The following is a 132,051-nucleotide window of genomic DNA, read 5'->3' as shown; positions in this document are numbered from 1 at the left end:
ACGATATTTGATATTCTTGTTTTTCAGTATTTGTGCATAAATTTGAGATAATTTAGTATTGCACTATACAATATGAATGGTTTAGCAGTTTTGTACGTAGGTAAGAAAAGGGAGTTTGAAAAAGTTTTTTTTGTGTACGTTGGTCAAAAACTGTTTTTTCTTCTCAAGACCCCGAAATGTTCCTAGAAATAATATCTTGCTGCGCCACTGCATCATATGAATATAATAACAAATGAAAAATATTTGAGTTCTTTATTCGCAGATTTCAACTTTTTTTAGTGATTGGATTATCCGGAGGATTCGATTATCCGGAGTGAAAAACAATCTATACTCGAGTCCGATCTGTAGTACCAATAGATAATATAGTTGCATTGTGTAATGAAAAACAAACTAATCTTAATATGTCTGTAGATTCAAATACAGGTTGGACTCGATAATCGAATCGCTATTAAAACAACATTTAAATCCGCGATAAAAGAAATAAAATAAAAACACGGTTTTTTATCGTGTTTTATTATGTTGACAAAAACGGTAAGCTAGAAATGTATCTTGGACTTATCGATATGGATCCAAAGCTATCTCAATGGATTCAACGCAGATTACACAGAGTGCATTTGAGTCTTATCAGAACAATTCTGGAGTAATCGCATGCTACCAGAATATTATATTGATCCATGGCATAATAGCTATGATGTGCAGCATAAAAATCATGAGTTTTGAGCCGTCGCATGATATGAAGGAGAAGATTTACAAAAGTGTCCCACTGAGGTCCTGTCGGAACCGATTCCGGGGTATCCAGCTGTGGCCAGAATCTCATATTGGTCTTTGGCACTATATCTATGATGTTCCGGATAAAAAATCAGGAATTTTGAGCCGTCGCACGATACGAATGAGTTGGATTGCGAAAGTGTCCTACTGAGGCCCTCCCGAAACCGATTCCGGGGTATCCGGATGTGGCCAGAACCTCATATTGGTCTTTGGCATTATATCTATGATGTTCCGGATAAAAAATCATGAATTTTAAGCCGTCGCACGATATGAGTGAGTAAGATTACAAAAGTGTCCCACTGAGGCCCTACCGGAACCGATTCCGGGGTATCCGGATGTGGACGGAACCTCATATTGGTCTTTGGCATTATATCTATGATGTTCTGGATAAAAAATCAGGAATTTTGAGCCGTCGCACGGTATGAGTGAGTAGGATTACGAAAGTGTCCCACTGAGGCCCTCCCGGAACCGATTCGGGCGTATCCGATTGTGACCAGAACCTCATATTGGTCTTTGGCATAATATCTATGATGTTCCGGATAAAAAATCATGAATTTTAAGCCGTCGCACGATATGAGTGAGTAAAATTACAAAAATGTCCTACTGAGGCCCTACCGGAACCGATTCCGGGGTATCCGGATGTGGCCAGAACCTCATATTGGTCTTTGGCATTACTCGATTATCCGGAGAATCGATTTTTTTTTCACTCCGGATAATCGAATCCTCCGGATAATCGAATCACTAAGAAAAAATTGAAATCTTCGACAAAAGAACTGAAATAAGGTACAGTGGGAAAAGTGTATCAGTGGGGTAAGTGGATCATTTGTCAATATAAAGCATAAGTGCTTGAATATGTTGAATGTTTTCGCACCATTGCTTCGTTTTAGGTTATATTCTTATGCCCGCACTGATACTATTGCAAAACTGGTACTACACGTACACTAGCACAAGCAAACTTGTTAGCTGCAAAAAGTAATTAATTTCAAAATTGTTTTCCATCAATCAAAAATCCATTGTATCTCTGTCTTAAATCGAATTCTATTATTTTTTTCGACACATGGTGAGTACTTCAGTTCTAATTGAATCAATCACAATGAAAAATATGTGATTTTTATAAATAAATACAAATATATTGGACATGGTACACTAACCCCTACTTTTTAATGGGGTGGGGTAAGTGGATCAAGAATTATTATCATTTATTGGCACTGCTTACGAGAATTTTATCAAGCTTTAATATCCGCAAATGTTGTTTTCCTTTATTTTCTTCCATTCCCAGATTCAATTTGTCAAATTGACTATAGAAAATTTGAATTAATCCACCTAAAAGTTTTTTTTTAACCTTTCTGGCATATAAAAAAAAATTAAAAGAATAATAATTTCAAAATGTACACGAAACTTTTCGTGTTTTATCTAAGTTGAGTTGTAAAAGAGCAAAATATACTAATTTTCCAATTGAACGCTTAGTACCGTACCTTATTTGACCATAGAAATTGTTCTAGACAGATGATACACATATGTTCATAAATAAAATAGAAGTATTTCAGTTTGTTATTCCAAAGTAAAAGTAACTAATATTTTTATACTAAGAGTGTTTTTCGAAAATATCGTTAGGAATAATCCAACAATACTTCTGTATAAGTTATGCGTATAAATGGATGAACTTTCTCCAAATTTTTCTAGAGTCAATAATTTTTTTTGTTAGATTTAGTATGAACTAATATATACATACTTTTTATTATATTTTGATTAAATATAGGAACTTTTTTTTTAATTTTAAAGTATTATAATGTAACATTACTAGCACTCATAACAAGAACGAGAGTAATATCATTTTTATTATACATAGTCACACCACATTTGTTTCGAGAACAGAGTTTTTAATTGGTGATCCACTTACCCCACCATGGTGGGACAAGTGGATCATTTGGCGCAAATTTTTAGGTCTCTCATACTCAATACATAACAATCAGAAAAATATAAATAAATGACGATTTGAAGTATAATAGTCCCTCATTTGTTATCCACAGAAAAAAGTTTGAATTACATAATTCACGTTAGCTGTACATTACAATGAAGTTAATGATTGATTTTTATGTATCCACTTACCCCACGGTACCTTATTGTCTTTTTACGTTATTTGATTCATATGATGCGGTGGCGTTGCCAGAATTTTTTTCTAGGTAGAGTAGGGTCTTTTTACAAGAAACAAAATTTGACCGGCATACACAAAAAAAAAACAATTTTTCAAACCCCCCTTTTCTTAAATACGTTCTTAACTGCAAAACCATTCATATTGTATATTTCAATACCAGATTATCTCAAATTTATGCATACAAATTGAAAAACAAGAACATCAAAAAACAAATTCCGGATAATCGAGTCAAAAAACAAATTCCGGATAATCGAGTCTAAAATTCCGGATAATCGAATCCCGGATAATCGAGTTCCCGGATAATCGAGTCTCCGGATAATCGAGTCCGACCTGTATATCTATGATGTTCCGGATAAAAAATCAGGAATTTTGAGCCGTCGCACGATATGAGTGAGTAAAATTACAAAAGTGTCCCATTGAGGCCCCACCGGAACCGATTCCGGGGTATCCGGATGTGGCCAGAACCTCATATTGGTCTTTGGCATTATATTTATGATGTTCCGGATAAAAAATCATGAATTTTGAGCCGTCGCACGATATGAGTGAGTAAGATTACAAAAGTGTCCCACTGAGGCCCCACTGGAACCGATTCCGGGGTATCCGGATGTGACCAGAACCTCATATTGGTCTTTGGCATTATATCTATGATGTTCCGGATAAAAAATCATGAATTATGAGCCGTCGCACGGTAGTATTCTTTGAGTTTCAGAAAATGTCCTCTCTGGGTACATTCAGGAACCGGTACCAGGTGACCGGGTATCCGAAATGGCCAGAATCATTGAGAACCAATGTCATTCGACCTTCTGGCAGCTTTTTACTTATGGAAAGTACACAATGAATAATTTTCTTACCGCTAATCTTGAAAAATCTAAGGGAACTATCACTTCCGGAACGAATATACCCCATTTGAAAGTGGCCAATCCCATTTCTTCCGGAACACAATAAATCTTGAGGAGTATGCGGTTTGTTTGAGACCAAAAGATCCAAAATTGATTAATAATTGGCCAAGTTATGATTTTTAAAAGTTCATTTTTAATGAAAAGTCAGACGTTGGGGGTTTGAGAGTTAAACAACAAATGTTTATGGTCTATCGCCAGCTTTCTAGGCGAATCCTGACAATATACCTTCCCCAACCTCCTACTCCGTAGCACTTATGAGGGCGTCGCGGAGTCAGTGGCCTCTCATTAAGTAAGTGCTACATCAACATTTCCTTCCCCTATCCCAAGTTACGGTAAAGATGGGCGTGGCCGGGAATAGTGATATTCATGCTTTTAGTATTCTTGTTTATGATTTGAACAAGGTATACTCCCCTGCCTTGTTCCTGAAAGTAGTCAGGATGAGATTATTAAAAAAGAAACATGAATGTTGCTAGTATCCAATCTACGAAGTATACCGTAACTACGCTAACGCTAACGCTAACGCTAACTGGGTTCGCCGTAGAGTTGGGCGAGCTCGTGGTTCATCCCTCTCCGTCACACACCGTTTTCCTGCACACCGCCAAAGATTGTCCTAAGCACCCGATGTTCGAAGACTCCAAGTGCTTGCAGATCCTCCTCGAGCATCGTCCACTATTCATGCCCGTAAAGGACTACCGGCCTTTTGAGCGTTTTGTACAATGTACATTTGGTGCTGACGTGAATCTTTTTTGACTGCAGCTTCTTCTGGAGGCCATAATATGCCCGACTTCCACTGATATTGCGCCTCCGTATTTCACGGCTAAAGTTATTGTCAGCCGTCAGCAAGGATCTAAGGTAGACGAACTCGTCGCCCACCTCGAACGTATCCCCGTCTATCGTAACACTGCTTCCTAGGCGAACCCTGTCGCGCTCGGCCCCACCAGCTAGCATGTACTTTATCTTGGACGCATTCACCACCAGTCCAACTTTCGCTGCCTCGCGTTTCAGGCGGGTGTACAGGTCTGCCAGCTTTTCAAATGTTCGGCTGACAATGTCCATATCATCCGCGAAGCATACAAATTGTCCGGATCTCGTAAAAATCGCACCCCGGCTCTCCGCATAACACCCTCTAGCGCAATATTGAACAACAGGCACGAAAGTCCATCACCTTGTCGTAGTCCTCGACGGGATCCAAACGAACTGGAATGTTCGCCTGAAACCACAATTTTGCACACCTTCCATCGTCGCTCTTATCAGTCTCGCGAGCTTCCCGGGAAAGCTGTTCTCGTCCATGATTTTCCATAGCTCTACGCGGTCGATACTATTGTATGCCGCCTTGAAATCGATGAAAAGGTGATGCGTTGAGACCCGGTATTCACGACATTTTTGGAGGATTTGTCGTACAGTAAAGATCTTGAAGGCCGCATTTAGAATGGTGATCGCTCGAAAGTTCTCACAATCTAACTTGTCACCTTTCTTGTAGATGGGGCATATTATCCCTTCCTTCCACTCCTCCGAGTGTCCAAGCACACCAATGCATTGCCCAAGTGGTGGGATCACATACAAATGACCAATAGGTCGGTCTCACAAACCTGATCAATTAATCTCACCAGTACCAGTTACGATGATCGGGTGTACTAAGGTACTCATTGGGTTCCTGAATACCACTCACTTGCCGAATAAGCCTACGATCGTGAAGTGGTGAATATAGATCGGAATGAGAGCGAAGCTCTTACCCAAATGCCCACAAGAACTCCAATCAGTTCTGACTAATCCGTTCTGCACACAAGAACAAGTGCATGGCTAAAAGCAAGTGCGTTCAAAAAGCTTGATCCTATTTGGGTTGTTTAATTTGTTAATCAGAACTTAGCATGGTGAGCATGGAGTAGGCGTAAAGTGAGATCGGTGAGGAGAAGAATTATTGGTGCCATTTATCTGTGCATAAACCCACCTTGATCCCATCCTAGGCCTATTAGTTAATACCAACGATTGTGTCTTCGCGAGAGGTGCAGTGTCGTCAATAGCCAATTCGCTGCATGTTCGCCCGCTGTAGAGCCAAGCTGCGGCTAAGGTTTGCCATCCGGATGGCCGATGACGTCGCCGAGTGGATACACTTATATACGAACATATTTACAACACTAGCAGATAAGTACAAAATTTAGATTTAAGTTGATTTGGGGGGAAAATAAATGGGATTTTGCATGTAAAACTTCAGTATTCTTTTTATCTCTGGTGATTCCGTGGACTAGATTCGAAAAGTGACTTGTATGCTGAGCCGCGAACCTGTTCAAGCTGTCTTTCTGTAGACCAGCATTTCTGCATGTGTTCTCTAACTAGTATTTTTTTTTTTTTCAAATTTTTGTCTCATGCCAGTGGGATGCAATCCCCGTGTGACAAGGTTGTGCTGGAAGTAGGTGCTACGAATGGCCATATTCTTAGAGGCGGCGAAATCAATTAGTCGTAGGCCGTTTTCGTTCGTCAGCCGGTGGGCGCTGAACTTTCTGTTTGTCGAACTCGCGTTCGAGCTGCGCGTAAAATGCGTCTTTATCATCACTAGTGCTTCCGGAGTGAGGGCTGTGTACGTTTATTGTGCTGAAGTTGAAGAACCGGCCTTTGAGCCTCAACTTGCACATTCTTTCGTTGATCGGCCACCACCCGATCACACGCCTTTGCATATCACCCATCACTATAAAAGCTGTTCCCAGCTCACGTGTGTTGCCGCAGCTCTGGTAGATGGTATGATTATCTCTAAACGTTCGCACCATCGAACCTGTCCAGCACACCTCCTGCAGCGTTACGATGTCGAAACCACGGATCTACAGTACATCGGAGAGTATGCGTGTGCTTGCGATGAAGTTGAGCGATTTGCAGTTCCACGTATCGAGTTTCCAATCGCTAGTCCTTTTTCGTCGCTGTGGTCTTTGCCGATTGTTCCGGTCCGTAGTCTCTCGTTGACGTTCCTGTGCTGGTGTATTTTTACAGCTGGCTTGCAGGGCCTGACACCAACCCCCTAGATTTCCGGAGGACCATTCCCCCTAAATGTTCGGAGGACCATAGTGCGCAGTTTAGCTTAGAGTCCTTCTCTGGCACTCGGACGATGATCAGCCGCCCCTGACATGGGGAACAGACGCTGTTGTGAGCCGCTCCTAACATGGAGTACAGACGCTCAAGGTTTTCAGAAGCAAGAGCAAAAGCAACCCTTCCCTGTCAGCATACGACCAAAGTTCCCACCGGGGGTTGGTTACCCGATTTTCCATAAGGTTACTCGTACCCCGGCCAGTACCGCGATGAGGTAGGGATAGGAGTTGCTGGGAGGAGGCTAAGGACCGCACAGAGGGGTCTATTTTATTCCTTCAGGTACGCGAGGCACCAATGGTACGCCATGCCCAGCGGTAAACGAATCGATTACTGACCAATCGGTAATTTGCGCTTTGGACTGTCAAAACTACCGAGTGTTCGGTAACCGTTCACCGAAGATCTGTAGTTTCGGTGCACTGGATTTTTCCTCCGAAATAACACATTTTTGTTAGAAAAAATACAACGTAGACCTACATATATTTCACAATGGTTCATCTTTATTTTGTCTTGGAATACTATAAAAAGAATTACAATCAGGCAGCATAAATCTACCATGGTGCAATGTCACGGGGAATCATAGAGGGCTGTGGGGGAGCTGCGGTGAAGTAGTGGTCGTTGCATTCCTGTTACAAATAACTATGTTAGTCATATATGAATCATTTTTTGAACTATCTTTCACTCACTTCTATCGTTTTTCAATGTCGAGTAAATCCTTAGAACACATTTTGTATCGAAATAACTGGAGCAAGCACTCCACCCACATATCAACTACGACGACAGAAAAAAAATTATTTGCCGCTGTCACCCAACCGAATTACTGATTTCGGTAATTCGACCCATAGTTTACCGAATCTTCAGTTATTTTTTACCGTTTCGGTAATACTGTAAATTCACAGAAAGTTTGGTGATTTTCTTGACAGCTCAACAAAAAATCGCCGGAGACCGGTAATTTCATTTCTGGTGTGCTGTCAACAACTAATAGATTACCGAAACTTCGGTATTTCTGTGAATTACAGATCTGTTTCGGTAGATTTATTTACCGAACTCTCACACTCTGTTTGAGTATGTAAGATGCAAAACTCAAGTATGAACAACTTCCCTGAAGACATCATTCATCTAAAATCAACGAAAACATAGAAAATATCTGTTTTCCTGCTAAATTGCCGATTCTGACCATTGTGCATTGCATGCCCCATGAAATTACAGATCATGTCAAAATAAGCCACTTTCCATACACATTTTGCGTTCAAAATTTATCTGGCTTATCATTTAAATACAGTCAACATTACAGTTTTCTAACAAAAAAATCAAAATGACAAGTCATGAAAAAACAGTTATTAACGCATAACTTTAAGTAAACTGTGGCACAATTTCCGTTCGATTTTAGCAACACGTCCAGAAACGGTCTTCTCAAAGTGCATTTTTCTAATACAATTGATTACATATGAATAAAGTCATCCAAGTCAAGTGGTTTTGATCAAATTTTAGAAATTGTTGACAATGCTTGCAAAAACATCTGCATCTGATCATGGCACGGTGTTAAAATGTATGTAGACTAAATCCAACGAACCGTGTATAAATCGAACGGGCACCGTAATACTTTTAGTATTATTTAACTTTTTTCAATTACTCTATAAGTATCATTTCAAACAATGTTATTATTTCTTATGTATAGGTGTTTCATGTTATCAAATGCAATCATGTGCTATCATCCTAGTTAGGTATGCTTAACCTTAGCTTATTTATTAGCTTTTGGATAATAAAATATGACATTTGATTTGCCGAATTGCCAGCCTATAAACGAAAAAAGAAACGCCGTCAAACTGGTTGAAGTCTGAAAATTGAAAATGTGATATTTAAATAGAGCACAAAATTTATATTTTGGGAATGCAATATTTCCCTAGTGGTATGCATTATCTCAAAGCTTATGGCGCAGCACTTTCATCAAGTAAGGAAAAAATATTTCGTTGAAGTTTTAGTGCTATTCAATGTCACGATTTAGCAATTTTGATGATATTTAACTTGAAAACAACTCTTGTCGCGTCTTTTTCCTGCCTTTTGGAATAGTATACATCAAAAAGCATAATTAGATCTTACAGAAATCGTTTAAATTTTTTGCAGAGATTTGCTAGTTTTCAAGTTATGGCTATTCGAATAATTCAGTATTTTACAAATATTTTGAGGCTATTTCTTATATTGAGTCCATTTAAAATATATTTATTCACCCTTAATATAAACTTTGATCATACTAAATCGAACACAAATAAAACTTATGTTTCGAATCAAATTTGTGAATGTGAATATTACCTTCCGAATCAATGATTCAGATTATTTATTTCTTTGATTCAGGCGATAAAACTAGTTTTGTCTAAACTTTTTTTTTCTCGACCATTGTACAATGTATGGAAAACATAATTTGGTGGATCTCGAATAAATTCCAAACGAGTGGGTCAATAGCAACGGGGTGTGGGTGACAAAAAAAAACCTCTTCTCAGAAAAACGGTTGTGAAGTTTTCCAGAAATTTTACACAACGAATCTTTGTCAATTTCTTTTAGAAAAAAAGCTGAGGTTTGGATGGAAATGAGAAAAAAAGTAGCGGCATGTACTAAACATAATGAAAATAATATGCCATAATGTTGAACATGATATATACAAAACGAATATCAGATGACCAATTGCGACACTTTATTAGCATGTTAAATCATTGGTAAATCTTGGTTCAGAATACCATTTCCTCAGGCCACAACTCTATCAGCCAAACCATGCCATCCAAAGAAACGTTTCTCATCACCAATTCAATCCAACCGCCACCACCAGCAGCAGATGTCGCATTTATAACCAGATATATACACCGTTGACCACTTCTATTTTCAGTTAGGGACGTGATAAGATAAACAAACCATTATTTGTCGCATGTCGCCAATAACATGGACAAACAAGAGGACACCCACAAATACGACTGGAAGATGTGTGTTTTTCCTAAGGCTATCATGATAACTGGGCCTCCTTTAACTGTTTGAAGAAAACACGAACTGGATTTGTTTCAAACTCTATCGATAGAATTAAAAAATCATTGTTATTGCAATTGGGAATCAACGATGTATTGATTTATTGAATTCTTTCAAATGCACCGAAGCTCATGAGTTTATATATTCTTTGGAGCATGATTTGATTATTTCTATTGATCGCTACTTCAGGAGGCAATTGAATTAATTGAACTGCGTTACTAAGACGAATGAACATGTTTTGATGTTGCTGTTCGTTTTACATTGTTTAAATATTTTAAACTCTATCATTTGAATGGAAAATTTAAATGTTTTGTTATATAGTCGTTTATATGAAAATATGAATCGCAATTTGTTCATTTTTATCAAGCGTATTTCACATGTCATCAGCAATTAGGCATCTTTAGCTTACCACGAGCTTTCTCATATATTTTTTATACCTTTGTTTTTGTTGAACTGAGGTCTCGCATAATTCATGATTACGCCCTTAAAGTCATTGATAACCAGATGTGTAACTTGTTGATTCTGAGCAAATGATGGATGAACATCCTCAGTTAACACCATCACCACTGGGAGATAGAGGAAGATCTTCTACTCATCATAGCGTTTAAAATAACAAATAAATAAACTTGATAAATAGTGACATTAGGGCGTTATCATAAATTATGCAAGAAATGTATTTTTGACGTATCTGAAAATACAAATTAGTATTTTTAGTTTTTATTTTCTGTCATTCCTTTTTTTGTAGTGACAGCCACTGGTTACGAGTCTTACTTCTTTAACACTATGCTCAGATAAATAATAATGCAGTGTTTCACTAAAAGCAGCTCTACATGAGATACTGAAGAAGACTTGGTCGCAACGCCTTCCCAGAATGACAAGATAGTGCAGATTGATTCCAGGAAAAATCTGTGCGGCATATTTGTATAAAGCTTTTTCAAATTTATGGGAATCAACAAAGTATAACATCTGAAGGAATACCTGAAGAGGTACTTCCGTTTGAAATGATGGACAATATTTTTAAAACTTATTCATGAGATTCTCAATAATTCCTTAGGAGAAGTTGAAGGAGAATCACAATATAAGGTGCATGAAAATATATCCAATGAAATTTTAGATAATTGTCTCTTGTAGCAATCGTTGCAGGAATTTGTATGTGTCTGAACAACTCCTTATAATAATTTTAGAAAAAATATTCAGGGGGTATTCCTAAAAAAAATGCAATTTTATGAGCAAGCCCTGAAAGTACTCCGGGAAAACATCCTAGGTGAATGTCTGAAACTACTTAGGGCAGTAATTTTTAGTGGAATACAAGAACAAAACCTGGAAAAAATCACTGAATAAATTTCTTGGAGAATGCCTTCCAAAAGTAGTGGTATTGTTCTTAGTAAATTTTTGGCTAGATTCTTGAAAAAATATTAAGAAAAGTAAACAGAATCTCAAAGGAGTCAAGAACGCTTTCTAACGAATACGTTGAGAAATTACTGAAGATGTTTTTCAATTCAAATTGATTAATCGCAATCAAATTGAAGATGAGAACAATTAACCCCTTTACAAGTACAAATCACACAAAAATATTCATGTCGCCATAACAGCCCACAAAGTATTCCGGAAAACATTCCTCGGATAGTATCTGAAAACCTCTCAACGAAAAGCATTGCAGTAATTTTAGGTGAAACTCATGAAAAATACCTGGGAAAATCGCTGAAGGAATTTCTTGGGGAATTCCTTCCAAAGGTAATTGGAGACGTTCTTATTCAAATTGTTGGCCGGATTCTTGAAAAACTCGCGATATAAGTTAACAGAATCTTAAGGAAGCAAGAACGATTACTAAACGCATATCTTAAAAAAAAATACTTAAAAAAATCTATTCTACAAGGAATACACAAAGACAGTGGTATTTTCATAATAATACCTGGAGATACCGTTGAGGACACGATTTGTTTAGAAAAGACAAGACAAAATGAAAACAAAAACATAACTGGTTATAACTAAGATATGTTTTGATTCAAACTTCTGTAAACTAAACGCATTTAAATAAAAAAATAAAATTAACATCTATATCACACAAGCTTTATTTCACATCTTCCACCTCCTTCTCGGTTCCTTTTTCCTCTCGCCCATCAATAACCAACCCGTTCATTTCGTTCTTCAGGAAAATCTCCTCAATATTCACCAACGACCGGGGAGTTCTTCTCGGACTCAACACCCTTCTATCGTCCTCATCAAACTCACTGTCCTCGGTTTCCGTATCACCAAATTGCAAACTCTCGATACTTTCGGCATCGGCATTGTCCTCCTGATAACCACTGTCCGTGTTGTACGATTCCAAATCGATAAAGTACTGCTCGTTGTCCAGGATGGTGGTGCGCCATTCTGTGTTGTCGAATGCCGGCTGATTGCCGCCGTACTCCACCGGAAGGACGTCCTTCGATACGTATTTGTGCAACGAATTTATATTGTTGCCGTGGAGGTGTATCTAAAAAGGAATGATTACTTTTAATTAAAAAAATCTAATTACATAATTGAAATGTTATTCGAGTAATGATCGATGATCGCTAACTTCCAAATTATTTTATTGAGGAATATACTGAATATACTAAAATCGACTTCCTATCTCAATTACTTTTTCAAAAAGACGTAAGAAGGGCAATGTGACCTCTCACAACAATGAAACGGGGGCAACCGAACACGTCATGGTCCGCTGTTTCCTCCACACCAGCACAATTGCTGCACGCAGGAGATTCTGAGTGCCCGAACCTATGCAAGTACTGAATATAGCAACCATGTCCTGACAGAAACTGCGTCAGGTGGAAGTTCACTTCCCCATGGTTTCTTTCATATTAATCTTACACATTTGGTATTAGCCAATGAGTCTATCTACCTTTAGTGGAGTTATCCCATTCCTGCTGCCAACCTCTGAGCGTTGTCTCTTTACACGCGTTGCGGACTCCTCTGGTACCACTTTGGTTGATTCATTGAACATCTTCCTTGATAATGAGCCCGATAGGCATCATCCCGTCCATGATGCACACGGAGTCTTTAGAAACCGTTCAGTATGCGCTTGGTACTCTTTGGCACATGATCCTATACGTGCTTTCCAACCGCTTTAAGTTTCTACGCTTTTGACCAGATTGGTTCTCCATACCTTAGTATGGATAGCGAAACGCTTGCCAGTAGCTTGCGTTAGCTGGCAATTACAGCAGAGCTGTTAGACATCATCCTCGAAAGCGCCGCTACAACCGTAGACGCCATTTTACAGGCATATTCAACGTGGCTAGCGAAGCTGAGCTTGTCATCGATCATTACCCCAATATGCCTAAGGGATCGCTTGGACTCTATGGTGCAATCACCTACTGAAATACGCGCCCGTTACTCGGACTTGCGGTTGTTGACCACCACCACCTAAGTCTTGTGACGGATCTGTCCTGGTTTCCTAGACTTCATCCATTCCTCAACTATGGAAATAGTGTTCGCTGCTGTCAACTCTACTTCCTCCATCGATTCGCTATAGACCACTAGGGTGATATCGAAACCAACAATCGTAACACCCATCGGAAGGGGCAGCCTCATTACGTCATTGTACATCGCATTTCATAACATCGGCCAGGATTGAACCTTGAGTTACTCCCGCGGAAAAAAAAAGAACCCTACCATCAAAATAGCTTTCTAGAAGCTTACACAACTGCACCAGTACCTTGAGGCGGTGAAGTGCGTGTGCTATTGCTTCCCAGCTTGCGCTGTTGAACGCATTCTTCACATCCAGAGTGACAACCGCGCAATAACGGATGCCGCTCGTTTTATGCTCGATTGCCACCTTGACTGTCTGAGCAACCGACTGGATAGCGTCCAGAGTCAATTTAACTTTCCTGAATCCAAACTGCTTGTTGGACAGGCCGTCCGCACCATCCGTGTACGGGACTAGCCTGTTGAGGATCAACCTCTCCAACAACTTGCCCGTCGTATCTAGTAGACAAATAGGTACGCCGACGGGTCACCTGGCGCTTTCTCCGCCACAGCACCAATTTCTGTCGCTTCCATACTTCCATGATCTCTGCGGCGTTGTATCGTAATTCTGAACATGTCCGGAACCACATTCACTACCGCTTTTAAGGCAACATTCGGGATACCATCGGGTTTCGGTGCCTTGTTTGACGCGAATGATTTCATGACTTCTGCCAGCTCTTCGTTCGTCACCCCCGCCACTTCTTCTCCTTCACCTGCAACATAAGGCGCTGGGGGCCATGGGCTTGTGGGATGATGGGGGAAGAGTACATCGATTATTGATCGCAGCAACTTTGGCGACTTCTTTGGGGGCCTTTGGTCTTAGTCATTACTCTCACTCTGGCATAGATAATCAAAGAATTCCTGTTTTCGACTCTCGATTTCCTTTTTGAGAGCTAACTTTGCCTCTCTGAATGCTGCACCGCGTTTTTCTCTTCGTGCTTCTGTGCGACGCGTTGCATTCTTCGTCTAGCCCGAAAGCAGATTACTCGAAGATATGCAATTGATTCGCCCCACCAGTACAGGGGCCTTTCTCGGCATGGAAGCACCACAAGCTCGTTATATTGTGCATTCAGATTAACTTTAGACCGAAGTTCATAAGAGAAATGAAATATCACCGAAAGTTCGCCGAAGTTCGGCGTCGGCATTCTACCGAAGTGCTACGCCGACAAAAGCAATCCTTATGCGTCGGCAAAGCACCAAATTAAAATGCCGACGCCGAACTTCGCCAAAGTTTTGACTGCCGAACTTCTAATTGTCTCTCGAATTGTCAATATCACAGCAACTAGATCTTCACCGTTTAGATCCAGAATGTTTCGTTCGCGCCTCAGAGCTTCTATGAATACTTCGCCATCGAAGCGCGCTGTTTTCCAACCTCGGGCTTGGGTCGAGGTACATCGCACTTGTACGCCCGCCTGGTATTATACGATAGCGAATCGATTGATGATCGCTATGAGTATAACCGTCATCAATGCGCCAGTTCATGGTACCTAACAGGTTAGGACTACAAAACGCCACGTCGATAATTGTTTATACAAAGGTGTGGAAGAACACTCCAAATACATTCTCTGAAGACAACGATGTTCTATTACACCTGAGAGAGAGGAGACAGCTCACTGACAACTGGCTTGTTTTCTTGGCTTCTTTGATTTCTTCTTCTCATGTTTGGGTTGTGCACAATGGTTCAGAGAACACAAACTGGGTCAAAACCATTTTCACACCCTATTTGTTATCAAAAAGATCATAAAATTAAAACATTTCAATAGCAATTTGAGTTTAATCGACAATATTCAAATATTCAACGATTTTATATGCGAAAACACAGGAAAAAAAACCTGAATTTTCAATCACATCCAGTTTTAGTTTGACCAAATTTTGACGGTTTATCACGCTCTGCCCTTCGAATGTGTGGTTTTCCAGTGACAGTTGATGACAGGTTCCCTTAACTTTTGGGAGCTCGCAATCTAAGCCAGCTGTCTCCTCTCTCTCAGCTTCAACCTAACGAAATAACAATGTATTCAAAACTTTTTCAAACATGTCCAATGAAGTAACATACAAAACGATCTCAATTTCGAAATACTCACCCTTCGCCGAATTTTATCCTTCAGGAACGGCTTCAGCACCGCAAGGATCGCATCAAAATAGAACGGTTCGTGCAACACGTGGAACGCTTTAAATCGCATCGGGAAAGCTTCCTGTACCACCTCTACAGTCTTCCGAGCCAAATGTGGTGATAAGTACCTGGTAGCGCAATTTAAAAGAGAACAATTGTGGTAAGTGACAAAGATTAGCACATATAATTAGTAAGATGTGATTCTGGTTCGGTTCAACTTCTCACCTAGCATGAGCAAACCCCAAACCGGCCATATCCAGCAACACCACCAGACCGCCAATTTGTGTTTCCGGATTCCGCACTGCATCCTCCAGGGCGAGCACATTGCTTCGGAATACGTAGTCTACTGGAATTTTGTATGGATCACATTTTTCTGGAAAATAAATAAACACTCCACACGTGAATGTCATGACGTGGCTGAATGAACAAACGTAGAACTTTTATAATGGGAAAAGTTTTGCGCTCTGCTATGCACTTCAGGATGCTTCAAAATACGATGGATGGGGACAACAGTGATGTGATTTTGTATACACATTGTCGTTGGTGTTGTGACATATGCTGACATAGTGCCATGGCTAGCAAATGAGGTGACCGACTTACCAACTCTAAATATATAAATTTGCCGCCCGCTATCGTCCTTCTTTGGAAGCATACATTGGATCTGCATCTCGAGCATAAACTTCATTTCCGACGGTGGAGATACTTTGAATATTTCCGGGTACTCGTCTTTCATTTTGTAGTATTTTTGCATCTGAAATTGGAAAACAGTAGAATTTATTTAGTGGTGAAATAGCCTAGAATTTCGGATTAATTCAGTTAAAACTTTCAAGGAAGGATTAGCAATTTCTCAAATTTCAGTTAATCAAGATTTCACAAAGAACAGTGAATCAAACAAATATTGTCTATAACAGTGCTTCCCAAACTTTTTAACTTTCGCCCCCTTGAGACCAATATTTATCTGGAATCGCCCCCCTAATTTGTGATTTCAATATTTTAATTAGCGCTGTACACCAAAAAATGTCTTCGACCCGCATATCCATAGAATCATAACACAATAACTATTATGTACATTTGAAAATATTTTCTGAAATATCGATAACCCAATTATTAGGAACGATTTACTGGACTGCAATTTATAATTGCAATTTTCACAATATTTTGTGTGCATTACAGGCTACTGAATCAGTTTTCGATGCAAGTTAGGCCCAGTTTAAACTATTTGAATGTAATATATGCAAAGGCGCCAACTTGTTGCGTGGTTGTGATTTAATACTGATTTATCCGTTATTTCAAAGAGTACTGCCATAATGTATAATGTATGATATTTCCGGGAAGGCTTTTTTTAATCTTATCTAAAACACTGAAAAAAAAAATATATGGATATCCAGAATGTTTTTCTTCTCATTTTTCATTATGCAATAAAGGGTATTGTTTGTAACACCATGATAAACTCAGATTTTTTATGCGTCCTGAAGGTTCAAATCAGACGCATCTCTGATATTTCTTCAAATTTATTTTTAAATAGAGTGTTATTCGTCTTCGGCAGCAAACAGTTTTGTCACTGGAACCAGATTAATGTCTGCTAAATTTTTCAAAATTTGTCTCTAAAATGATTTGTACCATAAGAAATGATAAAAATGAGTGCAACCGAAACTTTAAAATGGGTACTGTAGATTTTTTCCGTAAAAAGCTGGATGCCAATAAAATAAATATGAGCTTCCTAACCTCAGAGTTCTCACACAAGAAAATCCTTGTATAAAATATTACATTACAACTCACATGGCTTTAAAAAAACTGAATGCATAACACAAATATTTTGTGTTTGACAATTTTCAAGTGTTGTATATCATGATTTTAAAATTATCATGATTAGAGATATATCGACCTAAGGTAAAATATTCCTGGTAATAGTTAAGTTTGGAATTAATTAATCTTCACATGTGTGTCCTCCAAAGGTTATACGTAATTATTTTCAAATGATGCCGTGTTAACCTTTTCGCCCCCTTTCTGGATTTTTCGCCCCCCAAATTCTGTTTTACAAAATTTCACCCCCTTGAGCCTGAAAATCGCCCCCAGGGGGGCGAATTCGCCCACTTTGGGAATCACTGGTCTATAATATGGGGTAGTCTCTTTGGAAAAAAACGATTTGAGTTACCTCTAACAATTTGGCTTAATTTTATATACACTCTCGTGCAAAAGTATGAGTTCACCTCCTTTAAAAATATACAAAAGTGTTTTGTACATATCCCTGTGATTACACGTCCAATTAAAACTATCTATGGCGCATTCGAAAGGCAATGCCTAATTCTAGGGTTCACCTTCGACGCACAAAAATCATTTTTGTCCATCCCCAAGTAACCAAATAGCACTTTAATTCGCCCTGCGTGCTAATATAGAGCTATTATACCGCTTACATGCCCTATATTAGACGTATAATAGCCCTATAAGCCCAAAAAGGCAAATTAGCGGGCTAGTGGTTACTTGGGTCATTCTGCAATTTTTCAGCCGATTTTAATAGTTCATAGTCTTTTTAAACTATGCCCAGATAGCCGTAGCGGTAAACGCGCAGCTATTCAGCAAGACCAAGCTGAGGGTCGTGGGTTCGAATCCCACCGGTCGAGAATCCTTTCAGGTTGGAAATATTCTCGACCTCCCAGGGCATAGAGTATAATCGTACCTGCCACACGATATACACATGCAAAAATGGTCATTGGCATAGTAAGCTCTCAGTTAATAACTGTGGAAGTGCTCATAAGAACACTAAGCTGAGAAGCAGGCTCTGTCCCAGTGAGGACGTAACGCCAGAAAGAAGAAGAAGAAGTCTTTTTAAACTCAAATAATGACGCGTACATGATTGGTTTGAGATTTCGCAAATTTTTCGTGTTTTAAGTAAGTTCAGGTGAACCCAAACTTTTGCACTTGATTCCAATACACTCAGTTTTACACACACTTTTCCATAAAAAAAATGATACACTCAACTGAATAAAAATGATAACTCAAGGAGTGCCGGGTACCATGGTTTCGCCCATGCGCTCCACCGATAACGTATCAACATAAGCTTTTTGATGAATGAAAACTTTATTGAGGACTTCATAAAATGAACAAACCATATTTTAATTACAACACTCTAATGAATGTAACTACTATATTTGTAAACAATTCACTAAACCGCTGCCAACTTTCACCCCATTAACTTACCATCTTGAACGCCTTTTCCACATCGAATTTCTTCGCGCGCAAAAACCGCAACAGGAACGAATCATCGCGGCGCCCTCCCAGGCCGCGCTGGTGGTGTTCGGCGTAGATGTTCAACTGTTGACGCAGCTGCCGTATCTTGGTGTAAGTTAGCTCGCCTCCCATTTCGCCCAGTTCCTTTTCCGCCTTCTCACGAAAATTGCAATCTGTAAAAAGGAACAACAATAATAATTAGCAAATGGGGCAACTCGGGGCAGGTAAGGTCTGTACTCGAAAAAAAATGCGACGCTCTCTTCCATTGGCCCATTTCGCATGAAGACGTATCGCATAAGGACGTTTTGCATAAAGACGTTTGGCATAATGAACGTTTCGCATAAAGCAGTTGCATATAAGAACAGGTAGCATTTAAAGAAGATATAAAATTATCTGTATGCGAAACGTCCATTATACGAAACATCCATCCATAACATTATGCGAATTATCCTTATACGAAACGTCCCACTCCCCTTCTGTGTATAACTTGTTATTGTATGTGATGAAGTTTTGAGTAAAAGTTTAGTATAGAGTGTAATGTTCAACCTTTGGGCATGTTCGTGGAAAATTCAGGCCAGTCTTACAAGCAGATCGTGAAACAGCTGAAAATCTACCATTCGACCGTACCCCGTGTGGTAAAATCGTTCGAGGAGACCCAAACGATCCTGTGGCCGAACTGGCAGCGATAAACCAAAGACTGAGAGCAGCAATCTCAATAGCAGCTTCAATGCTGAAAATCAATTTATTTCGCTTAAATATATTTTAACTCTAACTTATTATACGCATACATTTTGGCATTTTCACTCGCGCTGTCTTCAAATAGAACTCCTACCAACAACAATAATCTATACTGATACGCTTTTGCATTGTCAGTACGCGTTGCATTCATCGGGTTTTCCCGATCTATTATTATCTATTCATTATTGGAACTTATGGAATAATATCCGGAGGAATAACGACGGACTAGGAGACGGTGTTAGGAATTATTGATAAGAATAGAATAAATAATGAGAATTTTTGTGGGACTCCTGGGAACGGAGGAGGATCTCCTAGAGGATTTTATGAAAGAACTCCCGGGAGAAATCCTGGTCAATCCCCGGGGGATCCGGGAAAATTCCTGGAGGAGCACCTGGCAGGATTCCAGGACGAACTCCTGTAGAATTCTCGGTGAAACGCCAGCGGGATTTTTGGAGCAATTTGCAAGGAAATTCCTGGAATCGTGTTTCGCGCGCAGTGCAGTGGGGGGGGAGAAAAGTGGCGTGATTCGCGGACTTATTTAGTAGTGTGTGATCCTTTGACCGTGCCGCTTGCTCCTGCGGGGGCGGGTGAAGCGGTCAAGCAGGATTAATCGTGTTTCGCGCGCAGTGCAGTGGGGGGGGGGGGGAGAAAAGTGGCGTGATTCGCGGACTTATTTAGTAGTGTGTGATCCTTTGACCGTGCCGCTTGCTCCTGCGGGGGCGGGTGAAGCGGTCAAGCAGGATTAATCGTGTTTCGCGCGCAGTGCAGTGAAAAAGTGCGTTGTATTTTGCGGTAAGCACAGTGCTGCGACGGAAGAAACAGCATTACATCCTGGTAAAATCATTCTTTATTATTATTTACCTACCTATTTCCATATGAAACTAAATACGTGCCAGGGTCGAACATTTAATTTTCGATTCGGGAAGTGTAAAAATATTTCAGATATCCATTTGATATCTGGGTGTTTTTATGCGGGGCTTACTGTATATGAAAATGACCTCAGAATGTGTGTGTATTTACTGCCATTCTTGAAATGGGTCGTTGGAATTTCAGTAGAGCTATCACCTTTCATCTCCTGGGCTAAAATTGTCTGCAAATATGAAGATATCGAAGGGTATCAATAAATACATGCATACAATTTTCTTCCATAAAAGCACTGCCGGTCAGTGGGAGGTGGATTGTATACACACACACACACACACACACACACACACACACACACACACACACACACACACACACACACACACACACACACACACACACACACACACACACACACACACACACACACACACACACACACACACACACACACACAATTTGCAAGGAAATTCCTGAAGAAGTACGATGGAATTCCGGGAGCAACTACGAAAAATTCTGGGAGACTGGGAGAATAACTCCAGATGAATTTTGGAAGGAACTTCTGAGGAGTTTCCGGTAAAGCTCCTAAGGAATTCCCGAACAAACTTCGAAGAAGTACCTGGATGAACTACAAAGAAATTCCCGGAGGAATTTCGAGGCATTCGCGGTGAAGCTCCAAAGGAATTCCAGGCGGAGTCCTGCACGAAATCCCAGGAGATATTGCTACTGGAATTCACCTGAGGGATTCCTGAATAATTTGCTCGGAGGAACTCTTGGGGGATATCTTTGGAGGAATCCTTGAAATCGCCGGAGGAAATCTCCGGAAGAATTCCTGGAGGAAATGCAGAAGTAATTTCTTAATAAAATTTCCGGAGGAATTCCTGGACGAACTCCTTGAAAGAATTGCAGTCTCCGGAGAAATCCTTGAAATCTCTGAAGAAATTTCTTGGCGAAATCCCCGGATTAATTGGTATTGGAAATCCCCTAAAGAATTCCTGGAGAAAATCTCCAGAGTAGTTCTTGGTGTACAAATCTCCGGAGAAATTTGAGGAAAAAAATTCTTAAAAATTCCCTGGAGAAAATGCAACTTAAAAAAAAATCCTGGGACTCTGGAGAAATTACACGAGGAAATCTAGAGAACAGTCATACGACGTGACGCGAGACAGGACACAACACCTTGAGTGCTTACATACGTTTGTAAGAACCATAAGTTTTTGTCCTGTCTCGTGTCACGTCGTGTGATTCTGATATAGTTCTTACATTGCACATAACTCAAAATGGTTTATGGACAAAAGGTCGAAATACAAAACGTCGAAAGGACAAAAGGTCGAAAATGATTTTCATGGTGGGAAATTGTTCCTTCTTTGAAAAAATATGTTCGACCTTTTGTCACTTCTTTTTTGTTCTTCGACCTTTTGTCCTTTCGACCTTTTGTCATAGATTCAAAAAATCAATGAATGACTCCGAAGAAATTCCATGAGAATCTTTGTAGAAGTACTCCAAAGCAATTTCTGGAGAAAAAAAAAACTGTGGAATAATTTTTAGAGAAGCTCCGAAGAAATTCCTAAAGAACTCTGGAGAATATCCTGTAGGATCTTCAAAGGGATTCCCGGAGGAGCTCCGAGAAATTTATGGAGGAAATCCGAGGAATTTCTTAAGGAACACTGAGAGAATTCCTTGAGAATCCATACAGAAAAAAAATCGTTGGAGTTCCCGGTGGAATTCCGAAGGAATTCCCGTAGTAACAACTATAGAAAGTTTATCATGGAGGAACTACAAAGCAATTCTGAATACACCTACGTAGTAATTTATGGTGCAAATCCCCAGAGAAATACCTAGATGAAATCTCCGGATAAATTCACTAAAAAAACGTCGAGAGAATTTCTGCAGAAAAAAGCCAGGAGGAATCTCTTAATTAAATCCCCAGAGAAATTCCTGGATGAAATCTCTAGAGAAATTCCAAGATGAAATCCCCAGAGGAATTGCAATTGGAATGGGATTGGGGATTGTGATTGCAATTGTGGGGATATCCCCGGATAAACCCTTGATATGTCCAGAGGAATCACTGGAGAATATCGTGAAGATAATTCTCGGAGGAATTCCTGAACGAAATCTCAGCATGAAAATCTGAAGGAAATGTCCGGGAGAATTCCTGGAGGAAATCCCCGAAAAAAATTCTATTAAAAATCCCTAGAGGAGTTCTTGTAGAAATCTCCGGATTTTTTTTTTTTTGGAAAAAATCTCCGGAGGATTTTCTGGAGAGAACTCCGGTGGAATTCATTAGAGATATCCACGGAGGAAGCAGAATAGCAAATCGTCGGAGGAAAAAAAAATTCTAAAAGAGATCCTGGAAAAATCCCCGAAGCCATTCCTGGTGGAAATCTCCTGATTAATTCATGGAAAAATGCCCGGATAGATTCCTGGAGGAGATCCCCAGAGCAAATCCCCGGAGGAATTTCCTAATGAAATCTCCAGACGAAATGATGGACGAAATCCCCAGAGGAATTCTTGGACGAAATCCGCGGAGAAATTGCTATTGGAATTCTCCTGAGAAGTTCCTGGAAAACATCCTTAGAGTAGTTCTTGGGGAATATCCTCGGAGGAATTCCTGGAAGAAATCTACCAATACATTCTGGAAGGAATTTCTGGAGAAAATCACCGAAGGAATTTCTTTATTAAACCCTCGGAGTAATTTCTGGAGGAAATCCCTGGATTAATTTCTGGCGGAGATCTCTGGAGGAATTGCTGAAGGAAATCTCGGAAGAAACTCTCAGAAAAAATCCTCTAAGGAAATTCTGGGGGAATTCCCGAAGGAATTTCCTAATGATATACCCGGAGGTAATCATGGACGAAATTTTCAGAGGAAGTCCTGAACGAAATTCCAGGAGGTATTGTTATTAGAATTCCCCTGAAGAGTTCTTGAGGATATTTTCGGAGAAATTCTTAAAATTCTCGAAGGAATTCCCGGAGGAAATGCCAGAGGAATCCTGGGATGAAATGAAATTCCCGGAGGAATTCCTGGACGAAATATTTCAAAGAATTGTTGGAGGAAATTCCTGAGGAATTCCTGGAGAAAATTCCCGGAAGAGTTCTTAAGGATATCTCCGGAGAAATCCTTAAAATCTCCGGAGGAATTGCTATTGGAACTCTCCTGAGGAATTCCAAGCGAAAATCCCCAGAGGACTGCTTGAGGATTTCCCTGGAGGAATCGTAGAGATCTCCAGAAGAATTCCTGGAGGAAATCTCCGGAGAAATTCCTGGTGTAAATTACCAACGAATTTTCTGGAGGAAAACTCCGGATGAATTCTCTAAAAACATCCCCGAAGGAATTCGTGGAGGAAATCCCCGAAAAAAATTTCTGGACCCAGGAAATTCTTGAAGAAAACCCCGGAAAGTTTTCTGGGGGTAAACCTCAGGAGGAATTCTTGGAAAAAATCAACTCATGAGCCCCTGGAGAAAACCCCGGAGAAATTCATGAAAAAAAAAAAATCCCCAGAGGAAATCTTGGGCGAAATCCTTGGAGAAAATGCTATTGAAAATCCACTGGGGGCTCTAGGAGTGTTTTCCTGAAAAGATCCGTGAAGGAGATCTGATGAGGAAGTCTCTGGAGGAAATTCTCAGAGAAATTGCTGGAGAAAATCCTAGGAGGAATTCCTGGAGGAAATCTCCGGAGAAACTCCATGTGAAAGTCCCCAGAGAAAATGAATCTTCTGAAATAAATAGAGCAAACGGACTGATTTTACGGCAACAGACCTGGCAACGAGTAAATTTCAAATCGTCAAAACCTTATAACAGCAAGACTCCTTAGGCGGGAATTGAATGTTATAGATTAGTGCTCCTTTATAAGAGAGATTCGCGGAAGCTGTCATTTTTGTCAAAGTGTGAGCCAATCGAGCAGCGAGAGCTGTCTAAACGCGAGTCAATCGAACATACGTTAGGTTTGTTTCGAACTTTTCTGGAGAAGTAATGTAATCCGCTTGAAATTATTTTGATGAAAGTTGTTTTGCATAGAGCAAAATATATGAAATATTTTCTATTTTTGAATTTTTGTCAATGCGATATTCAGATGTTGATATTTTCTGCTGTTTATTAGTTTGGAAATGTTTCTCAAAGATCTATAACGAAACAAAATACACTTTTTAGCAATGAGGAAGTCATGTTCGTGTTACAATATTATTATCGACGCCAAGCAAACTTAGCACTGCCAAAACTGACACCAAATCATTCCATTTTACTTCCGCTTATATCTTATATAAAGGATCACTATTATAGATCATTAATTAACTGCACAACGAATAAAAGACAACGATTGAAAAGTCGGATCTTGGAACGTGAGAACTTTGGATGAACTTGCACGTGTTGGGCTCCTGCACGGGTAAAAATGCGGCACTCGAAATAAGGAGAATGAGTCATGATTTCGGGAGGAAAGTGTGTTTTCATATTATGAACACACACTTTCCTCCCATACATCATGACCAAAAGTCATGAAATCATGAAGCATTTTACCGTAACGCCGGCTGTACGTTACGTTTTCAATTCAAAGCGAAGAAAAAATGTCAGCTGGAATCCTCAAATCATGAAGCATGTATGCTGGAACCATGAATAAAATTCATGGAAACATAAGCCCTATTCATGGATTTCGTCATCTGTCATTTATGATTCCTATTTTTGATACGGAAGGTGGCAATTTCGGTCATGAAATCATGAAGCAGGATCTGATATCATGAACAGAGTTCATGAAAACATAGCCACTATTCATGTATTTAGATGGCATTTATGATTCCGAATTTGGTGCTGAAAAGTGGAAAGTTGAGTCATGAAATCATGAAGCAGGATCCCTGGATCATGAACTCATTTCATGAAAACGGAACATTATACGTCAATTTAGATCCCAGTTTATGTTTGCTATTGGTAAACAAATGAAATGAAAATTAAAATCGTTGCAACTTTTGTGCTGGTAGTTTCGTAATAAACCGCGAACACATTCCACAATTGTCAACCGAACGAGTGCCAAATCTTTAGCAGGAACGCGAAAATTCAGTGGTTAAGTTTGTACGCAAAATATTGTTTTGAACATCAATAAATTTGACAAATGGTCCCTGGGCTCACAAAATGCTGAGTAATGTAACATTCTTTAACAACACTGTGGATGTGGAAAGTGAACTGGGACATCCGGCTGCCGAATGCTTTTTGTGAGCTGCTCTGCTATAGGACATAGGGAAGGCATTACATCCGAACAGTTAAAATCGCCGACGAGTTTGTGAAACGAAATCTTCGCTCAAAGTCAAACATTGCCCGGCTCTACAAAATCAGGATGAAGGCTTGTAAGTATATTGCTGTTTGCATTTGAGATGCAAATGTTGAGTCAACGTCCTCCAAAAGCGGTAACACAAAATAATCAAAGGACACCTAGCAACGATTACATAAATCACCGCCGCTCTAGAAAGAAAAAAATACCTTTGACATCGCATTTATTGTGAAAAATCTTACCGCATTTGGTGTTCCCGCATTTGATATTTGCATTTCAAACGCACACAGCAGTATTTTGGAACATCTGACACAATGTGGGAACTTACGGAAATCTCGCCAAGAATGTCATCGATACGATGGCAAGGTTCCGAAGAGCAATGTCTTCAATTTAAACTTTTTCAAAAACAAAACTTTTTCTATAATTTCACTAGAAAACATCACCGATTGCCTTGAGACGCGTTGACTAAGATGAAGAAAGTTACAGTTATATTTGTGTAACGCCCTGAGCATACAAATTCTTGCACAATACTCACGATTTCATGACTTTTAGTCATGATATCATGAAACATAAAATTTTATGAATTCATGACTTTTTGTTCATGAATTCTGGAACCGATTTTTTCCGTGTGACTTGTGAACTTCGGAATGTTGGCGTGTACGTGACAGCTATACAAAGGCTAAACGACTGGTTCCATGAAGAGTGCCAGAGAATGACAGAAGTTGTAGAATGTCGTCAGAATTCGTATGCTTGTGGTCGGTACCCGGCAAAACAGAGAGCAGTACTGGGCAGTAAGAGCAGAATAAAAGCGAATTAACCACGCAATGAAAAGGCAGCATGGAGAAAGTGTGGTTGCTGAAGCTTAAGATAGTATGAAAAGTATGAATTATATGCGGAGATTTTATGCAACGGTCAACAGCGCGCGGTACAATGCCGTACCAGTGCTCACCATGTGCAATGATTGAGAGAGGAATTTGCTGAGCGATAAAACGGAGGTGGGTGCCAGGTGGAATTAACACTTTCAGCTGTTGTTAAACGGTGAAAATGAAAATGTAGCGAAAGAACTGTAGCTGAAGAACTATAATACTGCTGCGAAGGATGAGATTCCTAGAAAAAAAAACAGCTATACCAAACGTTCAACCGAGTACTTGTGAAGATATAAAGATATACGACCAGTCTGCAAGAAAGAGAACAAACTAGAGAGAGCCAATTATAGCCGGATTACCCTGCTAAAATCGGCGTACAAAATACTGTCACTGTTTAACAGAATGAAACCACTCTAGGGGTCCTTCGTCAGTAAATACCAGGATAGCTTTCGTGGAGATGTTTCCTTTGTGAATGATCATAGATAATTCCCGGGAGCATAACTTGCAGACCCACCATCTGTTCATTGATTTCAAGACAGCGTACGATTCAGTGAAAATAAATAAGCTGTTTCTGGCGAACATAGTTAATCAGGCTGATACGTTCAACGCTGGAATTTTCGTAATCAATGGTTCGGATTGCAAATGAGGTATCTATCTAGGTATATACCTCGTTTGTGACGTTAGACGAATTGAAGCAAGGAGGAATCTATGACAAAAGGTCGAAGGACAGAACGTCGAATGACAAAAGGTCGAATGACAAAAGGTCGAATGGACAAAAGGTCGAATGGACAAAAGGTCGAAGGGACAAAAGGTCGAATGGACAAAAGGTCGAACGGACAAAAGGTCGAATGACAAAAAAGGTCGAATGGCCAAAAATTGAGGAAGAACAAAAGGTTATACTCCTTAGATTAAAAAGCAAGTTATCACTAAAACAAGCACAATCGCTACAGCCTCAATAGACGTGACGGAAACGCGCATATTTTCAGAATGACCGTGCTGAGGTTAGTTTCATTTTCAGCTGGTCAACGATCTTTTCGGGGAGAAATTTAGTTAGACTTTTCAGGACGTAGTGCATCCAGAGTTACTGTGTACGTGCTGTAGCCTTATGTGCAAAAGCCACATTCCGGTTCACCCGTGCACTGTACATTTTGAGACCTATGTTGATGTTCCTCGCTTTTTTAGAGTATTTTCTCAATGCGTCTCATGCGCTTCGTCACATGCGTTGTTAAAAAAAACAGCAAAATAATTGATGTGAAGACAAAATTTTAAAACGAGAATCTAAATTGTAACTTTTCGATCGCGCGTCTTCGACCGTATCATGTAGACCATCTAGACACCTGCATAATAAGGTAATAGTAGTTTACGGAACAAGTTGCAGAAAGATGATTTTTACAGCACAAGTCGTAAATTTATCCTACGAGGCTTGCCGAGAAATCGTTGTGTAATGATTCTTTACTCAACTCAAAACAGTTGCGTAATGAGAAAGCGTTGCGTAATGAATCATTACAGCACTGGTTTCAGTTAGGTAATGACCTGAGAGAGACTCGCGAAGAGGAAAAATATCAACGTCATATGCAGCCCAGATTCCCCTCTCAAGAAACGTCAAATGCAGCCCACCGTTTTTATGGCTGAAAAAATGAAAAGTATTGTGTTCAAAGTCAACTGTTATTCAAAACCTCAGTCGGCGGAGCAGTTTTTTCCAAATTAGCTGATAAATCTAAGCAGAAGATTAATTATTTCTAATGTCTGCTACGTTTGCTGGCATGAAATTTCACTCAAACGGCTATTTATGATTCGATGTGATGCAAACTCAATCATTTTTTGCTGAGAGATTGGTTTTGGTTTTGACTTTATTAACGAGATTTTTAGCCCTGGGCTAGTTCATCTCGGGACCAACGGCTTTACTTCCCTTCCGAAGGAAGTCGTCACTATAACTTTTTACGTCATAAGTGACTATGTCGGGGATGGGATTCGATCCCAGGTCCTTGGCGTGAGAGGCGAGTGTTCTAACCACTACACCAGGTCCGTCCCCATTTGCTGAGAGATTCATGTGAGAATTTGAACAGCATGCGCATAATTGGTATAAACACAAAGTGGAATAAGAAAAAACTCAGCAATCACAGAAAAAGAAGACCGTCTCCGCGAGTCTCGTCTCAGGTAATGACTATTCCCGCACTGCATACTTCAGTGCAGGAAAGTAGGCCGTTTCATGACAGATTGGCGTGATGAAAAACAGCCTACTACGATGAGAAATTGCAAAAAAAATAGTTGTACAGACTCTTCGTTACTAAGCAGTTGTTTTACAACTTGGATACCGATCACGAGCATAGTACCGAGCAGCACACGTGTTGAATGTCCCCTAGCGCACGCTTTCAGAATTTTCGTGAACCTCTGGCGTGCGCAGCACAATACGATTCTGATACGCTGAAATGCGGTTTGGTTGGAGACTCGTCAGTTCATTTATGTTCTCCTGATAATTTTGTAACTCTAAATGCATCAAGGTGCAAGCCACTCGTTAGATGGTACGCTCTGTCGAGACTGGTTCCTTATAACAATGTTCAAGGCGGCTAGGAGAAACAGTTTGCCAAGGATTTTTCTGACGCATGTGTTAAAGTGCTATATGCAATAACCTCTCCTCGAAGTAATACCGTCAGGTGGTTCCGAAGAGAAATGAGTCTGAGTCCAAAAGTAATGTTTGTGTTTTCTGTAAACCTCAATCCAGAGCATGGGTAGATTACAGGTCGTCGGTATTGCGACATCACACCCGCATTCCTTGAATTATCTTCTCACGGTTCGGGTTGCAGATCATTTCCTAATAACAAGCATGATGCAAAAACGCAAAAATGATCAAATTATCAGAAAATCTTTCAGTGAATACTTGAGTAGTTGAGAAGCAGACCCTTTCCTAGTGAGGACGTAATTCCAGAAAAGGATGATTATCAGTCCCTGATGCTCCGATAAAACTCTAATGCATAGCCCTGAAAACAGCAAAACTTCAAAAGAAGGCTAATCCGCTGAAAATGCAATTGAAGTGCCCATAAACACTCTAAAGCATGAAGAACAGCCGATATTTATAAGAAGGCAAAATTTCAATTGAAAAAAAAAACACAGGAAAGATGTAAATGTGAAATCTACGAAAAACATCCGATGTTGAAAAGAAGGAATAATCGTCGATACAAGTGTCTACAATAGTATAAAACCACTATAATATATAACTCCAAAAGAACAGCCATTGTATAACAGAAGGACAAATCTCTATTAAAAATGTATCAAATGAAAAGCTGACAATAATAACTCTATGCTTTGGAGTTTCAAAATAATAACACCTAACGTTCAGAAAACGAACCTTTTGTTCGGAAAATAATAGCCTTAAAACAAATTATTGCTTCAAACAGTAGTTCTAAAGAACAGCTATCATTCAAAAGAAGGAAAAACTTCAGATGAGAAGTACGATAATCTTTTCAACGGTACAATTTCGAATATTTTTTTTTTGTCCATTCGACCTTATGTCCATTCGACCTTTTGTCCTTCGACCTTTTGTCATTCGACCTTCTGTCCTTTCACGCCGTGTGCAGAGAAACGGCACGGTCGCACATGCTTCTTGGTTTTGCTGACAATATCAATTTTATTGGAATCGATATCAGGACATTGGAGGAGTTTTTCGTGCCTCTGAAAAGGTAGATAGCAAGAATAGGCCAGACCATTAACTCTACCAAAAATGAACTACATGGTTGCAGGAAGAGATAGTGGTATGCCTAGTGGTTTTGGTGCTGAGGTAGTGTTTGATGGGGATGTGTTTGAAGTTTTAGAAGAGTTATTTTACCTCAAAACACTTGTGACATGTGACAATGACATTGACATTGACAATGACATAGACGAATTGCGGCTGGGAATAGGGCTTTTTACTGATTACGTAATCAGCTTAGGTCCCACAACTTCAGAATGGAAAGAAAATTCGCCCTGTAAAAAACATTCTTTCGGTGTCTCTCCACGGGCACGAAACGTGAACGATGAAAGAAGCACACCGGAAAGCCTTCGGTGTTTTTGAGCCTTAAGTGCTACGGACAATAGGGTAAGTGTTCCCTTAGTTGTGGGTGTTCCTATAGTTGCGGTAGTGCCGTTTTCACTGATTTTATTACTTTAGCCACAGAACCGACACTGCCAATCGACGTTTTGGCTTGTTGACACGCGAAATAGTTGAAAACATCGTTCAAATTGCTTCAAAATTGATTGAATACCACCAAAACTGCTAAAACATTCCTCACTTGTACCAATAGTTGCGGTAAAGTGTTCCTATAATGGAGAATCCCATAAGAAAACAACGAATACCGCAACAATAGGAACATAAATTAAAAATATACCGCAACTAAAGGAACAGTGTACCTATAGTGGAGGTATTATTTTTCACTGACGTGCCGTGGATTACTGCGATGAAATCATTTTTCTCATTTAATCAATGGTCGTTACTTCCTGTTACAACATTAGCATATACATTAATTGTGCTTCTTGACTTTTGGCAGTTAAATGAAGTTCAATCGTGCTTAGTACCTCCACTATTGGTACATCTACCCTACTCGGTGGGAAACTAGAAAACGGGGTGTGGCGCAGACGCATGAAACACAAGTAGTATCAAGTGTGAATGTGGGCTGGTCACTTAGTGCGAATGTCGGAAGAAAGAATTGCGATAATATTACTCAGAGAACCATAAGGGACTGTCCATTAATTACGTAAGGGGTTATGGGGGGACGGGGGGTTTGAGATTTCTTACGCGCCATACAATTTATTTTGGATTTTCATACAAAAAATCTTATCATGGGAGGAGGGGGGGTTGAAAAATCCCGAAAATTGTCTTACGTAATTAATGGACCGCCCCTAAAGAGCTCGACGACTTCAGGATAGACCACAAATACGGCGTGCTAGGGCGATCTGACTAGACTCAGGAAACAATGTAGAAGGAGTTGGAACAGACGCCGTTCAGCTAGATAAGAGTCGTTCAAGTCGGCTCGCAAGGCTTACAAGAAGGCTCTTCGTTCTGCTGAACGATCCGGCTGGAAAAAAAACTTTGCACAAATGTTTCCAGTTTGAGTGAAGTCAGTCAGCTGAACAAAATCCTTGCAAAATCTAGGGATTTCCAAGTGAACTAAATTCGTTTACTTAATGGTGACTTTACTTCTTCCGATGAAGAAGTTTTAGAATATTTATTCAATACACACTTTCTCGGATGTGTGGACATAACATTTACGGATGAACCAAATGTCTTTTCATGTAGTTACGAGTCTCTGGCCTCGGCACGCAGTATCGTAACTACTGAATCCATTCAATGGGCACTTAATAGTTTTGCTCCTCTCAAATCTCTAGGAGCGGATGAGATTTATCCTGTTCTGCTCCAAAAGGGATTTGAGTATATGAAACATGTTTTGAAAAAGCTACTTGTAAGCAGTTTTGCTATCGGGTACATTCCCAGATCCTGGCGTGATATTTCTGTAAAGTTTATCCCGAAAGGAGGACGTGCGTCGTATGAAGAAGCGAAGAGTTTTAGACCAATCAGTCTGACCTCTTTTCTTCTGAAATGTCTGGAACGCATTATCGATCATCACATCCGTGATGTTTATTTGGCAAACATGCCTCTTCTTGTGAATCAACATGCTAACCAATCTGGAAAGTCCACTGTAACTCTTTTACACAAAGTTGTATACGATATCGAGAAAGCATTCGCTCAGAAGCAATCCTGCTTGGGTGTTTTCTTGGATATTGAGGGTGCCTATGATAACGTGTCTTTCGATGACATATTGAAAGCCGCACGAAATCATGGGCTACCTACAATGATTACCAATTGGATTCATCAAATGCTCAAAAACCGACATTGCGTCAAGCAGCGATTCGAAGATTTAGTGTTTGCGGATGCCCCCAAGGGGGAGTCTTGTCACCACTTTTGAGGAATCTCGTAGCAGATACGCTATTGAGGCAACTCAATAATTGCGGTTTTCCAACTTATGGATTTGCCGACGACTATCTAGCTCTGATAGTTGATATGTGCATAAGCACCCTATTCGACCTGATGCAATAATGTGCTCTTCAGGTAGTCGAGAGTTGGTGTCGCCAATATAGCCTTTCGGTTAACCCGAATAAAACATCTATTGTTCTTTTTACGGAAAGACGAAACCGCGATGGAATTCGACCTTTACGTCTTTTTGGCACTGATATCAATGTAACTGATCAGGTAAAGTATGTCGGAGTCGTTCTAGATTCCAAACTTTCATGAACACCTCATATTGATTTCAGAGTCAAAAAAGCTTGCATGGCACAGTGATTTTTTTTGCCGATTTTGTGATCGAAATAGAATAGCGTCTAAACCGTTGGTTTTAGCGAAAAAGTTTGTTCAGAGAAGTTTCTTGATTTGTAAAAGCGCTTCTTTTGATACTAGCGGCCAGGTGATTAAATCACCTAAAAGTGAGATAAAAAAATAATTTTTTTATCTGTTGAAGATAGACGGTCGGTGTCTTCAGCAAAGTTGTAGCACATGTTAATTCAAGACACTTTGTCGAAGACACCAAATTTCTATCTCTTATACATTACAAGATATGTCATTTTTTCTTAAAATGACCCTTAAAAATCAAAATTTTAGTATAACTTTTTTCTAACATTTTTGACATTTTTTGTGCCTTCTACAAAGTTGTTCAACTACCAAAACTACATGTTTTTGCTGAACATTGCAACTTGCTATCTCTTATGGTAAAATAGTTATTTCTAGATAATCGATTTTTATGGGGCTTTTTTGGACTAATAGCATTAGTTTGGACGCAGATTGACGCACTTGGCGATTTGTGATTTTGAAAGGGCTATTTCATGACTTTCAAATGACACCAAGAACTTTTGGCCAGAAGCGGTCTATTGATTGTTATGTTTTAACTAGTTAAACCATAAAAATGCATTTAATTGCGGTTTTACGACTTTTTTCTCGTTTTCATTGCGTTATTTGATATGACACATGCTGCATTTGATACGTTATGGTCATATTCATTGTTTTTAATTTATTCCCTCACCTACAGATTTCATTTAGCATGAATTTTTTTTTTGTTTTGGTCATAACGTTTGACCCAACTTTTTACTCTCCATAGAGCGTCACGTAATTTGTGAACGATGCCATTTGTTTGTCACGCAACTTTTATTTTTGTTGCTACTATGTAATGTCCTTGTTCCTTTCGAAATCTCGCGACACGCGACATAGCTAATAAAAATCGTTTTCGTATTATAAAAAATCTTCTATGATGTATGAACAAAATTTAAACAAAACTGATCGTGAATAATATGTGTGCCGACATTTCTATAGTGAAAGTAAATTTCACTCATACTAATGCAGACAAAGTATTTGATGATTTAAAATAAAACTGTACCAGTGAGCGCCGACTGCACATGAATCAGAACTTTAACTTCAGAGCATGTTTTTGAATTCTGTTATAACTGTTAAAAACTCCGTGAATTTAGTGAGATCTGTTCAAAATGTCTAGTTTAACAAATACAACTATAAATTTTATTTTAAATTAGTTGTACCATTCCTTATTACAATGATTAATCATTTTTATTTGTTTGTTTAATTTGTTTACCGGCAAAACAGACCGATGCTTGAAGTAGGAGGGAACATGGAAAAGAAAGCAGTAAGGATTGTTTATTGACCATGTTGCGTATCGTGAGATTTTGAAATGAGCAAATATGTTACGCTCAGCCAATTACAAATAAAAGTTGCGTGACATACAAATGGCATCGTTCACAAATTACGTAACGCTCTATGAAAAGTCAAAAGTTGGGTGAAACGTTATGACTCAAACAAAAATAAAAAAGAAAAACATGTCCATGCTAAATGAAGACTGTAGGAGAGGGAATAAATTAAAAACAATGAATATGACCATAACGTATCAAATGCAGCATGTGTCATATTAAATAACGCAATGAAAATGAGAAAAAAAAGTCGTAAAACCGCAATAAAAGGCATTTTTATGGTTTAACTAGTTAAAACATAACAATCAATAGACCGCTTCTGGCCAAAAGTTCTTGGTGTCATTTGAAAATCATAAAATAGTCCTTTCAAAATCACAAATCGCCAAGTGCGTCAATCTGCGTCCAAACTAATGCTATTAGTCCAAAATAGCCCCATAAAAATCGATTATCTAGAAATAACTATTTTACCATAAGAGATAGCAAGTTGCAATGTTCAGCAAAAACATGTAGTTTTGGTAGTTGAACAACTTTGTAGAAGGCACAAAAAATGTCAAAAATGTTAGAAAAAAGTTGTACTCAAATTTTGATTTTAAAGGGTTATTTTAAGAAAAAATGAGATATCTTGTAATGTATAAGAGATAGAAATTTGGTGTCTTCGACAAAGTGTCTTGAATTAACATGTGCTACAACTTTGCTGAAGATACCGACCGTCTATCTTCAACAGATAAAAAAATTATTTTTTTATCTCACTTTTAGGTGATTTAATCACCTGGCCGCTAGTATCAAAAGAAGCGCTTTTACAAATCAAGAAACTTCCCTGAACAAACTTTTTCGCTAAAACCAACGGTTTAGACGCTATTCTATTTCGATCACAAAATCGGCAAAAAAAATCACTGTGCATGGCCTTCGGTCAATGCCGGCGAACCTTTGGTAAAACTTGGGGCCTCAAACCCAAATATATCAAATGGATTTACACAACAGTTGTTCGACCAATATTGACTTATGGATGTCTTGTGTGGTGGCAAAAGGGCGAAGTGAGAACAATCCAATCAAAATTGGGCCATCTCCAAAGGATGTGCTTGATGGCGATGTCTGGTGCGTTCTCTACAACTCCCACAGCAGCGCTTGAGGCCATTTTCGACGTTGCGCCACTACACATATATCTCAAACAAGAAGCACTTTCTTGCTCTTACCGTTTATGGGTACTGGATCTACTGGAGAAAAATCCAGTGAATCGTAGATCTACACAGTGTGTGTAGTACACACACTTCGTTGTTTCCACTTTTGGTGAATTGGGACAAAATTGTCCTTGCTCCAAGTGATCTCACAATTGCTAGTCTTCGAGCCATTTTAACGAGTGCTTGTTCTACGGTACTGTAGCTCTCAGTACCGGTAGTACCGGTAAACTACCGGTACTGGAAGATTATTTTGCAATAAATAAAAAGCATATAGTATTGAACGAAAAAAAAATGCAAGTGTTCCAAATTCGTCAATAAACACAAGTTCGCTAAAGCTTATTCTTCATGTTTAAAAATAATAACACTAACAAAATATAATGAGTTAACTGTTCTAACTTTATAACTCATGAAATACTCAGAAATATGTGCTAAAATTCAAGTTTTGTAAGTTTTTAACCATCCACAGTTGACCATTTTATAGGAAATTTTGAAAAGTTGCCAATGTATTGTGTGATATTGTATGTGGTGCGGAAAATCATTCGAAATGAACAATTTGTTGACTATTTTTATGTTATCACCTTGCTTTTCATTTATAAAGTACGATTTTAAAATGCAAAGCATGTTTAACTGCCATACGTGTACGTATTTTTATAACAAAACTTTCAGCTATTTCTGGGTCGATCCAAATGTTGCTCGAATTGATGCCCATATATCGTGAAGTGTCAACAAATGTTTCTATTTGAACGGTCTCAAAATACACGAATTATTCCGAAGAATTTCTATTAACATTTGAACCATAATTGAAGCACATTTAAAGGCTTCAATACTTGTTTTCATGGGGCCCAGATAGCCGTAGCGGTAAACGCGCAGCTATTCAGCATGACCATGCTGAGGGTCGTGGGTTCGAATCCCACTGGTCGAGGATCTTTTCGTAAAGGAAATTTTCTCGATTCCCAGGGCATAGAGTATCTTCATACCTGCCACACGATATACACATGCAAAAATGGTCAATCGGCAAAGAAAGCTCTCAGTTAATAACTGTGGAAGTGCTCATAAGAACACTAATCTGAGAAGCAGACTTTGTCCCAGTTGGGACGTAACGCCAGAAAGAAGAACTTTTTTCTATTTGTGTCTAGCATGCTTGATGTTCACTATCCGCAGGTTCATTTGTACTCGATAATCCTCTCGGTGACCATAGAATCTGCTGGATTATTTCCGTTCAATAACTTCACCCTCATTTTTTTAATGTTCCAAAACAAGGTTTAACGGTTAAAATGCACAAAATGAACGAGCTTCTAACACTTTTATGTACGGAGATAAACCATACTTAGTGACGACGATAATTAGAATAAGCTTTTATGTACTACGTTCCGTGGCCAACCTTAGAAATTCGTCATTTATGAACTTTATCAAACTTAAGTACCATTTATTGTGAAGAAATTGATTGATTCAAATGATTATAAGATTTTTCATCAGTATCGAAAATACCGATAATTAATGCTTTCCAGTACCGGTATTTTGGTACCAAAAAATGATCGGTATTACCGATACTTTCGGTACCGGTTCTCCCAGTACCAAAACCTTAGGCGTGTCGCTACATTGTAGCCATTAAGGTATCGAGCTTCCCTTTTTCGGGTTCCAAGATGGAGATATTTTGTTTTCGCCGGATTTGGTATGCGAAGCCCACGATGAAAAGGTACGAAGCTAACGATGTTGTTTTTGTGTCAAATGAGGTAAATTCGCCAATTTCACCAAATCTTTACCCAATAGAAAAATTCTGCAGCGAAAGCTCCGGCAAACGGTCTTTACAAACGACAAGTTTTTGAAGAAAATGTGTGTAAAAAGATGGCGCACAAAATTTTATGGGTAACGATAAATCCAACTTTTCTAAAATATTGGTAATATGTGTTTGTATTCACTACGAGTTTCAAAAATATCTGACTTAAAACAAATTTCTTGATGATCATTTTTGTATGTTTTATTTTTTGTTGAGTACAGTCCTGTGCAGTTGCCCTGTGGCTATCATAGCAGCAGCGTAATAAAAGGGAAAATTGGCCGTTTGCCACTAGATGAGGCTGATAGTGAAGGGGAGTGAAAGCTATGGTCGGAGGGGTCAATGGCAGAGGATATAACAATAGCTGATGATAGTAGTGCTCTAATTTCCAACAAAGGTAAGGAAGAGTTCAGGAGATACTGACCTAGATTTTTATTCATTTCATATTCGAGCATAGCATTCTTGTCAAGGGTGGCGGTTTTCCCGAAGACTTTCCGCGGGCTGTTGATGGGAGTGCTTCCGGTGCTCGACATTTTTGTGCTGGGGGTTTTGTTATCTTTTGGTTCAATTCGCGTGAAATAGTATTAGGTCGATTCTATCAAACTTACTATCCAGTTTTACAACAATGGAAGATTGACTATTAACTATGGTGCATGAGAAGCTGGTAACGAATTGACTAATCATTTATTCGATGTGTTAGGCAAGTTTATTCCATGTTGACTATGCCCAAGTAACCCGAATCTGAAAAGAGAAAAATAGTTATTGTTATTCAAGGTGTTTGAAATTTAAATTGAAAAAAAAAATAACCTAGCCTCTGAAGATGAATATTAACGTTCAACGCTCCGTCATCGTAATCGTCGTCATCATCGAAGTATCGAAAGTAGTTTTTCTGTTCTAAACTGAAAATTGTTAGATGAAAATGTGTTCACTGCGTTTCGGTTAGAGAATAGAATACAGTGAACACATTTTCCTGTAAATTTTGTTGATTATGAACGAAAAAACTGCTATTGAAAATTCCGAAATCAATGACGGATCCTGCCCCCTTAAAGAATCTCAATTCTCAAATTCTTAAATTCTTCAGTCAACAAACCAGCAAGGTAATTCATCTAATAACGAAATATGCCGTTATATTCAAACAAAAATTTAATTCTCCCTTGTTTTCAGCTTCGTGTTGAATCCAAATTCCTTGGCGCCACTTTGTCTATCTGCAAATCGGCGCCACATGACGTTGGGGTTCTCCATTAACTGCTGCAAGACACACAAGTATACACATGTATGTGAAGCACAGTACGCGTCAACTATGCACCGAAACTATGACGTCAACGATTTGGCAGTTGTTAAAACCCCTATAGGGCCCCTATAGGAGACAGGCAAGTGATTTGGGCTGTCAGCACGCGATACTTGCACATACCTTCCCCCTAGGTAGTTGTCACAATGAGTTCCGTTCAATGTATGCAATTTGAATGAATGGTTTTTGGAAAATGAGCGTGACAGTCGGTGATTATGGGTGCACCGGCACAATTATTGTTGAAGTTAAGTTGTATCGATTTTTATTGGACTAATTTATGTGCTGATTGCAACTAGCTGCTAAGAAATCTGGGAAAATTAGTGATTAATAATATGCTGAAGGCAACAAATTGATTCCATCTTCACGCCAATAAATCAACACAGTGAAAAAAACTAAATCACGCACTTCTCTTAAAGGGTTGCCATTCTAAAAATAGCTTCAAAACACACCGAGCTGATCTTGAAATCGAACCATTCGAAAAGAGAACATAAATCAACTAAATTGGCCCAAATGTATACAATAAATAATGGTGGCGGCAGTTAACAACTGTGCCGCAGAAACGCCGAATCAAATAAACAAACTGTCACTCAATCTTTTCGGATAGGTCGATTACCGGTGGATCTCGTTGAAAGTAAAACCTGAGGATTTTTCAAATAGATATTTACTTTCGTTCACCATAACATCAATTTTGATTCTTCATAAGGACAATAAGACACACACAGATCAGATATTTTCAAACATAAAGAAAAGAGCAATAAAATTTACTCAAAATATGTTCATGTACAAAAGTGCAGCTTTGAATATTCCACACATTTTTTAATAATATATGTTATTCAATATGCCTGATCAGTAGGATGATCAAATGATCAGATGCAAGTGACTATTATGGAAGTATTGCAATAAAAATATGGTCAATTTAAATATTTAAACATTTTCCATCAATCTAGGAAAACAACAATAACTTACTGAGCAGTTTTTGTTTCTCTATCTCTCGTGTATTTCCCTCAAACGATGTATCCCTACTAGCAGTGAATCGTGCAAGAAATTCCTCGAGTATTTTTCTTTGCTAACGATTTTCGTGCAAACATTGACTCGAACGTGCCGCCCAATTTCACCAACAAAAGAAAAAAATAAGTATATTTGCCTTTCACCGATAAAAGCGTGTGTAGTGGTTGTCGCATCCGCATATACTTTTACATATTGCAAACAGATAGGCGCTGATTTGGTCGCCTCATATTGTCATCGCCGCGTCACATTGCAAAGAATTTGAACTGCTGAATTTTCGTCTTTGCTTTCACTCAGCGACTGAGAAGTGACTTTTATAATTAATTTCGTCAGATGACACCAATTCACTGATGCCGCACTGCCTTAAATGAGCCATTGTCCTCTGGTTTGGCGTTTGCATTTTTCCTCCGAGGAAAAACCTGTGCTAGAGGAGAGGAGGTGGAAAATCTATGTATCTTTATTAGAACAATTCCAGCTCAAAACGTTGCATTTTTGCAATTCGGTTGCATATCGGCCTACTTTTCATAAAGGAAATGACCAACATAAAGACTTACTTTTCCTACCGATACGAACAGTGCTGAAAATCGTTACTTTTCAGCACTAATAACAGTATCGAAAAGTAACACTTTTCAGTGCTGTTTTGGGAGCTAACGAATCGACGTCGGATTACCTCCGTGCGTCATTTAATAAATTGAGCTGAATTTCTCAATGACTTAGTAAACTACATTCTGCTTCTATATCTATTTGACAAACTGCATCGAGTCGGAAAATGACCTTGAATGGGTCAAACCCGTACGAAAAAATTACGTGCAGTGAACATTTTTTTTAGGATATTCCTTTGGATCTTCATTGGAATCATACGCAATTTTCTCCGGATTTTCCTTTGGAATCTCCATTGGAATTACCTGCGAAATTTCCTTTGGAATTCTCTTTAAAATTTCCTTCGGAATTCTTTTTCGAATTCAATCGGAATTTCCTTTAGAAATTCCAATGATATTTCCTTTGTAATTTAATAAGAATTTTTTTTATTTTTTTTTCTTTATTTTCTTTAGAATTTCTTTTGCAATTTCCTTCGGAGTTTCCTCCAGTGATGCATTATGAACTGAACGCGAGCCAAAAGTGAACGGAGCCCGAGCCAAATTTGCACAAGAACGCAGTAGACAATGAACTTCCGAGCAAGAGCCAGCCACTGCTCAAGAACGGCCCGTTCAGTTCACAATTTAGATTGGAGCTCTTACGTGAGAAATGAATGAATTGATCGTCTTAAATTTTCATGTACAGAAAAATCATACTGCTCTTGCTGTTTTAAATTTCTAAACATAACTTTGACATAGATTTTTGCCGTGTATCAGTCAAAGTCAATTGGTTTCGTTTTTTGGCTCGCACGGGTTCATATTTTTGAACTGCTCAATGTTCAAGCCTACTTGATCGCAGCGTTCAAAAAATTGAACTGGAACGCGAACTGAACGCGTTCAAATGCATCACTGGTTTCCTCTAAAAATTGCATGAGCATAGAACACCATACAATTCGGAGTTGCTACTCCGAGATTGACCAGAACAATCGAAGTTGGACAGAAATTTAATGAACAGGGCTTGGGATTAGCTTACCATTCTTCAATGTGCACAAATCGAGAGCTCAAATTTTGAAAGTCAATAACGGCACCGGCCACGTCCTTACGGTCATCGGGGAAGGGAAGGAATACCTATGCATCTCCACAGCTGTCATGGAAAGGATATTGGGTTAGTGTGATAAGGGGTCATGCACAAATTACGTTACGCTCCAAGGGGGGGGAGGGGGTCGAGCCAAGCGTGACAAGTCTTACAAAATTTTCGGAGGACTCATACAAAAAGTGTGACAAAGGGGGGGGAGGGGGTCGAAAAAGTTGAAATTTAGCGTGACATAATATGTGTACCATCCCTAAGGTAAAGATCTGGGTTAAAGATAGCAGTGGTTGGTGACGCGATCCATGATATAATCACGCCTAATCATATTTACGATATAATTCGATTATCGCGTAGTACGCCGAACAAGTGTTCGACATGGATTTCTTTTAGAATTTTTTTTTATGGTGCTCGCCACTATCCCCCACACCAAAAAGCTAACGTCTAGCTGACTGGTATTTCCTTCGGGTACCATAAAAAAATCCATTGAGGATTTTTTTAGAATTTCCATCGGAACTTCTTGGAATTACCTTTAAAAATTCCTTCGGAATTTCCTTTTGAATTTGCTTTGGTATTTTGTTTGGAATTTGCTTTGAAATTCCATTCGGAATTTCCTTTAGAATTTCCATTTAAATTTCCTTAGGATTTTTCTTCGGAATTTCCTTCAGAATTACCATTGAAATTTCCTTCGGAATTTCCATTGCAATTTCCTTTCGGAGTTTCCCTTGAAATTTACTCCGGAATTTCAATTGGAATTTCCTTCTGAAATTTGCTTCTGGAATTTCCTCTGGAATTAACATAGGAATTTCGTTCGGAAATTCCTTTGAAATTTTGTTCGGAAATAAGTTTGGAACTCCGTTTGGAATTTTCTCTGGAATTCCTTTCAGATTTTTTTTCTGAATTTTCTTTGAGGATTACTTTTAGAATTTCCATCGAAAATTTCTTTCCAAATTTCCTTTAGAATTTTGTTTCGAAACTTGCTTTGGTATTTACTTTAGAATTTCCTTCAGATTTTTTTTGAATTGAAATTTCTATTGAAATTTCTTCCAAAACTTCCCTTGAGATTTCCTTCCGAGTTTTCTTTGGTTTTTATCATCGAAATTTTCTTTGGTATTGAATTGAATGAATGAATTGTCTTTATTAACGAGACTTTCAGCCCTTGGCTGGTTTGTCTCTTTTTCTTTGGTATTTACTTCGGAATTTCCCTTCAGAATTTCCTTCGGAATTCCTTTTAGAATTTCTTTGGAATTCCATTTAACATTTCCATTGAAATTTCCTTTGGTATTTTGTTTGCAATTTTCTTCGTAACAGCATTTTTTTTTAAATTCCTTCGAAATTTTCTTCTAAATTTCCTTCTGGAATTTCCTTCTCAATTTCCTTCTAGAGTTTCCTTAAGAATTTAGTTCTACATTTCCTATTAAATAAACTTAGAACTTTATTTTGAAATTTCGTTCAGAAATTCATTTGAAATTTCGTTCGGAATTTCCTTCGGATTTTTCTTCGGAATTTCCTTTGAGAATTTCTGTTTGAATTTTCTTTGAAATTTCTTGGAATTACTTTCGACAATTCCATTGGAATTTCTCCAGATTTTTCTTCATGGGTTCTTCCGTAAATTGTTTCATGAAATACTCTTGGGATTCCTTTAAACTTTCTTTCAGGAAACCTTTCGCCTTTCGTTGAGCAATTTTTACAGAAATTATGCTGGAAATTACTCCAAAAATACCTCAGTAGTTCTTCCAAAAATCCATCACCCCGTAAATACTCCTCCAGGATTTCCACATGGATTTTTCCCAGGAAATTCTCCAAGGATTTCTCCTAGAATATCGCAAATAATATTTTCAACCGTTTTGTTTTATTTTTAACTTCCCCAGGAGAAATTTCCTGAAACTCAAATACACTTCTTAGAAAATTACCGAAAGAAGTTCCTTCGAGAAACTGCATTGGAAATTCAGATGAGAATCCAGAATGAAATTCCTAACGAAATTAAAAAAAAAAACAATGGAAATTCCTATTAAAATTTAGAAAAAAAAATCCAATGGAAATTCCAAAGGGAAATCCAAAGGAAATTCCGAAGGAAATCATGGGAGTTCCGATAGATGTTCCTAATCATCAAGGAAATTTAAATGGAATTTTCGAAGAAAATTCCGAAGAAAATTTCATTAGAAACTCCGCAAGATGTTCCAATGGAAAAAAATCAAATGAAATTCCGTGAAAGTCCGAAGAGAACTCTTAATTTCAAAGGAAATTTCAAAGAAAATTCTAAAGAATAGGGGATTTCGAAGAATAGGAAAAGAAATTCCAAAAGAAATTGCGAAGGATGTTCTAAAGGAAATTCCAATAGAAATGCCGAAGGAAAAATTCAAATGATATTCCGAAAAAAATTCCAAAAAAATGTTGAAGGAAATGCCGAAGAAAATTTCAGAGAAAATTCCACAGGAAGTTCCAAATTCCGAAGGAAATCCGAATAAAGTTAAAAAAAATCCAATGAAAATTTTGAATGAAAATCAAAAAAAAAAAATCCGAAGGTAATTTCAATGTAAATTTCTAAGGAATTCCGGTGGAAATGCCGGTGGAGGAAAATTCAAAGGAAATTCTCAAAGAAATTTCAAAGAAACTTCAAAGGAAATTCCAAATAAATTTGAAAGGAAATTCCAAAGACATTTCGAAGAAAATTCTAAAGCAAACTCCATGTTGAAATGTCGGCAAATTCCAAATTCGGATAGAATTCCACAGGAAATAACGATGAAAATGCTTAAGGAAAATCCGAAGGAAATCCGGAAATAAATTACGAAAAATCAGAAAATTAGGACATTACATAAACTATAGAAATCAATCAGTACGCTTTAATTCAAACTTAAGATCAGGACATGTCGTGGTTAGTCAGTACGGATGATTAATAGTGTTCAAATTTGCCAAATTTCACATGCTTTTAGATATTGTATACAAATGTTTAAACTTATCATGTGCCTCGACTGTTAAGTTCGGCTCTCCGCATGACACCTTCAAGCGCAATATTGAACAACAAGCACGAAATTCCGTCGTAGTCCTCACCGAGACTCGAACGAACGGGATACATGGAGAACTGATATTCGGGAAACTGGGGTTCGAGGTAACGACTTTCGTAGAACAGAAATTCAGGGGAAAGTAGCACAACTCGTTAAGTATATAATGTTTATTACGATATTAAAGAATTTGCCTACAGGGCGTTAGCAGTATGCACCTGATATCTTTATTTTCGGTATTATTGAAGAAATTTCAGAATAAATTATTTTATGAAGAAAAAATGTCATATTTTTCTTCAAGTATGTTATAAATATTACTTCGAGTTCAAACACAATCAAATGTTTTAAACATCGAATCTTAAAAAAAGTTTTTCTTTTGTGTATAGTTTTATAACATTCCTTCGCACCCTAGTCAAGTCTACAAATTTTCTTAGTTTGAAAGCACTGAGAAGAACATGCATAATATTTCATTTAAAAAATGTTTCGTTACTTATAGTTGAATAATTATTGCTGAAACCATACAACCATCCTCATAAGAATAACATTTTTTTTCGTAGTTCACTAGAATTATCCGAAACTAACTTAACTCAAATTTGTGGATCACTCGTACGCTAGCAAGCTAAACAGTTTTGCCATCATTTTTGCATTTTTTTTTTTTATTCGACAAATGTTATGTATTGCTTTACGTATATCTCCTCATAAATTCCTTAAAACACAAAGCAAATTTAGTGGAATCACTTGGATGAAAGATGTAGCTGCAATAAATATAATTTTGGTGGCCATTTTTAATTTGACCTCCATCTTGAATTTTGTCAGAAAGCGTGTTTTCATCATTAGCGTGCCGCTCGTTTTGGATTTCGATGCCACCTATAAAAGCTTAGAAAAGAATTGAGTTAGAGCAGCTGCTAAAAATGAGCAATGATATTTAGCGAATGCAAACATCGTATTTTACAATAATGTAACAAGTATTCAATCACTGGTCCATGGGATTATCATTATAATTGATAAAAAAATCTAGTGGCCATCTTGAATTTTGACGCCATCTTGCTTTCAAACTATAGAATGAGTTTTTTGTTTTAACCAAGACAGTAGTCATCATTCATTTTGTGGTGTGTGCTAACGTAAGAACTAAACGACACATACAAGACGCGACGCGAGACAAAACATAACACTTTTCGTTCTTAACGTTCTTGACGATTGTAAGAACGATAAGTGGTATGTCTTGTTTCGCGTTGCGTAGGGTATGTGAGTAGTCATCATCTTGAATTGAAGTTGGAATTGAATTAAAACAAGTCCTCTTCTATTCTGAGAAGCTTTGTTTTTCTTTTATCATTTTTTTTTTTTTTTAAAAGGAAATTAGTATCATTCCAAACATTACATTCATTATTTCTTATATCTAGGTGTTCTGTGTTATTAGACAACACTATCATCCTAATTTGGTAAAACAAATCTAAGATTTTATTAACATTTTGTTAACAACATATTACATTTCATTTGCCGTAGCAGTTCAGATTTTTTACAGGTGAGTTGATTTCACCTGCTTATAAGAGAAAAAAAAAAGTTTTTAATATACTTAACCTAACTTAACCTAATCATATAACGCATTAATCGTGGCAATAGAAGATTGTAACGATTTTTGCCTGAAATTATTGATTATTTTATTTGACATTTGTTCCAATGTTTCAACATTGGATATCCTATGTAACTCATTGGTACTATACCAGGGAGGAAGCCTCAGAATCATTTTCAAAATTTTATTTTGAATTCTCTGCAGAGCTTTCTTCCTGGTATTACAACAGCTAGTCCATATTGGTACAGCATACAACATGGCTGGCCTGAAAATTTGTTTGAATATCAAAAGCTTGTTCTTAAGACAAAGTTTTGATTTTCTATTAATAAGGGGATAGAGACATTTTACATATTTGTTACATTTGGCTTGAATGCCCTCAATGTGATTTTTGAAAGTTAAATTCTTATCTAGCATGAGTCCTAGATACTTAACTTCATCTGACCAATTTATTGGAACCCCTCTCATCGTGACAACATGTCTACTTGAAGGTTTCAAATAAAGAGCTTTTGGTTTATGTGGGAATATTATTAGTTGAGTTTTGGAAGCATTAGGAGAAATCTTCCATTTTTGCAAGTATGAAGAAAAAATATCCAAACTTTTTTGCAATCGACTACAGATGACACGCAGGCTTCGTCCTTTGGCGGAGAGGCCTGTGTCATCCGCAAACAAAGATTTTTGACATCCCTGAGGTAACTCAGGTAAGTCAGATGTGAAAATATTGTATAATATTGGTCCCAAGATGCTGCCTTGGGGAACACCAGCTCTTACAGGAAGTCTTTCAGATCTGGAGTTCTGATAATTAACCTGAAGTGTACGATTTGACAGATAACTTTGAATTATTCTAACAATGTATGTTGGAAAATTAAAATTTTTCAATTTTACAATCAAACCTTCATGCCAAACACTGTCGAATGCTTTTTCTATGTCTAGAAGAGCAAGACCAGTAGAGTAGCCTTCAGATTTGTTGGAACGGATCAAATTTGTTACACGTAAAAGTTGATGAGTGGTCGAATGTCCATGGCGGAATCCGAACTGTTCATTGGCAAAAATTGAATTTTCGTTGATGTGGGCCATCATTCTGTTCAAAATAACCTTTTCAAAAAGTTTACTGATGGAGGAAAGCAAACTGATTGGACGATAGCTAGAAGCTTCTGCAGGATTTTTGTCTGGTTTTAAAATTGGAACAACCTTAGCATTTTTCCATTTATCAGGAAAATATGCTAATTGAAAACATTTGTTAAATATATCAACTAAAAATGATAAGCTACTTTCTGGAAGTTTCTTGATGAGGATGTAGAAAATTCCATCATCGCCAGGAGCTTTCATATTTTTGAATTTTTTAATAATAGTTCTCACTTCTTCCAAATCAGTCTCCCAGGCATTTTCGAAAACGTTCTCTTGATTGAGAATATTTTCGAACTCCTGAGTAACTTGATTTTCAATTGGACTAGTAAGTCCTAAATTAAAATTGTGAGCACTTTCAAACTGCATAGCAAGTTTTTGAGCTTTTTCGCAATTAGTTAGTAATAATTTGTTTTCCTCTTTCAATGCCGGTATAGGCTTCTGAGGTTTTTTCAAGATTTTAGATAATTTCCAAAAGGGCTTAGAGCCGGGGTCCAATTGAGAAATTTTATTTTCAAAATTTTTGTTTCTTAAATCTGCAAAACGTTTCTTGATTTCTTTCTGCAAATCCTGCCATATAATTTTCATAGCAGGATCACGAGTGCGTTGAAATTGCCTTCTCCTCACGTTTTTAAGACGGATCAAGAGTTTAAGATCATCGTCTATAATCACGGATTCAAATTTTACTTCACATTTTGGAATTGCAATGTTCCTGGCTTCAACAATGAAATTTGTTAAAGTTTCAAGAGCATTGTCAATATCAATTTTAGTTTCTAAAGAAATGTTAACATCAAGATTAGAGTCAACATACGTTTCATATATATTCCAGTCGGCTCGTAAATAATTGAAAGTGGAGCTGATAGGATTGAGAATCGCTTCATGCGATATTTGAAATGTAACAGGGACATGATCAGAATCAAAATCAGCATGAGTAACTAATTGGCTACAAAGATGACTAGAGTCGGTTAAGACCAAGTCAATCGTAGATGGATTTCTAGAAGAGGAAAAACATGTAGGGCTATCAGGGTATTGAATTGAGAAATATATATGTTTGGCATTAAAGTCACCAATGACAAAAAATTTTGACTTATTGCGAGTCAATTTTCGCAAGTCAGTTTGAAGCCAATTAACTTGCTGTCCAGAGCATTGAAAAGGCAAATAGGCAGCTATGAAAGTATATTTACCAAACTGTGTTTCAACAGAAACACCTAAAGTTTCAAAAACTTTAGTTTCAAATGACGAAAACAGTTGATGTTTTATACGCCTATGAATGATGATTGCAACTCCCCCACATGCCCCATCAAGTCGATCATTACGATAAACAAAAAAGTTAGGATCTTTTTTAAATTTGGATCCAGGTTTTAAATAAGTTTCGGTAATAACTGCTATATGCACTTTATTAGCTGTAAGAAAATTAAACAGCTCGTCCTCTTTACCATTCAGAGAACGAGCATTCCAATTTAAAATATTTAAATTATTATTTGGATCCATTAGAAAAACGTAATCCAATAACAATTTTATTTGTAAATTTTACACCTACTTGGACTGCTTCAGTCATAGTGGTGGCTTTGAACATTGCATCAATCATTAGATTCAATTGTTCAGTTAGAAAATTAAAATCAGAGGCAGACATATCATCTGATGATTTCCCATTGGAATTTTCGGTAGACGAAGAAGCGGGGTAGGAGTTACCTGTGGCGGTAGGGTTTTTTCCATTTGATTTGAAACAAGTAGAATGGGTACTCATGGAACGAACAGGGGAAGAGTTCAAATTACCTGCTACGATATCGGCAAAGGATTTACCGTGGGTAGATACATTCGAAATTGAAAGATTCGAACGGCTACCCGACGGATTAAAATTTGTTTGTGAATGAGCATGATTATGATCTTCCTGGTGGGTATGATTCCTAATCAAGCGATCGTTAACTGAAAAATGAGCATTGTTCGATACTCTACCAGGCAAATTCCGGAAACGACCGTTATCGTAACGGATATTATCCTTCATCTGCTTGGCACGAGCCTCAACGACTCTTTTGCGTGAAATGCATTCCCAAAAGTTTGCTTTGTGAGGGCCCTTGCAATTGGCGCATTGAAATTTTCTGGTATCTTCTTTCACAGGACAGTCGTCCTTAGCGTGAGAAGAACCTCCGCAAATCATGCATTTAGCATCCATGCGACAATTTTTTGTACCATGACCCCACTTTTGGCACCGACGGCACTGAGTGGGGTTCTGGTAATTTCCTCCAGGTTTCTGGAAATGTTCCCACGTCACACGGACATCGAACATAAGTTTAGCTTTTTCTAAAGCTTTAATATTATTTAGTTCTTTTTTGTTAAAGTGAACTAAATAATATTCTTGAGAAAGCCCTTTCCGAACAATGCCAGATTGGGTTCTCTTTTTCATAATGATTACTTGGACTGGTGAAAATCCAAGTAAATCATTTATTCCATTTTTGATCTCTTCAGGTGACTTATAGTCACTTGAGAGACCTTTCAAGACGACTTTGAACAAACGTTCAGTTTTGTCGTCATAAGTACAAAATTTGTGCTTCTTCTCTTCAAGATATCTGAGAAGAAGTTCGCGATCTTTAAGAGTTTCCGGCAAAACGCGACAGTCTCCTTTCTTTGCGATTTGGAAGGAAACCTTGATTCCCCTAATGGAGTTCAAGATCTCCTGCCTAAATCCCCCAAATTCGGAACAACTGACCACGATAGGCGGCACTCTTTGCTTCCTCACTTGAATCAAAGAGCCTGGGCTAGAGGCTGCTTCGATTTGGTGTTCGGAAAATTTGTCTAGAGCATCGAACTGATTGCTCATTTCAATACAATTATTCATTTCACCCTTGGAAGAAACTTCGCATTCCGGGGAAGCGTCCTTTCTTCCATTCTTGCCACGTGTAGTGACAGTTTTAAAACCCACTTTTTTGGAAGGAAGTAGTGAATTCAGAGATTCACCCTTCCTTTTGTTAGTTGTTGATACCATGTTTAGTTAATAAACGAGAAAGACGTGACCTTCGAGAGGTTTTTTCCCTAGACGGTGTCCAAGAAGGATTACCACCGCTAGCTTTCGCCAACGGGTCCAACGAAAAATCGAAGGCACGGGTCCAAACAAGGATCGTAAAGGGATCAATAGTAGAAAAAATAGTACTGAAAAGTACTGTTTAAGTAGCACTGAAAAGTACCGTTTTTAATTTTAGCACTGAAAAGTACTGTTTGTGTAGCACTGAAAAGTACTGTTTTATTGCTTTAGGTAGTTTTTAAGAAAACTTCCAAGAGCAGAGAGAATTCTTGTACGCACAGCACGAAGGTACGATGCGCACTGATTCTTTTATCATTGGTCATCTGATTTTGAAGATATTCCGTTGTTCTTGGGAATCAATCAAAGAAATTTTAGAATATCTCCAGAACAAGAAGACCAATGATTATAATCGACACATATTTGGAATGCATCTTATGAGACGACACCATTGATGTCTGGGAGTAGAAGCGCCCTCTGGGCTATAGCAACGCACCCTTAAAAAAAAGACTTAAAAGCTCAAGTTTTACGACGACAGGGCTGGGCAAATGGTTTTCTGGCAAATGTCATACAACTCCATGGTTTTAGTATGTAATAATATTTTCTATATTATCTAACGTGTTTTCATGGGTGATGAATGTTCCCCAATATCAGCAAAATCAAAAAATCACTTAAACATTTTTTATACATGCTGTACACTATCAGGAAACAAAATACAGTATATAGACACGAGCAATGGGTGTCAGTACTTGTTTTAAAAATATAAAACTTGCAAAGATCAATGATCAATGTTACCCGGATTACGGTACTCAAAATTTCAAGCAATTCAGTAAAGCGTTCACGTGATTTGCGTTTTGAGCTGGAAATGCCCATTACTTACATCAGAGATGCTGCTCATCCAGCTTCTTGTTCATCTTCAAGAGGTCCTCAAAAGTGAGTCCAACTTACTGCGGGTCAGCAGATTCGGTGTCAATCCGCGGACTTGTAGATGTTTTTTTTTTCTTAGAGAGCTGAACGGTTGGTCCGGTAGTCATACGATTGCTATTTTTACATGCAACTTCTTTTCTTGTCTTCCTAAAATTTCCACTTCGAGCAACCTAATCTATCATCTATCAACCACAGCACCCATATTATCGACTTACGAAAAGCACTTGAAAATTTTCACGGTTCCTCCCAAAAATCCAACACTTTCACTTGCTTAACCTTCGCACTATTTAGTTAGCAGAAACGCTTTCGCCAGGCCACAAGAAAATATGCCCCATTTCAACACCAACACGAACAGGATTCACGCCTTAGCCCAGAGCCATTCACTAACTTTTCACAAACACGTGCTCATCGAATCATATGGTATAGATGGTAGGTACCGGTCACAGCGAGGACGCTTCCGCCTTTTCCCGAAGGGTCTTGTAGGCTGTTGCGAAAGCCCTTCCGTCACTGTGTTGGTGGCCGTGAAATTTTGCTTGACCACGCCACGCGCCTACCGAAGGAAGCTCACCTCACCTGCTAGACCGATAATCCGATAAGCGTCCGAACCGGGCGGCGTTCAAAACCGCACTACGGCAAGAGCTGTATGAAAAAAGCATTCGCTCTCGATTTGAGTATTACTCGCGCTCTCTCAAATTGCCAGCAAAGGGAAAAGGCTTTGTAAGGTTGGGAAAATCTCGTGAAAAGCGCGTGCATGCTGCATCCTTGTCCGTCGGTGTCATCGTGACGGTTCGTGATGGCGTTTGACATGATGCGAGGCAACCGAAGTGAAATTATAGCAATGTGGACGTTTTATAGCAGAGTACTACCAACTGGTTGCATACTTTTCGGGCGCATCATGAGTGGGTTAAACCTGGGACGAGACTCGCGAAGACGGTCTTCTTTTTCTGTGATTGCTTAGTTTTTTTCTTATTTCACTTTGTGTTTATACCAATTATGCGCATGCTGTTCAAACCCTCACATGTACCTATCAGCAAAAAATTATTGAGTTTGCATCACATCAAATCATAAATAGCCGTTTGAGTGAAATTTCATGCCAGCAAACGTAGCAGACATTAGAAATAATTATTCTTCTGCTTAGATTCATCAGTAACTTTGGAAAAAACTGCTCCACCGACTGAGGTTTTAAATAACAGTTTACTTTGAACACAATACTTTTCACTTTTTCAGCCATAAAAACGGTGGGCTGCATTTGACGTTTCGTGAGAGGGGAATCTGGGCTGCATATGACGTTGATATTTTTCCTCTTCGCGAGTCTCTCTCAGGGTTAAACCAAGAAAGTTTTACCCACAAGAACGATTTTGACGCCTAATCCTAGGAAGACAGCTGACCATACGTACCGTAATTTCGGGTGAAATTGATCATTTCTCACGGTTTTTCTTGTCTGTTTTCTATAATGTTGGCAATATCAAACAACTGAATTCAAAAAAAAAAACAAGTATGAACGTGAGCCTTACTGGCCTTATTATCTCTAAAATAAAAAATCTGAGGATCCCATTTCGGAGTACAATTTATCACTTGTCAAAGCGATTATTGTTAAGTAAATTAAATACCGAATTTAGTAATCTACTATTTAATTCCATTAGAGTTTGTATCCTTTGACAGATAGGCGTATTTCGACCTGAACTATGAGGCCGTCTTCAGTGTCGTGTACTAGACTCGTCAAAGTCAGAAATTAATCCCAAATCTCTTTTCTAGGTGCCAAATTCGAGAGCCCATTTATATTTAAGATGTACTGAGTACCCTCAGCTTATGAATTTGCTCATGAAATTTGTATAATATCAGATAAATTTCTAAAAACTATTTTTTTTTTCAAGCCTATACGGAATTTCAGGCACTAATGAATATCCAAAGTCTGCTTTCCTTTCTAGTAGTAAAATATTATGCATTCTTAATTTTACCGACAATTAAAACAAATCTATTTATTAGAGTTTAGCATATAAATTTCCTAATTTCGTATTCTTTAAAACATTTCGTATTTTTTCAGATTAAGGTTTGAACACCATGGGTTAAAGATCTCCCTAAAGGAGGATTTCCGGCTTAATTCAAAACAAACGATATGAAAGCCATTGTGGTTCGACTACTCTTTAAGTAAGGGACTCTCACTATAAAAATTAAATATATGAGTGAGATTTTGAAAAGTTATGACTATTTTTTGTTTTGCGATGTAAAAATTGTAATTGTTGGTCAAACTTCCATTGCATGAAGCAAAATAACAAGGAAATTGTATTTAATTTACTATGTAAGGGCCTGGCTAGGCCTATCGTAAGTATGCTTCGAGGTGCATTCGTTTGAGCATAAAGGCTTCGAAACCATTTTTGGCCCATGGTGGGGCAAAATTTCATTTCATTATCTCGCGGACAAATTAGCAAATTGCCTGCAACCCACATATTTCCTTTAGTTTTAGTAAAATATGCCTAATCGTACGAAAAAAAAAGTCATCTGAATCATGAAATATCATAAAAGTATCGATATTTTGTGTTTCAGCCAGCACAAGATTCGAACACTTGCTCAAGCGTTATGGCTCATATTTTTTTTTTTTTCAGGTAGGGGAAAGGTGGTTAAAAATTGTCAATTTTAGCATTGCCTAATAAAGGACGCTGCCAAAGAGAGCTCTCAGTTAAATATGCAGTGCTAGGGCCGAATTCACAAATGTGGTATAGCTTGTGGGCCACTGTCTTGTGAGGGCCTTTTTATCATAACACTTTTTTAATACCCTAATCCGGGGTAACATTGATCAGTTTTCTGTATATTTCTTAAATGCTTCATTTGAAAATGCATATTTTTAAAACAAGTACTGTCACCCATAGCTCGTGACTATGTATCGTAAAATGGGGTCTTAAGGGATGAAAAAAATTTTGACTCGAATTTCAAGCAACTTCTAATATGTCAATAATTGAACAAAGGACAGCCCTACCATTCTCTCGTCGTGTATATCAAAAGCCAAATACAATTATGAGGATCCTACTACAGATTTCTGAGATAATCATGAAAATGTATGATTTTTGACCGAAATGCAAAATGGGGTGTTAAGGAATTTGAGTTCCGTAAATAAAACCATATTTTGTCAACAACAAAGCATAATCTTTTTGGTCAATTATTTTGATGATTTCATTCAATTTCATAAGTTATGTTCAACCTTAATCAGATAATACATCAATATCATTGAACTTGGAACTCCTGTAACCGCAAACCGTTTTATTTTAACTATTAAATCTTTCATAGTTATTAATTCTATTCGGAAACTATCAATACATCGTAAATTTGTCTTCAAATGATTTGCATACTTAAATGCAACAGGATCATAACCTATATTTGCAGTTTACGAATTCTATCAGCTCTTCATAAACTTCATAAAAGATCTATAATATAAGCATAATTTTAACAAGCTTTTAGTTTTAATAGGGAAAATGGCCAACTAGTCCTGTAAATAAAACACTACACTAAACAAAGTATTTGCATGAAAGACCCAGTGGCATGGTTGAAAAAATACTGAAGAAGAAAAGTGTTACAGTATGGAGCGGAAATCTAACGCTCACTCTATAACACAATGTGTTAAGTGGCCGACGAGGCCGCGAAGTTTCTCAAAATGAGTTCTGACAGAGTATATATAAAGAAAGTAGCGCGAAGAGGCTTCTTTGAATGATTGTTCTCCTTCGTCTTCGACAATAAGGCTATTCATGACTGATAGCTGAAAGTGTACATGTAACCGAAACGGCAGGGTAAACAAAGCATGGGAGTGTTGTCGGAGCTTTACATTTCCCTTTGTAATCGAACGGTCACTCCGATCATGAAACGTCAAAATCTCATGATAAACAAAAAACCAGCTGATCGCAGCTGTCTTATGAATTGCCTTATAGCCCCTATAGGCCTTTTCGTGTGACAGATCCATCTATGCATTTGTTTACATCGGTGGAGGACCGGTGCAAACACGGGCCTGTCATTTTCATAGAAGAACTGTCAGTGCTTTCCGATCAGCTGATTTGAAACGTCATGTGAATAGGCCTATTTGTTTTGCTGATCTGTTCGATAGATAGACGGTTTGACAGTTCGATAGGTAGATTTGGTTTCAATCTTCGCGCAACATCATTATACACTCTAAGAAATGACAAAATATTATTATTGTTTACCACTTCATAGGATTACCTTGAAAAGTAACAATGGCTTCAAACTCATTCCCAAATGAAAGAATCTTTCAAACTTTCTAAACAATTGATACCAAGATTTTCCTACCAGTTTAACCGATTTTCGAGATATGACATTTTGGTGATATTAAGTAACAAACAGACCCCTTAAATCTTACAATGTGCGCCAGATGTAGTTTTACTTCACGGTACAAGCTAAAAGTATATTGGAATATTTTTCGGCTTAAATCGAATGAGTTTAGTAACTTGGATAAAGTAGAAAAGATAATCCCCTAACACCTCACTTATTTTCAAAAAGAGACTTTTTCCATAAGAAATATTAAAAGTCGAAATCTAGAAAAAACGTACACAAGTTTTTGCCTGCGTTGTGATCTCAAATAAATTTACTTATTTTCTAAGTTACTCACATATTTTTCATAATATTGTTTCATCAGTAGCGCAACCAGGATTTGGTTTGGGGGGGGGGGTTGTAAGTTTGAATTTGAGGGGGTATTTTTAATTAGAAAAAATCGACTTGAAGATTTGAGTGAACTTCACTATTTTAACACGCATAGTAAAAATTGATTGAACAAGTTTACAATACATCGACACGACACCGTTTAGTCGACCATCTGTGTTGTTCTTTAAATATATTTTCATATTTTTAACGATGAGAAAGATCTTTAAACGCAAACTTTTGCTTATGAAATCATTGCAACTACTATTACAGCCGGTCGAAAGCAAACCAACATCTAACTTACAGTGCGAGCATAACTGTCTTATATTAAAACATCGACAATTAAGAGAATCGATTCTAAAAGTCGAAAACAAGTTTTGCTTTCACTGTTAAGATTTTATAACCAAATATGTGCGAACATCTTGTTTGTTTTCAATAGGATCATCAAATTTTGTTTTTGGATGATTTTGTAGTCTTATTGGTTAACCCCTCTACTAGCAGCATCTTTTTTTCACTACAAAAAATATATTCAAATTGCAATAACTTTTTTCCATATTTAAGCACCATTTTTTCACAAGTTCTCAAAAAACTATTGATCAAATATTGATGATTGGTCATCTAGATCTAGAGATATACAGAAATTTCTTTGTGGACCGACGCGTAGCCATAACCCACTCATCGCAGGTCACAGATTTATTATGTTTTTCGGATATTCGCTCTCCGAAATAATACATTTATGAGTGCCTGTTGTGAAAAAATTAAGCAATTTTGTGCAGCCGTTTTAGAGTAATGAGCATTTATGTTTCTCGTACCACGTTGGCCAAAGGAAGATCTTGAGAACTTCAAAGAATATTATATCGTAATTTTCAGATTTCCCTAAGAATACTTAACTGATTACTAAATATTTGACAAACTTCTCACACAAAGCCCTCAATTTGGTATTAGGAAAAAGCAAAAAAATTTCGTTATTTATGAGCTTTTTTTAAAACAAATACTTATAAGAGTTGAAAAAAACACAATTTTGAAGATACAACCTTAAAACCACTGAAACTCTTAGTGTTTGTAAGAACCAAACTGAGTTACTGCTGCGTGGTTGCATATGATGTGTAGTAATGAGTTTCAAAAATATACTTGGTAATCCTTAATTTTTTTTGGCTCTGGGGGGGGGGGTTTGACCCCCAAATCCCCCCCCCCCTGGTTGCACCACTGTGTTTCATAGTTTTGTAGATAAATGTATTTAGCCTATAAAATTCGAATCAAGATGTTTTGAATCGTTTCCAATCTCTAGACTCCACAATACTTTATTTTAAAAGACATTTCATATCACATAATGTAGCTCACATTCCTCCGAACAAATCAAGCCTTTCAGATTACTGATATATCGACTTTCGACGTTTTTGTGACTTGTCATACTTGATGGAGAAGTTTAATCCCTTAAAACCCCACGAGTCCTTAACACCCCATTTTACGGACTTTATTTTGTTTTGTTTTTTGAAAAATTTAACCATGTTTAAAAAAATGTTTAAGGCGATTTTTTTATTTAGCTAATTAGGGGTAACATTGATCACCTATGTAAACAACGTTCGGTAATATTGAAAATGTCGTTACTTACTTAAATCATGTCTTCTGAAGCCGAATATGATTACCAGACACTCATAAGTCATTTACTTTTTGAGTTGTTTTTGAAATTAAAAACACCTTGAACCGCAGAATACGCCTAAAAGTAGACAATTACCTAAGGAAATTCCACAGACAAACAGACGTCACACTCTCATCATTGTTCATCGACCACCTTTTTAACGGTCGATTCAAAAATATTGTAGGAGGCCAATCCGCCACCTGCAGCGCTCGCGTCGTTTTTGTTCGTGTTTGACGTTTACACACTACCGCCATCTGTTGGCCTGTCGGCCAAACACACCGATTTTAGCATTGGGCGTATATGTTCTCGTGACTATGATTTTGATCGGGATTTGTTCTAAGTGTGACGTCTGTTTGTCTGTGGAAATTCTACATTCTAAACAGTAATTCGTCTACGTTTTCTAATTGAACATTATTATGAAAGCTTCGACAACGGAATCGTTTTCGGCGATGCCATTTTTAGTTAGAACCGCATTTTCCTTGCTAATATCGCTTCCAGAACTTATGTGAGAAATGAATCCTCGGTAGTGTCATCCTTACCCATTGAAATCGTTGTTTCGTAAAGTTGACAAATTTACGCATGAAGTTAACGTAATTTCCGCAAAAATCTTAATTTTCATTAGCCTATGAATATGGAAGGAGAAGGAGCTTTAGAAATATTCCTTCTATAGATACTATAGAAATACCCTTAACTTTCTGGTGAATCATGTCATTTTCAAAATTAAAATTTATTTTACTGCCCATAAAAGCATAACTGTCCCATATGGAACTTCGAACTAACACCTTTTTTCTTCGCAACATGTATAGTTTAATATAAACTTTACTGTGCGTATCAAAATTTACGTACTTTGTTTGAAAATGTTGCGGAAAAATATGAACTTGGTGCAGTTCCGTATTGAAAAATAAAGGCATAATAGTCTCTATATGAACTTTCAATCTAAATAGCAACTGCAGAACGTGAATTGTGGTCAAGTTTTTATTTTCTACTGATCAATAGAAGCAAAACGAGTAATCTCTGCGGTGGCGCTTAATGAATATAGCGTGTAGAAATGTACTAGAAAATTATGAAAATTTGTATGAGAAAACAAACTTCAAACTTAGAGCGCTACTTTCTCAATGCCTACTTTTTCAATATGGGACAGTTATGCCTTTATGGGCAGTTTACGCCATATTCAAATATTTAACCCGGTCAATGCATTGTTATAGAGTCTGAGTAACAAACTTGTTTCTAACAAAATATGTTATTATTTTGGCTGGTAGGTAGTTAATATAAAAAAGGACTGTAGAAGGTAAATCGTTGTATAGCAAAAATCGTATAACTTAAAATATCTCGGAAATGACAGCACACGTGAAAATAAATATAAGGTAGGCGTGATAGCCATTATCATTATTTAAAGTTTTGACTCCCTCATGCTTATAATGAGTTGTGTTTGATCCTTCGACCTTGACGCTTGCTCCTACGGGGGCCGGCGATGAAGGCAGGATCAAACATGTCGCGCGTCGGTCGAGTGAAAGTGAAAAAGTGTAGAGTACACAAAAGTATCCGGATTGGCAATCGGTATCGAAATTCTAGTGGATGCATATGAAGGTGCCAATTTGAGATTTGATATATTGAGTCAAAAGATACGAACAAAAACGTGAGACAATGTCGTCCACGCCTTTTAAGGGTTAACTGATATCCCTAATATCAAAATTTTAATAAAGAGTTGTACGAGCTCTTAAACGCCGCCCATAAAACTTAAACTTCCTAATACTCCTCTAGAAGTGTCCAAAGCTCAAATGTGTAAACAGTAACGTATTGAGCTGTATCAAGATCAGATAAGAACACCTAACCATCATAATGTCTTTAAATTCCTATATTTTCTATTTCAAAGTTCAATTTGATTACACCACAACACTATGCAAGGCTAATTGCATCAGATTGAACCATGTACCACTTGAACAACGGTGCAATGAATTACAATTTATCACTAAAAAGGGAATCTTCAAAAACGATGTCCGTCACTTTCTAGAAACTTACATGTTGTGCTATTACCAATGCCCGTGAGCGATGGACGCCATTTCCCGATGACCCCAAAACACCGGCAGATTATAGTTTTCTTTATCAATCGAATGCCTCTCGAGCCGTTATCTGAGTTATTGTACGGTAGATTTCGCCAGCTTCAAAGTATAAATATAATCGATCTCTGTAGTTGCACTTACCGTCAGTTGACAATCAGAGATAATGAAAGCCTTACTACTATTAGTTTGCTGCCTGGCAATCGCCTCCTCGTCCGAGGCCAAAACATTCCCGGGATCCAATCTACGGGCACCGGACAATTTTCATCTGACAATTACCGAAGGATTGCTCGAAGAGCTGAAGAAACTTTTGGACTACCTTGCCAAAGCCGCTTTGGACGCCGTTCATGACCTGAAGCAGAATGTGGACAAGCTGATAAGCGATGCTTCCCAGAAGGCCGAAGATTTGCTGCAGTTGGCCAACGAAAGCATCAACGAGTATCTACAGGAAGCGAAGCAGAATCTTACTGTGCTGGGGTCACAAGTGGCGGAATGTGTGGTGCCGGCCACTACAGAATTAGAGAAAATCGCGGCCCATTCCTATGAGAATACGAAAAAGTGCTACGATGATCTGGTAACTCGGGTCAGAATCCTGACGGACAACGTGGAGGAACACGTGGACTACGAGATAAAGAAGGTGGCAGAAATTCAACACATCGGAGTGGACTGTATGGTGCAGAATCCTAAGCTGGTGGATCAAGTGAAGTGTATTCTGGATCATGTGAGTAGCTTGGGAAGTACTGTTATAAGAGAATCCTTACAATAACATCATTTTGCTACAGATCGAGGAATCTAATGCAATTGTGAAGGACATCATCAGCGATGTGGGAAAGCTGACTTCTGAGACCACTCGTGAAATAGTTTCGTTGAGTAATGATACCAGAGGCTGTCTTCTGGACGTGATTCGCATGTCGCGAAACGAAGTCGATAAAGTAATTGCCGAAGTGCTGCAATGTATGAAAGAGTCGAACTCAGTGGAAGATGTTGAGTAGAACGACTGGATAATAAAAATACGCTTGGATATTTCTTTTTAGTTCATTGAATTCATAATCAGAAATCTTTTTTATAATAAAATTTATAATTGGTATGTTGGTATCAACCTGTCCCATGGATTCAACATTTTTTTTTTACTAATGTTTGGATTAATCTACTGTCTTAAGAACTTATACTAATCATTACCTACCTTTGAATATGAATATTTGAGATTTCACTTATCACATTAGAAATTCATTAAAACTTAACATTCTAATGAGAAATTCTTGTCGATACCGCGCCGCCATCAATACAAGTAGTTAGAATGCAATTCTTTGTCGTTATTCGGTAGAATGTGCTAAAACTAGAGGAGAAGCGTTTTAATTATTCCAAATTGGTAGACCCCTCGTACGCCAGTTAGTTAAACACCATGCTCACACATTTACGGCTCTTCTATGGTTATTAATCTTTTTGGAGTGAAGCAATACATAAAATTCATCAATGATGGCCTTTTTATCTAGCTGGCCTACGTGGGGTCCATCAATATGATTTAAGGTGAAGAAGAACCATAACCAAACCTTAAATTTTCATGAAGAACCGAACATCTGATGGAGCTGAAAACTTGATCGATTAGTCCAACCAATCGATCGAGTTTTCAGCTCAATCGGATATACGGTTCTTCTGATTTGTGCTCTTGAAAATTTTAGGTTTTTCTTCGATTGATTCACCTTAACCAAATGCGCTTCTCCTCTAGCTTTAGCATATTCTACCAAATAGCAACAAAAAATTGGAATTCTAACAATTTGTGCCGATGACGGCCTGGTTTCACCTCGAACTACTCAATACACTAAATACAATCTTCTCCAAATCACATTTCAACATTCTCGTCCCTCTTGGATTTGTACCTTCGCTTATTACCTTTGGTCTTTTCTACGTAGTGGAAGAATTTCGCATACTTGCTCGGATCCACGTGCGGCTTCAGCTCGTACCCGAAGCGAATCAACCCGTCGTAATGGTGCTCCAAGTCCAGCAATTGCTTGTTCAGCATGTCGTGATCGAACTTTTCCCCATTCGTGCCACCGTACTCCGCCGGAAGTACGTCCTTCCCCATATGGGCATGCAGTGAGTCCCAATTCGAGTAGTGGAAATGTACCGAATCCTTGATCTGTTTGCTCAACATCGGATACAGAATGGCGACGGCTGCGTTCATGAAGGCCGACGAGTTCACCACGTGGAACTCCATGTGCTTCACCGGCATCAAATCGGCTTTCTGTGTTCCGATTCGAATGTTGGTTGGCGTCAGATATCGGAGACTCTTAAGGGAATAGCCACTCATATCGATCAGACAGGAGATTCCATTCTTCTGCGTTTCCAAGTCGTTCAGCATGAACTCGCACCACAGTTCGTCCAGGTGAGCCAGATCCGTTGCGGAAAATTTGTTAATGTCCATGTTGCCCATCTTGCTGACGAATATCCGGCGCCCTTTTTTGTCTCGCTTGTCCAGAACGAACTTTATGTTGTTGTTAAGGAGTTCCTTGTAGTGATGCAGTGGTTTGTCGACGAACCAATCTGGGTTGTCGTGCTGAAATGGATGAAATTGAAAATAGATTTAATGAAAAGTTCCCTCAAACAACCATAGAAATTGGAAATTTGTATTGTCTTCTAAGTGAAATATTTTTGGAAGCAATGCTGTAATTGCCTCATATTTGTAACCCAAAGTGTAATGTTATGTGAAATATAAAACCAAATACACAACACACTGTTTCAGCAACCGATGGTGTAAAAATGCCCGGAAATTAATATATTTAGTTAAATGACAATTACTAGCTCACAATTAAGTAGGTTGGCAAAAGCCTTGGAATTACATAAAACTGTGGTGTTTATCCTATGATTCACAGAACAGAAGTAAATTTGATCATTCCCCGTAACGCGGGTAGATCACCTTTTCGAGGTGCGTTACGGGGTAAGATCTACCAAATTGTACTCTTGCTGTATCTGTTCTTGTGAATACTTATAAGTTACGGTCGGAAGAGTATAAGAGAGTAACAAGCCACTAAGAACCACCTATTTGTCCTAGATGATGAGGAGGTCGAAGTGGAAAAATGGCTCAATCAGCATCTGAGGTTAGTTTCAACGCATGAGACAATTTTTTTTTCAGGTTCAAGAGTTTATCTTTCGATATCTAGGAGGGAAACGATTCCGAATCAGTGGAGTAGCAGACCTCTTAACTTCTAAAATAAGCTTTTTGTTTCAAGGAATCTAAATGTCTCATGCGATGAAACCTGTTTACAGTTTCAAAAAACGACTTTGAACCTTATAAGTAGAAGCAATAATTTGATACGCTAGAGTACCGATGCATGGTCAAAATCAGTATCATTCAACCAGCTTAGTGGCCGAACCTGATTAAGGGGCGCGCTTTTGAGAGTTTAATGGTGACAAACTGTTTTCTCCAAAAGGTATAAATAGCGGTATCTTTTTCTAAAGAGGCTCTATGCAAAATGGTAAAGAATGATATTTGTATAAAAAACGACTACTCCATTATTTCTCAATAGTAATGGAGTAGAACGATATGCACTAAACAAAGGACACGGGTATACCACAAAAGATCAAAGAAAACTGGTTGCAGTGGTTCATCCCGAACGGAAAAAAAAAAATTGATCATCAAGAGGGTTCCAATATTTTTGAAAATATCTTCATTTTATCAAATAACACAGAGCGTGTTTCGCTTCTTTGGAAAATTTCCCGCTCAAATAACGGTTTTATCATATTTAAACTTTAAGTTTGAAAATTGGTCAAAATTTTAACCTTGACACTTTTGATAATGTTTGATGTTCAATTTGCCGACAAATTTCCACTAGGGTTTTACTTTTTCAAAAGTGGTAACACTTGGGTTCTATCTTAGGTGAAAACTAGAAAAGATTCTTTATTGTTGGACCTTAAGGCTAAGTAGCCCGTCATTCGTTTTGGCAACAATGATTACTTTTCAGCTTGCATTTCAAAGTGATATAACTCAGTCTTGATAGTTTATATTGACTTGAAAAAGTATCACTGCACGCGCTAACATGCATAAAGTATGCTGATACTTTTTCAGCTGTGTCAGTGCAAAACCAACTGATTTTCTTTGATTCGAAATCGTGAGATGAATTAGCAACAATCATTAACGACGCGTATAAATTTCAATGACGGCCTACTTCGCTTTAAGGTGAAAGTTCATTGAGCGCATATACATAATGTTGCCACCCTCTCGAGCCACCCAACAAGGCGAAGCACAATGTTATGTGCGTCGGCCAAAAATAAATCATCATGTTTCATGTATACCTCCACCCACACAATTATGTAGGCAGTATTACTCGCACACGTTTCACACAAAGGTATTATTGTCGATATGAATTCATTAACAACTTCATAAAAACTCAAAATTACAATTTGTTTCATTTGAATTATTCAATTAAACATGTTTTTTGACCAAAATTATAAGCATTTTTCAAACCATGCGTGTGTTGTTTACTATTTTTGGCAGTTTTCTCCTCTCATCGCTTGCTTCTCACGGACGGACAATGTTGCCATCAGTATGCATTTGAATTCTTCAGTCAATAGCAGGCATGGGAAAATCGTTTCACGTTACATTCATTTTGCACTCCTGAGCCAGCGTGTGTTACCTGTGAAGCCCGATCACAGCAGCACTACATAGAAAGTGTCGCGCGTTCATCCCGAAGAGAGAGATAAAATGCAGACAAGAAAAATTAACCAACACTCTCTGATGTGTGTGTTCATTTGTTGATTCATTCACATTAATATGAGTCGCACTGCGAATGTATCTCAACACAATCACAAGTGAATGCAATCTTTCATTCTCCATGATTCTGTCGGGAACGTTTGTAGGATTGTTTGTCTCGAACGTTTGTTGGTCGCGCTTTGTGCTGGAATCTGACCAATGCAAACAAGATAAAGTAAAGCGTCTCTCCGTATGGAATATGTCCAGCTTCTAGAGCTACTAGTTACTGGATGGGGGTGCACAATTAATAAGACATTGTACACAAATTACGTAACGTAAGAAGGGGGGGTGATTTTTTCGTTACTGCTGTTACAAGAAGGGTAAACGTTTCGTAAGCAATTTACACAATTGTATAGTATAAACTTCTGCAAAAAAAAAGTTGGCTTGGCAGACGAGAGAAAGTTATGTTGTTTAAATCTAAGAAAAAACATGCACCATGCACGCATCCTATTAAAATAAATGCTAAACGAAGTAGGGTATTCTTGAATGAGCGTTAGGAAATTATCAAGCAGAGGGAATAGGGGTTTGAAAATAACAAAAAGAAAAACAAAATAAGCATATTGACCAAAAATTTTGTGTTTTTGGCTCGCGAAAACGTGTTTTCTTGAAATCCATGCATCGGAGCTAGGTCGAACAGGGTACGCTTCGCAGTCTAGCACTCTATGCCGGGCGTTAGGTTCAACGCAGAAAAAAATATTTACGTGATTCGTTGATACCGGATTTTAAATGCAGTCGCGATATGAAAGTGTGTAACCAACATCGATCATATTTTTACACATCAGCATTCTTTCCAAATATTACATAAGTTTTTGTAAATAATGAATCTTAAACATCTGAAAAATACCGCCAGACTTTGGATTCTAAAGACGGACACCCACGTTTTGGTTTTATTTGCAACATACATGTTGTGTCTTTGGCACTTCTAACAACCAACATATGCTCTACAATCAGTCATGAAATTTTGTTGGAACAACTTCAACAATAAAATGATAAACAAAAAAATAATTCTATAAAGCCCGAAAAAATATTCACAAGGTTCAAGGTATTTGCTATGTAAACATTGCTTGAATTTTTCACAAATAGTGGAAAGTTGTTGGGAGCATCACAAAACTATCAAATCGTCATGTTTCATTAAAATTGATAATAGTTTTAGGTAGTAAATGGTTGTTCTATTGAAATTTTATCAAAATAATATTACTGTAATATTGATCAAAGGTCTTAGTTTTACAACTTTTATTTCATTATCAGGTTGTTGGTTTATACATTTTACGTTTTTTTTTTGTATCGTTCAAATGCTAAAATGAACTGCTCTTACGCCATTTTAAAACTATTGAGAACCATAGAGCTTCACCCAAATTAAAAATTTTGCTTGTTTTTTTTTTTTTTTTAAATTTCTTTATTAGTATCATTCCAAACATTACATTCATTATTTCTTATATCTAGGTGTTCTGTGTTATTAGACAACACTATCATCCTAATTTGGTAAAACAAATCTAAGATTTTATTAACATTTTGTTAACAACATATTACATTTCATTTGCCGTAGCAGTTCAGATTTTTTACAGGTGAGTTGATTTCACCTGCTTATAAGAGAAAAAAAAAAGTTTTTAATATACTTAACCTAACTTAACCTAAACATATAACGCATTAATCGTGGCAATAGAAGATTGTAACGATTTTTGCCTGAAATTATTGATTATTTTATTTGACATTTGTTCCAATGTTTCAACATTGGATATCCTATGTAACTCATTGGTACTATACCAGGGAGGAAGCCTCAGAATCATTTTCAAAATTTTATTTTGAATTCTCTGCAGAGCTTTCTTCCTGGTATTACAACAGCTAGTCCATATTGGTACAGCATACAACATGGCTGGCCTGAAAATTTGTTTGAATATCAAAAGCTTGTTCTTAAGACAAAGTTTTGATTTTCTATTAATAAGGGGATAGAGACATTTTACATATTTATTACATTTGGCTTGAATGCCCTCAATGTGATTTTTGAAAGTTAAATTCTTATCTAGCATGAGCCCTAGATACTTAACTTCATCTGACCAATTTATTGGAACCCCTCTCATCGTGACAACATGTCTACTTGAAGGTTTCAAATAAAGAGCTTTTGGTTTATGTGGGAATATTATTAGTTGAGTTTTGGAAGCATTAGGAGAAATCTTCCATTTTTGCAAGTATGAAGAAAAAATATCCAAACTTTTTTGCAATCGACTACAGATGACACGCAGGCTTCGTCCTTTGACGGAGAGGCCTGTGTCATCCGCAAACAAAGATTTTTGACATCCCTGAGGTAACTCAGGTAAGTCAGATGTGAAAATATTGTATAATATTGGTCCCAAAATGCTGCCTTGGGGAACACCAGCTCTTACAGGAAGTCTTTCAGATCTGGAGTTCTGATAATTAACCTGAAGTGTACGATTTGACAGATAACTTTGAATTATTCTAACAATGTATGTTGGAAAATTAAAATTTTTCAATTTTACAATCAAACCTTCATGCCAAACACTGTCGAATGCTTTTTCTATGTCTAGAAGAGCAAGACCAGTAGAGTAGCCTTCAGATTTGTTGGAACGGATCAAATTTGTTACACGTAAAAGTTGATGAGTGGTCGAATGTCCATGGCGGAATCCGAACTGTTCATTGGCAAAAATTGAATTCTCGTTGATGTGGGCCATCATTCTGTTCAAAATAACCTTTTCAAAAATTTTACTGATGGAGGAAAGCAAACTGATTGGACGATAGCTAGAAGCTTCTGCAGGATTTTTGTCTGGTTTTAAAATTGGAACAACCTTAGCATTTTTCCATTTGTCAGGAAAATATGTTAATTGAAAACATTTGTTAAATATATCAACTAAAAATGATAAGCTACTTTCTGGAAGTTTCTTGATGAGGATGTAGAAAATTCCATCATCGCCAGGAGCTTTCATATTTTTGATTTTTTTAATAATAGTTCTCACTTCTTCCAAATCAGTCTCCCAGGCATTTTCGAAAACGTTCTCTTGATTGAGAATATTTTCGAACTCCTGAGTAACTTCATTTTCAATTGGACTAGTAAGTCCTAAATTAAAATTGTGCGCACTTTCAAACTGCATAGCAAGTTTTTGAGCTTTTTCGCAATTAGTTAGTAATAATTTGTTTTCCTCTTTCAATGCCGGTATAGGCTTCTGAGGTTTTTTCAAGATTTTAGATAATTTCCAAAAGGGCTTAGAGCCGGGGTCCAATTGAGAAATTTTATTTTCAAAATTTTTGTTTCTTAAATCTGCAAAACGTTTCTTGATTTCTTTCTGCAAATACTGCCATATAATTTTCATAGCAGGATCACGAGTGCGTTGAAATTGTCTTCTCCTCACGTTTTTAAGACGGATCAAGAGTTTAAGATCATCGTCTATAATCACGGATTCAAATTTTACTTCACATTTTGGAATTGCAATGTTTCTGGCTTCAACAATGGAATTTGTTAAAGTTTCAAGAGCATTGTCAATATCAATTTTAGTTTCTAAAGAAATGTTAACATCAAGATTAGAGTCAACATACGTTTCATATATATTCCAGTCGGCTCGTAAATAATTGAAAGTGGAGCTGATAGGATTGAGAATCGCTTCATGCGATATTTGAAATGTAACAGGGACATGATCAGAATCAAAATCAGCATGAGTAACTAATTGGCTACAAAGATGACTAGAGTCGGTTAAGACCAAGTCAATCGTAGATGGATTTCTAGAAGAGGAAAAACATGTAGGGCTATCAGGGTATTGAATTGAGAAATATCCTGAAGAGCACTCATCAAATAAAATTTTGCCGTTGGAATTACTTTGAGAATTATTCCATGACCGATGTTTGGCATTAAAGTCACCAATGACAAAAAATTTTGACTTATTGCGAGTTAATTTTCGCAAGTCAGTTTGAAGCCAATTAACTTGCTGTCCAGAGCATTGAAAAGGCAAATAGGCAGCTATGAAAGTATATTTACCAAACTGTGTTTCAACAGAAACACCTAAAGTTTCAAAAACTTTAGTTTCAAATGACGAAAACAGTTGATGTTTTATACGCCTATGAATGATGATTGCAACTCCCCCACATGCCCCATCAAGTCGATCATTACGATAAACAAAAAAGTTAGGATCTTTTTTAAATTTGGATTCAGGTTTTAAATAAGTTTCGGTAATAACTGCTATATGCACGTTATTAGCTGTAAGAAAATTAAACAGCTCGTCCTCTTTACCATTCAGAGAACGAGCATTCCAATTTAAAATATTTAAATTATTATTTGGATCCATTAGAAAAACGTAATCCAATAACAATTTTATTTGTAAATTTTACACCTACTTGGACTGCTTCAGTCATAGTGGTGGCTCTGAACATTGCATCAATCATTAGATTCAATTGTTCAGTTAGAAAATTAAAATCAGAGGCAGACATATCATCTGATGATTTCCCATTGGAATTTTCGGTAGACGAAGAAGCGGGGTAGGAGTTACCTGTGGCGGTAGGGTTTTTACCATTTGATTTGAAACAAGTAGAATGGGTACTCATGGAACGAACAGGGGAAGAGTTCAAATTACCTGCTACGATATCGGCAAAGGATTTACCGTGGGTAGATACATTCGAAATTGAAAGATTCGAACGGCTACCCGACGGATTAAAATTTGTTTGTGAATGAGCATGATTATGATCTTCCTGGTGGGTATGATTCCTAATCAAGCGATCGTTAACTGAAAAATGAGCATTGTTCGATACTCTACCAGGCAAATTCCGGAAACGACCGTTATCGTAACGGATATTATCCTTTATCTGCTTGGCACGAGCCTCAACGACTCTTTTGCGTGAAATGCATTCTCAAAAGTTAGCTTTGTGAGGGCCCTTGCAATTGGCGCATTGAAATTTTCTGGTATCTTCTTTCACAGGACAGTCGTCCTTAGCGTGAGAAGAACCTCCGCAAATCATGCATTTAGCATCCATGCGACAATTTTTTGTACCATGACCCCACTTTTGGCACCGACGGCACTGAGTGGGGTTCTGGTAATTTCCTCCAGGTTTCTGGAAATGTTCCCACGTCACACGGACATCGAACATAAGTTTAGCTTTTTCTAAAGCTTTAATATTATTTAGTTCTTTTTTGTTAAAGTGAACTAAATAATATTCTTGTTGGCTGCTTGGGCACGTCAGGAGTTAATCATCAATATTAACCTCCTTTTCCCGAGCAGCCTAGATAGCCGCGTAGTGTCGGTAGCGGTTGTTTCAACTGGCTAAGAATTAACACTACGGACTGCCTGTTCCGGTGGTAAAAGTCCACCTCACAGGTGACCCCTAATTTATGGTGTGATGCGTACCGTGCCTAAGAATGAATGGTTAGGGGGGTCTAAATAAAACCTAACCGCAAACGGAGCCTGTGGGGTACCAGGGCGCCCTCCACAGTATTGAGTCCTTCCTGTGCTACCCGGAGCAATGGTGCAGGTGACCTTGTGTTTCTCCGAGATAATCGGCTGCCCTTCTTCAGTCTCTATCCTGAGGCTTAATAAGGGTGGGATTATGAATATGTTGACATTTAATTTAAATTATCACCTATATGGATTCGCATTATGCGTTTTACACAGTGTATTCTGTGCTCTTTCGCCTTTGGCGACTTTAAATAGATACCGATCTGGTTTTTTCGTTGCTGGTCTTTTTCGTACTGAGATTGCAAAAAGCTTAATCCTGCCTAGTTTGGGTAGTGGCTACGGTTAGGTTAGCTCAGATCAATCTTCAGCATAAAAGAACAGCAACGATCAATCTTTGCAGACTCATGCAAAATGGTGCAGCCCAAGTGGCGCTAGTTCAAGAACCCTACTTTCGTAGAGGGAACTTCTATCTAGGTAACCTTGTGGACCCAGTTTTTGCTACTTTTAGCAAACTTGAAATGGCAAACTCGCGCTCCATGCCCCGCGCATGCGTGCTCGTTAATAAAGCAATCGTTGCTACATTCATTTCTGAGTTAACTACCAGAGATGTATGTGCTGTCACAATCGATGTTTCTGTTGGTTACCTCAACAGGAAATACGTCTATTGTTCGGTATATTTACCACATGATGAACCATCCCCAACGGATGACTTCAAACGAGTTGTCGTACACTGCGTAACAAAAGGCCTTCCGCTGATTGTGGGCAGTGATGCCAATGCTCATCACATCATCTGGGGCAGCTCAGATATCAATTTGAGAGGCTCCAGTCTGATGGAATACTTAAGTAGTACAGACCTTGGATTACTTAACATAGGCAATCGCCCAACCTTCATGGTTTCTAATAGAGAAGAAGTGTTAGACATAACGCTCTGCTCGAATAGAATCAGTCACGAGTTGACGAATTGGCATGTATCAGATGAGGAATCATTATCTGATCATCGCTACATCTTCTTTGAACATTCAAATGTAACTGCGCAGACTTTGCGTTTTAGGAATCCCCGGTCAACAAACTGGGAACTCTACATTGAATTGGTTGCGACCAAATTTCATGGATATTCTCCGTCCATTGAAAATCCAAGTGATCTGGATGATGCCGTTGATACTACAACATCCTACATTATGGAAGCTTTTGAAGAAGCATGTCCTCTGCGGTCTGTAAAGACTACAAGAGGGACCCCATGGTGGAATTCCGATCTGACTAGACTCAGGAAACAATGTAGAAGGAGTTGGAACAGACGCCGTTCAGCTGGATCAGAGTCGTTCAAGTCAGCTCGCAAGGCTTACAAGAAGGCTCTTCGTTCTGCTGAACGATCCGGCTGGAAAAACCTTTGTACAAATGTTTCCAGTTTGAGTGAAGTCAGTCGGTTGAACAAAATTCTTGCAAAATCTAAGGATTTCCAAGTGAACGAAATTCGCTTACCTAATGGTGACTTTACTTCTTCCGATGAAGAAGTTTTAGAATGTTTATTCAATACACACTTCCCCGGATGTGTGGACATAGCATCTACGGATGAACCAAATGTCTTTTCATGTAGTTACGAGTCTCTGGCCTCGGCTCGCAGTATCGTAACTACTGAATCGATTCAATGGGCACTTAATAGTTTTGCTCCTTTTAAATCTCCAGGAGCGGATGGGATTTATCCTGTTCTGCTCCAAAAGGGATTTGAGTTTATCAAACATGTTTTGAAAAAGCTACTTGTAAGCAGTTTTGCTACCGGGTACATTCCCAAATCCTGGCGTGATATTACTGTAAAGTTTATCCCAAAAGGAGGACGTGCGTCGTATGAGGAAGCGAAGAGTTTTAGACCAATCAGTCTGACCTCTTTTCTTCTGAAATGTCTGGAACGCATTATCGATCATCACATCCGTGATGTTTATTTGGCAAACATGCCTCTTCATGTGAATCAACATGCTTACCAATCTGGAAAGTCCACTGTGACTCTTTTACACAAAGTTGTATACGATATCGAGAAAGCATTCGCTCAGAAGCAATCCTGCTTGGGTGTTTTCTTGGATATTGAGGGTGCCTTTGATAACGTGTCTTTCGATGCCATATTGGAAGCCGCACGAAACCATGGGCTACCTACAATGATTACCAATTGGATTCATCAAATGCTCAAAAACCGACATCTCTTCTCGACATTGCGTCAAGCAGCGATTCGAAAATTGAGTGTTTGCGGATGCCCCCAAGGGGGAGTCTTATCACCACTTTTGTGGAATCTCGTAGCAGATACGCTATTGAGGCAACTCAATAATTGCGGTTTTCCAACCTATGGATTTGCCGACGACTATCTAGCTCTGATAGTTGGTATGTGCATAAGCACCCTATTCGACCTGATGCAAAGTGCTCTTCAGGTAGTCGAGAGTTGGTGTCGCCAATATGGCCTTTCGGTTAACCCGAATAAAACATCTATTGTTCTTTTTACGGAAAGACGAAACCGCGATGGAATTCGACCTTTACGTCTTTTTGGCACTGAGATTAATGTGACTGATCAAGTAAAGTATGTTGGAGTCATTCTAGATTCCAAACTTTCATGGACACCTCACATTGATTTCAGAGTCAAAAAAGCTTGCATGGCCTTCGGTCAATGCCGGCGAACCTTTGGTAAAACTTGGGGCCTCAAACCCAAATATATCAAATGGATTTACACAACAGTTGTTCGACCAATATTGGCATATGGATGTCTTGTGTGGTGGCAAAAGGGCGAAGTGAGAACAATCCAATCAAAATTGGGCCATCTCCAAAGGATGTGCTTGATGGCGATGTCTGGTGCGTTCTCTACAACTCCCACAGCAGCGCTCGAGGCCCTTTTCGACGTTGCGCCACTACACATATATCTTAAACAAGAAGCACTTTCTTGCTCTTACCGTTTATGGGTACTGGATCTACTGGAGAAAAATCCAGTGAATCGTAGATCTACACACACTTCGTTGTTTCCACTTTTGGTGAATTGGGACAAAATTGTCCTTGCTCCAAGTGATCTCACAATTGCTTGTAACTTTCCTTACAGGACATTTACCACACAATTCCCTTCACGGGAAGAGTGGACGTCTGGCTATTTGGAAAGAAGTATATCAAGCAATATAGTATGTTACACTGATGGCTCCCTTCTTGAAGGTAGAGCTGGTGCAGGAGTATATTCTCGTGAGCTAAGGCTGAATCAGTTTTACTCACTTGGTAGAAACTGCACCGTTTTTCAGGCGGAAATATTTGCTCTTATGTGTGGAGTGCAATCAGCACTCCAACAGCGCGTAATGGGTAAAGTCATATACTTCTGTTCAGATAGTCAGGCTGCTATAAAAGCTCTCGCTTCGGCCAACTCAAGGTCGAAGCTTGTTATCGCATGTCGAACTCAAATTGAGGAACTGAATTCAGTCAACTCTGTAAACCTTGTATGGGTACCTGGCCATTCTTCCATCGCTGGAAATGAATTGGCTGATGAGCTAGCTCGCGATGGAGCATCGCATGACTTCATTGGCCCTGAGCCGGCTATTCCAATTTCGAAGTGCTGGGTGAAGCTTCAGATAAACTCTTGGGCGGCAACTCAGCACAAGCAATATTGGAATAGTTTGGAGTCGTGTCGTCAAACAAAATTGTATATTACTGAGCCATCTCCAAAGGTGGCGAAGTATTTAACAAATCTGTCAAAGCAGAATTGCAGTCTCTTGGTCAGAGCGTTGACAGGCCACTGCCGACTCAACTATCACATGGCAAATATTCAGCGTGCTGACTCATTTGTGTGTGATAGTTGTGACTCCGATTATGGAACTTCGTATCACCTGATATGTAACTGTCCAGTTTTTGCGCAAATGCGATTCCAATTACTTGGTAAACACTTATTAAGTGAAACTGAATTCAGAAGCCTGAATCTTCAGGACATTCTGTTATTCTTAACCCGCTGTGGTAATGAGCTATAGGCTCTCTTTACGCTCATGCGTTTTGCAGTGCCCTTTTTAGGGCGCTGTTCGAACCCATTGTGGTATGGAGCTACATGCTCTCATTTCGCTTATGCGATCTTCCCTCTTCAAGGGACCCCACTCCTATTTCCTCCCATCTTTCCCTTCCCTTTCCTCTCCCATCGGGTAGATGATGAAATAGGCTCAAATATGGCGATGGCACAAATCTCCCAACTGGTGGGGAACGTGCCTTTGGAGCCGGCCTTCTGATACCTGATACCCGACGGATTAAAATTTGTTTGTGAATGAGCATGATTATGATCTTCCTGGTGGGTATGATTCCTAATCAAGCGATCGTTAACTGAAAAATGAGCATTGTTCGATACTCTACCAGGCAAATTCCGGAAACGACCGTTATCGTAACGGATATTATCCTTTATCTGCTTGGCACGAGCCTCAACGACTCTTTTGCGTGAAATGCATTCTCAAAAGTTAGCTTTGTGAGGGCCCTTGCAATTGGCGCATTGAAATTTTCTGGTATCTTCTTTCACAGGACAGTCGTCCTTAGCGTGAGAAGAACCTCCGCAAATCATGCATTTAGCATCCATGCGACAATTTTTTGTACCATGACCCCACTTTTGGCACCGACGGCACTGAGTGGGGTTCTGGTAATTTCCTCCAGGTTTCTGGAAATGTTCCCACGTCACACGGACATCGAACATAAGTTTAGCTTTTTCTAAAGCTTTAATATTATTTAGTTCTTTTTTGTTAAAGTGAACTAAATAATATTCTTGAGAAAGCCCTTTCCGAACAATGCCAGATTGGGTTCTCTTTTTCATAATGATTACTTGGACTGGGGAAAATCCAAGTAAATCATTTATTCCATTTTTGATCTCTTCAGGTGACTTATAGTCACTTGAGAGACCTTTCAAGACGACTTTGAACAAACGTTCAGTTTTGTCGTCATAAGTAAAAAATTTGTGCTTCTTCTCTTCAAGATATCTGAGAAGAAGTTCGCGATCTTTAAGAGTTTCCGGCAAAACGCGACAGTCTCCTTTCTTTGCGATTTGGAAGGAAACCTTGATTCCCCTAATGGAGTTCAAGATCTCCTGCCTAAATCCCCCAAATTCGGAACAACTGACCACGATAGGCGGCACTCTTTGCTTCCTCACTTGAATCAAAGAGCCTGGGCTAGAGGCTGCTTCGATTTGGTGTTCGGAAAATTTGTCTAGAGCATCGAACTGATTGCTCATTTCAATACAATTATTCATTTCACCCTTGGAAGAAACTTCGCATTCCGGGGAAGCGTCCTTTCTTCCATTCTTGCCACGTGTAGTGACAGTTTTAAAACCCACTTTTTTGGAAGGAAGTAGTGAATTCAGAGATTCACCCTTCCTTTTGTTAGTTGTTGATACCATGTTTAGTTAATAAACGAGAAAGACGTGACCTTCGAGAGGTTTTTTCCCTAGACGGTGTCCAAGAAGGATTACCACCGCTAGCTTTCGCCAACGGGTCCAATGAAAAATCGAAGGCACGGGTCCAAACAAGGATCGTAAAGGGATCAATAGTAGAAAAAATAGTACTGAAAAGTACTGTTTAAGTAGCACTGAAAAGTACCGTTTTTAATTTTAGCACTGAAAAGTACTGTTTGTGTAGCACTGAAAAGTACTGTTTTATTGCTTTAGGTAGTTTTTAAGAAAACTTCCAAGAGCAGAGAGAATTCGTGTACGCACAGCACGAAGGTACGATGCGCACTGATTTTGCTTGTTAATGTGATACATCTTCATAGCGTTCATATGACATCAGAACGAATGTTTTTGAACATAACTAATTGATCATCGCAGTACTTGGCAGATACATCATCCGTTTGTATCAACTTAAACAATGAAGCATTCGTAACTGACAGTTCCATTAAAAAAGGTTAACTAGAAATATCATACTGCAAAGTAAAAAATCTCGATTACTTTTTCAAATCGACGTAAGTAACTTTTATACGGTTTTGAGAAAATTAATTAGGAAAAATCACAATCTATCTTCCAAAACTGTTTTAAGTGAATCATCTTTTTAACATTTTTTTGCCGTGTACTTCGCTCAAATTTTGCATACACTCAGCTCACGTTCAAAAACTAGGTAGTTTCTATTATTTCCCACAAAAATAATTATAAGAAAATGATAAGCCGTTTCATTCAGTTACTTTCGACGTTTTTCTACCAGTGTAAAATCGGCTCAAGTAGTGTTTTGTTTTGATTCGTGGTTAAGTCACTTTGTCTCTCCATACAGCGGGGCGGCAAAAGTAGTGGTTAGGTGGCGAAAGTTGAAAATCTTACTTTCGTCGTTTTGTAAATCCGGAAATTAAACGTTCTAAAAGTGAAAAGTTGAGTTGGTACAGAGCGGTACGTGTAGAATTCCGCCTGCTTACCACGTAGGATCGATAAAGTAAGTTTGTATACTTTTTTGACTTGAGTCTGTATGAATAAGTTTTCGAGAAATATTGAAAGCACGTTCTGCTGTAAAGATTAATATATGTGTAAAGTGTTAGATCTTAACAGTTTTCTAATTTATGTTTATCAATAAAAAAAACGTTCAAAAATATCACAATGAACAATAATTTATAAAAAAAAATCATTATCTACGATTATCAAATCAATATTGATTTCTAAAAGTGTCTAAAGTAGCCTCTTTTTGTCTTGAAGGACACATTTTTTTGCTATTAATGGAACATTTTTATTGCTTGATGGGTTTGCCTCATACTTTGCTAATTTGCTACGTACATATGCAACTTAGAAACATGCAAGAATTATTAAAATCCTGCCAACATTCTAAGAGCTGTAACTTCACAAAGTTGAAGAATGTTAAGGTAAGATCAAAAGAAGCCCCGACTAGCGGTATACATATTTTTTGCTATCTATTAAAGATTGTCGGGTTTTATATTTTAAACTGAACCCAGCTTAGAGGTCATGCACAAATTATGTCACGCTTCAACAGAGGGGGGCAGAGGCTTTAGTCAAGCGTGACAAGCCTTATAAAATTTGCGGTGGATTCATACAAAAAGTGAGACAAAGGGGAGGGAGGGGCCAAAAAAGTTGAAATTTAGCGTGACATATACATACACATACATTTGTGTACCATCCCTTATTTTATTTTTTCAAACCCGTATCCGACCCGAACCCGAGACAATAATTGATTACCAAACCCAGATCATACCCGAAACCGAAAATATGCCAGTGTTTAAACCTGAACCCGATTTGCTTTTGAAAGAAACAGCCTAATAAAAATCGATTTTGAAAAAAATGGTATATGCATTCATCGTTTCTGATGAATAAAGACGCGTTCTGATTGTAGATCTGTTTTCAATGCTTACCAAACCCAACCTCAATCCGATATTTTTCAAGCCCGAATTCGACCATTACCCGATATTTATTTTTTAGTCTTTCAAATCCGACCCGCTCCCAAAACTGAACAATCGCACCATCAGCTGCACAACTTGCGGAATCAAACGCTTTGCTGGATCGAAAGAATGAATGCAATTTCGCATTCAGTTTTGAATCAAGAATTGAATCACTTGTGAATGTTTGAACGACAATCCTGCGATCCAAAACAAACACCCGAACTACGATCGCTTTGATTCATTTCCTTTTGAGTTAGTCATTCGCTGTGCTCATTCTTTCGGTAGTTCATCTGTATTTAGAGTCGTAGTGTTCCACTGGGAGAGGAATCATGCGACTACGAATGAACAGTTGGAGCCTGACAGCGCACCGAACGGATTCATAAAGAAGAACGTGAATGAATGTCTTTTCCCATGTCTGGTCAATAGTACTGTATAATATCTACTATTCATTTTTGCTGTTAAATTGCGCCGTAAATTGTTTTTCTCACACATAAAAATGTTTTGTAACACTTGTGACAATGTACACTTCCAATCAGTGAGAGCTGCGCATTCGATTCATAAACAATGTTGGCTCAGTGAATTCGCGTTCCGGTGTGGGTTTTCGAGCACAAATCGATTAATTTAAATTATTTATTGCTCCCAGGAGCACGGTGCGACAAAAATAAAAGTGTTTTACGTATTACATCAGATTTTTGAATTGCTACGGTGAGTAGAAATACCATTAAGGACGGGCACCGAAAAGCCAGCAAACAATATCTTGGTGCGTGAAGAATTCGGTAGTGCGTGGTATTTTACAACACAAATCACAAAAAAAAATACGTGTTTGTATTCAAAAACTGGTGATTTATGAAAAACATATTATGGAATGCTTTCAGTTAAGAAACCACCGCTCTACAATAAGGTTAGTAACTTCAAATAATCATTTTTTGTGATCGCTCTCCAAAACACTGTGAGAAACGTGGGAGGAGGGAGCGGAATGTGAAGGGGGAAGTAAGGTGCCATATTAGAGGCCATTTTGGAACTCAAGAGGATATGTCCTTAATTAACGAAAAATACTTGAAAATTGAGTAATCATTTGTGTCTGGCCTAAACTAAAGCGTTTGATTCTAGATTTGGAACTGGGCCTCGGAACCCTATTTTTGAAATGATCATCAATTTGAATTAAGAATAAGAGTTCATTGTTTTATTGAATAATTATAAAGTAGAATATTTTGTGATTCTACAATCCGTCATTGATTGGAATGACTTATCTTACTCATTTTAGCAGGCGCTCTTAGAATTTTATTTTAAAAGCATTTCAATTTCCTCGATACTGAGAATAGGGTAGGTGTACCAGTTATGGCCATAGTGGTTCCCTATTTCGCCATACGTGATATCTTGAATTCCTACACATTTTGAAAAATCTTTTGTATTTTAACAGTGCCATACGTGATATCTTGAATTCCTACACATTTTGAAAAATCTTTTGTATGTTAACAGTAAAATAAAGGATAAATCTTGATGTTAAAACATTCAAAAAGATTAAAAATGTAAAAGTTATCCAAATTTTGCATATGGCCAAATAGGGAACCACCATGACCATAACTTTCCCTATATGCACATTATTGATTACGTCTTGACTTATTGCTGAATAAAAGATGGTTAAGCTATCAGTTCTGTTTGATCTTTCGACCTTGACACTTGCTTTTGCCGGGGCGAGCGACGAGGGCAGGATCAAACATGTCGCGCGTCGGTCTCGTAAGTGAAAAAATGGCGTGATCGGTGAGTTCGGTTGGAGTAACTGAAAAAGTGCCGCGATCGATTAGTTCTGTTTGATCCTTCGACCTTGACGCTTGCTCCTGGACAGTGCGTCAAGAAAGCCCGAACAGTTTTTTTTTTTATTCTTTTTGGGTCGCGCGTTTATCTTTTTTTCCTGAGTGCTTTTTTATAGCCGAGCAAACGAGTGAAGCCGAAAGTGGATTGTGGCTGCTCAGTCAAGGATAACGGATCAATTGGTGAGCTCGTTTCATGCTACTATTTCTAATCTATAAAATATGTATGACTGCACATTCAATCGTTACAATGGTGGGATGTAAATATGATTTTTCAACAAACTATGAATTGTTCGTCACTGTGAGTGTCGACACAAACTCTGATTCATGATTTATTTATGTTTAACATTTTTTTTTTCAGAACACCTCTTATATACCTTTATTTTTGTAATTAAAAAAACTTTGAATGGTTCGACACTACAAGTGTAGACTTGCGAAAGGTTCACTTTATTCAACAAACTTTGGATGGTTCGCCACTGTAAGTGTCGGCATAAGAATAAGAGTGTTCTATGATGTCCCAACCAATCGAGTTTTTTGTTTCTTTTCAAATGAGTAAAATATAATAACACATGCTTTCGTCCTGACAGCTGTAGGAATGTTACATTTAGGTATTTGTTCAACAAACTTTGAATGGTTCGTCACCTCAAGTGTCGGCATAATTTTCCTCTACATAGAAATTGTTCATATCAAATGAAAATATTATATTTACGTATAAGCATGTATATATCTCACAAATCATTGTTTATCATGGTTTAATCGCTTATCAAAGTGAATCCTATGACCCAACGATCCTCCCCATTAACAAACATCCCTCCCAGTAACCTTTGTGGAGATGGAGAGGCAAACACGGTCTCCAAAAAGCAAAGGTTACACACTAACATTCCTTCCCCCAATCCCACCTGACTTCGAGGACGTGGCCGGCGCCGTTATTGACCCTGTATAAATAGAGGCACTGAATTATGCACACTGAAGAAGATTATGGCCAATCCCAGCCGAACTTCTAGTTGATTCTTTGTGCATTTTCACTGACTTCGGTCAATCACGGAATAGCAACCATTGATATGTGTAGTCAGTCTAAGCTAAGCTAATAAAAGATGGTTAAGCTATCGTCAAGCTGTGCATAGTTACTTATAGTTCATTCGGGAACTGAGTCATTCGGGGAAACGGCTTTCATGGAAACGGGTCATTTGGGGACCTGGCATTCGGAGAAAAGTAGCACAATGTTAATAAGTATATCTGAATAAAACAAACCTTGATATAAATATCAACAAATGATATAACTGCGTTTTAATTTTGTTATGGCTTTCTGATCGGGTAATGTTGTTTTCAATCTCAGCAGCGAGAAAAATCAGATTGGTATTAGGAGTTGGTATTAGTTTTATAAATCCACCATAATTACTACTTTTGACAAAAACTTGTATTTAGATTACCACTAGAGTATCCACTTCCCGACATTTTTGCTCGTCCCGGGATTCGGAATAAATATCTAAGCGTGTCCCGGGAAATCCTGGGATTTCTCAAGTTTTATAACTTTTATATATTTTAAGTTTTTAATAACATTAATACTTTAGTTAAAATGAAAGTACAAATTCTACAATACAATGTTTTTTCAATGAAATAAATAGATAATTTAACTTACCAAGATGTGAATTATAACAAATATAATAATAAAAAATATAATAATTATATCATTTTCTCATTCTGATGAAGTAACTTAACAAAAATCAAGACGTAGCATGACTAATTACGGGTTTGCTAGGGATTTTTTTAAGTTCTCTTTATCACTCATGAATGGAAGAATGGAAAAAATAAGTTATAATATTAAAGCACCTTGCTTCAGACATTTGAAAAGTCATCAAAACTTTAGAACAAAAGAAACGCTTAAAAATCATTGCAGATATTGTAGAATATCATGCTAAAAGATAATTACTGAAAACTATTGACTGAAGTTTAGGTGTACTTTAAAATTTGCTTTCTTAGCCTAGGCTTATGAAAACAGGTTATGTTGAAGAGGCAATTGAATGCCTTGCAACTAAACAAATAAAAATATGTTTCTTACTTGGTAAATTTGTCTTTTATGAAAATAATTTCTCGTTAATTCTCTTTTTCGTGATGCATGGTGAGGAAAAATGTAATTGTATTTCATTGAAACTGATTCTTTGTACATTTCGGGAACTCCGGGATTAATGGGATGTCAAAACTAATATCCCGGGAAACGGGAAATCCCGATATTTGTCAGATCCCGGGATTTTTTTGTCCCGGGATGTCCTGGGATTTACCAATTTTACCAATTTTTCCCGATCACGAAAACCAAACCGAACCGTTCGCCAAAATATTAGTCACCAGAATGGGCTAGCGGTTGTGATACCAGGAAGACAGCTCTGCAGAGAATTATTCAAAACAAAAATGAAAATGATTCTGAAGCTTCTTCCCTGAATAGTACCAATGAGTTACATAGAATACCCAAGGTTGAAACATTGGAACAAATGTCAAATAAAATAATTAATATTTGCTCCATATTCTACAATTACCACTAACAATAATATTCAGTATCATTCTTTATTGATTTTTTTTGTGAGATCCTACAGAGGGGCTCGAAGAAATTCCCTTGTCGATCGCATATAATTGAGAACGTATATAATGTTTTTCAACGTCCGTCGTCCGGACTAAAACAAACTTGTCCGCATCAATGTGTGCGTGATGTTTGGCGTAGGAAGGAATCGTTTGATTGTGTTGTAAAATATTATTTTCGCTGTACTGTGATCACGTCATATGCATTTATTCGGTCAAAGGTAATTGTGCTTATATGCTTATATCATATGGAAATCCCATGTGGATATGAGGAAAAGGGGATGCCCTTTGATCTAAAAAAAAATCAAACATTTTTTATAACGTTGAAGTATTGTATTTTGACCACTCACTATACCTCAGTGAACCATTAGTTATGAGACGAATCAAAACTGATTGTGACCTAAATAAAAATGGATACGACGGATATAGGCAATGGAAAGTGGTAATTTCTTTGCGTTATTTTTAATGAAGGATCAAGTTTTATCAACATCCAATTTCACAATGCGAAAGATGTCTAGGGAATGAATTTATTGTTTTTTTGAGGCCCAAATATTAAAAAAACTGGTAAATATCAAATTTCCAAACAGCTTTCTTTTAAAAAATAAACACGGTCAAACATTTATTTACAATAGTTTCACTCCTAAATAGGGGAATTTTGAAAGAAATATATGTTTCGTCTTGTTTGGATGTCCAATAGTTGTACATGTCCAAAAACCTTATTTTTTCTTCAAATCTTCACCCAAAACCAATGCAAATTTTGATATCAGCATTTTTTTTTAATCGATAAATCTCTCTTGCATAGATTCAGCATTCATGAGTGCAAAATTATGTTAAGGTGCCTTATATAATTAACAGTTAATATTGTAGTTATGTCAAATAATTAAAACACGGCTTCATTATACCGTACAAATAGCAAATATTGTTCGAACGTGCTTTAGACACTAAAAAATCGATTATAAAAGAGTTTTCCTTAATGCTAGTTTTTTTTTCTTCGAAATTGTAAACCTCAGAATGTATGGAAAACAGCAATTTTAATATAGGTTATTTCTGAGAATACTAAAAATTGTGGCTATCCAACTTTTTATGAGCGCTAATGGCTACCGCCAACAAGCTCGCTTTCTGGTAGGGATCGTTCGATTTTACGTTTGGCTTTGGTCTGTTCAATATAAAACTACCCAAGCCAAACGTCGAATCGACCGATCCCTACCAGAAAGCGAGCCTATTTGCGGCAGCCATTAGCGCTTTTAAAAATCTGGATGCCCGAAATATAGTCTACAACCCTAATAATGTTCTTATTTGCAGATTTTTTGCAGTGATTTTTAAATATTAGCATTATTCAATACAATACTAGAAAAAATGCAGGTTCTTACTTATTAAAGCTTGATACGATGGAAATAGCACATCACTCTAACTAAGATCATATCCATGATATAACCATTTTTTAGCATAATGCTTGCGACTCAAAAAAGGGAACCGAATATCAAGTAGAAATTTTCGAAAAGTGCTATTTTCAAATGTGATTCCAGTCAAGTTGAATTCAGATGGTTAGCACGAGCCTTGCACTTTTCCTTATTAAAATAATTGCACAAAACCATGAAACGATGAAAACAATGACTCATATTTCTGCAACCCTAATTCCAAAGTACACGTTGCATCGTAAACAAATCCTTCTTCCTTTCAGCAGCAGCACTCACCTTCAATTTGAACAGTTTGATCATACGTTGATAAGCGTCATCAACGTTCCAGTCACAGCACTGCAGGAATCGCACCAAAAACAAATCATCACTCCGGCGTACGAAATCATCACAGTCTGCAAAGAACAAAACGAAGAGACCAATTAGCGATCAAAACCATACGGACATTCTACGAAACTTGCAATCAATCAAAAAATCCACAGTCATTCAACTCCCGACACAAAGCGTGCCCCACACTTGCCATAACGCCCCGTCCAATTCGAGTTTACTCAGCCCAAAAGCTCGGGATTAAATTTGACGCTAAAAGTGCACCCGAACAGAATCTGATTTCAAAATCTTATTAAAATGATATTAAATTTTGTTTTCATAACATATCGATAACAGATTTTGTAGATCTAAATCTCACTTCAAAATTTGATATTATTTTGATATTCTTCAATCCTGCCCAAATTCAACAATCGATAGCCAATTGAGATAACTCAATTGGAACTCAAGATACATCAATTGAGATAACCATTTGATAAGGGGCCCAGATAGCCGTAGCGGTAAACGCGCAGCTATTCAGCATGACCATGCTGAGGGTCGTGGGTTCGAATCCCGCTGGTCGAGGATCTTTTCGTAATGGAAATTTTCTCGATTCTCAGGGCATAGAGTATCTTCGTACCTGTCACACATGCAAAAAGGGTCAATCGGCAAAGAGAGCTCTTAGTTAATAACTGTGGAAGTGCTCAAAAGAACACTAATCTGAGAAGCAGGCTTTGTCCCAGTTGGGACGTAACGCCAGAAAGAAGATGAACCATTTGATAAGGTACAAACATACTAATTTTAAGCTAAGTATTCATAACAGTCTTCTTTCTGGCGTTACGTCCCCTCTGGGACAGAGCCTGCTTCTCAGCTTAGTGTTCTTATGAGCACTTCCACAGTTATTAACTGAGAGCTTACTATGCCAATGACCATTTTTGCATGCGTATATCGTGTGGCAGGTACGATGATACTTTATGCCCTGGGAAGTCGAGAAAATTTCCAACCCGAAATGATCCTCGGCCGGTGGGATTCGAACCCATGACCCTCAGCTTGGTCTAGCTTGGCTATCTGGGCCCCTATGCCTGAATTGCATGTCATTTGTTATTTTCTGCCACCAAATAATTGGCTAATAAGTAGTATTATGACACTACTTTTTTTGAATACTTGTAATACTGTTTCATAACAGTATTACAAGTATTCAAAAAAAGTAGTGTCATAATACTACTTATTAGCCAATTTTTTGGTGGCAGAAAATAACAAATGACTTGCAATTCAAATAAATAGTTTCGATATTTGAAACAAAATATATTTGCAATATTGATAGCACTATACAAATATTTATTATTATTGTTCATTTTTATAAAACATTTTGATCTCATATTTTGTAATGACTCGATCAGGATATTATCATATTGAGCTATCATATACGATTATATCACAACACCAAAATCAGTTTTCGATTAGTTCTCATTTCCTGCTCGGGCACCGTCCACTTGGAAGTGAGCCATTATGAGCACCGGTTTCCAATTTCGCTGTCGCAGGCGACTAAATTCGCACGCGCTTAACTATGCTTGCTAATGTTTTAGCACACGAGTTGGGCCATGGATTACACTTTGTCGATATACGTCGATGGTGCGCTACCTACTTCTTTGTCTTGTTTATAGAAACTAGTGATTAGCAGTTCATATCCAAGCACTTTTGAATGGCTTTATTTATATCCAGCCCCAAGGGACTATGATCGTTCAGCATAATAAAAATTGCAATTAGTTTTAATGTAATAATACAGTATAAAGTAGTAACGGAAGTTATTACTTGCATGGACTTCGAATGCTAATTTCGAATGCTATAAAATGGTATTGGTGCTCAACATACAAGCAGCACTCTGGCAGATCTTACAATCATTTTGATAATGATCAATCATACTTCAAATTCTGTATCTATGAGATAGTCATATTACTATTATGTCAAAAGCATATGTTCTTCCCACAGCTTCCCTTATCGCAATTTCTAGGGTTTCCTGCATCCAATGGCAGCTCCTTTTTTGTTTTTTTTTCTTCTAAGGCCATTCAGCTTTATGGGAAGATATCTATCAATGTTAACTTCTTTTAACAGACGGACTAAACAGCTGTGCGATTATTGGTAGTGGTTGTTTCAACTATATGGCTAATAATAGCACATCGGACAACCTGTTGCCGTCATAGAATTCTGTGAATAGAAACTTTGAGCGTGGATTAGTGGTTGTGGGGATGTCATAAAAAATCAACCTTTAAACGAATCTTTGGAATACCATGGCTCACAGCACTTGATTACAGTTGTATTCTCTTTTTCAGTGACGTAGTTGGGGTTCTTTGGGTCGAATTTGGAAGCCCCAAAAAAGAGGAACAACTTCGAGTTAAAGGTTCGTCTTTCAAATAACTATCTTTGGATGCGAATAACTGACACCGGAGAATACTAGAATTATAAGCATTGCAAAGCATTGATGATTGTACAAGTTATCGTAGTTGTTTATCCGTGATTGACCGGAATAATCAAAATTGTACAGGGAATCAACAGATAAAGCTTGGGAGTAGCGTACCATCCTCAATGTACAATTTCGAGAACTCCAAACATTAAAAAGTCACTAACGGCGCCGGCCACGTCCTTACGGTCATCGGGGAAGGGAAGGAATATTAGTGTTACTAGAGACCGAGATCACCTCTGCATCTCCACGGTTGTCATAGGAAGAAGTTTTACAATGTGGTGGGAGCATAGCTGCATGATCAGGATTCACCTCGGTATGTGATGCGATTCATGCAACCTCAGTTCAAAAAATCACCTCTTAGTACTTCAAAGACCACGTGAACATACGGTAAATCGACACTTTTAGCGTGGAACCATTCGAAGAATTTTTTTTATACACAGTATGGCCTATAAAAAATACGAAAATCGTCAGATCATGTTTTATGATAGTTTTTATAAGGCAAATGTGAACGAAACGTAAATTCTAGTCATTATTTGTATTGTTTAATCTGTTTAGACTCAGTTTTTCGCATTGGACATGATTGGACCTTACTATAGAGGAATTCCCAAGTAACAATTCCACAGCAATTTGGCATTCGTGTGGATTTATCAATGTTTTATGACAGTTACGTGAATGCTATAACAGCTAGAGGCGACATTTAACGTTGCTAGAAGATGATATTTTGTAAGTCAGCTCTTAGTTATTTTTAAAACCTTTTGGAGACAAAATATAAAGTCAAAATGTTGTGGCTACAAAATCAGATTAAATTAATTAACTCATTAAACCCATAATTTGTCCATCTTTATCACGCGTAATAAGTTAATTAATTTAATAATGCGGATTGGATTACCGAACAGCTCAATATAAGTGTCAGTTTACAAAATCAGCTTAATTGCAGCATATGATACCTCATTTAAACTGCTTGAAGTGGTTGAATGACACTTATTTGTTAAGGCTATGTTAAAAAATGATTGATATAATACACCTTGTTGTCATAAAAGCTGTTTTAAAACTAATTAACTTGCACTTGAATCTGGATAACTTACCTTATCATACCTCTTAAATCAGTATTGGGGCTCCTAATATGCGATAACACCTTTATCATTGTGAATTTATAACCCACCACACTATCATTGACATTGCGTCATTAATCAAAAACACTTATTCATAATATAAAAACGCCAAACTAATGCCCGTTTTCATTATTTTTGCGTATTTTCTTCAAAGCAGCACCCGAAAACTGTCAAACTTTGTTAAATGCTGCTTAGTTACCATAAAATGTGAAAAAAAGCTGAATCATCTTCGATCAGCATTTATTAAGGCAATTTTACATCCACAAATGCTGAACCATAACAGTGTGCCCTTATTCGTGTATTTATAATCACAAAACAGCATTTGTCGATGAATCAATCAATTATGGTCCCGCCATATTAATTTCAATCCGGTTGCCACAATTTCACTTTTTTCAACACATATTATCTCCATGAATTCGCCCATAAGATGCTTTGGTTTGATGATTAAACTGTCTAAATATAATTCAATGCACAGTTACTGCGCAATCAAACCAACAAATGTTGAATATGTTTTATTCTTCACCTGGCGGTTTGTTTTAGCAAATGCTAAATAACTACAAATATACCGCTTTCAGAGGGGGCACCCGAAATTTCACTTCTTTTTTCATCACATTTCACTGTAAATCTCACTCGGCACTGAAAATGTAAGCACTATATCAAAATAAATCACTTTAAATTTTTAACAAGCACTACGACATAAATTATCACAGACGTATTTTAAATCTTATTTTGTTTTGCTTACGTTGGAATAAATCCGTGAAGATCGACGTTATGATAAAATCAATTCCAAGATGAAGCGACATTCTCCTAGAACAGGTGACCTCAAAATAGCTACCACTAATGCTATTTTGCTTTATTTGTGTGACATAAATATGCACTTCATAGCCTCTTTCAGAGTGGGCCAACTAGTCACGTTCTAATCTACGAGAGGCTTTGGAGGATGCGATGAAGGCAACAGTGCCTTGACCGTGGTTTTATGGGCGTTTATTTATAGCACCCTGGAAGTAATTCGTAAAACTGAAATTGTTACTTGGGTTGGAAGCATACCTTCAAATTTTATCATGCAGTCATCGAGTTCAATATCTCTGTGATGAAAGGTTCTAAACCATCAACGATGGGGTGAGATTCTTCACCGGCCTTGTCTCCAGCATTCACCCATATCAAATGATAGAAGGGGTTCATACCTGGATCATTGGAGACATAAACATATTTTCGAAAAATTGGCAAATTTTGGAGAGCCGTGTTTGAACCTTTATACAAGTGTGATAAGCGGCTCTGTTTTGCTCAAAACCTATGAGCTAGTATTGATATAAGTTGTCTCTAACCAAAGGAACAAATTTCTCCCTCAAAAAACTGTTACAGTCCTCTATATTTATTTCTTATTAAACTTCAATAAAAAATAAAGGCATATAAACTCCGTAACACGCAAATGCCGTCAAAACTATGAACCTGGCAAAATATTTTATTGTGACCATGGAAAACACGTTCTCTAAGAACTCCTCCATCCTCTGATACCAAACAAACGAATATTTTCATTATTATTGTGTGATTTTCGAAGGTGGAAAGTTCATAACCAGAGTATACGACAATCAGACTTTTAAACTTCTATGCTATATCATAAATTACATTCGATCACAAAAACAACGAAAATAACGCTTGTGGATGATAAATTCACGTTAAAAAAAACTTTCGCATTTTTTATGGGCCATGCTGTTATGATAAAAATAAGGTAAAAAGGGAGGTATGGGGATTCTACTGTTGTGTAAAACATGCAGAGTAGTTTATGTTTATGTTCATTATGCCTCTGGTTTCCCTACATTACTAGCAAAGCGTTACGGGATACCGCGTTATTTTCCCTTTCTTTTGTCTCACTCTAACATTCATCATCAAAACTTTGCAGAAGCAAATCTCGAGTTTTAGTGAACCGATGAACGGATAGGTTTATTATAATGACGTCCCATGCGGCCTTAATTATTAACGGGTATCAATAATTAATTATTAAATTTACTTCTACCATGATTAATGATTAAATTAAATTTTATTATGATACATGATAGAGATTGATAATTAGGCTATGATCAATGGATAAAATTATTTTTTGAAGTAATCATTATATTGATGACTAAACTCAGAATAATTAATGATAATGATTAATGATGAAAATTACGTGCCTGACGCCGAGCTTGAACAAAAAATTAAATGTTAGGCCGTCTTTTAACGAAATACCGTCAAAGCTTTAAAATCAATAAATTTTTTTTTAAGTTTTTCAACCGAGGCCATCGATTCGAACATCACGCATGTTCCCGATTCATCGTCGGTTGCCTGGATTAGCTTGCGGAACATCAAACTACATAAATTTGCAAATAAAATTTAAAGAACGTTATGAAATAATTTGGACACATGCTGAGTTTTCCAGGTAGTTTGTACCTCGTGGGAAGAAGTTTACTTATAAAATCTCAAATTAGAAGATATACTGTCAACTCTCCCTTACTCGATATTGAAGGGACCATCGAGTCAGGGAGGTATCGAGTTACAGAACACAAAACCAATGCAACTTCGATCCAAGGGACCATCAAGGTAGCCATGAAAATCAACTTTTACTATGGTTCTCTAATTAAATATCGAGGTACGGAATATCGAGTAAGGGAGAGTGACTGTATAAGTTTTTAAGCAATGTATTTAACCGAAATACAAACTACGTTATTTTTTGAATCAGTAAAAACAAAAAATATCAGAACGAAACACAGTTTAATCTCTATGAATCGATATTTCTCCAGTCTTGTGACATCTAGTTGAACAGATTTTGTTTTGGAAGAAATGGAGCAACCATGATTTTTTGTTTTTAGTTTAATCCCTTGAGTCGATTTCGACATCGACCCATGGACTGTATGATGAGTACACTGGAAGAAAGTACATAAAATAATCGAAACAATCTGCAATCACAGTTTAATATGCCGCAAGCTAACATTTAGAATCGTTGACGAAGTGGCCAATTCTGCCTGGGAAACAAATATTCAGATTATGTTGATTAGGTGTGCGTGGAAAGTGTCTTACGATTACTGAATAAATAAGCGATCTCGATGATTGATTAATGATAATTGATTTAAATCAATATTGCAATGATTATGAATAGTGATTACAGCTTCAAATTTTGTGATTATTGATTGGCATTTTTGATTAATCAAAATCACTAATCATCAATAATTTTATGATTAATCGTTAATACTCTGGTTATGGCACAGTACTGAATTTAAACAAACATCTAATAGAAACGTGATTAATTTAGTATGAAGTCCTCACAAATTAACTGGGCGTGATACACGTTGAGCGTTGCAATTACCGTCGCCTTTGATGACCAACATCAGGAAGCACCCATACTGTGTGACTCACGAATGACGGCCCTCGGCCACCTCTCCACTTGCTCACAGTAATTTTTAACCCATAGCACTACTCAAAGCTAATGTTTTGTTTTGATTAATCTCTTCTTGGATGACCCTCCACTTGGCCGATTGCACGAAAATGTTCTCCCCCATGGGTTGTAAATACTACTCAGGGCCATTCTGGTTCCGTTCTGAACCTTGCCAGTTAAGCCGAACGTGCTTAGAAATCAAACACGATTCGTTACAAACCGCAGAACTGAACTAAAAGAGGAACCGGCACTTCGCACTTCACGATCGGTTACGGGACGTGGTCGGAAGTGTTGATCATCACACTCGCAAATGGCGATGTAGATGATCGCGATCGTTATTTTCTTTCTATGGACTGGGGGTAGTCCGATTTGCCCAGTAACTAACTGCCCATTAGTTTGCTATTGATTTCCACCGTTGCACAGAGGCGCATGGCCGGAAAAAACCTAAAAAGCTCATGATCTCAAAATCACTTGTTAATACTTTTTAGACTTCTGTATCATTGAGTGACGATTTCCTATAACGTGAGATTGATCTGTTTTATTTCCGATTTTTTGGTAGAATCGTAAGTGTGGAAGCTCTAAATTCATCTACTATAGTTCACCTAACAAACTTCCAACAGCTGCATCTCAATGAAATCATAATAGATTTGAGTTTCATTCGAAAACGTGGTTTTTCGAAACGTAACCTTGGAATTGACAATAACGACTCATTTTTTTCATTTCAAACTGTTAAGTTGCAATGCAAATTATTTCACTCAATTTTTCTTCAACATTTTGAATAACTTTGTCCGTTTTATGTAAAGTGTTTCGGGAAAATGAGTCACTCACTAATAACCAGTAATTGATCCATACTTTCAGTCGGGCAATAGTTTTTCTTGTCTCACTTTGCCCTAGAGGAAAATTTTAATTTTCAAATTTAATTACAATCTATCTATTTCATCATTAAAATCTGCATCCTGCTTCATAACTCGATTTAAATTTAACTGAAATTACTAACAGAAAGTTGAATTTATACCTCCAGTTAAGGTTTGTGTTTGCATTACAACCAAATTTTATTTAATGAACCCTTTTTATCTTATTGGATGAAAAAACTGAACCAATTTTACTAAGAAATCGGATTTTCAATTTGACGATTTATTTTCAAAAGCATGATATCGTGAATCGGTGAATCGGCAATTTGTGACGGATTTGAGGTTTCATCCGACCTTTGTTCGAAGGCGCGCCACTGTGCGTCGTCTTTGTTGTTGGAAGGAACCGCCTTTGAATTGAACTGATTGCCGGTACGTGTCACGGTGATGATTTCTCATTATTCGGTTCTCCTACCCGGTTAGAGGTGAATGGCAAATCATTTTATTTCGAATATCAGTAGAAACTTTTAGGATAACTAGTGAATGCCAAATTTTGTTCTCATAACTCATTTGGTTATGATGTAACTGAGTTGTTTACAATCTTCTATACAAAACAATAATTGACATCCATGTCCCCTATCATAGTCTATTTTCTCCTATCTAATGTATGGTTGGCAACAATAGCCAAGAATCTTGCCTTCCTATGTCCTTACTATGTAAACAAAATAGCTGTTATGCCCCCCGATACAATCAGCGCTGTAGCAGTAGACGATAAACATACTCTCATGATGTGCAGCGGATCATAATTGTTACAGAGAGTGAGAAGCGAAAAATACTCTCAATTTTCTTAGAATTCAAACCCTGATTACAAACCATACTTCAAACAAGCTTTAAACGATCCCGATATATATTTTTAACTTTTTAAGAGCAAACTAAAAAAATCTTTGAAAGAAAGACAGGTAAAATGCTTAATGAATACCATGAACAAAAAAAAAACACGGAAAAGTTGCATGGTACACAGTGCAGCATTCTCCCCTACCAGTAGATTTGCTTGGTCGCACTGCATCGTATATTGCATTCAGTTTTTGCGGTTCACGCCTGGCAGCTTTTCCGGCGTTCGGACGTCGATCGAAGCGAGAATGGTGAAAATTAATTTACTGGTTTTGCATCAATCGTAGCAGATGTGTTTTATTTCAATTTTGAGACGCTAATAATTAATTGGTCAGAAGTGGGATTCGTTATAACACGCGGAAATCGTTACAAGTGGCAATTTCCATGGTTTTGACTGTGATTAGATGGGTCTATCTTAAGCGTTATTGTTTTCGTTACGTTTCTACTGAGACAGAGCCTGCTATTAAGCTCTGTGTTCTTATGAACATTTCCACAGTTACTGACTGATAATTTTCTTTGTCAATTTTTGTATTTGTGTCTCGTGTACTAAACACGAAGATACTCTAAATGTGTGTGTCCTGGGGGTTGATGAAAATTTCCTATCCATAAGAAGACTTCAATATAAATTCAAGATGCCATCAGGAATTCGTCAAGAAAAACTTCAAATGCTATCTGGGAGGTCTTTCAGGACTCTTAACTTAGGAACAACAGATCCATTGAAAAAAAAACTAGCAAGATTTTTCAAAAGTTTCTACAAAGAACTTCTAAAATTATCCGGAAAGACGGAAATTTCGTAGATAATTCGTGGACTCATTTCTGTAAAAATGTCGGCAATATTAATCAACTTCCATCGAAATCTTTAAAAAAAGGCAATAACCATCACAAACGTTGAAATTCCGGAACTTCTCCGGAATCACTTACAAATAAGTTGGTGTACTAATGAGATTTTCAGCTTTTAGGGGGGGGGGAAATTCATGCAGAATATTGGAGTGTCCCTATTGAGTTAAAGAAAACAAAATCAGTGCATCTTCGGTTCAAGGTACCATCGAGGTTGCCATAAATAATAACTTTTACTATAGTTCTGTAACTCGGAGTTATGGACAGCTAAGACTGTATGTTTTTAATAAATCTAAAAATGATTTTCTGGCAGGATATAAGTAAACTGATGACTTTTAGAAGATCTGTCATTTCTTCCTAATATCCCGCTATTTACGTGATTTTTTTCTATTATTGTTGTTTTTTTCTAAAACGGATGTTTTACCAATTATTGCTGATTCATCCTCAGAATTATTTTATCAATTTTACCTTGAAAACCACCATCTATTTCACAGTGGCTTACCATAAACTGAAAGCTTTAATACCACATTAACCACATCTGATTTTTTTGTGTGAAACAATTATCAATAACTCGATCTAAAGCCTTAGTCAAAGTTGAGCACTTCATTATTGTAAATAACTTCGCAGAACATTGTATTGTACAGAGCTATTCATGAAGAGCGTGACAATTCTATTCGAACTACTGAATTACTCCAGGAATTCCATCAGAATTTTCATTAGTGTTTCCTCCAAGAAATTCCAAAGAAGGAAGTTCTTAGGGGTCTTTCAATAAGTTACCCTCATATTGGGGAGGGGTTTTCAATAAAGCGTAACAAGTCATACACCTTTTTTCCCATTCCTTCTCTTTGGTATAACGACCCAATTGAGACAGAGCCTGCTTCTCAACATTTGCATGTGTATATCGTGTGGCAAATACGAAGATTCTGTATGCCCTTGGAAGATGAGAAAATTTTCTTTACGAAGAGACCCTATACCGGTGGGATTCGAAGCAACGACCCTACACTTGCTCTTGCTGAATAGCTGCGTGTTTATCGTAACGGCTGTTTAAGCCCATACATTATTTTAAGCTTCCGTATAAAGAGTGTGACATTGGGAGGGAGAAGCCAAAAATATTCAATTTTTGCGCGTAGTACTTTATGGACGAACATGGAGAGCGATTTATGGAACACTCAGATAAAATATTTTTTCCTAGAAGTACTAATTCTCTTCAATTTTTTGCTGATTACTAGAGATGGTCGGGTTTTACATTTTTCAAACCCGAACCCGACTTATTTTATTTCTTCAAACTTGGACCCGACCCGAACCCGAGACAATAATTCAAAAGCAAACCCAAACCCGAAAAAACCCGTGTTTAAAAAGATGATGAATTTTTTTGGTGCATATGGAAGCTTCCAGGTTGTCAGTTTGTTTCCAACTCTCACAAAGCCCGAACCAAACCTGACTAAACCCGAACCCGACCCGTACCCGAAAGTTTTGTAGCCTTCAAACACGACCCGAACCCGAAAAATTTTAAATTTTCAAACCCGAGACCCGACCATCTCTACTGATTACACACACATTTAGCAAGCTTGTGGTAGTAAACATCTAGGACAAAACGTCAAAGTGAAAAAAGAAGGTAAAAAGATCTGAACGATTTTTAGAATGAAGAAATAATTACGTATAGAACAATTTTTTTTATCCGTTTTTTCATTGTACCTTTAGTACTTTCGACGTTATATCATTATTTTTTGCCTTCGAACCGTAAAAACTACCGTTAAGTCACCAGTCACCGTGCGGCCTCCATTCACCGTGCACATATACAAATTCCTACAGAATATTCATACAATTTTCACAAATTATTTTTTTGTCAGCAAAATAAGATAAAACTGATGAAATGAAGTAGCTTTTGTCAGATTTTTCAACACTCTTAGTAGAAACACCAAAAATTTACATTTTTCATTTTAACGATAGAGTATGATTTTTTTCAAAATTACAACAAGTTTTCATTGTGGATACTATTAGTAAGATGTATTTCATCGTATGAGCAATGAGATTTTATGCAAATTAGAATTTTATATTGTGTTTCAATCGAAACCCAAATGCACGGTGAATGGATCCCTCTCAGTATGTATGGTTCCTATTACCGTGCAATAGTGTAAAAGGCTTGAATTTATTCGGTAATATTAGATTTATTGTTATATCGTCATTAAACTACTTCATATTTAGTTTCTGAGTAAATATGGAATGATTTGGACAATACAGTCAAACCTCCTATAACGATTTTAATGAAAAAATAATTATTCAGTCAATTTTTAAACTTTTTATGGATTTTATTGTAAATGAAGATTTAAACAGTCAAAAAAATGAGTGCGCTCACTATTAGCAACATAGTTGCTCCATCAACAACGTTTCTTCAAGAAACAAAATTAAATCATGGCGAAATCTATACGCACGGTGAATGGTGCTCTAGTCTTCTTCTTCTTCTTCTTTCTGGCGTTACGTCCCTACTGGGACAGAGCCTGCTTCTCAGATTAGTGTTCTTATGAGCACTTCCACAGTTATTAACTGAGAGCTTTCTTTGCCGATTGACCATTTTTTGCATGTGTATATCGTGTGGCAGGTACGAAGATACTCTATGCCCTGGGAATCGAGAAAATTTCCTTTACGAAAAGATCCTCGACCAGCGGGATTCGAACCCACGACCCTCAGCATGGTCATGCTGAATAGCTGCGCGTTTACCGCTACGGCTATCTGGGCCCCAATTGGTGCTCTAGTGTGCACGGTAAATGGTGACATAGAACGGTACGAGGCGACCTTAACATGAGATTTTCAAACATATTTTTTGAGTAATTTTTAGTTATGCATCACTAGTTTTAGATTTTTCCCTGAATTATTATATAATTGTACGCCACATAGTGGTATTTTAATACGCTTCAAATTATTTGGAAAAGTTATATAATTTTTTGAAGTTTTTCTTAAATGCACGGTGAATGGTAGCTTGACGGTATACGAATTGAACTGGTTGAACCAAACAATGACGTTACAGGCATACACTATAAGCCTATGCATGGTTGAAAGACAAAAGGTCGAAAGGACAAAAGGTCGAAAGGACAAAAGATCGAAAGGACAAAAGATCGAATATGCTTTGTTTGGCGGGAAATTTTTCCTTCTTTGAAAATAGATTTTCGTCCATTTGTCCTTTCTTTTTTGTTCTTCGACCTTTTGTTTTTTCGTTTTTTTGTCTTTCGACCTTCTGTCCTTTCGGCCTTTTGTCTTTCGACCTTTTGTCATGGATTCCCATTGCATGGTATGAAACGTTTGACTTTCACAGTGCGCGTTGTTTTCAAGTTGTCATGACAGCACCAACACACGGCGCACAATAAAAAGTCAAAAAGACAAACAAATTTCTGGCACGTGCAGAAGCTCATAATATTTATGACTTGATCAAAGTAAACTTTGGGTATAGAAAACAAAATTTTTAACGTGGAATGTCAAACATTTTATTTATTGTTTCTTTGATATGAAAATTTGTCCACATGTTATTTTTCATTTAAACTGTTCTATTCTATATCAATGTACAATAATCCTGACATGATCAAATTTTTGTTTTGTTTGGGTTGTTTTCTTCTCTCGCAACAGCAATCTGCCGTGAATCGCAGGTCAGTCCCATCTGTAAAAAGTAGGCATTGAGAAAATGGGCTGTGAAGTTTTCAAACTCATTTTCCATACAAATTTTCAAAAAAATTCCAGGGGATTGGAACATGTTGCAATCTTAATGAAACTTTCACAATTTGGTTTTTCACTACGTTATCTTACCGAGAAAAATATAAAGATGATCAAAACAAGTTACATTTTTGTGTTCCACGGTGCAGAAGTCTGTAGTGGGACTGATGTGCGGTTACTTTTCATTATGGGACAATTTGACTTGCTGTTTTTTTCCTATTTTTTCCGAACAAATCATATTATTTCATTATTGCAGCTGAAAGAGCATTGGAAGTGATGTTGAAAACTAAACTCAACTCAATTTTGACGAAAATGCAGATGGGACTGACTGGCGATTCACGGCAGCAATGTTGTCAAAAACAGAGAGAGAGACGCACCGACCCATCGTCGAAGTTCAATGGAATAAGCCCAATTTGGTCTTTCGAGTTTACCCAACTTAAAGTTGTTTTAACCCACTACGGAGACTTCGAAAGCTAACGCTGGGTAGATTTTTTTTTGCACTGGATTGTTTTTTTTTTGCTGTTGTCAAACGAAAACTACCTAATGATAGGTATATGTCAGTTAACCCAAATTTGGGTTATCTTACGGAGGAGCCGAAATGCGTCAAAAGAAGTCAAAGTTGGGTTGATTTGTGGCTCCGTGTATAAATATGTAGGCAATAAACGCCAAAATCATATCACTCCCGTCAGTTTTAAAGCTAACGTAAAAAGCTGGATAATCGTCGGAAATTGATTCAACTGATATTCGTAGTAGTTATAATGAAACTGTTTGCAAAATGTTTGTGAAAAGTTGTGGACCATCGAACCAAATGAAACATAAGAATGATTTGGTCTTATGATAATGCTTTCTAAGGTTGAAATATCTCGACTGGAAAAACTTGCAGAGTGGTATTTTTGGCGATGCGGTCCAATGAACGAATCAAAAGCCCTATTCGATTCAAGTGTTATAGATGCTATACAGGGTCCGCAAATTATCCGAACAGCAAAATATTGGAAAGATGATCTCGCATTGTAAACAATGAAAAATCAATGCCCATGTACCTTTCATAATACATCTGTATCTTATCACAAAATACAACTTTAAAAAATTTCGAAATGATTGCTTGTTACTGAGATAGACAAATTTTAATTTTTCTGATACGTTTTTCCTGAGGGCCGCTAGTCATACTGGAGATGTGTTATCCCTAAAACCTAAAAGAGATGAATCCAAATGTCCTATTATTATTTGAAGTAATCTACAGGTTAGTGGCTTCAAGTTAGACTGGAAATAGAAAATTGTACGGTTCAAATCCAGCTTACGCCATAAAGCTCGGAAAACAGCTCCTTTTAAGACACCTCAATACATTTGGGTTTGTTCTGCAATTATTTGAAATCGGAAATGTGTCAAACTTACTTCTTAAGGATATAATGAGCCAATGTTTAAAACCATGCAAGAATATCGAAATTATTATGCTTGATTGTATAAAACCAGGTCTTCAAAGTTTGTACGGATAATTTGCGGACACCCTGTATAACAACAAGGGTTAATCAACAATTATCATGTCTTAACATTAGTGTAATCCAATATTGGGGTGCCCAGATTTTTAAGGAACCTTTCTTCTTAGTGTTCTAAGAGCACTTCCACAATTATAAGCAGTGCGCTTTGTTTGCCTAGGTTGTCATTTTTGTAATCGTTTCCATGTGTAGGCACGATGATACTTTATAATCACTACTCAGGGAGGGCAAATTGCCATAACGAAAATATTCTGGCCCGATCGGGAATTGAACCCAGACACTTTGTATAGAAATTGGTTTTCGATATTTACCTCCAAAACAATTATAAATCAATCAACATGACATGTACGAAGGCGAACAAAACTGAAAACATAGAAAACACCCTTTAGCCATGACCATAGCAGAACCCAACCAAGGCTTTAAATATTTACCTTTTTCAAACATGCTATGCTTGGCTTGCCACTATCTTATTGAAAGCCACTCTTTTCGTTCTACCTCCCATGCTCCACAAGATACGGCTAATTTCGATTTCAATTTCAATTCAAAACATGCTAGCCCCAAGTGAACGGTACGCGGAAAGCGTGTCCACCATCGATACGTATTAGCCGGTCGATCGACCATCACACGCTACTGGTTCCCCCCTTTCGTACTATAAACTAATCAAACATACGGTTTTAGACGACGAACAAGAACTACAAGCTGACACGCGTGTAATAACCCCCTTAGGGTGGGTGTACTGGTATTCGCCGCCCTAAGGAAAAATATTTTTGTTAATAAGTTGAATGACTTCTAAACAGTGTTAATAGGTTAAGCGAAAGCTTTCAATCCTTCATATGCGGGAAACAATATATAAACTGGTCACAAACTTTGTCTTTGTATCGAAAATAAGGGTGGCAAATACTTGATCAAATGTGCCAGTTTTCGAGAAGTTTTTAATTCAGAAGAATTCAGGAACACCATGGTATTTTAAAGTAATTTAATGATCACTAAACGACTTATGCCAAACTGTATCGTTAACCGGTATTTTAGCGGGGGTGGTGAATACCAGTTCATATACCCTAGTAGAAAACTTACTTTCGATCAGTTTCCGTAGTTCTTGGATTTTGCTGGATTTCTTCTCGTCGTCGGCAAAGAGCGGCAGTTGATCTACTTCCGATGTCGGTTTCTTCGCGGAGATATTGTTGTTGTTGTTGTTGTTACCGGTGGCACTGCTAGGGCCGCTACTCGATCTGTTAACTACGGCCGGCACCGGGACCGGCTGTAATGCGGCTGACGAAGGTTGCAACACTTGTATCTCCGGCATGGCGGCGGATGGTGGGAAATCCTACAGCAATGTGTGGTTCAACTGTCGGTTGGAAAATAGAGAGCAAGAGAATTAATACATAGAAGGTCGATCAAATGGGCGACAGATATGCATACTGCAATTTGCGTGTTAGTTGCGAGATTTCTTATGCTAATTAATAACACCTTTGCATGACGATATGACCCTTTGCAGAAATGTAAAAATATGCTGTTCAATGGCATATGTGCGTGTGATGTAGGAAAACAAATCTTGAAGGTAATAAACTCAAAAGCTTTGTTTCGTATGCATTTTGATGGAAAAAAAAAAAACAATTGTAAGAATATAAACATCATCTTCTGCGTATATTTGAAAATGTTCGTTAAGGGCTATCTTCAAAAAAAAAAAATTTGTTCGAAAATTATTCTTGCCCATTGCATTAGCATGCTCCCAAACTTTTTGGTTGCGCGACCTACCTAGCCAACAATCGTGTTCCTTGCGACACACCAATGGAAAATTGTTCAGTGACAGTTTTATACTGAAACTTCTGAGGTCATTTATGACTTTGTTGGGAATAGGATTTGATCACAAGATGTAATTGACAATTTTAATGACTGCATCGAAAATCAACATTCAAGATGCTTGTCCTCCAAGCTTAATGCATGTTTTTGTTCCCAAATTTCCGGCAAAGATAGGACAATCAGTTTCTCAAAAAGACTTGTAGTTTCAAAAATTAATTATGGACCGAAAACCCAAATTTTGATTATGTTTCCTGCGGTTTATAGCAAAAAACGAAATTTTAACAGGAACTTCCAGAAAACATATTGTTTGAACAGAAAAGTGCTGGTCTGCAAGAGTCAAACCATTTTGATCCATTTTTGAAGCCCTGCTACAAACAACTAAAACAGTAACGCTATTTTTTTTTGCTCTCAAATGAATCTTAAGAATAACTTTCAATGTTCAACACATTTATCCTGTTAAGCCGAAGTTATTGGCATAAGCGTGTTTCTATGGAGTAACTTATTAAAAATAGCTATTTTAAAAATAGCACTTTCTTCAATTTTTGGTTTTGGAATAACTTGCAGATGCTTTTTTATGAAATTAATTTCACCATATGTTTGGAAACATGTTTTAGAACAGTGACTCTCAACCTTTAATAATCTGCGATCTTTTTCAAAGTGGTACAAACATCCCGTGGACACCTTTGAACGATTTTTTAATAAGTACTAATGGAAGTCTTTCAGAGATCCCATTATAGTTCAAAAGGTATTAGAAGTAACATATGTAATCCACCACAGATCATGTAAGAAATCAGTCAAGATCTTGTAACGAAACTTGCCAAATTCTAACGAAAAATCAGAGTGATGCGAAACTAGCTATTGATCAAAGATATCCCCAAATGTGCAATTAAAACTTAATTGAGATCTATCCCAAATCATTTGAAATTTTTTTCCAAATATCTCAACAGTTTCATCGGAGTTCGCGAAGAAATTTCTCAAAAATAAATAAGGATTTCACCAAGCCTCACCACTGCAAGCTGTCCTTTAGGTTCTTAGAAACTGCCCAAGTAAAGTTGAGTAACAAAATGATAACAAGTTGAGTTATCGGATAATAAGCATTTGATAACTTAGTTCGTTTTTATTAGTTTGGTGTCTTCCACAAAGTATTTTGGAATAACTTGTACTACATTTTGACTCATTCAGATTTGATCTAGATAAGTGAAAACTGATCTAGAAAAACTTTCTTCTGCAAAGTCGTTCATTGAGGCATTTCTTCCGAAGGCACAACAACTCTGACGTGGATGGCGATATATGACAATTTAGTAAAAAACAGTCAAAAAACCGATTTTGACCATTTTTTCGTAAAAAAAAATTGTTAAAAAATAATTTGTCATCGAGTCTTATATATTTAACAATAACGGAGTAAATTTACACCATTTACTTGCAAAACCTTCAGATTTAATTATACTTTTGGTAAAAAACAGTCTAAAAATAGTGTTTTGCAAAATCCAGGATAACTCATGGAGCGGTGAATGGCGCCAGCTACTTTTGTGCATACGACCAGCCAAGAACATTAGTTTCATTGTCGCGAAGAAAGAAAAGTGGGGCCACGTGGGGCTTTTTGTTGTAGAGGTTTGAAAATTTGATTAAAATGTATTGAAAAAATCTTATATGTGATGAACTTTTCATGAATTTGTATTTTTCAAATTGTTTCGAAAATAGCATATTGCATGTTGACAAATTGTTTTGAAGAAGTCATCTCTACACTGGAGTTCTAATAAACATTCAAAAAGAATTCAAGATAATTTATCCCAGTAATAGTAATGTGTTTAATAAAAACCATATCATACGGTGCAAATAAATGAAACACGTCTGAATTTTTAGAATTTTATATAGTTTTTTTATGTAGTCTAAATCTTATTTCTCTTTAGTTATGAAAGCGGATTAAATGAAATGTATCCCATTTTAAATCACATACTTAACTGTTTTTTTTTTTCTAGCCTAAAATTATTAAAGAAAAAAAGCCCCACTTGACCCCCACTTTGTTTTCTTCACGACAATGAAACTTATGTTATTGATTAGTCGTGGACAAAAAATTAGCTGCCGTCATCTACCGGTTCATGAGTAATCCATGATTATGTAAAACAATATTTGTGGACTGTTTTTACTAAAAGTATCATGAAATAAGAAAATTTTGCTAGTAAATGTTGATAAATTACTTTTTTTATTGTTAAGCTTTGAAAACAGAATGACAAAACATTTGTATCCATTTTTTATATAAAAAATAGTCAAAATCGATATTTTGACTGTTTTTACTAAAGTGTCATACATATACCCTCGTCAGTTACATACATGTATAGAGTGAAAGTGTCTTCGGAAGAAATGTCAAAAATGCCTCAATGAACGACTTTGCAGAAGAAAGTTTTTTTTCTAGAACGCTCCTATCAAAAGATAAAACAGATCTAGATCAGTTTTCACTTATCTAGATCAAATCTGAATGAGTCAAAAAGTAGAACAAATTAATCCAAACTAAATTAATTAACTCATTACGCGAGGTAAAGATGGACAAATTATGGGTGAAATTATGAAAAAAAAAAATCCACGTGGTCGGCTGGGATTTGAACCCAGGACTCTTGTATGCTAGACGAGCGCTTTACCAACTAAGCTACCGAGCCACTTGGTGACCCAATAACTGAGTTGGTTACAAGTTTAGAATTCAAATCCCTACAGACCACGTGGACCCCTTTCATAACCAATATCTATCCATCTCATGTTCCTACACACGCGGAGCGAGCGAGTGCGATTTATTTAGTGTTGAAACTGTTTGCCTATCGTACCTACATGTAGCAGGCTTCACTTGATATCAGGATAATTGACTTCGCAGCACTAATCTGGAATTCGCCGGTTGGACTTCCGAAGCGAAGTTTCAAGCAAACTAACTGTCATTGCTCTGCCGGCTTTTGTCTCGACTGTTTTTGAAAACAGTCCGACATCACGTCGACGGAAAAACTTTCACCACAACGGAGAATTTGAAATAAGAAAATTTTGCTAGTAAATGTTGATAAATTACTTTTTTTATTGTTAAGCTTTGAAAACAGAATGACAAAACATTTGTATCCATTTTTTATATAAAAAATAGTCAAAATCGATATTTTGACTGTTTTTACTAAAGTGTCATACATATACCCTCGTCAGTTACATACATGTATAGAGTGAAAGTGTCTTCGGAAGAAATGTCAAAAATGCCTCAATGAACGACTTTGCAGAAGAAAGTTTTTTTTCTAGAACGCTCCTATCAAAAGATAAAACAGATCTAGATCAGTTTTCACTTATCTAGATCAAATCTGAATGAGTCAAAAAGTAGAACAAATTAATCCAAACTAAATTAATTAACTCATTACGCGAGGTAAAGATGGACAAATTATGGGTGAAATTATGAAAAAAAAAAAATCCACGTGGTCGGCTGGGATTTGAACCCAGGACTCTTGTATGCTAGACGAGCGCTTTACCAACTAAGCTACCGAGCCACTTGGTGACCCAATAACTGAGTTGGTTACAAGTTTAGAATTCAAATCCCTACAGACCACGTGGACCCCTTTCATAACCAATATCTATCCATCTCATGTTCCTACACACGCGGAGCGAGCGAGTGCGATTTATTTAGTGTTGAAACTGTTTGCCTATCGTACCTACATGTAGCAGGCTTCACTTGATATCAGGATAATTGACTTCGCAGCACTAATCTGGAATTCGCCGGTTGGACTTCCGAAGCGAAGTTTCAAGCAAACTAACTGTCATTGCTCTGCCGGCTTTTGTCTCGACTGTTTTTGAAAACAGTCCGACATCACGTCGACGGAAAAACTTTCACCACAACGGAGAATTTGTCAGTTCAAGCGCGCGAAATTTTCACAAGTCTTTGACGTTTACAAAGTGAGTCAAATATGTTTGTGTTTACTCAAAAGTGAGTAAGGTCGTTTTCTTTCATGGTTGAGTAAAAAGTTACTCACTTTGATAAAATGAGGTTACTCACTTTTGACAGCTAACTTAAAACTTCAAAAGTGAGTCAAAGTTACTCTCTTTTGAGTAGATTTGAACGAGCGTGTTGGTAACTGACAGCAAAGAACACGCGCCAACTAATCGGGCAACACTTATGTCACAGAGCCGTCAGCCGACCCGCACATTGTTGGCCATGACTTTTCCTCTTTCTTCTTCGGACCATCGGACACACAGGACGTGTTGTGAGGCGCAGCACAACTCGATCCCGCGGGAAGCAATCTAACCTCGCACAGATATTGCGGGGAAATTTAAAAATTTGGATTCTATCGCGGAAATAACGCGCAGCGAGCAATCCCCGCATAGAGCAAATGAACCTCAGTAAGCAGTGCAGTTTTATTTTCAGCAAGTAAACATAATGATCGGTGAGTCACGGAAGATTTCTCTTGTAAACTCCTGATTGCCATTTCAAGGCCATTGAAACCGAATCCTAGATTCCCCTCCATTATAAGGATACTGGCTCCTACCTTACAACGATAATCAATTTATGAATGCGTGTTCTGAGTAGTACTTCTCAAGGAAAGGGTATGAAATGCAAGCAGCATACATAAATATTCTATTTTGTATGAATTGGTTATTGAGTCACTTTCGATCCAGACATTGATTTACTTATCTGGTCTCAGGTCATCTGGTAAATTTGAATTGGATTCAACGGTTTTTATCCAAATCTCTTATCAGAGATATTTGTAGCATTCATTTCGGAGCATGTGACAGAAACTGCTCAAAGTCCAAAGTGGCAGCAAAATCAGGGATCACTACGATGATTTTGGTGGAAAATTTTCAGATGAATCGTTCTGGATTTTCCAGGAATCAAAATTTGTCTTGCAACGCGTAATACCTTTAGGCAGTGTTACACTCAAATCTTAATCGTTAAGCACTGCAAGAGAAAATTCTCACGCCTTAGATTCCCATGTAAAATTACTATATCCTGCTGATCAGTTGTTATGGTCGTTATAACATGTGTCATCTTTTGATTTGATTGATTTGGTGCTCAATTCTCCTGAAGTGTAGAGAGAAAAAAATATTTTTCTCATTGCCGAGATAGAAAGCACGTGTGTTCAGCAAAATTGTAGCATTTGTTATAACCAACAATTTTGCTAGAGACATGAATCTTCTATCTATTGCTTAAAACGAGATAGAACGATTTGTTTAGATATGGACTCAAATAATCACTTTGTCAACGAGGCATGTATACATTTTAAGAATTAGGACAATACAATGTTCTACAAAGTTGGTTGTAATTTTAAACTGTGCATCTTTGTCGAATACTCCATGGCTGTAGGTTCACCACAGAATGAGTTAAATATTGTTTTCCACATTTTCAACAAAGTTTCAATGTGTTTATATGTTAAACGGGCAAAAAGATGCAAATGTGTTTATTACTACATGAAAAGGCATCAAAACAGCTTTCAATTGATGATAAACCTGCCCCATAGGCACGGATAATTGGTTTGTAAATGCTGGGCATGGCGTACCATTGATACTTCACATACCTGCAGGAGTAAAAAACACCTCTTTGTGTGGTTCTTAATTTCTTCCCAGCAGCTCCTACCCCTACCTACTCGTGGTACGGAATACGAGCAACCTTAAGGATGATCGGGGTTGGATCCGTTGGCAACTTTGGTCGTATGCTGACTGCGAAGGAGTTTCTGTACCCCATGTTAGGAGCGGCTGATCATCGTCCGAGTGCAAGAGAAGGACTGTGCACAATGGCCCTCCGTAGCACTGATGATGATAAAAATACATTTTACGCGCAGATTGAACGTGAATACGATCGCTGCCCAAGCCATGACGTCAAGGTCATCATGGGAGATTTAAACGCTCAGGTTGGCCAGGAGGATGAGTTCAGACCGACGATTAGAAAGTTCAGCGCCCACTGACTGACGAACGGGAACGGCCTACGACTGATTGATTTCGCTGTCTCCAAGAATATGGCCATTCGTAACGCCTATTTCCAACATAGCCTTCCGTACCGATATACCTGGAGATTCCCACAGCAGACAGAATCACAAATCGATCACGTTCTGATTGATGGACGGCATTTCTCCGACATTACCGACGTCAGGCCCTATTGTGGCGCTAACATCGACTCTGACCGTTGTGAAACTGTGCCTAAATTCACAGAGCACAGGCACGGAGGTTCAAGGCAACGGGAGAAAATTTGTATCTTATGTCCTTCTCGTGGTTTTGAGCGTAGTCGGCGCGACCAGAGGCGCCTTTTAGTTTATTCTGAATTGCCTAAACTGTTTCGTCATAAACATGTTATTTTAGTTATTCAGAACTTTTACGAGATTAATTAACTCATTACACGTGGTAATGATGGACAAATTATGGGTGAAATTATGAAAAAAAATCCACGTGCTCGGCTGGGATTTGAACCTAGGACTCTTGTATGCTAGACGAGCGCTTTACCAACTAAGCTACTGAGCCACTTGGTGACCCAATAACTCAAGTGGTTACAAGTTTCGAATTCAAATCCCCACAGATCATGCAGACCCCTTTCATAACCCACATCCATCCATCGCATGTTACTACACACGCGGGCAGAGCGAATGCGAGCGAGTGAGAACGACACGTTGATAGCCTTCCCGCATCTTTACTCTTCCACAATACAGTTGCGTGAAAGCGATGCAGGTATGATAGGCAAACAGTTTCAACACTAAACCAAATCGCAATTGAATGACTCAAATCCTGTTCAACGGTGATTTTTTTCTTTACTTTTGTCAGAACAGCATTTCACTTTCCTGTAGTCTTCACTGACTGCAGAGGATAAAGTTTGCCAAAAGCTTCCACACTGTATAATTGACGGCACCATCCTCTTCACTTGCGGTTTCTATGGACGGAGAGTATCCATGAACGTTGGTTGCAATCAATCCAGAATTGAGTTTCCAGTTTGTTTACCACGGAACAGAAGGTCTGCAAAGTAAAGTGTTTGAAGTTACGGTAGTCGGATAACAGATGTAGATTCGTCAACTAGTAATTAACATTGTTCCAGCAGCGCTTTTCTCTAGCAAATATCATAAATGTTGGGTACTAACTCGCACACATGTTATAACTGAGGCAGATTATAGTTATATGACCAGATCTAATCATATGTCCAGCTAATATGCCTTAATTGTAACACGTGTTACTCATGTTGAACGCCCTAGATACACTCCCGTGCAAAAGTTTGGGTTCACCACCTAAAAAACATACAAAAGTGTTCAGTCCATATGTCTGTGATTACACGTCCAATTGAAATTCTCTAAGCCGCATTCGAAAGGCTTAGCTTAGCTTAGCTTAGACTGACTACACATATCAATGGTTGCTATTCCGTGATTGACCGAAGTCTGTGAAAATGCACAAAGAATCAACTAGAAGTTCGGCTGGGATTGGCCATAATCTTCTTCAGTGTGCATAATTCAGTTCCTCTATTTATACAGGGTCAATAACGGCGCCGGCCACGTCCTTGCAGTCAGGTGGGATTGGGGGAAGGAATGTTAGTGTGTAACCTTTGCTTTTTGGAGACCGTGTTTGCCTCTGCATCTCCACAAAGGTTACTGGGAGGGATGTTTGTTAATGGGGAGGATCGTTGGGTCATAGGATTCACTTTGATAAGCGATTAGACCATGATAAACAATGATTTGTGAGATATATACATGCTTATACGTAAATATAATATTTTCATTTGATATGAACAATTTCTATGTAGAGGAAAATTATGCCGACACTTGAGGTGACGAACCATTCAAAGTTTGTTGAACAAATACCTAAATGTAACATTCCTACAGCTGTCAGGACGAAAGCATGCACGGGTAGAAATCAGAATCCAAAAACAGGATTATGACTCATGATATCATGATTCCAGCGTGTTTTCGTCTTATGAAAATACACCATGATTTGGACTCATGATATCATGAGTCAGATTGCCGTAACGCAACACACGCGTTATGTTTTTTGTAGCTGATTGCTCGGAATCATGATTCAAATTCCAAAAATGCTGAGTCGCGCATCCGTTTATGATCGACAAAATAAAAAAAAAGTTAAAAATAGCATACATTGAGATTCGATCCAAGAACCTTCCGATTGTAAGCCACGTACTCTACCACGCAACCGCTTCGTCAACTTGAATTGTGAGTGATCGATACGAATGTGATGAAGCAAAGTGCGCCGCTTAGTGTTTTCACACTGGATGTTACGCTTATGAGGAATCATGATTATGACTCCAGGAACCATGATTTGTGATCCTGATATCATGACCTAACCAATTTATGAATTTCATGATTTGTAAATCATGGTGTGGGGATCAGATTTTTATCCGTGTGTGTTATTATATTTTACTCATTTGAAAAGAAACAAAAAACTCGATTGGTTGGGACATCATAGAACACTCTTATTCTTATGCCGACACTTACAGTGGCGAACCATCCAAAGTTTGTTGAATAAAGTGAACCTTTCGCAAGTCTACACTTGTAGTGTCGAACCATTTAAAGTTTTTTTAATTACAAAAATAAAGGTATATAAGAGGTGTTCTGAAAAAAATGTTAAACATAAATAAATCATGAATCAGAGTTTGTGTCGACACTCACAGTAACGAACCATCCATAGTTTGTTGAAAAATCACATTTACATCCCACCATTGTAACGATTGAATGTGCAGTCATACATATTTTATAGATTAGAAATAGTAACATGAAACGAGCTCACCAATTGATCCGTTATCCTTGACTGAGCAGCCACAATCCACTTTCGGCTTCACTCGTTTGCTCGGCTATAAAAAAGCACTCAGGAAAAAAAAAATAAAATAAGCGCGCGACCCAAAATGAATAAAAAAAAACTGTTCAGGCTTTCTTGACGCACTGCCCAGGAGCAAGCGTCAAGGTCGAAGGATTAAACAGAACTAACCGATCGCGGCACTTTTTCACTTTCTTCAACCGAACTCACCGATCACACCACTTTTTCACTTACGAGACCGACGCGCGACATGTTTGATCCTGCCCTCGTCGCTTGCCCCGGCAAAAGCAAGTGTCAAGGTCGAAAGATCAAACAGAACTAACCGATCGCGGAACTTTTTCACTTTCTTCAACCGAACTCACCGATCACGCCACTTTTTCACTTACGAGACCGACGCGCGACATGTTTGATCCCGCCCTTGTCACTCGCCCCGGGAAAAGCAAGTGTCAAGGTCGAAAGATCAAACAGAACTAACCGATCGCGGAACTTTTTCACTTTCTTCAACCGAACTCACCGATCACGCCACTTTTTCACTTACGAGACCGACGCGCGACATGTTTGATCCCGCCCTTGTCACTCGCCCCGGGAAAAGCAAGTGTCAAGGTCGAAAGATCAAACAGAACTCTCTCTAAGCCGCATTCGAAAGGCAAAGAGTTATTCTTACTTCGTATGTATTTTTCCAGAAATATTTTTTGAATTTTGTATACTAAATTTTAACTTAAGGTTGTGACATTTTAAAAAAAATGCACTCAAAAAACATAGTTAAATTCCTCAGCATTGGATCGACCAAAATTTTAAAACAATGTGTCATTAGAATCGTAATCTTATATTCTTTGAAGAGCACTGCATATTTGTAACATTCGACAAAAGTAGGCATTGAGTAAATGGAATGCCAAGTTTGCATTTTATTGTAGTATGGGAGGGAACTAAAATTTCAAAAAATCACTAAGAATTCAAAAGTGCTTATTTGAGGCTGAAATTTTGTACAACTCATATCGCATATTGGGTGAATAGTCAGAAAATATTTTTGATAGAAATTTCTTTGCTATTGCATTACGAGGCTCATGTATAATCTCAATGTGACTGTTATGCGGTTACAATTGCCAGTGTAACAAAACAACTTGGTATTTTTTTCAAATTTTCTAGAACAATCTCACAGATTGTCATTTGATGACTCTCTCCGGTACTAACTAGAAATTGTCAAAAATGTCGATTGTGACAAATATGCAGTTATGGGCAGCACATTATTAGCTATCTCTTAACTCCTATCTATTAACTCGAACACACAATACACTATTGTATGCTCATGACACAATTGAAACCATTAGGGGAATTCGGGGTAAAACCGACATTCGGGGTAAAACCGACCGGACCGACCGAAAATATCACAGATTTTGTATTTGTAAAAATTTATTTATTTCTTGAAGCTTGAAAAAGTGATTTCTTATCACGATTATTTTTAACGACGGGGTAAAACCGCCCACCCACGGGGTAAAAACGACCACCGCGATTTTCGTTCACAATTTTGCGAAAAATTATATCAGTTCCCTGTTGTTTCAAAAAGTATATTGTTTTATGAATTCTACATTGATTAAAGTGAATATTGAATCATTTTTAAAGTTAATTAATTCAAAAAACTTAGATATATACTTATCATTACCTTAAGACACCCATATTTTTGAAAAATATGCGAATTAGTTTGTATTTTTAACAAAATGTATTTTATTTAACTTGAATTGTAATGTACAACGTAGTTACAACTTTTAAAATGGTTTAGACATTATATTTGGTATAAATTAGGGGTGGCGGTCTTACCCCATCAACAGTGGTCGGTTTTACCCCGCTTGCGCAATTTTCACAAGTAGAGCCTTATTTCAAAGCTAAAAATTTACAATTCATATTTCACTCCACTGAAGCATATTTCACATTTATGTTAAAGCATGGATGGGTAATTTGTTGTGTTTTGACAAAAAAATCCCTTCCGAAACCTTTAAGTGAGCATCTGTTTAAATTAGATCAAATTCAGTATCTACAAGCAAAAACTTTGTTTTTGACATTTGTTATGAAAAAAATAATGTTGGTATCAGCCTGAATGCTTTGAAATGTCAAAAATCTTGTGTTTATGCAAAGTGCTTGGTGAAGTTTCAAGAAAATCGCCGTTTTCATGCCAAACTGAAGGTGGTCCGTCTTACCCCGGCGGGCGCTCTTACCCCGTCTTCCCCTACAACATGAAGGAGAAATTATTTTTTGGTTTTTCGACAGCTGAAAACGCTATTGAAAAATAAATGTACACTCGGGGTAAGATCGACACTTTCATTTGGGGTAAAATCGACACCTTTCTTTGCTTCATAATCTAACTTCAGGGAATCTTTCTAATCGGAAGACTATCTCTGTAGTTTATGTGAGTCTTTATTTTCGAATTACAGTGAAGTTTATGGATGGCGAATTTGTTAACATGTAAAATATGACACTATATGACTTGCCACAAGCTATCATTAGGTATTAAAAAATATTTCTATGTTATCACGTTTCAACTAATTTGATGAAGCTTGAAGAAATTTTTCTCATTTTAAATTGAAGAATTGATAGAATTTGAAATATTTTCACATAAATTAATCTTATTGTTTATTTACAAACTATGAGGTTCGACAGTTTTTATCATCTAAAAATAATAACACTTTTCTGTTTTGTTAAAATAAAACAGTATTTATTTTCAAAACCAATCATTCGCTACAACTTCATCTTCATTTCCTATACTCAAATTTAATTTAAAAAAAATCGGATTCTTGGGTATCAGCTTAAAATTCAATCGGAGTACTTCATTTATTTTCGCTCGAGAAGCCTCTCTACAAATTGATTGTACGCTAAATATGTACAACTTAGTTATTGTTTTAAAAACATCAATCACAGGCTAGAAACTGGTAAGACTCGCTAAGAATCCAAATTTTATTCCTTTTACAACACTACAAATCAAATTTCTATTCAAAAACCGTAGTTATGATGCTTTTCGTTATGCCTTCCTTATGGTTTATTCTTTCTCTTTGAGAGGGTAACAGGCAAATAAAGCGCCAAGCCATTTTCAACCTAATTATCATACATCCTTCGCAATAAATTTATCATCACATCTTTCCGCATTTCCGCATGCTAACAACGCCGAAAATCATCTTGCACAGTTATCAAACCGGATTGATGATGCTTCCGTCAATCCATAGCGGATTGCATTCATTCAAAAACAAACTATAAAATCAATCAGAGGCTTCCCTAACGAAGGCCACAATTGTAGTGCCAGCGCTGTAATATGTTAACCGGGCAACAGGTTTGACTGCTCAACCGGTCTAACGATAGGCGGGCTTGGTGCAAACCCTGACATTCAGCGTTTGTTAGGGTAAGTATCCAGATGTTGATCGATCTAATATTTCGCTAATTGTTGAATACTGCATGAGAAAATCTCTAACTTACAGATATATCAGCTAGAACAATTAACATGTTGAAACATTATCGAGAATATTAACGCTCAATGCTAGGAACTCTGGGTGTGGCCAACCTAAAACTAGGCGACGGTACTGCCAATATTCGCATATTCGACGTAAGCGCCAAAAATGATCAAAATGCATGCACGAGTGAGCAGTTGGCCAACTAACAGATATTAGATTAGAGCGCCATTTGCCGTACTATGAAAATAATTCGAGTGTTACGTATGTTTGTCTATGAGAAAATCATGCACTGTTCAACATTTGGCGAGAAATAAGATCGTAGATAAAAAAATGGCGAGATACCCTACTATGGATTCGTTTGCACTTGTAATAGTTTAGAGTAGGGTATCTACGTGCAAGGAGTGGGAATAATTTCAATTCCCTATTCGAACCCATTTAAAATAAAATAAATTTCTCGAAGGCGATACACAATTTGGTAATGCTCCCTTGGTAACGTGGCGTCATTTGTGAGCATGCAATCAATTGCAATGCACCATAATTGCAGCCTATGCATTTCCCTTGCATCGTAACATTGTCACCTCCAACGTCATATGGACTATGAACGTTAAAGAGTTGGTGGCAATGGAAAGCGATCGTTAAAAAAGACAGAAATGATCCAAATCAATTGTAGAAAAATGCAGCTCACATACGATGGCGACAAAGTGTGTGACCAACCTGTAGCCGTAGCGAGCAGTGGGTTTACCGTAAAATGTACTAATACATTGTGTACGACTGTACGTGAAATGAGAAGTGGAACTGATTGTGTGAAAATTGTGCAATGGTATCAGCGTATAATGTCACTTGATGGGGGACCATAATGTAACGGTGATCATTTGCGAATTCACCGTGAACAACCACTTGATTCTCTACCCTCAAGAAATTTAACTATAATAATAGAGTTTCTGGAAAAGGAAAAATCAGGGTATTGAAAATTGAATTGAGAAATATCTAAATAGAAAATAGAGCATTCTTCAAAAAAATTCTGCCGTTGAAATGACGATAAAAGTTGATGTTTTATACGCTTATGAATGATGATTGCAAATCTTCCACATGCCCCATCAAGTCGATCGTTACGAAAAACAAAAAAGATCGGATCTCTTTTGAATTTTGATCCAGCTTTTAAATATGTTCTATAATAACTGCTTCATGTATGTTATTAGCTGTTTAATTTTCTAACAGAGCTCGTTCTATTGTTCATTCAAAAAACAAGCATTCTAATCTGAAAAATTAAAAAAAAAACATTGGATCCATTAGAAACACGTTATCCGAGAACAATTTTGTTAGTAAATTTTACACAAACTTCAGCCATTGTGGTGGTTTTGAACATTGCATCAATCATTTGATTCAATTGATCAATTAAAAAATCATTACCATGACATTTTACTAGAAGTAGGTGCATTTTCTGATGATTTTTTTGTGAGAATTATCCGTCAATGAACAGACGTGTTCATGCTCATGCTCATCCAATCCCACAATAATCATTCCATTTCATTTGGTATAATGACAAACATTTTGGGATACCTAACTCAATAATATTATTATTGAGCTCATGAACTTGAGCAGAAACTGATAGATCATAAAAGTATTTCAAGACCACCTTTTTTTTCGCTACCATGACACTAACGACCCACAGAGTTCTACTGAGGCACATTCAAAAATAAACTATAAGTATGCTGGTTTACTATCATGCTTAAAGCTCTCCCGCAGCGCTTGTTCGTGAGCAAAAATATCAGCAAAAAACATATCCATCGGAGAAAACCGGTTCAAAAACAGCAAACATAACTAAAAAATCAATACCACCCGAATTCTGAGTGAGTGCGTCAAATCGTGCTCTGATCTTTTCCTTCCATTTTTCGGTAATACAGATAAACTGGTTTACCCGTGACTGTCGATAATGTATGCAGTTAATTTGCGCCAAATGTGTGCACCATAGTCAACAACCCTGTCTCAACCGAAAAACAGCTGGTCGAACAAAGAACGATGACTCATTGAATCATGATGCTTTCTTTATCCATCGGGTAAACTCTGACGATGAAATTGAAGATAATGCACTTCGTAAACAAACTGATTGGCAAGATTCTAAACTTGATTTCGATACATCACTTATTTATGCCTGGTACGGATAATTATCGCGTCATCGCGCAACGTGATCTTGCAAAGTCCTCAAGATTTCAAACAACTCTTCATTACACATTCTCCTCTGAGCAGTGCTGTTCAAGATACTAAAAATGGCAACATTTGTGCACTGTAAGGAAAATATTGACAGTGAATAATGCCTCATCTTCATGCTAATGGCTGGTGAGTACCTCAACTAAATATTTGCATAGAACACTCAATATCCCAGGAATATGCATAAGCGTAGCCAGAATTTCCGCTAGGGGACGGGTCGGGCGAACGACCTTTGAAGATATTTCACACAACTTTTTTTGACACCCTCCGCATTCTTTCAATAAGATTACTGAACACGTTTTCGTGTCATCATCTCACACATAAATCTATTTTGAGTAGGGGGAGATCCCCCAGTACCGGACACCTAAGCCGCTAAAATCATTATTCAGAAACTATTGAATTTATGTGGTCTTATGATAAATATAATGATTTTTGTAGCATACAAAAATAAATTTGAAAACATTAATATGAATTTTGACATTGTATTTTTATGAAGTATTTTAGTATTAAATTGACCCATCATAAAAGGTAGCTCCCCATACCGGACACGATCTGGAAATGCCTCGAATTCTGAAAATTTGTATATCATTGAATGTTTTTACTTCAGGCATAGTATTTTATTGTCAATTCAATGCATTTGCAACATTCGCAAGAGTAATTTGAGCTTTACTAAGTCTGCAAGTTGGTGATCAAAAAACCTCTTTAATATATGATGAGAAACAACACATTTTACGCGTTGTTCTGAATTTTCATTCTTCTTATTTTTATTGCATCTTTGATACCATAATCCATGAAATCCATGAAAAATTAATGTATTTTGAGACACTGGTGCCAAAACTACAAAGATATCATGTAACAAATTAAGTTGTCCGAAACTGGGGGACAGGAGGTGCTAGACCAAAATTGAAGTTTGACCATATTTTGTTTAAATATGGTACAAAATACATTCATACTCTCAAATTATTATTATATCTGATCATGCTTGCGTGATCTAAATTATTTTGCCATATTCAAAATAATTACTAATTGGGTTCAAATTTAGGGCGTCAATTTTTTAACAGTTTTCAAACATCTAAACATTTTTGAAAAGTCATGCATTTTTCAAGGATGTGTTATTGTACGCAAACATTACTCTCCATAATAGCTTCCTTTTCTTCTGATACACCATCTTGATTGGATCATGATTTCTCAATTTTTCGACTTTGTCCGGTATTGGGTGCTGTCCGGCACTGGGGGATCTCCCCCTATCGTTTTGTCTCAAATTCCAAACAGACTCATATTCCGAATACTCGTTTTTTATATGAAAATTTGGTTGAAATGTGTCTTCAAACTGCCAGGAAAAGGCAATCAATTGCAATTCAATTTTGAAATCTTTTAAGCTATTTTTTACATTGGAATTAATAATGATTCTGTAGTTCAAAGACGGTAAATTTATTTACGAAAATATTCATTTGAATACGATTTATTCGTGATGTTTGGAATTATAATAGAGGTGTTATATGAGACAGAATGAACATAGTGTTCGACATGTAAGTGAAAATGTTGTTCCAGTGAAGCAATAACAATACTGACGTTAACTTAATCGACAAAAACCGCCACATGGGTTCATATTTTTAACACTGCACGGAGAAATCAGACTACTCAAAAAATAAGTTCTTTCAACTCAAATTTGGGTAAACTGCATTTAGTTTTTACCCACGGTTTGGTTGTTTTGCCTCTCTCGCAACAGAAATGTTGTCAAAAACAAAGAGAGACGCACGGACCCATCGTCGAAGTTCAATGGATTAAGCCAAATTTGGGTTCTTTCGAGTTCACCCAACTTTAAGTTGTTTTAACACATTACAGAGACTTCGAAAGCTAACGATGGGTAGATTTATTTTTACACTGGGTTGTTTTTTCGCTGATGTCAAACGAAAACTACCTAATGATAGCTACACGCAAACAAATTTTCTTGTATAATCTACCAAATCCATGGTAGAATTAAGAAATGCGCCAACAATTTTCAACCGACTACAAAAATTTGTTAAGTTTACTATAATCTGGCTCAGTGATCAGTGCAGTAAACTTGACTATGTCCATAGTAGCATCTACTACAAAGCATTGTATTTCAATCCATGACACCCACCATACAACACAGTGTGGTCAAAAGAATGATGCTAAACTTTTCAAATCTAGAATGTTTCTAGTCATAAATACTACAACTCTGGTTAAATAAACAGAAGAAATTTTTTTGGTTGACTATGTTTTGGTAGAGTTAACAGATTAATGTAGTCGGTTGAAAATCGTTTGTGCAGTTCTTAATTCTACCACGGATTCAGTAGTTTCTACAATAAAATTCATTTCAGTGTATATGCCCAAATTTGGGTTATCGCACGGAAAAGCCGAATTGCGTCAATAGAAGTCAAAGTTGGGTTGAGTTGTGGCTCCGTGTGGGGTTGTTCCTACACGCAAACAAATTTTGTTGTATAATCTACCGAATCCATGGTAGAATTGAGAACTGCACCAACGATTTTCAACCGACTACAAAAATCTGTTAAGTTTACTATAATCTGGTAAAAATTACTGAGCAGTGCAGTGAATGTGACTATGTCTATAGTAGCATCCACTACAAAGCATTGTATTTCTATCCATGACACCCAACGTACAACACAGTGTGGTCGAAAGTATAATACCGAACTTGTTAAATCTAGAATGTTTCTAGTCATATATACTACAACTCTGGTTAAAGTAACAGAATATATTTTCTTGTGCAGTGATGTTGACTATGTTTCGGTAGAGTTAACAGATTAATGTAGTCGGTTGAAAATCGTTGGTGCAGTTCTTAATTTTACCATGGATTCAGTAATTTCTACAATAAAATTCAGTTCAGTGTATATGATATTTCTTGAAGAACACGAAAAACAAAATACACACCAAACGTGAGTTTAAACCAAGGGGTGTGACAAAATTAAAAAAAACGGGAAAATGAGTTTTAGACTTAACGAAAAACATTTAAAAAATTGAGTCAACATCTGTTTCTAACCTAAATTTAAGCGTTTAGTACTGAAAATTATATGGGGCTTTACTGCCCATAACTGCATATTTGTAACATTCGATAAGAGTAGGCATTGTGTAAATGGAATACCAAGTGTGCATTTTATGGCAGTATGGGAGGCAACTAAAATTTCTAAAAATTACCAGGAACTCAAAAGTGGTTATTTGAGGCTGATATTTTGTAGAACTCATATCGCATACTAAGTGAAAAATCAGAAAATAATTCTGATAGAAATTTCATTGTTATTACATTACGAGGCTCATTTATGATCTCAATGTGACTGTTATGCGATTACAATTACCAATGTGATAAAACAAATTGATACTTATTTCGAATTTTCTAGAACAATCTCACAGATTTCAGTAAGCTGACCGAAAGTATTAGTCATTTGATGACTCTCCATGGTATTAACTCTAATTTGTCAAAATTGTAGAATGTGACTGTAATCCAGTTGTGAGCAGTTTAGGACCCTATTGAACCAACATGAATAAATGAATTAATTATAAATCCTAAATATTTTTATAATGAATGCTGAATAATTATTTAATAATTATTGTAACGGTAAATGATATACTATTATACGTTACTAAATATCCATGTAAGCTCGAAAAATACACGCCATAGCAAATTCGCTGATGTAATGGCGTATACCTCATTGAAATACATCGAAGCACCACAACGATGCACAGTGGTCCGGGAATCAGTTTTACGCGGAAAGATGCATTTTGAGCTTTAGAATGAAACATTAGACGAAAACGGTCTTCTACAAAGTTGTTTGTATTAGTAAGGCCCTTTGTTTGGTGTTATTGAAAATTAGGGTGGTCCACGTTTTCATATAATTGAGGTAACTAACTTTATTATTTGTGGACATTATCTTATACTAGCTTCAGCAAAATTGTAGCCCATTCAATTTCATGCAACTTTGATTAAAAAAGTTTTTTTGTATGTTCTTCTTTCTGGTGTTACGTCCTCACTTGGACAGAGCCTGCTTCTCAACCTAGTGTTCTTATGTGCACTTCCACAGTTATTAACTGAGAGCTTACTATGCCAATGACATTTTTAGAGCTTTAAAAAATGCGTAATTTGATGCTATCTAAAAGTCGAGTTTCTTCATTTACCAAATTACGCATTTTTCAAAGTCTCATCAAAGTAGTCTAAAAGTGTTTCATAGACTACTTTGATGAGATATTAGAATTGAAAACGCTAGAGCCAGAACACCAATTTTGTTCGGACCACCCTATGTCACCGTAGGAAAAAAGCTCTAAATCGGTCAATTTAAGAGATACAATAAAACTTTTTTAAGCAAAGTTGCATGAAATTGAATGGTCTACAACTTTGCTGAAGCATGCATTATATAATTTCTACAAATAAGAAAGTAAGTTACACCATTTATATGAAAACTTGGACCACCCTAACTTTCAATAACACCAAACAAAAGGCCTTACTAATACAAACAACTTTGACCGTTTCGTCTAATCTTTCATTCTAAAGCTGAAAATGCATCTTTCCGCGTAAAACTGCTTTCTGGACCATAGTGCGATGTCATCATAGTTGGCTGTACAATATTAAATTCCACAAACGATCTTTTATGTATCTACAAATAAATCTAAACAGTGTTAATACTGTATTTCTTGCATAATATAGCCTTGACTAGAAAGCAATAAAATGTTTCTGGGGTACGCAAACTTTCAAGAGTTTCTTGAATTATCTGTGAAAGAATGGTTGAATGTAGATTCTCAGATAATCTTAATATTTCCACTAATCTAACAAGTTTGTACTGCTTTCCCCTGAATGTCGTTTCCCCGAACGCTAGTTCCCAGAAATGTACTTCTCCGAATACCCCGTTTTCCCGAATGGCTCATTTCCCCGAAATTTTTTGGTTCTCATAATTGTCATAATGTTATACATTTTATACATGCTGGTTTACGAATCAATTATCTGATAAGCACCCTTCATTATTTGATCGCGGCTTTTAGTTGTTTTGGCAACATGTATTTTAGAGATGGCTACTATTTGTTTCAAATTATGTTCATTCTGAAAATTCGCCTATAATCTGCACTATCCTTTTTTGTTCAAAAAATATTTCATTGTTGACGCAGTTTAATATTGCACTAACTATAAAACAATAATATTTGGCAAAAGTTTTAGAACAGAATTGGCTTTTCCTTGAATCTCAAGTTTTGCCATTTTTAGTTCGCATCCTTTTTTCGTGAATTTATTTTGAAATGTTAGAAGACAAAACACTCAAAACACAAAACACTCCAATATTGTTTAAGTATATTTGAAACTAATGTTTGCTTATTTGACAATGGGCAATCAATATGGTATGCCAATCCGTTTCTACATAGCGCATTTTTGATCTCGTAGAGTGTTCTCCAGTGGCGCGGGAAGTGGGTAGGACAGGTAGGACATGTCCTACGCACAAAAATATCTGGGTAGGACAGTAAAAGGATTGTCTTACCCATGATTCAACACGAAGTAACATCATTTTTACAGCCAGCCGTAGATGTTCTTAGTAAAATTGCCATCAGCATTTATGGAAGTATTTCTTGACGAATGACTGGATTGCAGGAAGAACTATCAAGCAATTTTTAAAGAATCGTTAGAACAATTTATGGATTAACCCAAGACCGGTAGCATCGTGTACTGAGTATACGTATCTTAAACAAAGCTCGCTTATTATACACAGCACTAGTGTAGTACTGCTGGCTATGGCTGATGATGCTCTTGATTTCTCAAGTCATTCTTAAGGAAGAAGCTGTTGACGATCTGTTGAGCAATTCTTACAGAACTCCCGAAGCACATTTCATAGAAATTCTCTGCATTACCGCAAGACATTTTTGATGAATTCTTAGAAAATGATAAGATTTTCCAAGATTCATTAAAAATAGATTTTTTTTCATCTATTCTTCTTTCTGACGTTACATCCCAAATATGACAAATCCTTGTTCTCATCTGTTCTTAAACGCACTTCAACAGTTATAAATCGAGAGCTTGTTTTGGCAATTAGCCAGTTTTGCATGTATCTATCGCATGCAGTCTTCAAAAAATCCCACTCCAAGAGCTGCTTAGATCAAAAACCACCAGAGCAAGATTTATTCCGCGCGCATATTTCGTTCAAATCCAGGCATGCAATGAATCATGCCACGTGATCGATTGTTAGCCGGGTGAATGAATCGAGTAAGCATTGATATTTCATTCCATATCGGTTGACTTTTGTCTGACAGGACACACTTGGAATGTGGCTGAAAGATTTTATCATGCACAGCTGCTTGGGCCTAGATAGACGTAGCGGTAAACGCGCAGCTATTCAGCAAGCTGAGGGTCGTGGGTTCGAATCCCACCGGTCGAGGATCTTTTCGGGTTGGAAATTTTCTCGACTTCCCTGGGCATAAAGTATCTTCGTACCTGCCACACGATATACACATGCAAAAATGGTCATTGGTATAGTAAGCTCTCAGTTAATAACTGTGGAGCTGAGAAGCAGGCTCTGTCCCAGTGGGGACGTAACGCCAGAAAGAAAGAAAGGAAGCTGCTTTCAGTGAATGGTATCTGGAAACCAACGACAATTTTAGTTAACGTTCTGCCCTAATGTAATGACGTCTCATGTATACGGGACTTCCATCTCCTATACAGAAAATGTGAGTCAGGTATTATCAGGAGTTTGAGATTGAATTTCCACATGTCTGGATTCAACGTAGCTCGGGCGTTCAAATCTTTTTCTAAACAATTTTCTCCTTGAGTGGAAATCAACGCAAGTAATGCAAATTTGCAGTGGTATGATACTATAAATGCTCTATTTCTACTTGTTGAATTTAATTGCCCTGCCTACTATTTCATCTCCCGTTCGATATCCAGGTTTTATTTGTCCCAATCCTCTATGAAACGTCAAATATGCCAACGAAGAGCATTTTCCCTTCATTCGATTGCCTATGAGCATAATGATAGAGAATCAATCATGAGATTGAATCCTAGCATAAATCACGCAAGCTGAGATTGGAAAAATCGGGATTCAAAACGATCCCGCGCATTGAGATGTTGTCAAAGCATGCTTGTTTAAATCTGGGAGTAGAAGGATGCTCTTTGAAGACTGATCGCATGAAAGGTACGAAGACTGTATGCCCAAGGAAGTCGAGAAAATGTCCTTTACGAATAGATCCTCAACCGGTGGCATTCGAACCCACGAAACTCAGCTTGGTCTTGCTGAGTAGCCGCTTCGGCTACCTAGGTTCATAAAAAGAGAGAATATTGTGGAGATTTTTTTTTCGGAAACATTAGAAATGCTTGCAGAATTGTTGGAGAAATTCCAGCGAAATATTAGATGGAGTTCCTGCACGTTGAACCATTTACCAATAAAATTTAGATTGTAAAGTAGTGTTACAATTATTGCCCGAAAGTTTCTAGATTCGGTGATATCCAATTTATACCATTGCTATGAATCGCAAATCAAATTGAGTGGATATCATTATTCATCATATCTTCCAATGACGACTAAGAATAGAAATAGAGATTAGAAACTTTAGAGACAACTTTCCTGAAAAAATAGACCAAACATAAATCAAAAAGAGATCAGAAAGCGACTATTAAGAATCCAAGAACCTGGAGATAAAATTATTTCTTATCAGATATTTCTCTGATAATATTTGAAACATACTTTTTCGGGAATTTCTCATGACATTACGAGTAGAGTTACTGTGCACGTGCTGTAGCCTTAGGTGCAGGAGCCTCATTGCTTGCGAGCGCACGGGAGCGCTATACATTGTGAGACCTTTTTTGGTGCGCCTCATTTTTCTTGAAATGTGTCTCACTGCGGTCTCATGCGCTCCGTCACATGTGCTGTTTAAAATTCAGCGCAATAATTGAAGTGATTACAAAAGTTTTCAATGGGGTTTGAAATTGTAAATCTTGGATCGTGAGTCTTCAACCATATCATGTAGACCATCTAGACACCTGCATAATGAAGCGAAAGTAGTTGTAGAGGCTTTTCGTTACTAAGCAGTTGTTTCACAACTTGGATACCGATGGTGAGCCGTAGCGCCGAACAGCGCATGAGACGAGTCTCCCCGGGAGCACATCACTTAGCGCGCGCTTTTAGAATTTTCGTGAGCCTCCAGCAAGCGCAGCACACTAGGATTCCGATGAGCTGAGAGACGGTTTGGTTGGAGGCTCGTCAGTACATTTATGTGCTCCTGAGAAATATGTAACCCTAATTACGACAAGTATAACTACTCGTATTTCTGTATGAATTTCTACATTATTTGCTCCAGGAATTGATTCAAGTAGAAATATTTGCTCGAAGATTTCTCCAAGAGTTCATTTCGTGATTTTTATGGAATTTCTAAGGATCCTTAAATTTCGGTTTAGGAAATGAGGAAATCTACTAAAGATAGCTACAGTAATTACCTCAGATGTTTCATCAAGACTTCCTCCAAAGATTCTTCAGATTTTTTTTTTTTTCAAGAAAGTAATCCAAGAATTTATTCAATGATTCAACCATCCAACTCCAAGATTCTCGTTAAGAACATTTGCAAGAATTTAAACAGTATTTTATCCAGGCATTTTCCACAAAGTTGTCGTTCAAAATTGCTTTAAGATTCTTTCAGGAATTCTTCAATGAAACTTTTGAGAATTTTCTAAAACCTTAAAAAAATCGACTTTTTTTCAGGGGCGCCTCCAAGAAAGTGTCATGTTTTTTCTTTCAGATATTAATAGATTTTTTCAAAGAACTTGGGTTGAATTTCAAATATAAAACCCTAAATAATGTCTGATGAATCCTGATTGAGTTCTAGAGTAACCCTTGAATAACTCCCACAAGGTTGGGTGTAAAAACTTCTAGACTATCGAGGAAATCTTTGAGGAATTCTTTAGCAAATTGCTAGTTGCTATCCTACATGATTTTTTTGGAAACTATTGGATGGGTTTCCTAAAAAAAATTGTATAGGACAAAGCGGTAGAATTATTAAATGTAATCATTTAGTAGTATTATCTGATGTGAAATCCTAAATAAAGAAATTTTTCAAAATATTCAGTAAGATTTTACATAAAAAATATTTGGAAGATATGTAGGATAAAACTTTGAATTACTACTGCAATTCTTGTGTGAATGTAGATGAGTTATTGTAGGAAATAAAACGAAAATGCCAGGAAAAATGCTTCAAAACTTTGGAATGAACCTTTCTGAATTTTTTGGGAAAAACTCTTGTAAACTCTCTCCTAAGGACACACCTAGGACAATCCATAAAGGTGACAGTCGACAAATATCTGGAGCTATTACTGAGAATTACTTTCACCATAATCCATAAATTACTGAAGCATCAAAGTGATTGAGGATTCCATGTAGTAAATAATTAAATAATTCCTCTAAGCATCTCTTGAAACACCGATGGATGATTTCCTTGTAGAATAAGTGAGGGAATCTGAAGAGGGATTTCTGGAGGAATCTCTGAAGAAGCCGTTTAAAATATGCAAGGAGGGATCTCTTAAGAAGCTCTTTCTCGAAGAAAAGAAAAAAAAATCTAAAACAAATGTGAAATAAATGCGTAATAGTCTCTGATTTTTTTTTCTCTAGAACTGTTAAATTTAGCAGCAGGATTCACTGCAAGCAAAATAAGGAAGAAAGTGACTTAAGCTACCATTTTCATTAAAATTCGGACTTTAGAGACCTACCGTCAAAAATGCATTAGTAGGTCTCTTACAAGAGATCCGCTAACAGTTGCAAGCTCTGTTAAGAAACCTTTCGAATCTTTATTGCAAAACTCTGCGAAGAATACAAAGAAAAAAAAAACAAATTCACTGCATTTTTATGTTTTCATAGGGAAATTATAGAACAATAGCAGCTGTTGAGTCTCGCAGTTAGTTCTAGTTTTTGTCAAGTCCGTCAAAAGTAAACTGGTTCGAAAAGGATATAAATTTTTATAATATATTAAATCACTTATGAAGTTGATCATATAAATAATCTTGAAGCTTTCTCAGTCCTGTAGTAATAACTGATATGAAAACAGTCACGTCAAATTTTATGTCAAGGATTCCATAAATTTGAAAATTTTCTGAACTTCCTTGGACATGAATATTTTGCTTACGTTTGTCCTACCCATGGTTTTGAATGTGGACGCGCCTCTGGTGTTCTCTAAAGGGTTTATTTAGAGACAAATACTGTTTATTTAGAGACTGTTTAGTGGAATACCTATACATTCCGAATTTAGTACTACAGTTGACTCTCCACATCTCGATATTCAAGTGACCATCGAGATAGGGAGAGATCGAGACAAAGAACACATTTTTTAATGAACACTAGATTGAAAACCGCTCCTTTATCAGGAAAATAATAAATAAACAATAGTCTCTTCGTGTTCCAGAACTGTTTTGAATCAATGAAATCGGGTCTAGTAACCTTTGATAATAGGCATATCGACATAAGGAGAGAAAATCAGCAACAAAAATCAACTAGGAACATATCGAGATAAGGAGATATCGATATATAGAGGATATTGAGATATGGAGACTGAAAATGTATGCAGAATGAAGGGACCGCAGAAATCATTGGCATAGGGAGAGATATCGAAATATAGAACATCGAGATGTGGATAATAATAAATTTTGTGCCCTTTGACAGATATGCGTAATTCGACCTCAACTGTAAGACCGTCTTCAATGTCGTGTACTAGACTCGATAAACACTGTCAAAGGTTACAAAATCTAGTAGAATTAAATGGTACAGTACTAAATTCGTTTTTTCATTCAATCAGACAAATAGATATTTAACCGCAACTAATGAGGAAGGAAGGAAAATACACTTAATAGGGTAAATCAGGGAACATTTTAAGCAAATTCTTTGCGAAATGCATATGTGGATTCTTATCAGAAGCCTGGAGTTTTGAACGAAACCAAAAAACGTTATCGAAGATAGAGACAATTATTTCATTGATAATTGATTTAAAGTTTCTTCATATCGCAGTTATTTTTTCTTCGTCCAGAAAAACAGTGCCTTCTCTGTGCCCCTTCTAGCTGCGCCCATACGAATAGGCAATTATTAGAACTGTCTTTCACACTTCTGTCGTCCGGGTTAATACTCGGGGTAAACCTTTGATTACAATCCGTATTCTAGTCAATGCACACTACTTACATATTGATTGATCACACAGTCAAACAGATCAAATAGCTTCCACAAATTGATTGCACTAATCTAAAGTCGTAGATCCGGAGCTCTTCTCTTGAGAACACACCACAACAACAACGTTTTCGTCCTGGTCGTCAACCGATTACACTTTAACTAAGAGGGGAAGAGATTTCAACGTTTGCAATCACAACGAACGTGGTAAATCACAATAAACGTGCTGTTCGCTTCCAAACACACAATTCGCACACAAATCAGCGCGGTTTTCAAAGTTGTTCGTCGTAGTCGATCTGAACCGTTCGAAGCACCAAGTGCAACTGTTTTGCCCCTCTCAAACGCGATGCGATTATAAGATTATTGTTTTGACGGCTTCGCGGCATGGCGAGCGGGCGCAATTCGAGAAACGATCGAAATGCCGGCATCAGCAAACACGCGATTCTTTCGTTGACGACGTTGGATTTTTCTTTTTTGTTTCCTAGCCGAACTGGAACCAAGAACCATTCATTCGAATGGGTTTACGCGCCTGCCGAAGATGTCTAGAATGAGAATATGCTTTGATTAGGAGTATATTAAGGAAATCGAGCTGGACGTATACGACGATAGATAAAGCAAAGACGCTATGGGCGGTGGATAGAGCAATGAAAAGAACTGATTCGAGGTCGACTGAATTTGTTCTGTGATATTTAGATAGAAAAGAAGAAATAATGCTTATGAAAAATAAATATTCAGTTGTAGACTTTTCGACGCACTTTTTGTAAACTGATGTGTATAGTTGAAATATTTTACAGTTAAATTGATTGAAAGCCATTTTCATTGAAACAAGTTTACTCTGCAGGATTAAATTGGATCGCTTTAGTTTTGATGTATTTATCGGCTTTAACATTTCAGAGAATATCATTAACATGAACAACTTAAGGCTAACTGTTCGAATAATTTGAGTTAATTTTATATATAGTAATTAATTTGATCTTGTCTCATCTTAATCAACTGCATCACAAAACGCCCTCTAGTACATCAGTTAAAAATTATAAGCCGCATCAGCATCCTGGAGTGATTTGATCATATTTTATATAGATGAGATGAATCTTAACGACCTGTAGGACATCAATAGAAATTGTCAAGATGTATCAAAGCCCCGGAGTAATTTGATCTTATCTCATCTATATCAGGCCATCTTAACATTCTTTAGAATATCAATCGAAAATTATAAGCTGTACCAACGCTCTGGGGTAATTTGACCTTATTTTATGTAGATGAGTTGCATATTAACGCCATACAGGACATCAATAGAAAAATGAAAGCTGTATCAAAGCCCTGGAGTATTTTTTTCCTTATTCTTATAAGGTGAAACAGTTTGGAATCATCTTCCCAGATTGCACTAAAACTTCAAAGGCACTATTCCCGCGAAGCAAGCATCCAACAACAGTGCCCTCCTTATTTTGGCTTTGTGCACTAGCAGAAAGCTTAAAATAAGAAGATCAAGAAAGTTTGCCTACTATTTCGCCAGTTTTGTGCCTTCAAAAAATCGAGTAGGGTCAAAAGTCGGCCATTGTGACGGCCATCTTCGGATTCCGAGATGTTTCACCTTAAGATCAGGTGATCTTAACGCCCTGTATGACACCAATAAAAATAGTCAAGATGTATTTGACCTTAAGCTGCATCAACGTCCTTGAGTAGTTCGACCCTGGGAGGGAGAAACCGATACAAAATTTATGTACGTCATAGTGAACCGAGATTCTGCTGTCACGAACTGTCACTGTGAGCCCAGATCTTAAAGAATGGACTAACATGAAAAAAGCGCGTAATTGATCAAAACATATTTTTGCATTTCAACAAAGTTGATAACAATCGGTTGAAAATCAATTCCTGCACACCCAAAAGCAAAAGCAGTTAACGCCTCTTAGAACACCAATTGAAAATTCCAAGCTGTATTAACGCCCTGGAGTCTTATGTAGATCAGCTGCATCTTGACGCCCTGTAGGGCATCAATTGAAAAATGTGAATCTGTTTCAACGCCCTGGAGTAATTTAACTTCACTTCACTTGATTTCTTATAGATCTGTGAGAGATCAGTAGCATCTTAACGCTTCGTTTAAAAACGTTTAAATTTTAAACAAAACTTTAATGTTTACATCCAAATATTTTCCCTAAATCTTTAAGGTTTTGATTCAAATAGATCCGTAAATCTTTTGCAATGTCATAGAGTCAATTTAACCCACCGTCGGTCGCCCTAGTGTACTCAGTACACGCACTTTGCGAAAAGTCGAAAAACACGTTGAAAATCCCTTCAAATTGATCCGGGTGTTGGTCCTATTCCAAGATCTACTCTTCTTCTTGCTTGTAGAGAAGAAATTTTTCGAAAAAATCAACAAAAAGTATTCGAAAACATCATTTTTTTAACCTTAGTTTTTAGGCGTGTACTCAGTACACCAGTGCGACCGCTCGTGTAACTTTTTTTTACCGAGCCCGTCACACGAGCGGTCGCATCGTGTACTGAGTACACGCGGAGCAATTTTGATTGTACTTCCAAAGCTAGGCAAGATAGAATATAGATGTCTTCGACAAATTTCTTCAGTCCAACGGTACCAATTGGTCAGTGGACAGAAAACACTTTGGAAACATCCTCATCTTCCTGTGGCCATCGGATTGTGCCCCGGGGGAATCGATGTAGTGGACATTTCGCAATGCAACATCTCGTACACAAATATCTCAGGATCTAGATTTTTTAGCAGGATGATGTCTTCGACAAAGTTATTTAGTAGGTCAAGGACTAACATATGATAACCTACCTAACAAGAAAAACTGCCACAAGATGGCGCTAGTGAGCATGCAATATTTTAATCACGAATATCTCAGGATCCCGATTTTTTAGAAAGATGGTGTTTTCGGCAAAGTTGTTCAGTAGTTCAAGGGCTACCATGTGATGATCTTCTTGATTCGGAATTCATTCAATAGATGGTGCTAGTGAGCATGATATTTTGCGAACACAGATATCTTAGGATCCTGGTTACCTATAAAGTTAACGTCTTCGACAAAAGTGTTGAATAGGTCAAGGTCTAGCATGTAATAAGCCACCCAACTTGAAATTCTACCAACAGATGGCGTATTTTGATCGCGAATATCTCAGGATAACGATATTTTAGCAAGATGGTGTTTTCGGCAAAGATGTTTAGTAGATTAAGGACTAAACATGTGATGTGCCGTTTGATTCGGAAAAAACGACGTTGAAGATGCCATTTTTCGAACGCAGATATTTTTTTATCCTGATCGCTTAGAAAAATGATCCTGAGATATTTTCATTACTAAGAAATATTACCCCTTCGGCAAGGTTGTTCTAAGATGAAGGCCTAAATGCAAGGAACCTCAAGTTTTAAAATTCTTTCAACTGGTGGCGCTATTCAGCATGCATATTTTGATTGCTAATATCTGAGGATCCCGATTACATCCACATATAAACTTCTCGGCTCAAAAGTTCAGTAAGTCAAGTACAAACTTATGATGGGCCACACTTGTTTGGGAATTCTACTACTAGATGGTGCCACTGAGTATGCTAAATTTTCAACCCAAATATCTAGGATCGTGAAAATGACGTCTTCCACTAAGTTGTTTATTCTGTTCAAGACTGAAGCATGTTTGACATGTAATAAACCGTTTGATTCGAAAACGGTGCTCTTAAGCATTTCCAGTCGATACTCAAAAGATCATCGACTCTTGGAACAGATGTTATTTAAAAAGCTGATAAAAGAGAGTATTAAAGTAATTATGATTTTTTTGTTTTAAGTATGGTTTCATGAGACGATATCGAACTATGGAACATCGACTAATACAGGTTTGATTATATTTAAAAATATGACGATCAAAATCATTGCAGCCTGCAGTTGGTCGCATATATACGAATCGGTCGTTAAAAAAATGATCGATGGACACCTATGAGAATGTGACGCCTTTTTGTCTGTGCTGAAATCAAAGAACTGTCAATGGTGGTTACAATTTGGTGGTTCTAAAAGGTAAACAATAATACAAAATAACGATCAAATAATTATAAAGGCGTAATCGGTTTTGTAGAAAACATATATTCTGTGAATTCAACTGAATTTTCTGAATAAAATTGTCAATAGCATACTGCAGTAGCACGTAGTTATTCTCTGCTTTCAAACAGTATATTTCAAGCACATTGATTGGTTCAAATGATGCGAATAATAGCCTTAAAACTGATGCTAGACTTAGTACACGCGGCTTTTCATTTTTACTTCCATTTGAAAAAAAAATGAAAAGGCCTATCAAATATCTACCTTGATTTTTTCTGTGCGCGCTGTTTCGAGTTGCCCGTGAGAGAGAGCAAGACAGCTCCAACACACGGCGCACAGTAAAAGTTAAACGAACAAAAGAATTTATGGCACGTACAGAGGCTCATGGGCGGCAGAAAGCTGTTACACAAAAACAAAGATGGATGTGTGTTAGTGCAAAGTAATATGAGAAACTCGGTCTCTCATGGCGACTCATGTAATGGCACGCACACTACAACATTGTTCGAATCCCCTCGAATGTGATACAGCGGGGATTCGCTGGTTGGAACACGATTGCCTTCCATCTAGCGAATCCGATTCGTTAGTTGGAATGACTGACAGCTGGTGAAAATGCTCCACACTAACGCATCAGGAGAGCAAATCGTCACGAAACGCACATATACATACGCATTTGTTCTGTATTTGGAGACTGCAATAGGCCTCTTCACATGACGTCTCAAATCAGCTGATCGGGGAGCACTTTGACAGTTCTTCTATGAAAATGACAGGCCCGTATGAAAAGGCCTATGCGACGGTACTCAGACGTCAAAGTCAGTTTGACATTTTCTGTTGACATTTGGGTGCTTTTTAGTTGGAATATTTTCCAACCAGCGAACATCCAACCATCGAGTCATTCCATGTAGCGGACCCCCAAAGAGCGAATCCCCACTGTAGTCATTGCTTGTGTTGGTTACAAATCAATTCAAAGTGCTCTTTGTGCTAGTATAACCATATTATGATTATACTAGTACAAAGAGCACTTTGAATTTATTTATAAACAACCAATAAGTAAAATTATCGGTCACGGCGATAATCATAAGCCTATCTCTCAAGCTGATTTTCCGGAGGAAAAAGACGTGCCATAATATCAAACCCGACCAGTACTGCGAGAGTGTGCTCTCACGAGATGTGCAGCAACGAATTTAGATTATCACCAGCAACAAGAAGTTTGCGCCCTACTTTTCTACTAAATATAAAAATAATATTGTTCAATTTGAATCTAGAATTTGAAGTAGAATGAACCCTATATGTTTAATTTTATTTTGTGCTTATCTATTAATTTACTGGTAGCGAAATGTTTTAACATTTGACAAAACGTGTATTGATGAGCCCAAATGATCAGTATCATAAGATGATTAGAAAATTAAATGCTCACTGGCGCAGGGTTACATAATTCAAAATATAATTGCCAATAGCATGTGAGCACTTTCCTTGCCTAATAAATTTGATAAAGACGTCAAGTTTTAAAATAATCGGGAATTTGAAAAAAAAATTAAACCGGGAGCTCTTTCTCTAGCCTGATGGAAGTATTTGAAATCTAGCAGCCCATTGCATTTTGAATTTAATGTGGAAGAATTTTGAGTAGGTATATTTTACACTTAACACGTTGGTCCATGATATACAGAACAACTTCATCGGCGACACCATCTTTGTAATCTAATTTTATTTTCCTAACCAGGATCCTGAAATAATTCAATACGAAAATTTCGTTATGTGGAAGAATTCCTAATCAAACTGCATATCACATGTTTAGTCCTTGAACTACTAAACATCTTTGCTGAAAACACCATCTTGCTAAAATATCATTATCTCAAGATATTCGCGATCAAAGTACAGCATAATCACTAGTGCCATATGGTGGTAGAATTTCAAGTTGGGTGGCATATTACATACTAGACCTTGACCTATTCAACACTTTTGTCGAAGACACCAACTTTATAGGTAACCTGGATCCTGAGATATCTGTGTTCACCAAATCATGCTCACTAGCGCCATCTATTGAAAGAATTCCGAATCAAGAAGATCATCACATGGTAGCCCTTGAACTACTGAACAACTTTGCTGAAAACACCATCTTTCTAAAAAATCGGGATCCTGAGATATTCGTGATTGAAATATTGCATGCTCACTAGCGCCATCTTGTGACAGTTTTTCTTGTTAGGTAGGTTATCATATGTTAGTCATTGACCAACTAAACAACTTTGTCGAAGACATCATCTTTCAAGGTAATCAGGATCTTGAGATATCGGTGTTTGAAAAATTAAATGCTCACTAGCACCATCTGGTGGCAGAATTTCGAAACAAGCAGCCTATCACATGTTAGCCCTTGACCTCCTGAACAACTTTGCCGAAGACACCATCTTGCTAACAAATCTAGATCCCGAGATATTTGTGTACGAGATGTTGCATTGCGAAATGTCCACTACATCGGTTTCCCCGGGGCACAATCCGATGGCCACAGGAAGATGAGGATGTTTCCAAAGTGTTTTCTGTCCACTGGCCAATTGGTACCGTTGGACTGAAGAAATTTGTCGAAGACATCCATATTCTATCTTGCCTAGCTTTGGATGTACAATCAAAATTGCTTCGCGTGTACTCAGTACACGATGCGACCGCTGGTGTAACTTTTTTTTGAGCGACTGACGGAAGGTTAATCACATCCATGAAAATTTGAATATAATGTTCCAGTGTTATGGTTTCAGTTCTATTTTGTACTAGTGGTCCCGGCCTGGGAGGGAGAAACCAATACAAAATTTCTGTACGTCATAGTGAGCCGAGATTCCGCTGTCACGAACTGTCACTGTGAGCCCAGATCTCAAACATTGGACTAACATGAAACAAGCGCGTAACTGATTAAAACACATTTTCGTATTTCTTCAAAAGTGATAAAAATCGAATAAAAATCAATTCATGCACATAAAGCAAGTAATGTCATGTGAGCACCATTCAATCTGATTGAACATAAAGCATTGAAAAACGCATCGTTCCACTTTTTCCAATGAAAATAAATATTTAGTGCATTGAAAACTGTGGCCCTTTTTTCATGTTTGTCAGGAAAGATCGAAGGTGCACAACAAAAGGAAACTACCGATTTTCTCGAAGCCTGCCTTGATTGTTGTTGGCATACTGGAGTTATCTTGCAGTTCAAAATAACGTTGTCTTATATTTCGTGTGTAGTATCGGTGCCACCCTCCCAGGTCCCGGCAAACTTCGTCCTGCCATCAAGTTGGCTGTTGAAAAACGCATTTGATCATCCCAT

At 37.5% G+C, this 132,051-nt stretch overlaps 3 protein-coding genes across 4 annotated transcripts; 1 reads left to right on the top strand and 2 right to left on the bottom strand.

Annotated features, from left to right (window-relative positions):
* Positions 1 to 10,844: 10,844 nt before the first annotated feature.
* LOC5573257 (alpha-tocopherol transfer protein) lies at positions 10,845 to 51,347 on the bottom strand. Of its 2 annotated transcripts, none has more exons than XM_001654418.2 (7): positions 50,678 to 51,347; positions 37,557 to 37,873; positions 18,719 to 18,921; positions 16,121 to 16,271; positions 15,746 to 15,893; positions 15,492 to 15,648; positions 10,845 to 12,382 (listed from the first exon to the last, which is right to left on the bottom strand). In XM_001654418.2, exons 2-7 carry the CDS (start codon positions 37,663 to 37,665, stop codon positions 11,978 to 11,980), a joined length of 1,173 nt encoding a protein of 390 aa, XP_001654468.1. In that variant the 5' UTR covers positions 37,666 to 37,873; positions 50,678 to 51,347; the 3' UTR covers positions 10,845 to 11,977. The 2 variants fall into 2 exon arrangements, with proteins under 2 accessions (XP_001654468.1, XP_021702923.1); XM_021847231.1 differs by having other exon boundaries at positions 50,746 to 51,347.
* Positions 51,348 to 59,178: 7,831 nt separating this feature from the next.
* LOC5573256 lies at positions 59,179 to 60,170 on the top strand. Its single transcript, XM_001654417.2, has 2 exons — positions 59,179 to 59,779; positions 59,841 to 60,170. The coding sequence occupies exons 1-2, from the start codon at positions 59,225 to 59,227 to the stop codon at positions 60,048 to 60,050; spliced, it is 765 nt and encodes a 254-aa protein (XP_001654467.1). The 5' UTR covers positions 59,179 to 59,224; the 3' UTR covers positions 60,051 to 60,170.
* A 34-nt stretch (positions 60,171 to 60,204) lies between these two features.
* Positions 60,205 to 125,057, bottom strand: LOC5573255 (alpha-tocopherol transfer protein). The gene is made up of 4 exons (XM_001654416.2): positions 124,736 to 125,057; positions 98,467 to 98,737; positions 82,616 to 82,731; positions 60,205 to 61,612 (listed from the first exon to the last, which is right to left on the bottom strand). Exons 2-4 carry the CDS (start codon positions 98,693 to 98,695, stop codon positions 60,899 to 60,901), a joined length of 1,059 nt encoding a protein of 352 aa, XP_001654466.1. The 5' UTR covers positions 98,696 to 98,737; positions 124,736 to 125,057; the 3' UTR covers positions 60,205 to 60,898.
* Between the last annotated feature and the right edge of the window lie 6,994 nt (positions 125,058 to 132,051).

Source organism: Aedes aegypti, chromosome 2 (assembly GCF_002204515.2).
Source record: "Aedes aegypti strain LVP_AGWG chromosome 2, AaegL5.0 Primary Assembly, whole genome shotgun sequence".
Lineage (NCBI taxonomy): Eukaryota > Metazoa > Arthropoda > Insecta > Diptera > Culicidae > Aedes > Aedes aegypti.
The sequence above is the reverse complement of the archived record's forward strand: the minus strand, read 5'-3'. Positions and strand labels throughout refer to the sequence as shown.

Excerpts from the sequence above, each read along its gene's own strand:
- LOC5573256 (XM_001654417.2), top strand. The coding sequence starts at position 59,225 with ATGAAAGCCTTACTACTATTAGTTTGCTGCCTGGCAATCGCCTCCTCG. Across the intron at positions 59,780-59,840 it reads TGAAGTGTATTCTGGATCAT|ATCGAGGAATCTAATGCAAT; the intron begins GTGAGTAGCTTG and ends ATTTTGCTACAG.
- LOC5573255 (XM_001654416.2), bottom strand. The coding sequence starts at position 98,695 with ATGCCGGAGATACAAGTGTTGCAACCTTCGTCAGCCGCATTACAGCCG. Across the intron at positions 82,732-98,466 it reads ACTACGGAAACTGATCGAAA|ACTGTGATGATTTCGTACGC; the intron begins GTAAGTTTTCTA and ends TGTTCTTTGCAG. Across the intron at positions 61,613-82,615 it reads TCAAACTGTTCAAATTGAAG|CACGACAACCCAGATTGGTT; the intron begins GTGAGTGCTGCT and ends CATCCATTTCAG.
- LOC5573257 (XM_001654418.2), bottom strand. The coding sequence starts at position 37,665 with ATGTCGAGCACCGGAAGCACTCCCATCAACAGCCCGCGGAAAGTCTTC. Across the intron at positions 15,894-16,120 it reads AATTTATATATTTAGAGTTG|AAAAATGTGATCCATACAAA; the intron begins GTAAGTCGGTCA and ends TTTATTTTCCAG. Across the intron at positions 12,383-15,491 it reads AGGATAAAATTCGGCGAAGG|ATACACCTCCACGGCAACAA; the intron begins GTGAGTATTTCG and ends ATTCCTTTTTAG.